The sequence below is a fragment of the Podarcis bocagei genome, assembly GCF_964188305.1.
Source record: "Podarcis bocagei genome assembly, chromosome: Z".
Lineage (NCBI taxonomy): Eukaryota > Metazoa > Chordata > Lepidosauria > Squamata > Lacertidae > Podarcis > Podarcis bocagei.
The window spans coordinates 26,769,145-26,913,323 of record NC_138140.1 but is presented as its reverse complement, the minus strand read 5'-3'; the positions used below and the strand labels follow the sequence as shown (position 1 = coordinate 26,913,323).

The window sequence follows — 144,179 nt, the reverse complement described above, 5'->3', positions numbered from 1 at the left end:
GTCTATGGTCTCAAACGCCATAGAACAGGGCTGGCCCAGCCGTTGCAAGGGTGGCAGAGAAGCAGCACTAGCATCAGCACCAATTTCTGATGAGATCTTGCCCAAACCACACAAGATCTTGCGAAGCACACGAGATCTCACTGGAAATCGGTGAGCTCTCGCTGGAAATTGGCACTGGTGCCAGCTCTGTGTCTCTGCCACAGAAAGATCAAGAAGCAGGTGCAAGTTCCCACTGCCCCTGCCTTGCTCTCTGTAAAGGCCATGAATAAAGAAAAATAAATGTGTTCTTATGGCACCATGATTTATTTTTAGAAGCTTTTTAGTTTACAATGGCATCAGCTTATTTGAGTCTGTATACAAATATCTGTCTCTTTGCCTTACGTGCCATACAGAAGGTCCCTTGGAAAGCTAAAACACATGCTAGCCAATAGATTTTTATGCTTATAGTGAAATAACCTTCAGCAAATTGATTTTGGGAGTGGAGTGGGTGGAAGAGAAGTGGGGGAGACAAAGCATCAAGAAGGTCCTTTGACAGGTTTTTCTCAAAGGAATCAAGGCCTGCAAGATGGTTCCTTTGTGTACTGGGCAGCAATCACTTGGGAGCTATCACCTTATTCTGGTGCATTATTGAATGCGACAATCCCTATACGTTCGTGACAATTAGAACTCCTATTACCATGGAAAACAAGCAATGTGTCACTAATGTTCTGGATGGCCTAGCATTAATAAAGCCAACTGATTCTCTGTGCCCAAGGCTGAGACCTTGCGAGGAGCAGATGGTGTTTAGGAAGACTTCTACGCATTAGCATGAGAATAGAGACGTGGGTCACACATTGCCTTGAGGCAAAGCTTTCCACTGCCTATCTGTGTAAGCTCCCCCAGTTTATTAAAGCATTTGTTGTTTAGGCTTTTTTATTATTATTATTTCTAATTTAGGTAATGAGCATGTACTTACACAGAACGAGAGAAACGGGTTTCATAATCAAGGCCAGGGAAAATAAAAAGAGGGGGGAAAGGAGCTACCTCCCTTGCACTCCTTGGAAGTTACCTTTTGCAAGTGGAGTGGAGTGCAAGTGGATAAAAATGAGCAGTGGCTGGTGGATAATAAGCATTTGTGAGCCACATGAATCTGGTTACTGGATTCACAGATGGTGATGTTTGTTTCTAAATTGCTGAGCCAGTGTGGTGTAATGGTTAGAGTGCTGGACTAGGACCTGGTAGACCAGGGTTCAGATCCCCACTCAGCCATGAAACTCGCTGGGTGACCTTGGGGGCCAGTCCCTGTCACTCTGCCTAATTTCCTTCACAGGGTTGTTGTGATGATAAAATGGGGAGAGGAGAATCATGCACACAATTTAGATACAGGATATGTTTAAGATGAGGTACTTTACAGAGTTTGTTTTACCTGCATGTTCTGGAGCAGAAAGTGTTCTTATTTAGAATAATAACCATCACCATCATAATGAGGAGGGATTGAGCTGTTGCACAGGGGGCTCTCCAGCAAAGTGCCACTGGTGGTTGGGAAGTGGTTCTTTTGCCTGTGGCACCAAGTGGGAAGCTCTGTGGGGTATGGGTGGTAGCTGAGCAGTGGTAGCTTTGTATCTGCTGGGTCCTAAGCTAGTCAGCCCAGGTGGGCTTGGTGGTGCTCATGGTGGTCCAGGTGCTAATGCAGGGGGGGGGTTTGGTGTTGCTGCCTTGCCACCTTCTGGGTGGTCATTTGGGGGTGTGTGTGTCTTCCTGGGGCTTTGGACTCAGACCTCAAGGTCCAGACCTACACTGCACCCATGTTCACACCCCCTAATTCCCAGATTTCAGCCAAGTGGTGCACACAGAATCCAGCAGGGCCAAATCACTTCCTTGCTCCTGCATTTTCAGTCTGAAAGCTAGGCAGTTGCCCTTGAGTCACTTCACCACTGTGAGACTTCAAAGGATCCAGGGAACAAATTGGAATCAAAACAATGCATCACAGTGACAGATGTTGACTTTGCCAAAGACATTGGTCTTTAATGGAACCAGCAGAGCACCTAGTGTGCTCACTAATCATTTGGTTTAAATAGAAATTGCTAAAAGGACCCTCAACTTGTTCCACAATCATTTTTTAAAGTTCGGGGAGCTTAAGTGACATTCTGGGATATTAGCTATTAGGAAATTCAAGGCTGTTTTATTTAGCATAAGGCCCAGCTTAGACACAATTTGGTTACCTCCATGTGGTTCATGTGCTGAAGATTTCTTAAAATGAGTTCCTATGTGACACGACAGAGCCAAGCCATTGGTAGGTATGCTGGAACATAGGGATGCCTTATACTGAATTGGATCTATTGGTCCATCAAGCTCAGTACTATCTATTCTGACTGGAAGTTTCCCACCAGGATTTCACCCAGGATTCCTTCCCAACTCTACCTGGAGATGCCTGTGTTTGAATCTGGGGCCTTCTGCATGCAAGGCAGATGCTCTACCTGTCGTGAGTCCCATGGAGACAAACTGGAAGGGCTGGCTGGATCAGGACAAGGTGGTGGAGGAGCTTAAATAGTTGAAGATTAATGAACCATGGAAAAGGACCTAGCGAGTTGGGATGGGCCAAATCTCTGCCCTGGGAAGTGTCTGGGTAGGAGGCCATTTGTTGCAAATCTGATCTGGGCAAAGGGATCCAGCGGGCTGTCAGAGGAAGTCAGTGCCAGCACTGTAAGATCCCCCGCCCCTGCATTTCACCTCCTTTGCTAGTCCTGCCCCTACCACCCACTCTTCTTGATGAGCCTTCAGCTATAGAGGAGGCATCAGAAAACAAGTCTGATTCAAAGCTGGCACAGACTCATCTGCTAGACTCCAGTGCTGGCAAGAACAGGTGACTCAGGCCCAGCCCACCAGAAGGAGTGCTCATTCATTTGCTCAGTCCAAGGATGCTTCCTGTTTGCCACGCTAAAGCTGTGCCCACCCCACTCAGTTCAAGGGGCATGTCAACTGTTGGATCAATGTCTTGGCTTGCCTAGCCATGCAATCAACTGCTTTGCCTTTTAACTCTTAACTTGTCTGTGTACCATGCTGATGTGAGCATTAAAGTTTTTGGCAGAAACCGTAACTTGAGTGTGAGTTCTTTGTCCAGCGAGAGCCAAAACATGACTGCTGAGCTCACTACAACCATGCTTGTACAACTGAGTGTGGGAAGCAGAAGCCACAAACCAGGTCAGGCTCTTGGTGCTTGTAAATCCCCATCATGGTGATCTTATTCACATATTTGCATCAGCTCAAGGCAGCAGCGAATGGCAGAGTGGAGCAGTGGCACTCACTTGACCTCTGGTTGCCCATGTTGCTGCTGCATACTGGGACATAGAGGGGGCTGGGTGAGAGGGTTGCAAGGCTGGTGAAGTGCAAACACATTGGTACACCAGTGTGTTTGCACCACACCAGCCTCCTCAACCTCTAGCCCCTTCTTCATCCCTGTTATGTAGCAGCAACATGGGCTACTAGAGATCAGGTGGGTGTGACCACCCCACCATCCACTACTGGCTCAAGGTCTGCATATCAACTACTAGGAGAAATGAGAGAAGTATGAGCTATAGTGCAGTGGTAAGGCATCTGTTTTGCACATGGAAGGTCCTGCGAAAATCTCTGGAATCTCCAGGTAGAGTTGGGGATGTCTTCTGCCCGAGACCCTTCAGAGCCAGTACAGACAATACTGAGATAGATGGACCAGTGATTTCTGAACGAATGTAGGGCAGTTTCCTATATGAAGAGAATAGCAGCAGCTCCAAAAGGAACATTTGCTGTGGGAATGGTTCCTGCAGCTACTGTATAATGGATAGACTCCAGTGTTAGTTATACTAAGAGTGCATCCAGGGCAATTAGTGGACCTGACTAATGAGGTCCTTTTAATTTCAGTGGGTCTACTTTCACTGCACTGGGTACATCCCAAAGGGAGGGCACTGTACAAGCATTTCTAAACACTTGTATATATGTCATAATCACGTGCACAGCAGCTTTTAAATATGTATGTATTGTATATATGAGTGTATGGCACTTAAACATTAAAAGCTTGCTATGGGAAGTACTAATGTTCCCATAGTAGCCCAAAAATGTGTTGAACTCCATATATAGCTCACAGGGAGTGAGGAAACAGCTTTTTTACTCTCTTACATAAAGTGCATGTTAAGAGATGTACTAGTAGATGTCAGGGAATAAAACTATCACAAGAAGCCAGAATTATTTTCCTGGTAGAAACTACTCCCCACACTATGTCAGCCCTTGACCGTGATCTAGAAACCCTTTGAAAAATATCCCTTCTGATTAGCAATCCACTCATATAAAATTCACATGCTCCCTCCCTTCACTCTCTGAAGGTTGCTATTCTCTGCCTAACTCTTGTTAACCAGGAAATTTGTCAACTCACACCCTGCATCCAAATCAAATGCTGTATATTCTCTTGTCGCGACAACGGCACCCCTCTTTTCAAGGCACTGCTGTCAACACTGCTTATTCTAAGTTTAGCAGTATATTAGTTGATAAACACACACACACACACACACACACACACACACACACACACACACACACACTCTAAACCAAAGCCAAGTCAAAGAAGAAAAGGCACTTCTCCAAATTAGATAATAAACTATCTCTGACCTAATCCCATGGGACAAGTAGTCATCTCTTCCACAGGAAGCTATATGGGTGTGATTCCTGATTGCTTATATGGATAAATAGCAGGCTAGGAGCGCAGCTAACTTTCACCCCAGTAGCTTCCAGGTCAGAATATTTGTTAGCATTATTATTATTACTATTATTATTAATTAAATTTATAAACTACCCTATATCCGCAGGTCTCAGGGCAGTTCACAGGATAAAAGCACAACATAAAAGCACAAAATACAAAACAAAAACCCAATAACACCCCCCCAACACACATTTTAAAAGAGCATTGGATGTCAATCAACCCAAGGCCTGGTTAAAGAGGATTTTTTTTGCCAGGCGCTTAAAGGTGTATAATGAAGGCGCCAGGCGTCTTCTAGCCGAGTCACCACTCAGTTAACGGTAGTGTCCATCAAAGGGCTTAGGCAAAGGTCTTTCTCATCACTTGCTCCATGATCCTTTAACAGCTATGTCATACCCCTCAACTGTCCCAGTAAAACATCCCGTTTTTTCATTTGAGAGAACAACAGCCATTTTGGGCCCCATGATCTTGCGTGATCTCACACCACGATCTTGCCCCGAAACTTTTGTGTGTGTTTTGGGGCACTGAAAAAGCATGTCTTTGGGGGCTGCAATCTCACACAGGTCACGTGACTCACATGGGGCTGTAGCCCCAGAAGACACATGCCCCTCCTTTTTTGTGTGTGTGTCTTTGTTGGAGTGTATGCCATGTATCAGAACTGCAACCTTCTTTGTGCAAAACATATGTTCTGAGCCATGACCCCACTCCCCAATGTTATAATGCAAATGCCTGGCTTAGCATTCATGCTAGGGAAGCATGGCCACTTTTTGCACATTTGCGATACGTCTACCTCTCTGCAGAGAATGGAGCTGCAATTGCACCTTTCTCACATTGAATCACATTTCCCTTTCATCTGCTTCCTTCTGAACAGGTGATTGGCTGAAGGGCCCCATGAGGGCTGGATGAAATCCTGCTGTAGGCTGCAGGCCCATGGGCCGGGGTCCCTCACCCTTTCCTTCGGGTTTTTTTCAGATGCCCTTTGAACTACATTTCCCAGACACACTGGCCATTGTCATTGTGACAGTCAGGGTACAATGGAGGCAACCACTAAGAAATTCTTACAAACCCCCGAGTTCTGTAACTCTATGGGAAAGTCACCATGATCGATTGAAATATGTGTTCGGCATTACTTCTATAGTCAAGAGCCTTATTCAGAAATCTCTTCCATGCATTAGCCCTGCACATGGGGACAGTGTGGGACTGCACTTGTTAGCCTTGCATACCCCATCACCCCTTCTCCTGATGTTTATGTGTTGAGTACCAACATCTGAAAAGAGGCATCTAAGCAGCAACAGCATCTTATATGCAGGCACTCCATGTAATCAGGATCCATGAGCAATTGATACTCTGGGAGGGGCAAGGGCTAATGTGTAGCCTTTAAGTGAATGCCTAATGTGTAGAGGTGAATTTCTGAAAAGGACTTTGCTCAGCAAATATTCTTTCCAGGAAACTCATGTGCTTGAGCATTTATGAAAAGTGAAGGGGAAAGAAGCATGAAAATAGCCAAAGAGGCTCCATTTAAAAATTCAGCGGCTTTGTGTGAACACCTGCATAGCCATTTGTTGAGCACTGGCAGAGCAATTAAAGTAGGATTAATGTATATACAGTAGATGCTCAGAGATCCCAAACTTAACCAGCTGGCCCAAAGCATCAGTCATTCAAGCTATTATTAGAACAGCGCTTCGAAATGCTTTGAAGTGGGGCCATCCTGTCATCTTCCACCACCTTTCAAGCCCTACTTCTCCCCTCCAGCAATACCAAATGCAAGAATATCACAGCCGTAGTTACCACTGAACAAGTTTAACTTCCATTTTTATTGTCAATGTATGTGGGCAGTACATATTTGAGTATGGTAAGCCTGCAGCTTACATGGGGATTATGTTCCGGGGCTTTCACCTAATCAAAACCCATTGGGTTCAATGGTGGGTGGAATTAGGATAATAGAATCATAGAACTATATAGTTAGAAGAGATCACAATGTTCATCTTGTCCAACCCCCTGCAATGCAGGAATCTTCTGTCCAACACGGGACTTGAACATAAAACCCTGAGATTTAGAATCTCATGCTTTACTGACTGAGCTATCCCAGCATGTCATTTCCCCCAGAAACCCACTTCCTCCCTTCCCCATTTTTATTTTTTAAAATATTTGCTACACACGTAAAGCTGCATGTGCACACGTTAAATGAGCGTCAGTTGCAGGTTTACTGTAGAACTGAAGCATGCCATGGAACTGTGGGAGGGGGGCAACACCTGTCTCCTTCCACATCTTGGTGGACTGCACTTCCCATTATTTCTGGCTATTGGCCCTGCTGGTTGGGACTGATGGGAACTGGAGTCCAGCTAGAGAAGTTAGCCACAGGTTCCCCAACCCTGATATAGAAGGAGAAAAGGAGCCTATTACTACATGGCACTACAGAACAGTGAGGGTGCATGAAAGAAAGAAAGAAAGAAAGAAAGAAAGAAAGAAAGAAAGAAAGAAAGAAAGAAAGAAAATGCCCTTTGATGTGCAACCACCATCCAGGAACATGTTTGAACTCACAATCTGTGAAGCACTGAATTGGACCATAAGTTTGCTCTGAGGAATGAGAACACAATAGCGATAACGTTGGGAGACACAGCACTGGGTTAAGTTGTTTGTGTGCCACTGTATTCACCTCCACTCTAGACAAATGAGCCTTGGAAGTCAGCCTTGTCAGAGGAATCAAAATGCGTCTCCGTAGTCTCTGCTGTATAGGCAGAGACATGGCTTTCCCGGAACATTAAGCTCTTATTTTTGCTAATGCAAGCACAGAGCCTTGGGGGAAAAAAACAACAACTTGATATAGCTTCATGGTTTAAACTTGTTGTATTGGTAGGTGTACAAACAGGAATGTTGTCAGTATTGGATGACAAAATGGATCTGGGCCACTCAGCTGTTTTCCCTACTGGCTGATTTGTTGCTGCCTACTGGGGCAGAAAGGGGTGTGTGTGAGGGGAGGGCAAGGTGGGTATGGTGCAAACATGGTGCTAGCAGGGGTTTGGATTGGCTCTGCTGGCGTGTTTGCACCACAACAACCTTTTTTCTGCCTCTCTCCTCCCGCTCTCTGCCCAACAAGCAGCAGTGGCTCAGCTGGCTCAAATAAGTGACACAGCCCCACTGCAGCATTTGCTGCTGATTGTTGTTGATAGCTTTCGGGGCTGAGGATGTGGCATATGTTGCTGTTGTTAACTTTGCTATCTGGTCTTTGACCACAATAAAGATGGATTGATTAAGTCTTCAGAGCCAGCATATGCAACAGTGTGATGCAGCAACAAAAAAAGCTAACACTATTCTAAGCTGCATCAACAGAATTATAGTGTCAGCTCAAGGGAAGTAATAGTACCATTCTATTCTGCCTTGGTCAGACCACACCTGGAATTCTGTGTCTAGTTCTGAGCACCACAACTTAAGGGTGTTGACAACCTGGAACATGTGCAAAGAAGGGCAACCAAGATGATCAAGAGCCTGGAAAGCAAGCTTTATGAGGAGCAGTTGAAGGAGCTGGGGATGTTTAGCCTGGAAAAGAGGAGAGTGAGAGGAGATATCATAGCCAAATTCAAATATCTCAAGGGCTGTCACTTGGAAGATGAAGAAACCTTGTTTACTCCTGCCCCGGAGGATAAGACTTCAACTAATAGCTTCAAGTTACAAGAAAGGAGATTCCGACTAAACATTTTGGGGGGAAACTTTGACAGTAAGAGCTGTTCGGCAGTGGAACAGACTCCCACAAATGATGATGGGCTCTCTTTCCTTGGAGGTTTTGAAGCTGAGGTTGGATGGCCACCTGTCATGGATGCTTTTGCTGAGATTCCTGCATTGCAGGGGGTTGGACTAGATGACCCTTGGAGTCCCTTCCAACTCTGTGATTCTATGCAGGTTCGGTTCTGTTTTTAGGAAGAGTGAAGCAACTGCCTCGGGCAGCAGTTGTTGCAGCGTAGGGTGGGGGCAACAGTGGTAACCTAGCCATCTAGCTGTAGACTCTGTTTAGAGGACAGAGCTGTGTGAGTGCTACATGGCCCATTCTACACCCTCCCCCAATAACCAGTCTGCTGTTTTAGGTGTTCTGGAGGACCCTGCCTCATTGTCAGTATTGAAAAATAAATAAATCATTTTCTGTCCAGTCAGTTTCTGCAGATGGAAGGGTGTCCTTCACATCAGGCAGAAATTTATTTCCTGTTGCCATGCAGCAGGATGAAGCAACCTGAGCTTATATGACTGTTTTAAAATGTTTTTAATTTTTATTCCTTTAATATTGTTGTGCTGCTTTGTTGTTTCCTTTGGGAAGGGTGGCATAGGAACTTAGCACTTACAAGTTCCTGTACTAATCCCAGGAGGTGAAATTGGAGGAGCATTTCAGCTCTTTTTCAGGGGCCAAATTGAAAAGCCGTTGAAGCACACCAACAACAGTACTCTCCTTGTTGATTGGAGACCTTCATTTCTTCCAGGCATAAAAAACAGAAACAGAACTCTGGTGTTTCATGAAAAAGATATTGCAAGTAGTGCTTCTACAACTTGCATCTTATGGATCAATAGTTTCTCACTGGCATTTGCCAGTGTGTTGTGGTTCATCAAAAACATAACAAAGAGAAAGCAACCTTTTTAACCTCTGCCTTGTTTATGGTACATTTGTAGTCTGCGCAGATGCAGACTGAGCCGTTGGGCTTGATGGGCGTGACAACTGGGGTTTCCCAGGGGATGTTAGGCACTGGCTTGAGCACTCCTTGCACCACGAGTTGGTCTAATTCCTCGTCTGTGTGGGGTTTCAGGTTGAACGGGACCCGGCGGGCCTTGAACCTGATGGGCCGTACAGTGGGGTCTAGTTGCAGGCTGATGGGGGGAGGGGCCAGTATATCGCCTCAACACCCCATCGGAAACCTCCAGAAACTTTTTGCATATGGCGTCCACCTGGGAGCTGGTGTGGTTCACTCCGGTGATGGCTAGCCCCAGTGGCCCAAACCATGCCAACCCCAGTAAGCTAACGTAGGGCCCCTTGATCACGATCAAGTCTAACCGCAGCTTCCACCCTTGATATTGTACATTGAATGTTCCCACCTCCACCATGGGGACCTTGCATTTTTGGAAGTCCCAGAGGGTGAATGGGGCCAGCCTAAGTTTGGGGTCTCCATTGGGGCACAATTTCCTTAATGTCCATGCTGAGATTATGGACAGAGTTGAGCCTGTATTGAGCTCCATGCGGCACAGGGCTCCCTCTATCTGTACCTCAATGTAATTTTTTCCGCATTGGAATGAGGCAACTGGTATACCTGACAGTCTGTGATCTCCGTCGAGTTGCCTTGGTGTATAGGACTGCGGGGCCTGGGATTCTTGGGTCAACCATCTGATGTGGGGCATTGGGTGGGCCGGATACAGCACACCTGGGCAATGTGTTCTGCTTTTCTGCATTGCGGAAACGGCAAGTCCTCCGCTCGTGGTTCTCCCCTCTTCCAGATGAGGCTGTTGTGGTGGGAGTGTGGCTTGTGTGCACCGCTGCACTCAGTGCATGTCCTCCTTGTCAGATTCTGAGTCATCAGTGAGGTCCTCATGGTAGACCCTCTGTTGGAACGACAAGTTTGGCCGGGATCCTTGCGCTGACCTCTTGGTGGCTTCAGTTGGCGTAGAGGTGCCGCTGCAGCTTCTTATCCCTCAAGCCGCCCACAAGGCGGTCGCAGAGCATGTTCTCCAGCTCTGTGAAGTTGCAGAGCCGGGCGGCCTGGCGGTGGGAGGTCACATACCTGGTTATGGTTTCTTTTAAAAAAAATAAAATATTTATTGAATTTTCACAAATTATAAGATCAAACACAATACAAACAAACACACACAAAAACAAACAAGTATAATTTCAAAACCTTATTCTCTTAAAACTTACTTCACCGACCTCCTCATACCTCCCCTTTCTGCATTCCAATTTCAAATATTTCGTTCAGCAAATCCTCACCCTTAATTTAATCTAATTGTAATCCTTTCTTTTCCTTTAACCTAATCTTTACAGCTGTAGTACGCTTACTTCTATAGCTGCAACATTTTAACACTCATTAATTTTACAATGTCTCTTAAGATAGATCTTAAATTTCTTCCAATCTTCTTCCGCCGTCTCTTTTCCCTGGTTTCGGATTCTGCCAGTCATTTCTGCCAATCCCATATAGTCTATCACCTTCATCTGCCATTCTTCCAGGGTGGTGCGTAGATCTTGTGTCTTCCAATACTTTGTGATGAGTATTCTTGCTGCTGTTGTAGCACACATAAAGAATGTTCTGTCTTTCTTTGGCGCCAATTGGCCGACAATGCCCAGGAGAAAGGCCTCTGGTTTCTTAAGGAAGGTATATTTAAATACCTTTTTCATTTCATTATATATCATTTCCCAGAAAGCCTTAATCTTTGGGCATGTCCACCAAAGGTGAAAAAAAGTACCTTCAGTTTCTTTACATTTCCAACATTTATTATCAGACAAGTGGTAAATTTTTGCAAGCTTGACCGGGGTCATGTACCACCTATAAATCATTTTCATAATATTTTCCTTTAAGGCATTACATGCCGTAAATTTCATACCGGTGGTCCACAACTGTTCCCAGTCAGCGAACATAATATTATGACCAATATCTTGTGCCCACTTTATCATAGCTGATTTCACTGTTTCATCTTGTGTATTCCATTTCAACAGCAAGTTATACATTCTTGACAAGTTCTTAGTATTGGGTTCTAACAGTTCTGTTTCTAATTTTGATTTTTCCACCTGGAAGCCATACCTGGTTATGGTTTCTCCGGGGGCCTGCCGCTTTGCACAGAAGGCGTTGCGACACGCTACCATCGAGGGCTGTGGCAAGAGCCCTTCAGCCGTTCCATTATCGGAGGGCTGTGGCAAGAGCCCTTCAGCCGTTCCATTATCGGGTCGTAGGGAATGGTCGCAACATTTTTAGGTGCGAGGAGGGCTTGGGCAATCTCAAACATTTCTTCTCCACAGACGCTGAAGAATGTCGCCCTCTTCTTGGCTGCGTTGGTGACGTCCTTTGCCTCCAGGAAGAACTGGAAACAGGTGGCATATCCTTCCCAGTCTCCTGAGACTGGGCTGAACAGCACAAAGCTGTTGTCTGTTGCCATTCTGGGTCCTTGGGTCCCAGAGCTGTAGTGTGGATGTGCGGTCCGATGCAGCGGTGTTGCCGGTGGTGGACTGTGGTGTGGTGCATGGCAGACAGCTCAGCGGGATCCCACCTTCATTGCCAGTGAAATATACTGGGAGTTGTGTAGTGATTTCATGCTCTTTGTTGTAGCTCATAAAACAGTGAATGGATTTCTCCCCCAAACCTCAGGCTTTACATACATTATTTACACAATGAGTCCCATCTTATTGGTTGATCTGTTTCCATCCTGGAGTCTGATTGGGCCAATCAGTTGTTGCATTCTAGGTTCCTACTGGCCTAATAGACTGATTAACTTTCTCCTGGGGTCTGATTGGGCTGCTCCTGCAGGCCAATCAGGTTGTTGCATTCTAGGATCCTACCTGCCTATTGTTCTAGGATCCAAGCTTAGTACATAACAGCTGTGATTTGGAAATCCTTAATGTTCACCTGTGGCAGCAGCATCAACTGAAATGAATGGGAGCTTCCCACTTCAACTGGGCTTGGCAGGTATTTCTAATTGTGAAAGGGCTTGAATGCAGGTTTCATCATGGCATTTGCCTTTTCCCTTTTATTGTGTGCAAAACAAACATACAAACAAACAAATAGTGGAATTGGTTACATTTGCTTGGCCCTTACCTAATAATAAATTACCTCCTTAAAATAATGTGAAACAAGTTTCAAGACTTGTGAATCTGACTGAAGATCAGCTTTCCAGTAGGTAAGAATAAACTCCCCTAGGAACAGAAGCACAGAACATATGAAATGCTAAAAAGGTCAAGCTTCCATAATAGCCTATACTGAGTATATGTTTGTTATCAGAATTAATTTCCATGGTTATATGAAACAATGGTTGAAATACAATCAAATTATGTTTCTTAAACATCCTAGAGGGTTTTTAAAAATAATAATAATAATCAAGTGGCATATAAGTTTTACAATATAAATAAAAGAAATATGGAATATTGCCCTTGGTTAAACCATTGTTGGTTCTAGGTGGCACAAATTGTAGCAGGATTATTTTTTTTAAGACCAAACACTCACAGATGGTTGTAGTCATATTAATAGTGAGAAGAAAAAGCAGTGCTCAAGGCGCATACTGATGTTAGTTCATACAATTCTCTTTTAATTCCTTGCAGATCAACCCCAGTTCATTGAAATTATTCCTCCCCGCGTTAAAATCACCATCTAACCTTTAAAAGTCTTCCTTTATCATGAAAGAGTTGACATCTAGCCTAGAGCCAGGTTTCTCTTAGCCCAGTTGAGATGAGTTTTCAAACAAGGATGAAGATAATGTTGGAACTAGCACATTATAATAGTGTTCTTTTTCCAAATACAATTGTTACTGAATTTCAATATGTTTTGTTCTGTGCAGCAAACTGGCCTCAGAATGCTGTCTTAGGGTGGCTTCTAAACACTGAAAACGAAGAAACAGAATAATAATAAACTACCCCAGAAATAGGAGCAGCTAAAATAGAATTACCAGGCAAATCACAAAGGTTATTCATTTTATCTTCTGCCTAAAGTTTAAAAAAATATTTGGGGCTCCAGTTCTAGTTTTGAAAGGAAAAGATACCGGTTTTTGATTTTAGTTTTTATTTCATTTATATCCCACCTTTTCTCCAGGGAACTCAAAGTGGCCTACATAGTTCTCCTCATTTTCTCTCCTCCAAACAACCCTGTGAGGTAGGTTAGGTTGAGTCAGTGACCGGCCCAAGGTCACCCAGTGAGCTTCATAGCCAAATAGGGATTTGAACTCTGGTCTCCCAAGTCCAACACTCTAACCACTATACCACACTGTCTCTCACTGAGACCCTGGAGAGATGCTGCTGCCAGTCAAAAGTAGATAACACCTGGCTAGACAGACCAAGCCCCCTCCAGACTGTGTGTGCATGTGGGTGTTTGGTGGGTGTTTTCTGCAGTATATCATTGGTGCATTAATTAGTAGTATATCAGTGGTGGGTTTATACTGGACTGTCACCACATCATTTCACTGTATTCATTGTTCTGTGATGTTTCTCCAGTACTACCACATTTCTAGAAGTGTAGTCTGGCACCATAGCACAATAAAAGCATGATACATACAAACCAACCAACCAACCCAGCTTCAAAACTTATGCAGTATGAAACAATACAGTGGACACTCGGGTTGTGAACGTGATCCATGCGGTAGGCATGTTCGCAACCCGCAGTGTTCACAACCCACAGTGCTGCATCTGCGCACACGCGGGTTGCAATTTGGCACTTCTGTGCATGTGCAAAGCGTGATTTAATGCTTCTGCACATGCACAAGCGCTGAAAACCGGAAGTAACCGTCCCGGTACTTCCAGGTTTGGCGCAGTGCGCAACCCGAAATCGCACAACCTGAAGGTATGACTGTACACAATTCCAGTCGAAACTTATGACGCATGCACTGATTGGAGACAAAGCAGTATGTCTGCCCTGAAAAAGTCCTGCACACTTGAAGGGTGCTGGTTAGTTTAGGAGATACAGGGCACTCCTTCCAGTGGCGTAGCGTGGGGGGTGCAGGGGGGCCGGCCGCACCGGGCGCAACATCTGGGGGTTAGGGGGCGCAAATCCACGGGTTAGGGGGCGCAAATCCACGGGTTAGGGGGCGCAAATTACTTGCCTTGCCCCGGGTGCTGACAACCCACGCTACGCAACTGACTCCTTCTTCTGCCTTCCAATGGAGAACAGACAAGGACGTGGTACTGTTGCAGCCCCTCAGCTTCTGCCGCCTGATGCAGATACAGTTCCTATCCTCAGGCTCACAATCTAAAAAGCCATGGCATGAAGGAAAAGGAATGGGGAGGGAGAAGGGAAATGCAAGCTCTAGCACAAGTTCTGGGAAGTTGCAGTTCCTAAAGTTACAGGTGATGTCAGTGATGGTTCTGTCTTGATAAAAAGAAGTACCGTATTTTTTGCTCTACAAGACTCACTTTTTGCCTCCTAAAAAGTAAGGGGAAATGTGTGTGCATCTTATGGAATGAATGCAGGCTGCGCAGTTATCCCAGAAGCCAGAACAGCAAGAGGGATCGCTGCTTTCTCTGTGCAGCGATCCCTCTTGCTGTTCTGGCTTCTAAGATTCAGAATATTTTTTTTCTTGTTTTCCTCCTCCAAAAACTAGGTGTGTCTTATGGTCTGGTGCATCTTATAGAGCGAAAAATACGGTACTCCCTCCCCAGATCAGATCTGTACCGGAGCTGGTGACAACGAGCAGGCCAGAAACATGGGGCAGTTCCTGTCACGAAGTTCTTCTCTCTAGCACCTGCCGTGATGGCAATTCAAAGCTGCACAGGAGGAGTCTTGATGGAGTCACTCTCCTTCTTTGCCAGTGTCAGTAGCAGATCTGGCTGCCTCAACACCATCCCTGAAAGCACTCTTCCACCCACCAGGTCAAATCCAGGAGCATTGCTGGTGGTGAGAATGCCTAGGAGGGGCGGGGAGGGAATCTTTTAGTTCAGACTGATTTTTTATTTTTTTTTATTGTTCTTAACAGCTGGAAAATATTTATAAAGGGTCTTTGGAATTTTTGCCACGTTCAAACACTGCTTTTCTCACTATCTGAATCATGGCTATTGGGTGTAGCTGTAGTTTTCGACGTGGCATTTTGGATGCATTCAAATGAGCATTGCTGATGAATTAAATGCAAGCAAAGGTCATCCACTGAGTCATGTAGAGTGCTAATCAACTCCATGTCTGCTGAACTGGAGAGAGGTCTTGCCTGGCTTACCATCCGTAGGATTGCAGCATGGAATCTGCAAAATAAGGTTAGATAAACAGGGCTGAAATTAAGCCGCTGAATAAATTTGCAGAAATGAAATCAAATTTGTTGTGAAGAAGGACATTTTGCAGCCAGAAAGCCAGGATAATTGTAGGCAAATAATCCCTTTTTATTTGGCATATTTACAAAGGCTAGAAGCTTATTATGCTGGAAGACAATTGAGAGGCAGGAAGCAATTGCATTTGCTTCAGTTCTTTAGCATTTTTAATATTCTAATCTTTTTAACTTTACGCACACACGCAGACACACACAAACCCTGCGAGGCAATTATCATGATGTGAAGTTCATAAGAGTTCATAAGTGAGCCAACATTTGAACCCAAGTCGACTACAAATAGCTACTGAAAATACTTTGGCCACACATTGTGGCAACGTTTACTGTTAGGTAGTTAAATAACATATTTGCTTGTAGTAGCTAGTGCTCCTGGGAAATAGTGGGGAACCTGGGAAATTTGGTGAATTAGGTTCTCTGCTTCCTCCTCACGCTTGAATTGCCTTTTCTGTCTTAGCCTAATCCATCTGGGGTCCCCAATCTCTTTGGTATTGGAAAAGTGTTTTGGGCACTTTCACAAAATGGTGACTGTGAGGGCATGGCTGGCCAGAAAATGGGTGCTGTTGGAGTGTGGCCAATCACATACAGTGGTGCCTCGCAAGACGAAAATAATCCGTTCCGCGAGTCTCTTCGTCTAGCGGTTTTTTCGTCTTGCGAAGCAACCCTATTAGCGGCTTAGCGCTATTAGTGGTTTAGCGGTTTAGCGGCTATTAAAGGCTTAGCAGCTTAGCGGCTAAAAGGCTATTAGTGGCTTAGAAAAAGGGGGGGAGCGAAAAAAATCGCAAGACTTGCAAGACGTTTTCGTCTTGCGAAGCAAGCCCATAGGGAAATTCGTCTTGCGAAGCGCATCGAAAAATGGAAAACCCTTTCGTCTAGCGGGTTTTTCGTCTTGCGAGGCATTCGTCTTGCGGGGCACCACTGTAATTTACTACTGCAGCACTCATTTCATAGAAGGCAAACTGGTGCGGGTGAAACACAAGCTTGATACTTGTACCAGGCACCAGTGATCTTAGGGACTCCACTCCAGATTTCTGTAGTGTTTACTCCTGAGCCTTTCCTTTTATTGAAAGAAATTCCACAAGGCAGTGGAGGTTTAGGATTCCTTCCCCTAGATGAGCTACTTTCCCAGGTTGACAAGCCCCACCTGCCCCTCACTTCCCTCTGCCTGGGCAGAAACTGCCTTCTTGACCACTGGACCCACTATTGGTCTTGTCCACTCAATCCACCAGAGCCTGTCTGCATGCAGGGGAAAACCCTAACTCACTGAGGGTTTGAGATGCATTGGTTATTCTCAACCAGTTTAGCTGGCCAGTAGAAGCCATTACTGGGCTGTGGCTGCTGTTGCATGCTGACAGCTTCCAGGAGCCATGGATGAGAGCTGAGTGCAGGATGAGGACCAAAGGTGGACAAACTACTGCAAAAGGAGCTCAGTGTATCCCCTACCAGAAGTACTACCCCTTCCCTAACACTCCATCCTCAAAACAAAATGACAAAATAATAATAATAATAATAATAATAATAATAATAATAATAACAATAATAATAATAATATTTATATCCCACCCTCCCTGGCTGAAGCCAGGCTCAGAATACAATTAAATATGGTATGATAAAACAACACAAAGTCTAAGCATTTCCAGCACAGAGAAGAATAAAACCACATGACTGTTAATAAAAAATCACAACACATAAACAGTAGTTTTGGTTTAAGATATTAAAATCATTTATTTTATTTTACTTTTTAAAAGAGGGCTGGGAGAATAAAAGAACAGCCATAAAGGAGGCACCATGTGAAGTCACTCTCACACCTCCGTACATATCCTATTTCTCCTAGGATTAGCATCAAAGGACATGCAGTCACATTGCTTTTTCTCTCACGATGGGAATTATGTGAGAATTAAAAGGAGTTGAGGGGAGAGAAACCTGATGCTACCCTAAGCACCTTGGTGGGAGGTAGGATAACGTGTACTGAATAACAATAAAATAGCAGCTTTTGCTCCTTCCTAGAAAAGCTTTCCACCCACGCAGCTGGAAAGCATCCATGGGGTCATTTTTATAACTCTTTCCTGTACCTACTTCTCACTGAATCAGAGGGGTTAGTTAGAGTGTTGTGCTAATAACATCAAGGTTGCAGGTTTGAATGAATGAACTTTATTACGGTCACAGACCAAGTTGCAGGTTTGATCCCCTAAGGGACAGCTGTATATTCCTGCACTGCAGGGGGCTAAACTATATGATCCTGCAGATCCCGTCCAACTCTAAAGGTTCCATGACTCAAGACAGCAGAATACAAAGCCCATCTAGTAAACAGAAGGCACTAAACTTCAGATATTGTACACTCAGCAACAGTGCTGTAACGAACCAAGTGACTGCAAGGTGGGAGGTCGCTTGGCTCATTTCCCTTCCGTGCAAACTTTAATTCAGAACGGTCTAGCTTGAGAACTACTGTACTGTACTTGCAGTTCCCACTGGGGGTGGATTCTGCCGTGCTCAGCAGGCTGGCCTGGCAGGCAATGGGGCTGAGTACCGAACTTGCGATGGGAAATCTGGATTCAGCACCTTGGTCAGCGCACAGTGGGAGCTAGAGGCGAGACTACAACTGCAACCTTGGGCATGCTTATTAGGGAGTAGGTTCTATCAAAGCCTGTGAGACTTTCTTCTGAGTAAACATGCTTAGCGGCTTAGTCTGCCAGCAACTTATAAAAAAATTGAGGCTGACTAAGGGCCATTAAGGAAAGCAACTCAGTGGTTTGAGAATCTGTTGTGTATTCAGGTCATTGGTTCAATTTCCACCATCTCCAAGTAGAGCTGGGAATGCCTCCCATTCGAAATGTTGGAGAGCTGCTGTCAGTCAGTAATAAGCTGGATGGATCAATATTCCTCAGTATAAGACGGTTTCCTGTGCTCCTGTGAACTTTATAATATAGTCCAGTGTTGGCTTTGTATATTTCAGGTGAAGGAAACCAGGTTCCTCCACCCATGGTGTGCTATTTTGATAGGTGGGCAGGGTATGCCCACTTGTAAATCAGCTTATGTCACTATGATGTCAGGAGACCCATTTTCCTTTGTAGCAGGGAATATCCAAGCCAAGCCTAGCAAAGCAAGGCTTGAAGTCAGGATAGATAGATAGACAGAGCAGTGTAATGGTTAGAGTATTGGTCTACTAGCTGGGATACCAGGATTCAAATCTCCAGCTAGGCATTAAGCTCGTTGGGTGGCCTTGTATTAGTGACTATCAGCTTAACCTACCTTGCAGGGTTGTTGTGGTGATAAAATGGGGAGTTAAAATGGTGGGTGGGGATGTGTGCGGTAACTCAAAACAATGCAACAAACCACAGAATAAAATATATTTTAAAACCTATTACTAAACACTAGTTATTGAAATCAACAAACAGTTGATGGTCTTAGACAGACACCAAAAACACAATTAAGGGTGGTAGCTGTCACATTTGAGGCAGGAGGGCATTCCTATGTGCAAGTGCAAGACAGAGAAAACCCTTGCTCTACATTGCAGGGAGTTGAACTAGATTACCCTTTGGGGTAATTGGACCTTCCAATTCTACAATTCTACATGTGCAGAAGGGCCTGGTTGGTCTTTCTCAAGGAATTGATGCAGGTTGATTTGCTGAAGATGCTCTCTTGTGTAAATTGTTAGCTGCATATTTCAGGTGTGGAAGGGTATGTTATTCCATATAAGTTGCTAAAAAACCATACAGGGTCTTTATAGTATTGTGCTGGTAATGTGGACACTACTGTAGTAATTTTTGAGATATTTAGTGCGACTGTGATTTAAATGTATTTATCTACTTATGTTGCAGTAGCAGTACCTAAGGGGAAGGATCCTTACATTATATCCAATATTAGAATAATGCTGGTCAACAAAAAGTGTTGGTAAATAAGTATGTTTCCAATTGAAAATGGATTGTTCTACTGTAGTGGTACTGTTTTCTGAATTAACTGCAAAAAATGCTTAACTTTATTTAAAGTCAATTACTATTGTCTGTAATTATGTAGACCTTCTGGAGAGAGATAAACATGAACTGCATATTTTATACCAATACTGAGGTTGGTTCACAAAGCTGAGAATTTTGTAAAGAGGCCCTACTGTTTTGTTTTGAATTGTGGGTAGAGATATATTCACTTTTTAGGGGGAGGGGAATTAAAAGGATGAATGCTTTGCTTCTGCTTTGCTTCAGTCCCACATGTACTCCAGTGGGACTTTGATGTCTCATGCTGCTTTCTCTGGACCTGATGGAGTGGAGATGAATAGGATAGTTGGCATCATGAGCCATGTGCAAAGACTAGATGTGTTTCTTCTCTGCATCTTCTTTGGCAAAGCGTTTAGCTATTCAGGCTCCTAACATGGTCTGGGGAAGAGCATCCTTCATCCTTGGAGACCCAGAGCTTCTTTACTAATGAAGAAGTGCCTGTCCCAGGCATTGATCTCAGGTATCTTGTATGTTAGATCTCTTCTGCCTGGCCCTGAAAGGTATGCGGACAAAATGAGCTGGATGGTTTTAACTCTACATGAAAATTATCCATTGGCAACCCTTGTTGAGCAATTAAATGATCTATGACCCAAGATGCTGAGGCCAGGACGCCGTTTCTATATTAGGTTTAGTTGAGGCTGTGTATTTTAACTCACTGCTTACCTTTTCAAACTTCAAATAGGTTCATGGAATTTATTTCTCATTTGCTGTTGTGGTTCTGCAGTGATGGTTTCCTGTTGTATACATCTGGGTAAGGGGGCAGGATTCTTTAAATGACCTTTCAAAGATAATTTCTGCCTTTGAGTAATGTTCAAGACATTGGTGGTTAAACTGATAGCCTTTCTGTCTGGTGCACCATTTCTAAATCATTTCTAAAAAGATACAATAAGACTAGGAAGGGATTCGGCCACATTCAGGCCATACATTTAAAATGCTAGGACACCACATCAAACAGTCATGGCTTCCCCCAAAGAATTATGGGTGCTGTAGTTCATTAAGGATGCTGAGAGTTGTTAGGGGACCTCTCAGAGAACTACAATCTCCACAGTTCCCTAGGAAGAGGGATTATCAAACCACCAAGGGAATTGGTGCTCTTAGCAACTCTCAGCTAACTAACCACAGGCCCCAGAATTGTTCAAGGGAAGTCCTGACTGTTTAAACAAAAGAAAGACCCCCAAAATTGGAACATTTATTGTACAAAAAGTTACAGGTTTTTGGCAGGGAATTATGAGTCATGCAGTGATTGGAAACAAAGCAGTATGACCACCCCAGAACGTTTCCAGGTGCAAACAGTACTGAAGGCAGGATTGCATATAACCATCCTGATACCACCATGAGCCCAAATAATCATGAATGCAAAATAAAAGGTATGTCTGAATCCTTAGCAAAACCTTAGTAAATTTGGTGATCATTACCAACATCTTGTCAATGTGCCCTAATTTACTCCCAGTGTGGTGTAATTCCCTCCTCCCCTTCCAAATGCCCCAACAATTTAAAAGCCAGGATTTTGGCTACCAGTACTTCCTTCCATTGCTCCACTGTTGCAGATAGAACAAATTCCACCTGAATAGTAAAGCCAGAGGAGAGGAAAAAACTCTGAGCTCTGGGTTGTGATGTTAATGCCCAATATAGATTTATAAAGGCACAGCAGTGAAGGCTTCAGCTTTCAAGAGGAGTGAAATAATCTACAAGGATGCAGAGGGCTGGAACGTCAGAAATAATTTCACCTTCTAAAACTCAAGTTGAGGAAGACCAAATGGCTGCCTATGAGATGTTAATCTCTGAAGAGGACGCTTAAAAGGTATGAAAATTGTAATCAGGGTGGACGTGGTTCCTTCCGCTGTCAGCATCTACTGCCTGAGTTGCCATTTATGTCACCGTGAGCTCTTTCTCAGTAGATAGGTTTGCTGGAAGCATCCTCTGTGCCAAAGAGATGAGGAGTATTTTCCTACGCAGACTTCATTTCTGCAAATTGCAGGCACAGTTCCATGTGGCATTATCTGCAAGGCACGCCGAAGGTTTGAGAGCGAGTGACTTCTTCAGTTAGCATCTTTGAGAGAGCATCTCAAATGGTCCAAAGATTAATCCGGGACATAAAAATGGTGTGTCAGGAACTGCATGCCAGCCCTGCCCTATTGAACTGGCAGAAGGAGCCACAGGGACTGATTTGGGCATCTGAGCTTTATTGGATGCAGCTCCAGCTGCCACTGTAAAAGGACGTGGCTGCTGGTAGATCAGCCGTCCTTCTACAGGCCCACACCATGTACACCACCATGGGTAAACTTGGAATTCTGAGAGATGAAAGAAGCAAGGTGGGCAGGTGACTCAGAGGCTTCCATTGGCTATTTCTCAAGGGCTCTATTGCACCCAGGGATGCCATGATGGTGACCCCAGGGATGCACTGAGTCCTGCCTCCTTAAAAGCAGCTTGCCATCTGTTTATCTAGGGAAGTTGCTGGGGGCATGTGTGTGTGTGCGCACGCGTGCATTGAACTGGGGATTCTAACAGTCAGGCTCATGGCATTTTATTCTCTACATCATGACCACAGAATCCAGCAATGACGCAAACTCAGGTGCTGAGAGACCGATGGTATCAATAGAAAAGCCAAACTGGTGCCTGTGGGAAACCTGAATGGGGTCAAACAAGGCTGTTCTTAACGTTCTGATGCACCCCACCCATCCTAATGCACCCAGTTGTTTCTGGGAAGGTGCAAATGGATTTATTGAGCAGCCCTCCATTCACCGTGTCATGAGCATTGCAGGGGTGTGGCTAGCTCCCTAATTTAGGGAGTTTAAAGGTGATGTATGGTAGTACAATGGTACCTCTGGTTAAGAACTTAATTTGTTCCGGAGGTCTGTTCTTAACCTGAAGCTGTTCTTAACCTGAGGTACCACTTTAGCTAATGGGGGCTCCTGCTGCTGCCGTGCCGCCGGAGCACGATTTCTGTTCTCATCCTGAAGCAAAGTTCTTAACCCAAGGTACTATTTCTGGGCTAGCAGTGTCTGTAACCTGAAGCGTATGTAACCCGAGGTACCACTGTATGGTATGTACTTTCACTGTAGATATGCAACTAGCCCTTTTCTTTTTGCTATTTCCTTCCAGATATTTGAGAAACTTTCTCTCCCCCTATATTCCATTTTGGACACTTAGATCAGTGGATGAAAATCTGCTGCTAGTGCTGCAAGTCCCCAGGATAAAGCAGGCTGTGACTTGGAGTTGTGGCAGCGGTCATTTGGAACTCTTTTCTCTTAGAAGTGAAGCAAGCCCCAACAACATTACACTTTCCTAAATTTGTCTTAAGTTGTTTCTGTGGTTTTAAATTTTTGATATTTTTCATGTTTTCAGTAGTGTTTTATAACCAAAATTTGGAGATTGTGCACAGCAGGAAAGTTAAGTCCGGGAAGCAGATGTTTGAGACATTTGATAGTAGCTGGTACCCTCTCACAACCTGCATGATCCAACAATAGGGTCACAATTCCTGTGCATTATTGATTGCTGGCTTGGAACAACAGATGCCAAAAGTGCTATTAATTTTTATTATAAAGATGTAAAATTATTGCCAACTCTTGTGTCCATTGTAGTGCTAGAGTTTGTGGGCAGACAACCACTTCTTCTTTTTTTGCTTTGGTTAGTGTACTATGTTTGTTCCTGTTCATTTTTATATTTCATCTGTTTTTATATTTTGCAATTTTAATAATTTTTGGGGTGGGGGAGGAAATAGTGCCTTATGATTGGTGTTTATATCCCACTTTTGTCCAAGGAGCTCTAACTGCTGAACATGGGTCCTCCTCTCCCTGTTTAATCCTCACAACAGCCTTGTGAGGTAGGTTAGGCTAGAGGCAGCGACTAGCCCAAAGTTACATAATGAGCTTCATGGCTGATTAGGGATTTGAACCCAGATTCTACTGCAGCACCAGGGCTATTAGACCACCATGTCTGACCTGAAGTCTCCAGGTTTGCCTAGCCCCCTTCCAAACTGTGTATGTAGCTTTCAAGTTTCAGCCTGATAGAAGCTGGCTGCAAATTATAGAACAGACCATGGGTAGGCAAACTAAGGCCCAGGGGCTGGATCCAGCCCAGTCGCCTTCTAAATCCGGCCCACGGACAGTCAGGGAATCAGCATGTTTTTACATGAGTAGCATGTGTGCTTTTATTTAAAATGCATCTCTGGGTTATTTGTGGAGCATAGGAATTCATTCATTTTCTCCCCAAAATATAGTCCGCCCCCCTGCTGAAAAAGTTTGCTGACCCCTGGAATAGACACTCTTGGTGGGCAGTGGGGGAGTTGGCCCTCCTCTCCCTTCTACAATTAACCTCCATCTCCAGGGCCTGCCCCCATTACATCATCTGGGGCCACTCCCAGGTCTCAAGTTTGGGCCCTTAAGTTTCAGGGTCTGGAATGCTCCTGACCTGGCAAGCCTATCCAGAACCCTAAACAGCACACCACACTGGCTCTCAAGGGAGCAAATTCACAAGGAACCTTTGCAAGCAAATGCTGCCTATGGGGTACTTTCTCTAATCTAGCTGTTAGGGCTCCATGGAGTGCGATTAGAAAAGCAGTGAATGCACATCAGGGATGGCTGAGTTTAATTCTTCCTGCTCCCTCTGAGAACAGATGATTGGCATGATTTACTGGATTCCCCCCAACCACAGGACTATAGGTTTGGAGCCCTAACTGCTGTCTGTGTGCACTCCATTGCACCAGGGCCCGTGGATAGCTGCAGAATAAACAGCAGCATTGGATTTATTCGAAAAGAGTACAAATGGGGATTGAGGAAAATAGGTTGAAACTGGGCTGAGTTATTCCATCAGACAGTTCTGACTCGAGCAAATGCAGTTAATCTTCCAACAAATATGTAACAGCAGGGAGCCAAACACAGATTTTTTTGATGCTTGTTCTGCTCATTATCCTCTGGCCCTCCTTGAGGTGCAGATTACATATTAATTCTCCAGAATCATTTGTGCCTCTGCCTGCCACAGGAGGCCTGGCTTGGAGGCTCTCGTCTCTGCTGTTGTCCTTTTTAGGGCTGATGAGTCAGGTCAACCTCTCCTTGCCTGCCAGACTTAGCCAGGCAGACCTTTCCAGCTGCCTGAAAACAGGAGGAGAACATAATCCCTGGTGGGTTTTACAAGGAGAAAAACATTCACAAAGAGGAGTCCTTCTTTGCTTGCTATGTTTTGGCTTTGGTCTTTAGGCCAAAGTAGAAGGAGAAGATCCATGGTTGGATCCAGGTTTTGGAGGGTCTGTGGGAAAGATGTCTTCTGCGGGCCCCTTCTGACTGGTGTCCCCACTGCCCATTTATTTGCCTCACCCTTCTGACCCCAATCCACAAAACCTCCCAGAGGGAAAATGTGAGGCATGTGGAAGACGTGGATCCATCTCATTTTTCTTGTCTAGCTGCAGTTGGCAGAGTGACATTGAGATAGGGCTGTCATATGTCTAGATTTTCCCGGACATTACTGGGATTTCAAAGGCAGAATTGACATCTGGGAGGAATTTCTGAAAGGCAGCACTTTATTCTGGATCTTAGGCAAGTCAATTTTGGTGGTTTCCTTTAAAAAAAAAAAAGCTCCACAATTTTGGGATTTTCTGTGATGTCCTTTTTTTTTATTAAAAAAATATGGCAAACCTTATTGAGAACCAGTGCGGTTACTAAATCTTTACTGAGCCTTATCTTTTGCAATAGTAAACTATCTGCTTCCTTTTTAAAAAAAAAATTAATAATTTTTATTAACAGGCCAATCACATCACATTATCCAAATCACATTAGTTCCAAATTATACAGCCGAATTTTAAATTTTGTTGGGGGTACCCATACATCAAACTCTGGACGAGTCCAAACATCACTTCTATTGCTGCATTAATTAAACAGTTCTATCCAGTTCAATCCAGATAGTCCTTTATTACTTTCTTCATCTTCTTGTTGTTATCGTATATTCCTTTCTTTGCGATCTCTGATAATTTTCACAAGCAGATTGGAAACAGACATGCTCTGTGTGGGTTTTGTACTCTCCAAAGATCATATCGCTCAGGGACAGCCACTGTTCCTCACTTCCATAAAAAAAATAAAAATTAATCTTCGGTCTGTCCTTTACTTTTCTCAGACTTGCCCAGTATATCAGGAGGCTCTGTCAGGTCAAAATTACATTCCAGCAATCCTTCTCATTCCAGTGGTCCTGATTCTCCTCCCCCTGTCCTTCTTTCTCCAGCAAGCCTGTCTTGGCGAGACGCCATTTTTTGACTGCGTCATAGAATTTTCCTCCGTTCTCATTGTTTACCAATCCTTTCTTTAGCTATATTCCATCCCACACAGTTCTTAACTTCCTGCTTGTGATTAGTAAAACGCAACAATCTTGTTTCTTTCTGGGGTGAAGGGTTATTAATATCACATAGTACAAAGAAAAAAGGTTTTTTCCTCCACCCCCCCCCCTTCATTCCAAACATACAGTCTCTTAATGGTGATTCATCAAAAGATTTACTTATCCGTCCATCACTCCCGGTCACAGAGATCCATTAATCTGCAGTCTTATCTCTCGAGTGTTACTTGATTATGTGCTTCAGCTTCATTCCAATCGTATGTTTCCAATTATAATTCCGAGCTGAAGCTAACCAGCACGCGCTGATTGGAATCGGCGTCAGGAAGAGCTGACCGCATCAAGGGCTCGTGCCAAGTGACTGGCACCCCCAGACCTTGGATCTGGGGGTGCATTGTGGACACCGCTGGCAAGGCAGCCCCCCCATCTCCTGGGGGGGGGGGTAGGAAGACTGCATACTTCCCATAGCAGCCTCTTAATTACCTCGTATGGGTCAGAGAGATGTTATTGTCGGCCATCTTCCAATGTGCCACCTGGTGCCCCCCAGTAAACTACCTGCTTCCATGTGGTGACTGGTACTGGGAGAAACTTCCACTGTGTGGTATCTTACCATGGTGTAGTGGAAAGGGCTAATAATCCACCCCAAAATACTTTGCAACCCCCATATAACTGCATTTTGGTTAACATGGAGAGAGAGAGAGAGACAGCGCAACATTGGGAGAGCCTGTTAATGATCTTCTGATTAACATGTCGTTTGAACCTCACTGCAATGACAAATGTGTCAAAAGGACCAAAATGATCAAGGGGATGGAGCAATTCCCCTGTTAAAAAAGCTACATTGTTTGAGTCATTGTGATGATTAAATGAGGGGAGAACCACATAAGCCGCCTTGAACCCTTGGCGGCTGGGAAGGGGGCATATAAATGAAACAAACAAATAACGTTCTTATGTGTGCCTGGGCCCTGCTGAGCTGTAAAACACATATGACCTGTTCACATAATTGCCAAACATGTCTCTGGTATGTATTTGGTGTAAGACCTCATGCCTCTCTTTCAACATGCATTTTCTTTCAATGTGCATGGCAGTTCAAGCAAACCCCTTATTTGCATAATTTCTTGTGTTGTTATTTGGCTGAATGCATCTCTCACTATTTCCCTCTTTATCAGAAAAAAATACATTTAATTGTTATTGGGTTCATCTGTTTGGGAAATAATAATTCAGGAGTCAATGGCATCTTTTCTTTTTTGATTGTTGATTTTATGGCACTGGGTAACATTTTGTCTTGTGTTTGTCTTATGACCAGTTGTGTGGGTGGGTGTTTTATGTATGTTCCTTGTTATAACTATAACAAATAAACTGTGAAGGACAAAAAAATTAAAGTATAATGGCTAAAAAGAGAACATCTCTCTCTGTCTCTTTACTTAATTGCCATGACATTTTACAAAATCCTAAAACTTAAAAATGATGGATAAAAGTCAAGATGCTGAAATAGAGAGCATTCAGAATGCCATGATGCCACTTCCAGTTACTAGCCATTACTTGATGAGAGGTGACCAGGGGAGAAATGCTGAGAAGGATAACAGGAATCTGCCCTTGGATTGAACACAGGACAGATCCAGAATGTTTAGTGTTACCCGAGGGCAGAATTGCATCTGCTGTGTTCAAAAGATCCCTGTGCCAAACTGGGTACTCCAGGGAACAGAAAGGTTCACTGCTAAGTTGCGTAAGTGCTTGGCAAAGACCATCCATGAACTGAAAAGGTAACAGCAAAAAAATAAAGAAATAAAAATGCAAACCAATGAATTACTGTTTCCAAGTGAGCAGTGATAGCAAGTGATACTACAAAAAGACACCTGCCTGCCTGCCTGCTGCCATGTTTAAGAGATACAGTAAGTGTGGAAGTAGGAAGCAAGGGATTAGTTTTGGATTTGGCCATTTTTCTTTTGGGGGATTTCAGGGTGGAGGAAAAGGTTATCCCTCGGAAGGTCAAAAAGAGCAATGCTAAACAAGCAGCCATAAATGCATTGTCAAGTGAGAAGAGCAAAATAATAATAATAATAATAATAATAATAATAATAATAATAATAATAATAATAATAATAATAATAAAATTTGTACCCCGCCCATCTGGCTGGGTTTCCCCAGCCACTCTGGGCGGCTTCCAACAAAGATGAAAAATACACTAAAATGTCACATATTAAAAACTTCCCTGAACAGGGCTGCCTTCAGATGTCTTCTGAATGTCAGGTAGTTGTTTATCGCTTTGACATCTGATGGGAGGGCGTTCCACAGGGCAGGCGCCACTACCAAGAAGGCCCTCTGCCTGGTTCCCTGTAACTTGGCCTCTCGCAGTGAGGGAACCGCCAGAAGGCCCTCGGAGCTGGACCTCAGTGTCCGGGCAGAACGATGGGGGAGGAGACGCTCCTTCAGATATACTGGACCGAGGCCGTTTAGGGCTTTAAAGGTCAGCACCAACACTTTGAATTGTGCTCGGAAACGTACTGGGAGCCAATGTAGGTCTTTCAAGACCGGTGTTATATGGTCTCGGCGGCCACTCCCAGTCACCAGTCTAGCTGCCGCATTCTGGATTAGTTGTAGTTTCAGGGTCACCTTCAAAGGTAGCCCCACGTAGAGCACATTGCAGTAGTCCAAGCGGGAGATAACCAGAGCATGCACCACTCTGGCGAGACAGTCTGCAGGCAGAAAGGGTCTCAGCCTACGTACCAGATGGAGCTGGTAAACAGCTGCCCTGGATACAGATTTGACCTGTGCCTCCATGGACAGCTGTGAGTCCAAAATGACTCCCAGGCAGTGCACCTGGTCCTTCAGGGGCACAGTTACCCCATTCAGGACCAGGGAATCCTTCACACCTGCCCGCCTCCTGTCCCCCAAAAACAGTACTTCTGTCTTGTCAGGATTCAACCTCAATCTGTTAGCCACCATCCATCCTCCAACCGCCTCCAGACACTCACACAGGACCTTCACCGCCTTCACTGGTTCTGATTTAAAAGAGAGATAGAGCTGGGTATCATCCGCATACTGATGAACACCCAGTGGGATGATCTCTCCCAGTGGCTGTAAATGTTGAAAAGCATGGGGGAGAGGACAGAACCCTGAGGCACCCCACAAGTGAGGCCCAGGGGTCTGAACACTCATCCCCCACCACCACTTTCTGAACACGGCCCAGGAGGAAGGAGCGGAACCACTGTATGACAGTGCCCCCAGCTCCCAGCCCCTCAAGACGGTCCAGAAGGATGTTATGGTCGATGGTATCAAACGCCACTGAGAGATCCAGCAGAACTAGGAAACAGCTCTCACCTTTGTCCCTAGCCCGCCGGAGATCATCAATCAGTGCGACCAAGGCAGTTTCAGTTCCATGATGAGGCCTAAATCCCGACTGGAAGGGATCCAAATGGTCCGCTTCTTCCAGGCGTGCCTGGAGTTGTTCAGCAACCACTCGCTCAATCACCTTACCCAAGAATGGAAGATTTGAGACTGGGCGATAATTGGCCATCGTGGCCACATCTAAATATGTTTTTTTAAGAAGCGGTTTAATAACCACCTCTTTCAGCGGGTCTGGGAAGGCTCCCTCACGGAGGGAAGCATTCACCACCCCACGAAGCCCATCGCCCAGTCCTTCCCGGCTAGCTTTTATAAGCCAGGATGGGCAAGGATCCAGGAGACAGGTGGTTGGCTTCACTCATCCAAGCAGCCTGTCCACATCCTTGGAGGTAACAGATTGGAATTGATCCCACACAACTTGACTAGACAGGACTCTAGCACTCTCCCGCCCTGGCCCTGCTCCCAGGGTGGAGTCTACTTCTTCCCGAATCTGAGCAATTTTATCTGCAAAAAACTTTGCAAAATCATTGCAGGAGGTCATGTGGCCCATACTGGGCCCCGATGTCGCAGGTGGTTCTGCTAAATTGTGAACCACCTGGAAAAGTCTCCTGCTGCTGTTTTCTGCAGATGCAATAGAGGCGGCCAAGAAGGTCTTCTTCGCCATCGCTATCGCCACTTGGTAGGCTTGACGTTGAGCTCTAACCTGTGTCCGGTCAGATTCGGAATGAGTTATCCGCCACCGGCGCTCTAGACGTCTCAATGATTGTTTCATTGCCCTCAGATCCAGGAAGATCCAGTGGCAGGAAGGAGCAGGGCCCTCAGACACTCACACAGGAGAGTCCTCCTGGGCAGCAGAGCGCAGCAGTCCCTGTGAGGCTTCAGGCCCCGCCCTGGGCCAGGTAGGTGGTAAGTGGCAAGAGCAGGGCCCTCAGACACTCACACAGGAGTCTTCCTGGGCAGCGGAGCACAGCAGTCCTTATGAGGCTTCAGGCCCCGCCCCGGGCCACATGGTAAGTGGCAGGAAGGAGCAAGGCCCTCAGACACTCACACAGGAGAGTCCTCCTGGGCAGCGGAGCACAGCAGTCCTTATGAGGCTTCAGGCCCTGCCCCGGGCCAGATGGTGAGTGGCAGGAAGGAGCAGGGCCCTCAGACACTCACACAGGAGAGTCCTCCTGGGCAGCGGAGCACAGCAGTCCTTAGGAGGCTTCAGGCCCTGCCCCAGGCCAGATGGTGAGTGGCAGGAAGGAGCAGGGCCCTCAGACACTCACACAGGAGAGTCCTCCTGGGCAGCAGAGCGCAGCAGTCCCTGTGAGGCTTCAGGCCCCGCCCTGGGCCAAGTAGGTGGTAAGCAGCAAGAGCAGGGCCCTCAGACACTCACACAGGAGAGTCCTCTGTCACCAGAGACAGAGATTTGCATAAAATCTGCACATGCTAAATATACGCATACATTTGAAAATAATTGGTATAATTTATACAGAAGCGCTATACGTCTCACCAAGACTGAGTTTCCACTCAGTCTGCTGTCCAGATACTAACTTTGTAAAGGTGGCATCATCCCATAAATGGGGAGCTACTGCAAAGGACTGCTTTCTTATCACTATCTTCTGAACTTCCTTGCAGAAAAGGTCCTCAGATGATGGGCCCAGACAGTTTCATATGGGGAGATGGTCCTTTAAAGTATAGGGATTCTAAGCTATATAAGGTTTCAAAGGTCAACACCTTGAATTAGGCCCAGAAGCAATTTGGTAGTTGGGTTGGAACTGGAGTTAAATGTTCATGCCACATTCTTCAGAGACTCTTCCATGCACAATGCATTTCAGTAGTCTAAACCGGTTACCCAGCATAGACAACTGGAGCCTGGCTATCACCATCTAGGTAGGGTTGTAGCTTAGCCATCAGCCCAAGCTGGTAGAAGGCACTCTATGCCACTGAAACCACCTTTGCCACCAATGATAGTGTGAGATCCAAGAGTACCCCGAAGCTGTGTACCTGTTCCTTCAAGGGGAGTGTAACCCCAACCAAAGTTGGATGTATTCCACTCACCCAGGCAGTGGAACGACCCACTAATGGTGTCTGTCTTATCTGGATTGAGCTTCAGTTTGCTGACTCTTATTGAGTCCATTACCAAGGCCAGGCACTGATCCAGCTTCTCCACTGCCACAGTTGACTGAGCTGTAAAGGATAAGTAGAGCTATGTGTCGTCAGCAAATTGATGACAATGCACTTCAAAACTCTTGATGACCCCACTGAGCAGTTTCATGTAGATGTTAAACAGCATGGGAGATAAAACCTATCCTTGCGGAACTTCACATTGGAGGTTCTGTGGGACACAGCAGCATCCCCCAAGCACAACTTCCTGCAGATGACAATCCAAGTTGCAGTGGAAACATCACAAAACAATGCACCCTACTCTCACAGTTTCCCCAGAAGAATGCTATGATCAATGGTATCAAAAGCTGCCAAAAGATTAAGAAGAATCAATGAGCACACACTTTCTTGTCCTTTTCCTGACATTGGACACCATACAGAGTGACCAAGGTGGTTTCAGTGCCAAAACCTGGCCTGAACCCTGACTGAAATTGATCTATAAAATCAGTCTCATCTAAGAGTGCTTGAAGTTGGTCAGTAACCACCCACTTAAGAACCTTATAGGCTGGCCTTGCCTGTAATGCACATATTGGTTTTCAGAACTGGCCCTACCATTAGATGCAATGAGGCAAGTGCCTCAGGTGGCAGATGCTGGGGGTGGGGGGAGGCAACATTCTCCTGGACTAGCCTGCTGCTCTCTGGTGCTGTAGAAGAAGCTATCCCATTGCCAGTGTTGAAGTAACATTCAACTACTAGTTAAGTCAGCATCTGTATATGGAATGGGGAAAGATGTTCTAACTTGTTCTTTGCCTCAGGCAGCAAAATGTTTTGGGCCAGCCCTACTTCCTTTGCACCAATCAAGTGAAGCTATAGTTGGATCAGGAGAGGGATGAGAATAGATATCCAAATGTGAAGGTGTAGCCATGTGGATGGAAAACATCTGCATGCAGATGACATACATCCCCATAGCATTAGTTTTTACTGTGGTGTACAATCAGATCTTGCACCCAAATGCATATCCGCAGCCACCTTCTGCCACAAGTCATGGTACATAACAAGGTGCGACTAGAGCTTAATCAGGGTGCATGTCTTGCCAGGCAGTGCTAGTAGGCAATGAACTGGCAAGGGCCAATGGCTTAGTTGCCAGGCAACTGGGATGTGTAAAGTGGGGAAACAGTCATCAGCATGCATGAAAACATATGGAAGGCTGAGCTTTTTCTCGGATATTTCAGTGCCCCCCCAACAAAAGAGAAAGTTTCACAGTGAAAATCAAAACTACCATAGAACAGCTACAAGCAGCATCAAGGGGAATAGCCATGTCACACTGCAGAATTAGCAGAACACAGCCAAAGTAAACATTTTACCTCCAGCAAATGTGGGACAATCCCTAGCAGCTCTTCGCAGGTGACCAGTTGCATGGTTTTGTGAGATGTCTGTTTCCCTGAGGTCTCAATGCCTAGAGTTGCTCCTTTGTTTTCAACATTTAGCTTCCGTAAGCGTTTAGCTTCCATCTCCATCCATATACCATGTGGCTTGCTTGATCCACCAGGTCAGGAGGTTTTGCTTTGTAGCCAGCAGTTTTGTAATTAGTCATTTCTACCTGTGTGGGGAGGGCAATATCCTGGTTCTTCACCCCTCTGCATAGAGGGGGCACCAGGGGCAATTTAGGAATGACTGCAGATCAGGGGTGAGGAATGGAATCCAGGACCTCCTCCACCCCTGTGGCCAACTCTGACTGCTGAGTGGAGCCTCTATGCAATGTCATAGTGATGTCAGGTGATCTGTTTTCCTTTGAAATCAATTGCTGCAGTCAAAGGTAGCAGGCTTTGCATGCGCTGTCATTCAGCTGCTGGTGCCCTTCCACATGCTGCCATGATCATTGGTGCTTGTGAATTGCAGGGCTTTATGATCAGCTGATTGTCCACGCTTACAAAGTCCTGAGCTTCCTCAGCTCTACTAAGGAGTTCCCAATGGATAGTTATCAGTACTGTCAATGAGCCTTGTTTGCAAAGGAAAAGTTCCTGGTTGTTCCTTTGGAGCCACATCCTCAGGTCCAGCCCTACCATGACGCAAAGGGAGGCAGCTGCTTCAGGTGGCAAATTCTTTGGCTAGAGAGTTGTGCCATGTGGTCTGCCCTGCAGCCCCTAAGCTAGCTTGCTGCTCTAGCATGGCTGGTGCATGCTCTTCCAACAGGATAAAGCTGCTAATATTCCAATTACTTGATGACCAGGGTGTATTTGTTTATCAGCAAAACGACAGTAATGTGTTGCTGCCTCTGTTCCCCCACTCCCTTCACGCCCAAACAGAATTTGGTGGTTAAGTCTCTGTATACACTATATATAAAAAGTTTGCCCAAATCCTGGGAACTGTAGTTTACCACTCACAGAACTATAACCCCCAGCACCCTTAATAGGCCACAGTTCCCATGATTTTTTTTTTGGGGGGGGGGTGCTTTAAATGCATGGTGTAACAGCCTAAGTTTGCTTCGCTGTGTTCGGCTGCAGCAGAAGGCCAGTGAGATGCAGCAGGAGGGCTACTCTGCCTATGCCAGACTAATCGCTTGAACAAAAGAAACATTGTATTTCTCAGAATCATAGGGTTGTAGAGTTGGAAGGGACCACAAGGATCATCTAGTCCAACCCCCTGCAATGTAGGAATCTTTCACCCAACATGGAGCTTGAAACCACAACTCTGAGATTAAGAGTCTCATGCTCTAGTGACTGAGCTATCTCATTTCCTTACCTAATATTTTGTGCTAGGTTCAAGAAGAAGCTTCTATTGCCAGAACCTAGTTATGCTGCAGGTAGGCATGAATAATATCTAATCTTCAAGACAGTCACTAAGCAATATTTTGAAAGGATATGTTGATACATGGCTTCCAGTGAATGTGAGCTGAAGAAACTGGCACTGAGATCCTGCTTGAAACGGCCGTGGCATTATAAATCAGGAATGTCCAGCTGGGATTTTATGGAACTTTATGACCTCATTCATTACCCATGTTAAATGAACAAAAAACAAAACAGGATCCTTGCTCCTTAAGGATTCATCTGCAAGGGAATTAAAATCATGGAAGATTTGGCCTCTAGAGTCCTAATTAAGGGGGCTATTTTGCTTAGGAAGAACAAAGTGGAACAGAGTTTATAGTCATGGTGGGGTCAATTTAAAGAATGACAGCTTGTTTTTAAGAATAGTTTTTTTAAAAAATAATAATAATCAGTGACTAATGGTGCCAAACTCTCGCCCCCCCCACACACATGTGGCAGTGTTCCAAACTTTTATTGCCCCTGTTCTCTCACACCCCATCCACAAAGCTTTTTATGTTTTGAGTTGAATGCTCAAAGGGATGCAACTCATTTCTGAAACGAACAGCCTTCTGCTCACCCATCCTGGGTCCATCCCTACCTTCCCCATGCAGTGAGGCAGGGGACATTTTTTTAGCCCAAAGGCCCCATGCCCTCTTGGGCAACCTTCCAGAGGCCGCATACAAGTGGTTGGCAGGGCCAGATGCAAAAGTAATGAAAGCAATGGATGTGACCATTTACATTTGTGCCTTGGGTTACATTCCAGCTGCTCAAAAGTCAGAGCTTTGTGCACAAAACCATATATCCTTCCAGTCTTCTTCCAGAGTCATTTTTGCAGTTCAAGGACATGTTCCAGCCAGGCAAAAGCACTGAAGGAGGGGGTGGCCTGGCAGAGCCAAAAGGCTGCTCTGGAACAAACAAAAAGTGCCCCATCAACTTTGTGACTGGCTCCTCAAATATTTAAGTATCATGTCACCACTTAACTGTCTCTTCACCAGGTTACCCAACTCCTTCACTCTTCCCCAAAATGTTTCCAGGCCATTCTGCTGTGTTTCTAATGTGTCCACAATATCTATGTTCTTATATAATAAGTCACACACTCTGCATATTCGCCATTTTGGCCAGGAGGCTTTTAGCACTGGCATATAAACACGCTTATGCATTGTTTTCCTCTCCTAATGCTTCTGCCATCTGTGTTTTGTCCACTGGCTCCTTGGCCAAGCACCATACCTTGTGATCAATTATTTAAAAAGTATGAGGTAGTGTCGGGTTTTATCAATTGCCTGATCAGTTGTTATAATTATTTTCATAGATTTTGCTACATGCAACACATGAAAACCTAACACGGGGGTTAGGAATCTTTTTCAGCCTGTCTCATTCCGTCTTGGGCAGCCTTCTTCGGGTCACATACCAGTAATGGGCAGAACCAAAGGCAAAAGTGGGCATAACAATGAACGTATTTTTTCCCCTTTTGTACTGTAGACTAGTTTCTACGCACACACATCTCTCTCTGTCATACCCTCCAACATTTCTCTGATGAAAATAGGGATGTCCAATTCAATACTATGACTACTACGACTACGACTACTAATACGTCGCCCATCTGACTGGGTTCCCCAGGCACTCTGGGTGGCTTCCAACATATATAAAACATAATAAAACATCATGCATTAAAAACCTCCCCATACAGGGCTGCCTTCAGAAGTCTTCTTAAAGTTGTATAGTTACTTATCTCCTTGGCTTGGGGGTTGCATATCTCCATACCCTCCATCATTTATCCAATGAAAACAGGACTTTCAAGGGTCAAAGCAGAAACCGGGATGGCTCCTATAAACCCGGAACTGTCCCTGGAAAATAAGGACACTTGGAGGGTCTTCAGCCAGGCAAGCAAGATGTATCATCAGAGTTCAAGGACACATTCCAGCCAGGCAAAATCAATCAAGGTGGGTTCAAAACAGGGCCAGCAGGAGTGGGTGAGGTCTAGGGAGGTAGTTTGAGGAGACTCCCAAGGACCAGATAGAGAACTTGGAGGGTGCATTTGTCCCACACACTGAGGTTCCCCACTGTTTGCTCTGCAATAACAGAGTAGCTCCTTTCCAAGGCAAGTGTTGCTCCAGTTTTGCAGGAGAGTGATGCTGGCATGGAGAGGCAGTTATGCCATATGGCATGGAACCTTAGGGCTTCTAATGTTCCCAGGAGGCATGGGGAAAGGACCGTGTTAGAACAAACCACTACCACATACACTGAAGATAAGATGAAAAGGGGCCCTTTGGCAAACCCATTGAGTTGATATTGTGGATTAGTTTTCGGGAGCACCCATTTCCAAAACATATTATGATGCCGCAGGCTGTGTGCACAGAACCGTGTAGCCTGAACATGAGAAGAGTCTGGGCTATTGACTGGATCAGGCCAACAGCCCATCTAGTCCAGGAACCTCTTCTCACAGTTCTCTCCCAGATGCCTTTGCGAAACTTGCAATCAAAGCCCTAGCACAAGAGCACTCCTCCCTTCTGTAGTCTCCTGCAACTGGTATTTAGAAGCTGGGCTGCCTCTATGTACTGGAGCCTAGGGAGTTGCAGGGGCAGGGAAACCAAACGGGTAATATGCATCAGGTGACTTGAAACATAGTGGGTGAGAAACAATTTCACAGCTTCTTAAAATGCTTTTGTGTAAAAAGTCCCAGTCAACAGAGGTCTATCAGCTCCCTGAGGCAGGGATCTCTGCGCTTTTTGCGACTGTGTCACTCTGTTAACCAGAGGGTACATTTAGTGCCACAGCATAAATCATAAACTCATAAATACAAGGGCTCAGTTACTGTCTGGGGTGCACGTTGTGCTTGAGGCACTGACGGGCAAGGTTAGTTGGTGAACTGGCAGCCTTAAAGCATTTCCCTTCCAGCTGGGAGTCTGGCTGCAAGGTGCTTGGCAGTTGATACCTGTCAAAGCAGTCCAATCATTTTTATCCCTTTGCAATGAAAACATACTTTGTACAGCTGGGGAAAGCCTCTGAGAATCTTCAGGGGACCATGAGTTTGCAGGAATGGGGCAAGCTCTGGAAGGCATCAATATCGCTGTGTGACACAATTAAAGATGTGAACAAAATGTACAAGCAAACCTCTCCAGCAAAGGGACTGGGTGGCCAGCACTTCAGAATACTACATCAAGTTGAGAAATCACTTAGCAGCTTCTTCTCCCAGAGCTACCAATGGAGGAGGAAACATGGGGGTAGGGGATTCTGGCAGTCCCTTCCATTTTCCAAGGAAGCTGCTTACCCTTTTCCCCAAGATTTAGGATGTAGCTTTTTCTTGGGACTGATTTGAACTCAACTTGGCATGTGATTTTTATTCCTTTTAAAACAGAGAGTCCCATGGGTGTAGCCAGAATTTATTTTAGTGGGGCAGGCTTTATGGGGGGGGGGGCAGAACCAAGTTATCTGTGATGCAGTTGGTGAGTTAATTACCGTAAGTATTCTTATTTATTTACTTGACTTAGGGAGGGGGGGCCTGCACCTCCCTGGCTACACCCATGGATATTTTTTTTTTTTAGAGCTCCTTGTTTTCCACTGCTGGAGCCTGTTACTCAGGCAAGTTCAAATATTTACTACTGCCTTTGGCACTCCAGTAAATAGGACCATAGAGAGAGGATCAGTGGCTAAAACAATCTATTACAGTATTTCATATCAATACCTTTTATAATATATATGTCAACAAAGAAATGTGTAAAGCTGGACCCTATTTATAAATTAGTTCAATGCTACAATATGGTGCTCTTTGTCTTTTTTTTTGCTACTCTGAATCAGTGTTGTACAACTTTGGGTGCTCGGATATTGTTGGACTACAACTACCCTCATCCCTAGCTATCTTCTAAAGCAATGACCAAGGATGATGGGAGTTGTAGTATAACTATATATGGGGGGCCAAGGTTGAAGAAACCTGTCCTAGAACATGCCGATGGTTGGTCATATGGTAATCAGCCTGCTCTGGCAACTAGAAAACTAGCTAGATCCTGTAGGTTTGATTTGTCAGCGAAAATGACTAATGCATCCTTTCCTACGCAGTCTCTCTTATTCCCCAGTCACTGCTTTACATTTCTGTCTAGAGCAACTATGTATATAAGGAGTTCCAACACTGCGATCTGTGGACCACCAGTGGTCGGTGAGCTTAATTCTGGTGGTCCACAGCATGTGACATTAAATTTTCATATTGATTTTTAATTGAATATTTATTGTTTATTTTGTTTATTTCATTTCATTGTATTACAATTTGAATTCTAGGTATGCAAATTGTAATACAAGAATATACATACATACATATATATAATAAAATAAATAAAAGAAGCAATTTAAATGCAATTTAAAACCATACAGCACAGCATCTAGCACAGTGCATTACAATTGCTACAACAGACAGAAAAATCATTAAGTGGCCCACCAAGCCCATTGGCAATTTTCAAGTGGTCCATGTGGAACTACTGGACTAGGTGGTTCTTGTTCACTGGTGCAGGTAGGGAATTTTAGTCCCTGGGTTTAATGGTCTCATGCTTCCCTTTTATATGGTCATTTTGTGAAGCACAAAAGTGACACCTGCCTTTTTCTCTCCCATTCTGCCATTCCATGCTTTCCAGCTGCTTGCATATTCCTGATAAGTTAGAGCAACTGGCAGAGGGGCTGCTCTGCAGTTCTGCATGATCTGCCTAAGCCAGTGATGCTCAGTTAAATTGTCAGTAGGACCAAATCAAACTTACCACCATTTGCCACATCCATCTGAAGTCCTTCTTGGCTGCTAGAACACTGCTGCCATTCTATATGGTATTTTGAGAAAGCATAGGCTCAGGGTCTGGAGTTCCTCAGGTTGAGGACCATAGCCAGAAGAAAGGAATGGCTTCCCATCACTCTTCATCTCTCACTAGCTTTCTGATGTTGGCCTCCATGTAAAACTAGTTTTAAATGGCAGCAGCGCCTGCCCTCTGACAAGTGAATATGAATTGAGTGTCTTTGAACACGTACAGAGAGTCTTCAAATTGCCCCTACCTATCTGGGATTTGAGATAAGGGCTTCTGGGTTGAGGATGTTGCCGAAAGAGCAGACATGAATACTGGCATTGCTTATGCATCATGGGTTCAGTGATGGAGGGGAAGATCTGTAAGGTTGTGTGGGTTCAAGCAGAGAAGAGGTACTGTAGCATGCAGGTCAGAGAAGATTTGGATACCCGAATGCCCTTCTGGATTACACTCTCACCTTTAATTCAGATGAAGGACTTTCTCACAATGGGAGCCATCTGCCTATCAGCCATTCACAGGGACAACCTACACCTGCCAGTAACCCACTCAAATGTCGCAACTTGGCAAAGAGAGCCATTTGGATGTTGTTAGCAAAGTGAGATGAGGTTACAGTAACCAAGACAGATGTGATTCTCTGGGTGACCCCCTTGGCCTAAATCTGTCCATTCATTAGCCAGATTAGAGTGGCAAATTGGCAGAAGCAGAGATACTGCTCCACTCCAAGTTTAGCTGAGGTCCTGCCAACCCAGCCTTGGCGTAATAAGAACTCAAGGAGAGCCCAGCTTGGGCAGGCTAAGGGATGGGGAAATCTTTTTTAGACTGAGGGCCTTCTGAGCAACCTTTCAGGGGCCAACTTGTGGTACATGCTTGGTTGCAGAGCTGTGTGTGAGAGATGTCCATTATTGTCTCTTCTGTTTGCAAATGTGCCCATGGACCCAGAATGATGGCAGCCCTTCTTCTGTTTTTTTAAATGTTGCATTTGTTTTATTTTATTTATGTTTGCTAAAGAAGCAAAGTCCTGAGGACTAGCTTTTTAAAGAGGTGGCAACCTCATCTCTTCCTGTCTCAAATGAAAATTGAACTATGTCTGCCTCCCACAACTGTGCTGTGGCTGGGTGGGTGGGGGAAACACCTACACTAACTTATTATTGGTTAGTGATAAAGTATTAAATTAGTCAACTGGCCTTCAGGAGCCACTTAGTCAACTGGCCTTCAGGAGCCAAGTATAATAGCAGTATATTCAGATGTCCATTAAACACAGTCTGAATGGGCTGGTGCTTACCGTAATTGAAATGTGTTAATATTCATATTTACATGTCATTACTTTGAAATATAGTTGAGCTGCCAAAACAAGGACCAGGTGACCATAGTCTAAAATGGAGAGGGCCAGGCAAGTGTGTAGAACTGCAATGCTATGCTCACTTACCTGGCATTGAATTTAATGGGACCTCCTTCTGAGTAAACATATATGGGATTGCTGGGGGGTTCAGGCACAAGTCTTTCTCAATTCTAACTGAAAACCCCCAGAGATAAAACATGCAATGCCTGTTTCTGCATGCAATGCCTATTCTGCCCTTCAACCAATGAGCCACAGCCCTTCCCCATATTGTTCTATAATATATATCCTGTTCTGGTCCTGTGGAGGAACCTCTGGGGTTTGGTGGAGGAAGGCGAGTTCCTACTGAGCAACTTGCTCCAGCAACATAGGATCATAAGAAGACCCGTACTGGATCACGCTAAAGGCCCATCTCGTCCAACATCCATTTCCCACAGTGGCCAATCAGTGCAAGCAGGACCTGAGTGCAACAGCACTCTTCCCACTCATAAGTCTCAGCAACTGGTATTCAGAGCTGTACTTCATCAAGCAGTGGAGGCAGAAAATAACATACACCTGGGACCACACTAAAGCCATTTATACACTGACATCCAGAATCTCTGCGGTCCTAGCATTCTATTGTATCTGCAGGGCCATTGTATTGTATCTGTGTGGAGCCCATTGACCTGGGTAATGCGAGGTTCTTGGAGGCAGGTATGCTACCCCTGTATTTGGGGATAAGCTCAGAGGTCTCTGGCATCCCAGTCCTCTAGATTTCTGACATACAGGACTCACTAGTTCAGTAGTTTCTGCTGGCACCACAAGCCCCATAGCCTCCAAGTCTGTGTCCAGGTTACTACTAAGCACCAGGGTTATGACAATATGTTGTCAGGAGTACAAAATATTATTCTGAGTTGGGGGCGGGGGCTAATCAGTATGATGCCTGAGTCCCTTCTAATTTTTGGAGTTTTGAATCCAGCAAGGGTTGCTGTAAAATCTAAAGGAGGATTCCATTGTTGAATTAGTCAGGCAAGGGGCTTAGTTGTCATCTAAGTATGGTTGTTAGTATAACAAAGGAGGTTGCTCTGTGCCAGAGAGCAAATAGGTAGGGACCCCCTCCCTCACCTGGCTAGTAGTGAGAAAGACAAAAGCAAGAGGGAGTGAAGTTGTGTGAGAACTGAGCTAGAAGCAGGCAGAGGGCTGAGAGTGAGAGACATGCTTGATTTCTGCTGGAATCCTACGCTGTGACTTTGGGGAAAGCAATACCATCTGGGGAGTTAACGCTGTGAGCCCCTCCATCTTATGTGTGCAAATACAGTGGATGCTTGGGTTGCGAACATGATCCGTGTGGGATGCACATTTGCAACCCGCAGCGTCCGCAACCGCAGCGGCACATCTGCGCACGCGTGGGTTGTGATTAGGCGCTTCTGTGTATGCGCAAAGCACGATTTAGTGCTTCTGTGCATGTGCGGCCACCGAAACCCAGAAGTAACCCATTCCGGTACTTCCAGGTTTCGGCGGTCCATAACCTGAAAAAACGCAACCTGAAGCGTCTGTAACCCGAGGTATGACTGTAAACCATATGTCACAAAGACACCACATTGTCCTTCATTCCAAGGAAACTGAACCTTGGGCTAGCACCTGGAACCTCTGGAATTTCACACCACTTAGACATTGGGGTGACACGTAACAGTATTTCTCAGCAGCTGCAGGATGCACGCAGCATCAAGCTGTAGAGTTCATCTGCATGCACTGAAGTGCATATGCATTAGAGTGCAGTTGTGTCCACGCCATTCTAGAGCTCATGGGGAAGGAGGTGGGCCGGGAAGAACAACAGATCAAGCAAATCCAAATACCAAAATTTTAGCAAGGTTCCTCACCCTATGCAGAAATAGGGACAGTAGTTTTCCAGGGCCAGGATGATTTTCCAGGATCATTAAATATGATAAGTAGGGAGATCAAAAACATATGTTTCTATTAACTAATTAATCGTATACTATTCATTTTGGTCCTGCTTTCTGACAATTTCCTTAATGTGCCGTATATTTTCCTTTTTCTTTTTTTAAAAAAGTCCAAGATCTAATCAGCATAACTGAAAAATACACAATCCATTCCTGCTAACTACATTCAAACAACAAATGGATTGGAGAATTGGAAAACCCCATCAAAGCCTTTAGAGGTTTTTCTTTTCCCTCACCATCATTCCCTGCTCTCACCAGTTTCTGGTCTGGGACAAATACCACTGAAGAGGTTGGTTTTTACTAACCAAATAAAAATTTATTTTATTGCCGGTGGTGGTAGTGATGGTGGCAGGAGAGGACCATACACAGGTAGCTTGGATCGTACTGAGGAATCCCTGTCTTGTGCTTGGAATTTCCAAAAGAGTCAGAGGATCTCCCTCAGATGAGCATCCCTACTACACACGCAAAGCTGTCAGGCTGCCCGACACGGGTTTCCATAGTTATCTGTTGTTAGGTGTTTCCTGATCTACCCAGCACTAAGCAGGGGCTGCGTGCGTCGTCCGCGAGCAAGCAAGCAAGCAAGCGTTTCCTATTCAGACAATACGAATGATCTCTTCTGATGAAAGATCTCGTCCATTTGGGGGGAATTGAGAGGGGATGACAGCGGCTTCGTTATTTGGTTACCAGGAGGAGCTGCTGACACTCCCCAGGTTGTCAGGACAACCAGCCCTGATCCAAACCTGCTCTGAAAGGTCTGAACCTCCGGCAGCTAACCAGCCCTTAGCTCTCAGCAGATGCTCGAGCCACGCTGGCCAATCAGAGTGCGGCTGGGAAACCATGACATCATAGTCGAAGTGGTCCAAAAACTTTAATTTTGAGTTTCCCTTGCGCTTCTTGCTCTCTTTTTGATGCTCTCCCTCCTGAAACGTCCCAGCCGTGACAAATAGCAAGGGCAAAAATAGCCTTGTGGTGTTGCTGTTGTTAGCGATTTAAATTGCTGATGGGCCAGAATTGCGTGGAAGTAAAGTGTACTGACTCGGATTTAAGTGGGGTGGTGGTGGTGAGAGAAAAAGTGGGGAGGCATTTTGTGTTAAGAAATTCAGATGTTGCTAAAACCAGATCATTGCAACAGGAGCTTATGAAGTTGCCTTACAGCAGGGCAGACCACTGTTCCATCTCTAGCTTAGTGCAAACTGGTCTAACAGAGAAATATAGCTCTCCAGAGTCTCAGGTGGAAGTCTTACCCATCAGCTGTGATCTGAAGGGGTTCTAGAATTTAACTTGCAACCTTCTGTGTGCAAAGCATATATTCTACCACTGAGCAATGGTACCTTCACCAACCCGTTTATGCACTACACATTTTTAAAAACCAATAAATAAAATATTGCAATACTGTTTAAAAGGCAAGATGCAATTCCATAACATTATGTCAGTGGAATTCGTATTCTGTTATTCCACTGTGTTTTTAAAATAAGATTTTCTATATTTGATCTTTTTTTGATATTTTAAACTTTTTCCATATTATATTTAACGAGTCTATTGACCCCAGCACTGTCGGTCCTGATGGCAACATATCTCCTCAGGTGTCAGGGAGAGAATTGCTTACTTAGTTATCTATTTGGATGATCTTTTTTAAACCCTTATCTTCAACCACCTCCCCCTCCCACCCCCCCACCCTTAAAAAATTCAAGGCTCACAGAGCAGGTTGCAAAGTTCAGTAATCAAATAGGTCCTACCCTCAGGCTCACAATCTATTTATTTATTACAGTTTATTACAATAATATCCCACCGCTGGGGTGTATGGGATGCTAGGGGAAGAGTAGCACTTCTGGTGGGGGGCATGACGTGCTCCTGTTAGGGTAGTTTGTCCACCTTTGGTCTCCGCCATGTACCCAGCTCTCACCTGTGTCTCCTAGTATTGGTCTCTACAGCCACAGCAGCCACTGTAACTTCCAACAGTTTAACCTCACCTCCAAAGGCACACTCCTCCATTGTCCCCTGAGACAGATGGATGCCAACCAATGCTATTATATTTTCTCTTGTATTAATTAGTCCACAGCTTTGGGGGTCTTGGCCAAAAGGTGGTATAGAAATAAACAGATTAAGATGATGAAAAATGCTGCTGGGATCCTTTGCCTCAGGTTTACTATCTTGGGCACTCTGCCCTTGACTTCTGATCTCTCTCTCTCTCTCTCTCTCTCTCTCTCTCTCTCTCTGTGTGTGTGTGTGTCAGAGGCACCATTTGCAGTTCTGCCTCAGGCAGCAAAATGTCTTGAGCCAGCCCTGCAAAAAGAACAGTGGAGAGAAAAATGCTGAGTCAAGAGGAAAGTGTTTCAAACAACTGACTGCTGTAGAAAGCATGGGGCACAGAGAGGGTGTATCTCCCCTCACTCCCACACCTTTTTTGTTGTGAAGAATTATTATTTAAATCCTTATCTCCTGTTTTAAACATGAACAGGCCAGGCCAATCTAGTACCCTCCAGATGTCTCAGGCTCCCAGCTCCCATCAGCCCTAGACTGCATGGATGTGGTTCCATAAACTCCACCTTCATATGGCTCTGCTGACTGGGACCGATGCGAATTGAAATCCAAAGCATTGATAAAAGAGCAAAGTTTCTAATCCTCATTGTTGCAGGGCAAACTTTCAATGCACAGTGCAACTTTCATCTATCTCTTTGAAATTATCTTCTTAGTTATTTTGAGAATGGCAAGCACTTTCCTGATGTTCACATTTTGATGAAAGCTGACATTCACACAATGACAGAGAATGACTTACTGATGTTCTTGAAAGGGCTTGTTTGGATGTTGGGCTCTGAGTGATGTCTCCCCCCTGAATTCTCACCATCTCTCCATCTGACTGCTTTCTGTTTCTCTCACAAGACTCATTCTCATTGTGAGCTAGTCTGCTCATAACAGCATTCACACCCAGAATTCGCACCCAGACCCAATATCTTGCCATTGGCTTGGCTGCTCTGATGTCATAATCTTTAACCCAGCTGATATCACAAAGTCCCACTTCCTCCTTGGGGCTCACAGCTAATTGCTCAGGGGTAATGGGGAGACTGTTTATCAGAGAATGTTGCTATTCATGAGCAGCCTGTGTAAAATTAAACAACAGAAGGGATCTCTTAATGCCATGAGCTGTCAAACGATGCCTTCTGGGAACTAATGAACTGCTATTTTGGAATATTTTGATTGACAGGCAGATTCCATCCTTCCAACTGGAAGACTGTTTTCCACCTCCAACATCTCATTTCTTTTTTGTGTACTCCTGCATCTGGTTGACTCTAGATCAAGCTGTTATGGCTGACTATTTCCCCAACTCAAACTTTGAATCCCCCTTTAAGTGTATGTGAAACTGGGCAACCAAAATTTAAAAACCTTTCATTTACTTATTATTAGATTTACATCCTCCAAGCGGCTCAAGGTAGTTTCTCTCCCTCCCCACCATATCCACATGAAAGTGCTGTGAAGTAGGTTAAGCTGAGAGGCAGTGACTGGCCCAAGATCACCTAGTGAGGTTTATGGCTTAGTGGGGATTTGAACCCTAGTGTCCCAGGTTCCAGTCCATCATTCTAACCACTATACCACACTGACTCTCTTTTGGCCACTAGGATGGTAGTTAGGTTTAATGTGAGATGCTGAGGAGCTCTTTCCACCAAAGCAAGTGAGGGATTGCCTCACCATGCAGGAGACCCAAACACAGGGCCACCCCAAGACACGTTAGCACCTGCATGAACCACAAACGGGTGTCTCTTTCCCACCAAGGATGGAAAGGGTGAGTGAAGATCTGACATCAGGAACAAGAATAAAGCTCTCTGTTGGGATCTGCTGCCCCTGTGGAACCTGCCACCCGAGGCAGTTGCCTCAACTTGCCTCATGGGCTGTCTGGCCCTGCCCAGACAGAAAGATGGATAGGAACCAGTGACAATGCTGTCATTCCATACTCAGCTACGGTGAGCTACAGTCAGCCATTAAATCTCCATGGAGGAGCTGTAGTATGTACATTGTTGTGGAAGTGCCCAATTCTTTCCCCTGTAGAGTATCTGTATGTGATTTAATCTATTTCCAGTGATACTCCCAAGGAAACACACTTGGAAATCTCAGAGCACCATTTCTTGCAGTGACATCAGAATGATCACATTTTATTGGACGGGGGGGCGAGGCTCAAAGCCAACACACAGTACAATGCTTAGTTGGATTTCTTTTGTGCTTTCTGCCAGATCATGCAATTAATGAAAAATGAATATGATGACAAGATTTTGGATGTTCTAAAGTAAAAGTGTGTCATTTTTCTTGGTGTGGGAGAAGCCATCCTTTTTGGCTGTGATGGGTCCTCAACCTGGCTGAAGGTAATAGTGTAGCTACCTATAACTTCATCACATGTAAACATGTTACCCCTGACACATTGCTCATAGACATAGCATACAAATCAGAAAACTATGCATGTGAGGGCCTTATTAGTGATGGTAACTTGGTTGCAGGAATCCCTCCCTTTGGCATCTGCCTTCCTCTCTTTACCTTCTGGATGCTAACCCAGCTTTACCATTCAGCCAAGTGAGGTGGCTTCCTCAAGCAGCACATGTGATTAACACATGTAATTTGTCTCTTTAACGACCCCAATATGTCAGCCTTTAAATGTTTGTTACAGTTATCAATTCTCTTGCTTTGAGCAAAGCTAGACAGCCAAGAAATACTGGCTCCTTTCCCCCTAATAATAATAATAAAAAGCAACCAGCAGGTTTGCTATCTTACCATAGTTTTTTAAAAGGTAGGTTTTAAGAAACCCATTTGTGTTGTCAGGGTTGCAAGCCAATAACATGTGTGAGCAGCAGTCCTGAAGTGCAATTAATTTGTGTGTGTGTGTGTGTGTGTGTGTGTGTGTGTGTAAAAAACAAAAGAACTGCTCCTCTATTTCAGTCTATTTCTATTAGGGCTTCCTTGGAAATCTTTGCATTAAGAATATTTTGTTGTTATCTGCTTTCAAACAGGCCTTTAAGACTTTTTTTTTAAAAAATCAAGTTCTCATACACAAAGATGCTGAGCTAGTTTTTAAATGAGTGCTGTTCTTTATTTTGAACCATGCCATATTATTAAACTTGGTTTGTGAGACATGCCTGGCTAGACTAGAGTGTGCTAATGTTGCCACTTGTTTAAATTGTGTGTGTTTTAAAATTATTTTATGACCCTGAGTATGAGTTTCTCTAAGAGGGCACTTTTTGTTGTTGTTGTTATTGTTGCTGCTGCTCTGGGTCCTGAAATAATCAGGATCCACCTAATAATAATAATAATAATAATAATAATAATAATAATATACCCTTTCCATTCATTTAGCCATAAGGAATGTGCTTGGGTAAGCACAACATTTTAAAAGTTTGCATAGGCTTTAATCTAAAGCCAGCGGAGGGAAAAGGTCAAAGGCCACTGGCGCGGGGGGGGGGGGCTGGATTCAAGTTTCTGAATGAGGCCGCCCACCTCAGATTCCCACAGCTGCTTGTCTCTGAAACATAAGATTTGTCTTCCCCTGCCCTGCCAGTGCTATTAGTAGTATTATTATCTGCTCCCTCTCAGCCAATCAGGGCGTCAGGAGCCTGGTGACGACATGTGCTAGGGAACAGCACTGAGGCAGTGAAGCATCCAAGCTACTAATGTTAGGATTGGAGGTCAGAAGCTGCTCTATGGGGAGAAAGGGAAGCCTTTTAATGGACTAAGCCAGAAGTGTGCCTTCCTTTCCCTCCTCACCCACTCCCCATTCTTTCTTTTTTTCCTGCAAAGGGCATTGCTTTCGATGACAATACCAGACCCTAAGAGGCCGACAGTCTGGATACAGCATGACAGGGCAGACTGCAGGTAATGCTTCCCCCAACCTCATTTTCCCCTTTGCTGCTGTTACACTGGGAACAGGGCTGGCCTGTGGACCTTCCGTTTGCAAGACACCTGAGCCACGCATTCTTCTGCTTTTGCAATCAAGGAGCTTCTCTGTCTCCGCTGCAGGAGAAAGAGGATCCCAGAAAATGCATGCTTTGTTTTTCGTTTTATAGTGGTGCGTAAACCTTGCTTTGGTGGAGGGGTCTTGTTCCTTGTCTTCAAAGCATCTTGCATCTCCCTGCCCCCTTCCTCTCTGATTTGTAAATGTTTTTTTTAAAAAAAAAAATAACAGCAGTGTCAGAAAATCTGGATACTGACATCTTCTAGCAGTTTTAACTCTTGAGGGGATGGAGGGGAAATGGGAAGGGGGGCTTGCGATTGCAAATGCAGAAATCTGTTCTTGCCGCTGACTGAAGTGTCAACACGGATGTCAGCGGCAGGAGCTGCCTTGATGGGCTTCCCATTGAAAGGGAACAATACAGGCTTTGGTTGTTATTCTGATGCACGAGAGAGACGTGGCCTTATTGTAGTACCGTGTGTGTGTGTGTGTGTGTGTGTGTGTTTTCCCGGCCAATGCATTAAAGCCATTTACGTATTTTCTTTTGTTTTGAAAGGGGGCTTTGGGGGCTAATACAATGTTCTTCCCATAAGGCATTAGTCTGTGATCTTGAAATGCTGGTGTTTCTTTTGCTAGGCTTCCTCCCTTTGTCCCAGACCTGTATGTATGGCTACGTTATCCAAGTAAGGAACTGTCACCATGCACTATCCTACTCCCTACTGCTCTCTTTGCTCCTTCTGTTTCATGTCAGGTTTTAGGATCTGTTTGTATTTGGGCACCAGAATGGAAGACGATGAGTGTATCTTTGTTAAGCAGCAATAAGAAGATGATGGTGAAAATGATTTTAAAAAGCAGAGGTGCAAAAATGGGATTGTCTCTAGTATTGTTAAGCATGTGTGACTCAGTGGGCCTCAGCAGCTGAATGCTGATCTTGTTATCCATTTAAAATGGCCCCTATCTCCCCTCTCTCTACTAAAAAAAAAAAAAAAGGGTTCATAGTCAAGAGGTTTATTTTCAGTGTCTCTAACTGTGATGGGACTCTCTGGGCACTGGCATTTTGTCTTCATGTATGGTTTTCAACACCTTTCATGTGCCTGGGGATGGCTCTTCCTTTTGTCAAGATGTGTATCACTTCTTTTTTTTAATACCGAGGAAATAATTTTGGGGTTTGGTATGTTTTACACTGCATTTCTTGTTGATCATAATTTGGGGGGGGGGGTTGGAGCTTGTCAAAATTCTGCACCCCTAGGCAGGGCTGCCAAGGTCGAGTGAGGTTTCGGTTCAGCAGGTCAAAGACCAGACATAGATCTGATTGTTTGAATCTTTCACTGGGGCGGGGAAGTGGGGGGATGCGGGGATGGTGTCAACATGGCTGGCTGTTACAGTGGTGGCAGCAGGGGGGCAGGCAGAGGGAGAAAGTCTGAGGGGTGGGTGAAGCAGCTATCTGCTGTAGGGAAAGATAATAGAAAATGCTGGGCCCTGGTGGGGAATGAAATCAAGTGGTCCCCCATGACTCCTCCTTGATCCATAAATTAACATTCTGCAGTTTATTTCTAGATTTTCCAGAGGCACAGCTGGTGGGAGAGGGGAGGGGAGGGCTGGGAGAAAGGAGAGGGATCATGGGTGGCAGATTGATGCTAAGGAGGAAGATGGGTTTGCTATGCCAGTGAGGAAGATGGCAGGGGGAGGAAGGAGAGCTGCTTGAGTGGGAAATGGGAAGCTTGAGAGAGGAGGGGAAAGAGGAAGGAAGTCAGCTGGTGATGTTCATAGAGAAAGGAACAAGGTGGAAGGGTGGTGTGCAGTGAGAGGTTGAGTGAAACAGCGGTATAAGAAAGCATCCTGGTGGATCAGGCCAAAGGGGCCCCATCTTGCTCAGTATCCTGTTCCCACAGTGACCAATCAGATGACTATGTGAAGCCTATAAGCAGGGCCCAAGCACAACAGTTCTTTCTCTACTTGTGATTCCCAGGCACTAGTATGAAGGGACAGCAAAACCATCATGGCTAGTAGCCATTGACAGCTGTCTCCTTCATGAATTTCCCAATCCTCCTTTAAGGCCATCCATGTTGGCGGCCACTATTACATTTACCATAGTTTAACCATGTAGTGTGATGAGACACTGAAAGAAAAACAAAGGAAAGAGCAGTTTGTTGGATCCAGGGGAAGGTTGATCTGTGTACACATAAGGTTCTGAAGGAGCTTCACAGAAGTGGAGAGGACCGTGGTACACCTTCTACAGCTACGGAGCTCAGCATGTACATTGCAAGGTGTGAATCGTTTATTGTCAGGTCTGGTTCTAGCTTGGTTGCAAGGTAGGCTATCCATTCTAAGAGCACACCAACTTTGCAGGGGCTGGCAATTTTATTTATTAAATTTCTGTTCTGCCCTTCACAGGGTGGTTTACAACATAAAAACACAAAAATGCATGTCCTAATAACAAACAAAAATAATGACCCCGACACACACTGCTATTATTATTATTATTATTTATGAAAGGATATGAAAGGCAGGAACTATGTAATTGCAAGAACTCTGCAATTCAGATTGTCTACTTCGGCCATTGCAGACCTCAGGTAGTCCAACCATTTGCTGCCATCGCTAGAAAGTGAATATTTGGATAGTTCGAGGCCTGTGAATGGAATATGACTGACAAATGCCCAATAACGAGGATGGACAGTTCCTCTAAGTTTGGGTGGACAGTTCCCTTTGCATAGTTGCAGCAGTAATGGTGGGGTATCATCAGACAGTGCCTGTTTCATGTGACTGACAAATTCTGTTGCACCTTCTTTGGGTGAATTTCTTCATAACAGAGGCTACAGGGAAACCTTTTCTCTTGGTATTAAGCCATCCCAACTCTGCATTAATTACTAACTTTAGAATCAAGCTGCATCAGAAAGAAGGCATTTCCATTATTTCAATGGGTCTCTAAGTAGGAATAGTATTGGACACAACCCAGAGTTGCCACATCACTTGCAGAGTTCTTTTCCTAGAGAAGTTCATGGTCTGGTGAAGTTTCTGTTTTGCCTGGGCTTTTAAAATGTTGCCTTCGTTTTTATGCTATGTATTTTTTGCTGCTAGAGATCCTTAAAGATATCGTTCATTCCACAATTAAGTGAACTTAATTGATTTGCGCTTCCTGGGCTACTGCTTAAGTCCAGAACTTAAATATGCATATTAGTCTACAGCTCTATGAATGTTTGTTCTTCACACATTAATTACTTACCTTTTTATGAGGTGGTCTGAGGTGGCTATTTTGCTTTCCAACCCCCCCCCCCAAAAGGTATATCAGTCAAAACTACATACCAGAATCTGCTCTGTTAGGAGAAATTTGCACTGAAATGATGCTGAATTTTCATGAGGTCTTAAAGAAAAACACTCCACTAACTGAAATATAGAAATGTAAAGAACTGAACAAGGGCCACATTCACACCATCCATTAAAAAAGCTACGATACCACAAAGAATCCTGCGAACTATAGTTTTTGTTAAGAGTGTTGAGAGTTGTTAAGAAACCTCTTTTCCACCCCCCAGAGCTACAATTTCCAGAGTTCCCAATGAAGAAGGATTAATTGTGAAATCAGTCTGAGAAGGAAACCACTGGGAAGAAAACAGGGGTCTTCTGACAACTCTCAGCACCCTTAGCAAATTACAGCTTCCAGCATTCTTTGGGAGGAAGCCATGAGTATTTAAAGTGGCATCATAGTGCTTTAAGAGTGTGAATGTGGCCAACACTGGAAGAATGAGAAACAGGGAAACTGAGGCTGGGTACACAATCCCATTTACTCTGGCTCCAGTGCACTCCCACAACTGGTGTTTGAAGCCCAAAATGCGTAGCATAAGTCACAATTCTTGGAAGCCAACTCTTAGATGCTGAGATCCCTTTGCTCCTCCCCCAATAAAATATTTGAGGGCGACAAGCCCTCAAATGATGTCGATGTGCCCTGTCATGTGATTGATTATGCAGGGCGGGGCTTACCTGCCCCCTCCCATACTCACTGTCACAATCCATCTGTATTCTGTAGCTTCTTGAAAAATACTGCTGTTTCATGTGCTTTCCCTCAAACCAGCTTCCACCCAGTTTGAAAATGTAATCTCTCATTAAGCTGAGGTTTGTATATGCACAGGTGATGGCTTCACTGAATAACAGCTGTGTGAGGACTGCAGGCACGGGAAACAAATCAGGTGAATAATGTGTCCGGCAACATAAAGTGTGACTTGAAACATAGCAGGAGGTAACAACCACCTTAATGTGTTCGTGCCCTGAAAGAGACATGTTTGCCCATCCTTACTGCTTAGCCATTTACCTGCCTGGTTCTGTTTACTGTATCCAGTCCTCCTGGGTCTGAGGCTTTGGCTCAGAGCCTTGTCTGCGACTGACTTTACTTCTGCTGCTCCAACCTCCTTTGCTACTTCCAACAGAAACAGATTCCAATGCTCATCCTCAATCTATCGGGGCAAGTGATGAGGGGATGGAGATTTTCCCAGCACTTTATTTCTGTGAAGAAAATTTTCCTTTTCATAAGTTCATTACTTGCAATGAATATACAATGCACCGTTCTTTAGGTTGTCAGCTTGCATTTGTGTGTCAACAGTTTTCAGTGCCTCTGTTCCCTCCTGCCCTTAAATGTAATTACAGTCGTACCTTGGTTCTCAAACGTAATCCGTTTCAGAAGTCCGTTCAACTTCCAAAATGTTCTGAAACCAAGGCACGGCTTCTGATTGGCTGCAGGAAGCTTCTGCAGCCAATTGGAAGCCATGGAAGTCACGTTGGACTTTTGGATTCCAAAAATAGTGTGCAAACCGGAACACTCACTTTGCGGTGTTCGGGAGCCAAAACGTTTGAGAACTAAGCCGTTTGAAAACCAAGGCACGACTATAATGTTAAGTGACATACATGGCATTGCCATTACATATTTTGCAATAACGTTTTCTACACAATACAACATTTTAATCACATTAAATGTGCTTTAATTTTCTCTCTCAAATATTTCTGGTGAAATACAGCGAAAATTAACGCAGGCTGCTTTTTCTTAAAGCTTTGTTTAGTACAGTTTCCCCCAACCAGGTGCTCTTCAGATACTTTGGACTACAACTCCCATTAGCTGGCTGGGTCTGATGAGAGTTGTAGTCCAACACGTGGGCTTTGGCAAATATAGGTTTATTGGGGTGTTGTTGTTTTTAATAAGTAAGATAAATATGCTAAAATAGATCACTCTAGGGGTCAGAACATTTTCTGATGCAAATCACCCAGTGCAATTTTTTCTGATAGGAAGGTTTTTCTAGGAGTTTTTCCAATTCAGCCCCCCCCCCCCCGAAAATCTGCATCACTGGTCATTGCAGTACTTCTTTCTTGAACCTGCTGAGGCTCTCATCATCTTCTATTTCTCTGCTTGGCTGCAGCAAAGGAATCCTGGGAGCTCTTTGTGAAGGCTAGGAGTCTCAAGCAAGTGAAGTATTATAGTCAAATGGGATTCAGTGTGCACAGCATTGCTTGTCCTGGTTGGCTGTAGAGAAAACCCAAGGACAATCTTAGAAGAGGAATTTTGTATCACCTCCTTGATCCTTCTAACTGAAGATGGCCAAGATTGAACTGGGAATGGAAGCATATGCCATACCACTGAGCCAAGGACCCTCTCCCACACCTGGACTGGGAGAACTTTGGATTTCAGCAGTGCGGGTGGCGCTGTGGTCTAAACCACTGAGCCTAGGGCTTGCCGATTGGAAGGTCGGCAGTTCAAACCCCTGCGACGGGGTGAGCTCCTGTTGTTCAGTCCCAGCTCCTGCCCACCTAGCAGTTTGAAAGTACGAAATGCAAGTAGATAAATAGGTACCACTCCGGCGGGAAGGTAAACGGCGTTTCCGTGCGCTGCTCTGGTTCGCCAGAAGCGGCTTAGTCATGCTGGCCACATGACCCGGAAGCTGTCTGCAGACAAAACGCCGGCTCCCTCAGCCAGTAAAGCGAGATGAGCGCCGCAACCCCAGAGTCGTCCGCAACTGGACTTAACGGTCAGGGGTCCCTTTACCTTTACAGTGGTGCCTTGCAAGACGAAAAGAATCCGTTCTGTGATTCTCTTCGTCTAGTGGTTTTTTCGTCTTGCGAAGCAAGCCCATTGAAGGATTAGCGGATTAGCGCTATTAGCGCTTTTAGCAGCTTTTAGCGGCTTATCTGCTGATTGGATCAGCTGATAAGCGGCTTAGCGGCTTAGAAAAAGGGAGGGAAGGGGGGGGGAAACCAGCAGGAACTCGCAAGACATTGTCGTCTTGCGAAGCAAGCCCATAGGAAATTCGTTTTGCGAAGCACCTCCAAAACGTAAAACTCTTTCGTCTAGCGAGTTTTCCGTCTTGCGAGGCATTCGTCTTGCGGGGCACCACTGTACCTTTCTCCTTAAAAAGTCCATAACCATCATAGGCTTTCCCTGGTGCCTGTGCCTGGAGGGATATATTACCCCTTGAGGGCTTTCATGACATCAACAGAACCTAACAATATTTTTCATGCATAATTCAACTGACCACCCATGCCCAAGCTGGCAGCAGTTCACCAGGTTCTGAAGCAGAGGCATTCTGCATTGCCTGCTATCAGTTTTTTAACTGGCGATGGCAGAGATCTTCTGCATGCAAAACACATGATCTACCAATGATCCATGGGTGTAGCCAGGGGGGCAGGAGGCATCTGCCCCCCAATCAAGTAAATAAATAAAAATACTTAACTAATAGTAGAAGTAATCAGAATATTTGAAATTGAAATGCTTGCTGAGGTTACCTGGATAATGTTGTGTCACATTCTAGCAATGCAACTGGCAACCCAACTGAGCGATACCTTACCTCAAGGCTCTGCTCATCTCTCTTGCTCAGCCATGCACTACTTGTGCCATAGAGCAACCATTCAGTAGTACCTTGTGGAGAGTAAAGACTTGGCTAAGGCCGGTGATGACAGAGGAGTCTTTCAATGGCCTATTCTTACTGAGTGTGCACAGAAAAACTGCACTGGGGAAAAAGGAAGAATTTGAGATGGACGTGCTAAAAAGATTTCCAGCAAATCCATAAACACTTATTTAATCTAGATTTCTTTAAAAAAAAGATGAAAAAGGCATGTTCCTTGTAGTTTTGCAAAATATACTTATTAACTGCATGAAAGGTACTCCTTAGTGTTAACTTTTGCATTTAACTTCCTAGTTTTCAAATGACTGAAGATTTTGACAGATTTTTCTGAGTACTTGGGGTCAAAAGAGTGTAATTTAAAACAGCAGTTGTTGAGACACTTCATTCAGAATCTGCTAGACAGAGCCAGACAGCGGATGATGACAGGTGGGTTTCCTGCCCCCCCCCCAATATAAATCCTGGTTACGCCCATGCACTGAGCTGTGCCTCTTCCCTTGGAGATGCTACTCTACTTGCATGAGAGTCAGCTGTCTGGCATGTGTGGTGCCTCAAAGCTCCCTCATTGTGACCATTGAAGTACAGGGGAGACGTAAACAGATTGGGCTTCCTTGGCTGCAGCTTTTCCTAGTCACAAATACCTTTGTTGTGTCTGGGTTCTGACATTGATGCTGCCCCCAGCCCAGATCCTGCACTGTTGCTTTATCTCTCTCTCCCCATTTCTATTTCCCGCTGTGCTCTGCAGTGATCTTCCTTATTTGCCATCTGTTTTCTTGCCGCAGCAAAAGGCACCCTGATGTGTATACTCACTGGTCAGGCTTCCAGGAATTTCATAGAAATGAAACACTGGGGTTCTATTCTGGGTGTCCTATTATGTTTGCATGTCTGACACTTGATCTCTGAAGCCTACGCAGCTACTGAATTTTGGTGAACCTTTGGCGTTCATAAATGTTGTGAGAAGGTGGGGAAAGTAGAATCAGGTCAGCTTTAAAAAGGGATCAGCCAACTATTAAAGCGGAGCCTATTCACATCTGTAGTCTCAGTTCGCATTTTGCATGGTCCCCTGTCACAGACACACATGCAACTGGCAAGGGTGTCGGTTGTGTTTCCACACTTTTAATGGGCATGTGGACATCAGGAACAGTGAGAACAAATCTGATGCCACTCTCCCCCTTTCTTGTCTTTGAGTGCATGTGTGAAAATGGCTAATGCATTTATTATTATTTTTTATTGCATTTATATCCCACCCTTTTCCTCCATGGAGCTCAAGCTGGTGTACATGGTTCTTCCCTCTTCCTCATTTAACCACAACCCTGTGAGGTAGGTTGGCCTGAGAGATGGTGACTGGCCCAAGGTCACCTAGTGAGCTTCGTTCATGGTTGAGTGGGGATTCGAACCCTGGTTTCTTGGATCCTAGTCTGACACTCTAGCCAGTGGCATGAAGTTGAGGGATGGAAACCTGAAGGTCTCACTTGTGTTATTACTATTGCTTTTGTCTGAGTCTGTCCTCTATTTCTTCCACTCCTTTTTGTGTCTGTCTTCCTTACCCAACTTCTTCTACTCAATGCGTAAGCATGGGAAATGCGCAGAATTGCAGGTGGCAAGGAAATTATGCAGGGCATAGAATCATAAGTACAGGTGTTAGAATCAGCTCTGTTGTTGTTGTTGTCTTTTTTAAAACGAATAGCCTGGGCAGCTTGGGTTGATAAACAGTGCATGATTCATACCTCTTTTGACCAAAACATCAAATTAGCATGACTAGTTGAGAGAGGAGGTTTTCCCACTTCCATTTCTTCCCATGCCTCTGGTTGATTCTCCCCCTGCATGCCAGCCTTTTTGAATTCTAGATTAAGTAGATGAGTTTCAAAAATTAATTATGGAAATGAAGTTTGCACCATTTGCTGCAGCTTTCACTTCCTTCTGTTCATTCACATCTCTTCACCATCACATTAATGATGTCCACATATGCATTTATGAAACTATGGTCTAGTTTGCACATAGCATTAAGCCAAACCACAGTTTAATGGGAAGGAGCAAGTGTGAGGATATCCAGAGTGAATATTGTGGCTACTCTGCTCGTCCTTGGGTCCTGCTTCTCTCATGCTACCAGTGGTTTGGCTAACGCAACACGGGAATGCAAGCTCATATTTTGTCTCCCCCAAACAAACCCCAAGCAGCAAACCAATATTAAATCTTGGTTATTGTAACTCATGGTTTATTCGGAGCAAGACATATCAGGAAATAGGGTTTGGATTAAGTCAAATAAATAAGACAAATTATGGCTTAGTTCTGGGCTGCATGGCAGTATCAGATTCAGGGAGGAGTGATTTGTATGTACTCTGGTTTGTTCTCCCTAAGCCATAGTTTGGCTTAGTGTTCAACGTAAACTGGGCCAGCGGAAAAAAGCAATCAAAAAGTAATCACACATTTCATGCAGTGTTTCATTGGTGCACGTATGCACTGCTGCACATGTGACAAAACACATGAAATAATCTTGGTCCAACCACATGTACAACATCATACTTGGGGTTTGTGTGTGTGTGTGTGTGTGTGTGTGTGTGTGTGCTTTGCCAATGCATCTGTGTGCATTGGTGATGGAGAGGTGGTAAATGTCATGACTGAATGGAAAGCTGTGTCAAACTGTGCATGCAGAGTGTTTTGTACAAAATTTGGATTTATTTTCATTTTTAAAGGAACAATGAACAATTCTGGATATGTCAATCTCAGTTTAGAAACAAGACTAGGTAATTTGGAAGTCTAGTCTCCAGGGAGGCCTTCAGGTGAGAATTTTGGAAACATTACTGATGGCTGCCTTTTCTACCCCAGAACTGGATGGCTGTTCTGTTCTGTGCTAGATCGGTGGATATTTCTGAGCTACAAAGGTATCTCAATTTGCCCCCAAGCAAGGTGGGGGACAAGGATTGGGGGGAAGGGATGTGACACGCCCATCACTAGTTTTGCAGATCTGTTTGGAATTTCCCACAGCTACCCTTAAGTAAAAACAAAGACATCAGTGCCAATCCCAAATATCCTATGTAACATATAGTTTGGCCTTTATTTATACAGTTATCAGATCAGTTTAGATTTATTTCTTACAACCACCGGTTGTTACAATACGAAGCAAGGAAGATGAGCATTTAATAACAAATGAGATGAGAAATAACATTAACTTAATTAAGCATAAATCAATAAAAAAACAATTAAAAGACTGGCAGTCAACCCAGCAAATGAAATAATAATAAGTCCAGCCTAACTGTATATCAGCTTCCTGTTTTGTTTTTATTAACCATGACAAATCAAATAAAAATGATGGAAACAGCCAGGATTCTCCAGTAGTCTTTTATATTTGTCTTAATAAATATATAAAAACTAGCTTGTGCCTTAGCTAGTGCTATTAGGAAGGCAACAACTCTTCTCTTTAGCTTGATATCCTTTTCATTTTATCTTTTCACACACAGATAGGGCTGGCCCTACCATTAGGCACAGCAGAAGAGATGGTTTATATGGAATATTTTTAGGGGTGGGGAGTAGACAGAGCAGGGTCCTACATGGCTTCCGCAGGACTCCCTAAGCTGATCTGCTGCCCCCAAGTGTAGTGGAGGCTGCTCTCCCATTGCCAACACTGAGGTAAGATCGAGCTGCCAGTGTGTTAGCTTCTGTTTGCGGAATGCAGAGGGACACCACCTCATCTTTTGCCTCAGGTAGCAAAGTATCTTGGACCCATCCTACACACAAATAACATGGTACCATTGATGGTTTTCCTCTAATACCTTCTGTTAACAATTAAGCAGATAGTGGGGAAGATCCCAACTTTGTCTAATCAATAGCAGAGCTTTATGGCGTTTGTGCTAATCTGCCTACAATAAGTGTAGAAGACATTAATGGAAACCTCACAATAATGATTTCATTAAGCAAGCAGAACTTTTTGATTTTAAGTAAGCAGAGCTGTGGACGTGGGTGTGCCCTCTCCCAGTCCCCCCCCCCACCTGCCTGCCCCTTATTACTTACATCCAGTCCAGAGAGTGGCCCTGCCTGTCAGCTTCTGCCTCCTTAGCTCATTGTGTCTCTTGTAGAACTCAGCAGGGAGGAAGATGGGGACAAAACTTAAATTAATTGGCTGTGCCTGTCATTTTCTCTGACTCCACCTGTTATTGCTTTCTCTGCCTCTTGCCATATAAGCCGCAGTTGGCAATAGCCAGCAGTGGCTTGGGGGATATCTTTATAGATATTCTTATATCAAATAAAGGGTCCTGTTTTAAACTTCGAATACTGTTCCAAGGTGTATCATTTTGGCTCTTAGAATTTTGTTCTGGATACAGTGTAAGGTGATTAGAACTTTGGAAGTCTCAGATATCTGGTCCCTGCAGGTATTTGGAGCTGAAGGGAGGGCCTGTTTTCTCTCAGCAGGGAGCCAACATGATGCTCTTGAGATGTTGTAGGTCTTCATCTCCCACCATCCTATCCCTGACCATTCTTGTCTGTGGAATGCTCTCCCCAGGGAGACAAGCATGGTGCTTTGTTTTATATGTCTTTAGATGTTTCTCCACCATCTGAAGAACTATAAAGAAGGTCCAGCAAAAAACTTTAGACCAGTGATGGGGAACCTCCAACTCATGGGCCTCATTAGGCTCACCTGGCCTCCTCATTTTACTCGCAAGGCCATTTTGGCCAAGCCCCCCTACCTTATAACTGACATCATATATATTGTCAGGTGTGGGGCAGGTAAAAATGCAGCTCCCATGGGGTTTGCTTTTGCAATCACTATCATGGTTGTTGGGCATGCAAAGTGCCTCTGATGTGGTTTGATTTCAAACCACGTGAGCAAAATTAAATATGACACCATTGTGCCATCAGGTGATTGGCAGGTAGGTGATTGGCTGGATCTGGCAGCCCACTCCTACCTTAGAAACTCAGAGTAACTTGACTGGTTTACTATAGGTCACATGCTTGAATATTTAGTCTTGGGACTGGCTTGCTTGCATATTACATGTTGCTTAATGACTGTCAGCAGCAATGATGGGTTGGTGCATCCACTAAATTCAGAGGCAGTACACTTGTGATCATCATATGCTAGGGCCAAGCAATGGGAAGTGGCTGTCTCCATTTTGCTGTGATGTGACTACCACAAAAACAGCTAGGTAGTGCCACTTCTGGGAATAGTGTGCTGGAGTAGATGGTCCCTTGGTTTGATTCAGCGCAGTCAGTTATTATGTTGGCAATGGTTTCAGACAACTTCCTGCGTCAGAAACAAGCTATTTACAAGCTAAGTAAATAAACCAACAGCAACAATTGTGCATGCTTTCGCACACATACACCCAGCATAGATCAGATTGTTCCCAAATTGTACTCCTGATCGCCCAGAGAGAAAGCCAACAGAACTATGGGCCTCACCAATAATCAGCGTAACGAATTGTGGCCACATCTATAAGATTTAACCAGTATGTTAGCCTGAGGCATACCTAATGCCTGTTCATTAAAGGATCAGATAAGCATGCAGGCAGCATTCCAGTTGTTAAAATATTCATGTGCCAATAGGAGTGTCTGTTCCTAAGACAGGCAAACCTGAGCGTAATGCATGACAGTCATATGGCTCTTGACTGGTCAACATTAAACCAATTTTCTACCCCCTTGGTTACCTGCTTTTCTTACTTTTCACAGCAGTTCCCCTGCAAATTACCCCAGTACTCACAGGTTGCTGTTTTTCTTCAAGTAGAGCTGTTGCATAACTGGACTGTGAGTTTGCTTGCTGTGGGCCACTGGTCCTGCCTCACTGATATGCCTATGGAAGAGTCTATCATTGCCCTGATAAGCTGCTTCTTACCCAGCTGTAAAAGCCAGCATCTTAGCACACTGTAGAACAGGGGTGAGGAACCTGTGTGCCTCCTGATGTTGTTGGATTCCAATTCCTGTCCACCTGTGTCAATACCACCATTAGTCAGAAATGAGGCAACTTGTAGTTCAGCAACACCAGGAGGCAGGGGTAGTGCAAAACAGGAAGTGCTGCTTTGCCCTGCCGCTGCCATCACACCTGCTCCTGCTACTGCCTGCTCTGCTGCCGCCATATGCTCTGCTGCATCTGCCACTGATGGAGAAGCAATACCACCCATAGCCCCAATTTTGGGCAAGATTGTGCCAATTTGGGGCATGAGCTTGCCCAAAATTTGCACTGAGTGTGGTGCCACTTCTGTGCCAATGGTGGAGGTGGCAGGGCAGGCAGGGCACCCATAGGCGTACCTGATGGGGAACTTCTGCCACCTGAAGCAGCAACCTCACCCTGCCTAATAGCTGAACTGGCTCTGTCTGGAGGAACACGAGTTCTATTTTATTTCAGTAAACATGTTCCTCAACTTAGTGCCATCCCCTTATTTTGGACTACACCTTCCATCATCCCCAGTCAACATGTCCAATATTCATGAATGATGCATGTTGTAGCGCAGCAGCATCTGGAGGGCCAGAGGTTCCCCAAAATCTTGCCCACACCCCGTGCATTCAATGTGCACTCACTTAAAATGGCTGCTGAGTTCTTCCCTTCCCCTCTTTGTGCACCAAACTTTCTTCTGATTCCTGGACCAGATAATTCATCTCTCTCTCCTCCACCCCAAATTAGTTACATCCAGTGGCGTAGCGTGGGGGGTGCAGGGGGGCCGGCCGCACCGGGCGCAACATCTGGGGGTTAGGGTTAGGGGGCGCAAATCCACGGGTTAGGGGGCGCAAATCCATGGGTTAGGGGGCGCAAATCACTTGCCTTGCCCCGGGTGCTGACAACCCACGCTACGCCACTGGTTACATCTGTACAGCACTCCCCAGATTCCACTTAGGGAAGTTTTCGTATGCCATCACTGGAGACACCAGTTTTCCATCAACAATGAAAGCTAAATGCTGCACACAGCAGTGGGAGAGCCGAAAAGCATAGAGACACTTGTCTAATTTACAAACTTGTAGCACCAAACAAAAGAGCGATCAATGATTGAATACAGTCCACCATTTATTAATAGAGAGATCACAAGTTGGAATTCACCGTAAACAAAATCAAACATTGCTGATAATGTGCATAGATTTATTCTGTGCTGTTTCAAAGGATTAAAATGTGGATGTTAACAGCAATGTTTGATTTTCTTATTAATGACTTCTGTGATATCTCTGTTAATAAGTCATTGACTGTGTTCAATAATTGATTTAACCAGTAGATGGACACCAGCAATTTGAGAAGGTCTGGGAGCCGACACACATTGCTTTCCCCATGGCTACTGCACACACACACTAGTCCACTCTCAGATAGACATGGTGAAGTTCTCTTCCATGAAAGCTGCTCTGACTTTCATCTTCATTCAGAAATAATGTGATCAGGCTGCCCCTCCTGACCGCTAGCCCACTTCCTGATCTGCTGTCACTCTTCCTAGTGATCAGGTGCTCTTAAGGGCTGTTACAAGGACATCTGTACCAGGGATGGGGAACTTGTGACCATCCAAACGTCGTTGGACCCCAGTGGTCAGGGATGGTGGTTAGACCACTGCAATGCATTGTATGTGGGGCAGCCTTTGAAGACCATTCAGTAACTACAGCTAGTGCTGAACACAGCAGCTGACTTGGCAACTCAGAGAAGAAGGCATGAATATATAGTACGGGTCCCCACCTGACTGAGCTGTTGGCTAGCTTGTCTCTGAGGCCGATGCAAAATGCCAGTTTTGCTCTTTAAGCATTGTACAGCTTGGGACCCCTATAGGTAATAGACTGCCTTTCCCCATATTAAATTGCCTGCTCCATAAGATTGTCATACATGTCTCCTCTAAGGAAGGTTAGAGCAGGGGTCAGCAACCTTTTTCAGCTGTGGGCCGGTCCACCATCCCTCAGACCATGTGGTGGGCCGGACTATTGGGGGGGGGTGAACAAATTCCTATGCTCCACAAATAACCCAGAGATGCATTTTAAATAAAAGCAGGTAAAAACATTCTGAATCCCGGACCGCCCGTGGGCCGGATTGAGAGGGTGATTGGGCCGCATCTGGTTGCCTACCCCTGGGTTAGAGAGTGGTGTCCACCATTTATGCTCCACATCTATGGAATGCTATGCTCCACTTGCCACCCAATTTGTCATTGTTTCAGTGCCAGGCAATACATTTTTGTTTTCCCATGTTTTCCCATGGGCTGCCTCAGTGACTGGATGTTTTTACCCTGATTATGTTTTTAATATGGTTGTGTATTTATTTTTACTAGTATCACTGTATTTCCTTCTTGAAATTGCTTTATGACTTTCTGTTGTGGGGTGCAATTCATAAATTTAATAAACTTAACCAAGTAACTAAATCTAATCTAGCAACAACTGGAGTGCTGCAAGTTCCCCATCCCTGATTGGCTGGGACTTGGACACCAGTGTCACCAGGAATGGCAAGTGATGGGCTTGATAAAGGCTATGAACTACTTGATATGAGGAATGTCCTGGGTATGGATAGCTGTGAATATCTTTATTTTCAAACTTGATGCCAAAACCAGGCCAAAACCTTTGGTGCTCTGGACTCAGTAGTGAAATGAATTCAGCTTGCACAGTATTCTCTGCATGCCTTTGTGGGGTACCCTTCAGTTCCTTTTAAAAAGTACTGCCGAGATTACAGATGTGACCAGACAGGGACGAAGCCAGTGCATGGAGCTGTTGCTGCCAGGTCAGCCAAGCAGTCAATCACATACTCAGCAGGTGGGTGTGGGGTGGACAGGTTCATCCAGTTAGGAAAGCACACACAGCCTCCTGGTCCAGACATGTTGCTTAGGTTAGTGCCTTCGCTGGCCTTTGCTCCTCCCAAGTCTGTGCTTCCCTTCCACCAAACAGAACCTCACAAGTTCAAGTGGATCTCCTGAGACACATTGCATTTGTGTGCACAAAAGATAAATTTACCTTATTTAAGTATATATACTTATTTAAGTATATATCCACAACCAGTGGATATCCCATAGGCATTTCGTTGGCCAATGTGAGAACAGGATTCTCGAGTAGATGGGCCATTGGCCTGTTCCAGAAGGCTCTTCTTATGTTATTATATTTAAGTCTGGGTGGATAAGAACAGCTATGGAACAGTAAGTGCTCTACTCATTAGGCTACTCCTGAAGTTGCTTTACCAAAACTTCACTGGATGCTAATGCCCAATCAGCAACAGTTGTTGGGTTCACATTTTTCACCACCACCAACAGAAGTATTGGGTTTCTGAACTTGCTTTAATATGCTAGCCAGGGAGAAGCAGGTGCTGTCATGAAGCCATTCTGCCTCGCCAGCTGCCCTTACTAAACCTCTGTAACATGGAAATCTGGCTTGCCATCTGCCATACTGGTGTGTGTGTGTGTGTGTGTGTGTGTGTGTGTGTGTGTGTGTGTGTGTGAGAGAGAGAGAGAGAGAGAGAGAGAGAGAGAGAGAGAGAGAGAGTTTTCCGTATTGAAAAGAAATGATTACATGATTTAATATTATTTTAACAATTTTGACAATGTTGGAAGGAATGGAAGAGCCAAGAAGACAGGGTAAACAAGGGATGAACATGTTACTATTATTTTTAATGGTGCATACTGAAACTTAGTTATATTAGGGTATTCGGATTAGGGGCGATGCTAAGGACTTCAGCTTGACAAGACCTTTGATATCACGTTGTGATTTGGACAGGACCAACCTTGTTACAGTACAGGTTGGGTTCTTGATTTGTATCAATGGCAGTTCTGCAATTGATCAAAGGTTTCACAAATAGATCTATCCTAGATCAAGGCTTTGATGACAGGTTACAGGTTACGGGTGCAATCCTGTTTGCTATGGATGGATAAATCTGTCATCTTTAGTTTCTTTTAATTCTTCACATTTTCCCAGTCCTCTAACTTCATAACATTTCTGGAAATTGAATTTTGATTCAGTACTGGTGACTGGGTAGTATTTTCCATCGCAGCTGAGGCAACAGATCAGATTGGAGGGACCCAGAGAGAGACCATGTGGCAACGAAGGGCAATGGCTCAGGCAGGGAAGGGCTCTTGCTATTGTTACCCCTGAGCAACTGCTCCTAGAGCTGATAGTCTCACCTTACCTAATGGTAGAGCTTTCCCTGTCCCTGCCTTGATTCCGTGTCGAGAAGAACATTCTGAATCGGGGGGGGGGGGGGAATCAGAGCTAGCCCACCCATGAGGCAATGTGAAGGTGGCCACCTCAGGCAACAAGATCCACAGGGGCAGCAGACCCCAATGCAGAACTTTACCCACCCACCCCACCGCCTGTTCCTAATGTGTGGTGGATCCTCTCATCCCTTCTTCCCCAGTGGGGAGGGGGTATCATGTTGTGGTTTGTCTCAGGTGCCAAAATGTCTTGGGCTGGCCCTGGGGAAAACAAATGTACAAATGAGTAATGCTAGCAAGGAGGCACAGTACATCCTTGAAGATATGCAGCAAAGGAGACTTGGTTACGGTGACCTGATCAGGTGTTCAAGCTGTCTGTTGCTATGGTAATGAGGCTGAACTAGAGTGAGAAAGAGACAGCAATTTTCTCAGTTTGGAACCACGTCTCTTTTCTGCTCATACTTGAGAGCTTGGAGAGCATTATGTCCCAGACATGGTAACACACCCACCAAAAAAGAAAAAGAAAAAGGATAATGGTGTGGAAAGAGAATGCTGATTTTCTAAGCGTTCATCTCCCCACCCCCACCCTATTAGCATTTATTTGCTGAGAACAATAGAGGACTGTATGATGTGAAGATATACTGCATTTACTCAAATGTAATGCACACCTTTTTTGGCCAAATTACGTTGCGAAAATTAGGGTGTGCATTAGATTTGATGGCGCATTTACATTTGCCAGCAAATACTTTTTTGGTTCCGAGGTTTTGAGGTGTGCATTAGATTCGATGGCGCATTAGATTCACGTAAATACAGTACTTTACAGTGCAATCTTATGGAGGACAGGGCTTTCAATGCCTAAAAGCAACAATGGCTGTGTTTCACCTCCACTGTCAACGACAAAGGTGTTGTTGTTGGCACCTGTCTGTCTCTGGAGACAATGAAGGAGTACGCCTTTGGGGGGTGAGGTCAAGCTATTGGAAGGTTGCAGCACCTGCTGTGATGGTAGAGACTGTTGCTGGATAGACATGTTTTGTTGCAGCTGGGGCAAATGAAGGCGTTCAGTTGTGCTGCTGCAGATGCACAGGGCATTTTTTTTGCCTGTGCTCCTCCCAGTGGTCATTCCTCTGGTCACTGCTATGGATGCACAACTCAGCTGCCCATCTCCAGGTAATGCAGCCTGACAAGGTTGATGTTTACGCTGCTAGCCTTCAGGTCACATTTGCAGACAGCAATTCAGACATTGAGCATGTATCTGAGTATCAGTTGCTTGAAACCTCAAATGGGGAGAGTGTTATTGCACTCAAAACCTGCTTGAAGGCTTCCCATCAGGGCACCTGGTTGTACACTGGAGGAAAAGGGTGTTAGACTAGATGGGCCACTGGGCTGATCCAGCAGCCAGACTCTTCTTATGACTGCTAAATGGAAGCTCCATGCTCAGAAGAAGTCTGACACTGAATAGGGATGGACAGATTGGTCTGTTTCTGGTCCTGCCAATTTCACATGCATTCTTAAATTCATTACCATCCCATTTCCAAATTAATCTGATATTTCAATTTTATTCTAAAGCTGCATTGGTGTGGTGGTTGTTTGGGCTAATTAATCCAATCTAATTAATGCACTAGATCCAGGCAAAAGGAGTCAGGCTTATTCTTATTTAAATCAGCATGAAAAGCCTGTAATCACTAACTTTGATTTCAATGGGACCTAAACATGAATAGATTGGCCTGGATATAACCAAATAAAGCACTGTGTCCAGGTACCTAAAAGCAATGGGTTGTTTTTTCTTTTTTATTAAAAAAGACCTTATTTAAACATAATTTAGCCATCTCTTTCTGACAGAATTCAGGAAACAACTTAGTCAAATAACAAGTTTTAATCACCAGAATTAGGCAGGCAGTTCTCAGTTATTAACATGCAGGGTGAAGAAAGCCTCCTACAAGCAGTCAGTATTGGACAAATACTGTTGTATTATTTGCCCTGAACAAGGTCCAATGATGTTTAGCAAAGAATGGTTTATTGCAACTGAGGTTTTCACCTCATTTCAAAATAGAAGAGCCATGCCAAACTTAACAGCTGTATTGGGACACTGTAATAAACTGTGGCTCATGGGAGAATCTTCCCCAACATGGTGCCCCCCAGGTATTGCTGGACTGTGACTCCCATCATCCCTGACTATTGGCCATGCTGGCTGTGGCTGATGGGAGCTGCAATCCAAATTATCTGGAGGAACCATGTTGGGGAAGGCTAATTTATCATGATGGGAATGATCCTAGCCTTCTCTTAGCTCTGCATGTTTTACTCTCCGCTCTCCTCTTCCACCCCTGCTGCTGGAAGGAGATCAGAAGCCTTTACTTGCCATTTCAATTAGAGTTTAGTGCTATCTCCAAACCCATGGTTTGAAGTTGGCTTGCTTCAAACAAACCAATATTTAAGAGTGGCCACAATTTTTCAGGTTTAGGTGGCATAGAAATCTGTGCTTGGTCAAAAACCCATGTGAAAACTTTTTTTATATAACAATTTTTCTTAAATTTTCTAAATTACATTTCAAAATATTCATTTAAACAACCTTGAATCAATGACTTCCCTTCTTCTCCTTCCGTGGTTCATTTTGCATACCATATATCCCTACATATTTCACATGAACTAAACCATTCAGTAATCCTTTGTTACGTCCATCAAAACTTATTTACACTGTTGAATTTATCTTAATGCTACCAGCGTTTTTAAATAAACACAATTTTCACTTATATATTCAGTAAACATTTCCCAGTTTTCTTTAAATGTGCATTCTTCTTGTTCTCTTATTCTATAAGTTAAGTCTGCAAGCTGTACATATTCCATCAGTATAAGTTGCCATTTTTCTTTGGTTGGGACCTCGCTCGTTTTCCATTTTTGGGCTAACAAAACATGGGTCGCGGTAGTAGCATACATAAATAGGGGGGTTTTTAGACACCTGGGAATTTTCCTTTGAATTATCCCCAACAAGAAGGACTCTGGGGTTTTTGGAAATGTACTTTCAAACACTTTCCCCCCCAATTCATTATATATCATATCCCATTGCTCTTTTACCCTTTTACAAGTCCAGCACTTTGGATGTGAAAACTTTCAAATTCTTCCTTGATTCCACAGAAAATACATAGTAGTTGGTTATGAAGTCCATACATATGCTGTACTCATTCTCCAGTAACTTCTCCTGCATTGTACTATATGTGAAAGCAAGATATCTTAGTATATCCTCCATTAAAATAAAACCAATCTCTTTATTTATTTTACTACATTTTTTATTGTATCCTTTCCCCCAAGGAGCTCAGGGTGGCATATGCTGTTGTCCTCCTTCTACCCCTCTTATCCTCCCAGCAAGCTTTTGAGGTTGGTTTTAGAGACATCTGTCCTACTTTTCTAAAAATGAACAAATAAACAAAATAAGCATTAAGCAGCTCATAGCAAGGAATTTCAAACAAACAGAAATACAAAGTGAATGAGGAACACTCGCATTCTGCTTAAAATTGCACATTACAAAAACAATAGGGACTAAAGCACCCACCGTCCAAAAGAACCAGGTAAGGGGTAGGGGAGCAAAGATTCATCTCACAGAAAGGCAAGAATGCATCAAATCAATCAGGCTCGTGGCTGTTCCAGAAGAACCAAGTGTTTATGCCTATTGAGCCTCCCTGAAGGGTGAGGGTGATATTTGGTAAGATTGGTTCCATAGCCAAAAATACTTTGCTGCAAGTGGATATCCTTTGAATTTCACATGGTGGAGGCATATGGAGAAAGGTTTCATAGACTGAATGAAATGCACAAGAGGGTCATACAAAGGAAATGAGCCTAACTCCCCCGCCCCACCTCCTTGTACCTTCTTCTGACCTGTACAAGCTGTTCCACCAGGGCTCCAGCTGCAAAGAATGAGAAATGAATGTTTCAGAAATAAATGGATTTTCAACCAGAACGCTTTCATCTGTATTACCTTTTAATGTTGTGTAACTAAAAGAAATGGGATTGTTGGTTTTCTTTTAATTTATTTTTAGAAAAAGTGAAGAAGGCACAGTCACAGTGGAAAATTGAAATTTTAGAGTCAAGATGCCCTTAAAAATGCAGGAACAAATCATATAATAAGAAATGCTATATATAAAATATGGGGGAAAATACAAAAGATGTTTGGAACTGAAAACCCCAAGATGGAACTTTCCACTAGAAGCAATCACTGTTAAAAACAACAACAACATCAAAGAGAACTGGATAACGTATAACACAATATTAAGGGAGGAGGAGGGTCAACTAATATTGATGTTATGAGAACATATAAGATCACTTTTCTAGTTGGCTAGATTACTTCCAGGTGAATGAAGTGTTCAGACAGGATAAGCAGACAGGTTTTGAAAAGGAGCCTTCAAGATTTGAAAGAGAACTACTGAATAGTAAAACCAAGGTAATTGCAAAAATGTATAGACTTCTTTTAGACTATGAAGTAATGGATGAGGAGGTTAAGGCTTCACTGATAAAGTGGGCCCAAGATATGGGCCTTCCAATTATGTTAAAAAATTGGGAAAACTTATGGAATGTAAATTTGAAATTTACAGCCAGCTATAATATAAGAGAGAACATGATGAAAATGGCTCATAGGTGGTACCTCACTCCTTCCAGATTATCAAGAATGTATAAAAATCTGGCGAATGCTTGTTGGAGATGTGGAGGAAATAATGGTGACATGATCCACATGTGGTGGACGTGTGAAAAGATTAAGAATTTTTTTTTTTGGGGGGGGAGAATATACGATGAATTAAAAAAGATGATGGGGATAACTTTTACTAAAAAACTGGAGGCATTTCTATTAAGTATTTTAGATAAAGAGATTCCAAAAAATCTAAGAGAGGTATTCTTGTATGCAACCACAGTGGCTCGAATACTTGTGGCCAAGGGATGGAAAGATAACGAGGCTCCAAAAATAACAGATTGGCAAATCAAATTACAGGAATTGGTGGAGACGGCTCAATTGACTAGCAAACTCAGAGGAAACTCAAAGCAAAAATTTGCGGAAAAATGGGATGGTTATAGAAGATATGTTCAAAAATGCAATAATAGTTTTGACTCCATGCTAGCATTTGAGTGATAAAGGAACTAAAAGGAGGTGGACAACAATTAAGGATGTATTAATGTTTTCAGAATGTATTGGAAAATTTATATAGAAAGGTTTATTGTATTGTGTACATTCGATTGTAAGATAAAATTTATGCAAAGGGACTTGACAGGAAGTCAAAGTTGAAGAAAAGATTTTGTAAGATAAAAGGGGGGAAATATTTACTTTCATTATTATCGTGTGTGTGTGTGTGTGTGTGTGTGTGTGTGTGTGTGTGCATATGTGTGTTTTTGTATGGAATGTTTGGGAGGAAATAAGACGGTAAATAACAAATAACAAACTAAATATTGATGTATGTAATTTTTATTTCTCAATTATATTTAGTGGTAGTATGGTTGTATTGTTTTTTTTTTTTGTAACATAAAATCATTCAATAAAAATTATTTTTTAAAAAATAAAAATGCAAAACCATTCTTAGGTTACCCTGGTGCTACTTATGGGTATAGGGAGAGAAAGAGTAGCATTAGAAATTATAGTAACCCATGGTACCTTTCTGCATGCCCTTAGGAAAGACCTAACTATTCTGAGTTGCATTGCTGTTGGAATCATGCAGATTGCAGTGGTCTTTTCTCCGCCACTCCTGCACAGGGCTACCAGGTCACACAATCAATACCTCCATAAATGCCAACCAAATTGGCTGCTCATTGGTGCTCCCCTGAAGGCTATCATGCTGAGGTCACCAGATCTATGAGTTGGCCCATTTTGAATAAGTGGAAGATGCTGTTGGCTTGATCATATGAGAATGACCCACCAAAAATCTTAGACCCATTGGGATGAACTGAAACTGTGCAAGGGTATGGTGTGCAAGGGTATGCTCATCTCACTGGGGCTTGCACAAGTGCATTAAGTTTAGGCATATATTTGCATATGTGTTGCCTCCTGTGAAAACAAAGAACAAAAGAGGACATGGATTTGCATAAAATGTTCAAATGCTAATTTGCATGTACAGATTCAAATCTAGAAAGAATTGCTTTAATTTAAAAAGAAATACAATGCATCTCACCATACTGGGAAAGATTGGGACCACCTGTGTGCCAATCAAGTCTCTTCTCCAGGTGCTAACTGTGGATAGGCAACTTAAGAATTTAAGAGCTAAAGCTCCATGGTACAACATCTGCTTTGCTGAAGGGCTCAGGTTCAGTCCCTGGCATCTCCCGGTAGGGCTGGGAATATCCTTTTCTGAAATCCTAGAGAACCACTGACAGTCAGTGTAAGACAATTTGATTGATTGATTGATTGATTGATTGATTGAATGCAAGACAGTACCGAACTTGATGAACCAAAGGTCTGCTTCAGCATGAGGCAGCGTCCTTTGTTCTTAAGTATCCTGACCAACCAAATAACAGCCTATGGAAAACACCTGCTGTTCTCCTTTCTTAGGGTTCTTTTATCTTTAAACTGGACTTGGATCAGATATATCTCCAGATAGAGGACTCCTTCCAACAGAGGATGGTCCCCAAACAGCCCTTCAAATGGAGGACTCACCTCCTTAAAGTAAGATGCATGGCCAACTTGATCATGTTGTCAGTTTGGCCTGTGTCTAAATCTACCACTCTTAAGGGCACCCTATATCTGCTACCCAAGGGTGCTTTGTGGTAGGGCTGAAGGCAATGGAAGCTTCTTGATCTTTAATGGTGATGTACCCAGATCTAGTGGCGGAGTTTCATGCTCTGGCACCGGGGGGGGGGGAGAGAGCAGACGGGGGCAGGGCCCTGCCCCGGGACGTGTGCCAGCCCCACCCCCACCTGCTCTCCACCCCCCCCCCCGGTGCCGGAGCATGAAGCTCCGCCACTGGATCTGGGTACGTCACCATTAATGATCAAGAAGCTTCCATTGCCTTCAGCGCAGGCGAGGGGGCAGGCGCAATGGTACCCCGCCGGGATCGCACTGCTGGGGGTGGTGCACTCCCCCCCCCCACTCTTTCTTCCAGTGCCCAGATCATAGCCTGGGGCCTTGAAGCTTGAACTGTCATGGGAGCCCCTTTGCAACCAACAATGAGGTCTGGGTGGCCACTGCTATCTTCTGTAACAGGGTTGTTACACAACAGATCATCACACCTTTACAACATCTGTTCTACCAACTCTCATACTTTGGGATTGTTGAAATATATACAAGAAAAAATAACCAATTTGAGTTGTGTGACTCAAATTGGGTCAACTCCAAAAAAAGTAAGCAATGTGGATGAAAGCTGCTTCTGGGGCCCCTTCAGGATTGGGGCCCTGAAATTTAAGCTTTATTAGTTTCATAGTAGATCAGCTCCTGGCCTGACCTCATGTTTTGGTATGGAAATATTCTAAAGCTTCAACTCATTAGGTTTTGTAGTTTTGTTGTGCTTGGAAAGAGGCTGTGTGCAGTCTAATATTGGATGAAACCTGTTTCTTTCTTCAGTTTGCTTGACAAGTGTTTTACATCTCTCCTCCAGCATAACTAAATGTACACTATTCTGACCTGTTCTGCAAAAACCAATAATGTTTCTACAACTCCAACTGCCGTAGAAGAAATCGTCTTCTGTCTTCCCTTCCTTGACAAGGTTATTTTTATCTTGATGCAGTCATTCTCTACTTCATTTTTGTTCTTTTAGTCTCCCTTCATCCTGAATTTTGATCAATGCTTTATGAGCCAGGCTAGGACTGTGTGTGTGTATTTTGCATGTTGTTGTTTTTTTAAAGCTCATGCATCTCCTGCAGGGGATTTGAAGGGCAAGAGACATACTCAGGGGTCGTATTGCTAAAGTCTTTGCAAAGAGAGATTCATGGGATCCTGGAGATGAAATTACATCTTTGCAAGACTCTGTCAGGTTAAACCTTTGTTGGAAGCACACAGGTAGCAGATTATCCATTCACTGAATTGCAAAGGCTCTGACTTGAATGGTATGGTAAAAATGGGGCTGAAAAAGAAGGCCAGGCCAATGCATAGTCAATAGGCCATTTACAATGGTAAGGTCCTGAAATTTTGTTTCATCTCTAATGGTAACCTCCATAGGGTTAGGGGACCACATTTACAAATGTTTTGCAAATGCTGTCTCGTAAAGCAAATAGGATTTACCGTATTTTTTGCACCATAACACTCACTTTTTTCCTCCTAGAAAGTAAGGGGAAATGTGCGTGTTATGGAGGGAATGCCTACGGGTGGCGGGGGGATCTACTGCAGTCGTGAGCAGAGGGCCCATGGTTCCCCTTCCTTCCCTCCTCCGTGGCTCGCTTTGAAACAGCAAAGCGGTAGAAGAGCTGCTGAGTGGGGAGGAGAGAGGGACAGAGAGCCTGCTTCTTTAAAGGAACAAAGCTCGCTACATAGCAGCAAAGTTTTTCAGCTCGCTAAGCCGGGGATGAGCGGGGAGGAGGAAGAAAAGCAGAGCCTGCTTGCTTTAAAGGAGCAAAGTGGGAGAGGAGAGGAGCCTTCTCCCCTTATACTCCTCTTCTTCATTATTAGCAGCATCCTTCTCCACACACCCCATGCGTGCTCCTTGACCCTTGAGTGCTTTTCCTTCCCTCCCCACTTAAAACGTGGTTACAAAGCATGGATCCACATGGATCCTCAGGATTTTTGCATTGGGCTACTCCAAGCTCACTGTCAGATCACATGTCTGTGGCCACAGCATGAACCACAAAAATCATACATCCACTGTTTCGTTTAGGAGTATTTTTTTTCTTGTTTTCCTCCTCTAAAAACTACATGCGTGTTATGGTCAGGTGCGTGTTATAGAGCAAAAAATACAGTATGTCTCCTAACCTGCATCTTTTATTTTTCTGCAAGGACCTACCATATTTTTCCATGTATAAGATGCCCCCATGTATAAGACAACCCATATTTTTTTAACCCAAAATTAAGGAATTAAGTTGTTTAGCTTTTTTGGAGGGTGGAGGAGGTCACTCCCGCCAATTGCTCACCCGCCTGCCCGCCACTGCCGATCGCACACCTCGCCGCAGCCACCAGTTGTCTGCCTGTTCACCGCCATCAACAGCCCCCCCACCCACTTGCCACAGCTGCCAATCGCCTGCCCGCTTCTCCACAGCTGCTAGTCACCTGCCCAATTGCTGAAGCCAATCGCCAGTAGGCCTTGCTGCAGCCACCAATCACCTGCCCAATCACCACTGCCAATCTCCTGCTTGCTACTGCCATTAATCACACGTCCCCCCTCTGCATTCACTATCCGGGTATAAGATGGCACTCAATTTTTGCCTATCTTTTTTTAGCAAAAAGCATCGTCTTATACACGGAAATATACGGTATTTCTTTCTATACCCCTTCTCATGTAACATCATGGCATCTCATTCAGAGCTGATATAAACGACACTAGTTGAAGAGGTTTGGGTCACAGTGAAACCCAAAGCAATTGCTTCTAAACTACATCAAGAAAATGCAACTGATGTAATTTCATAGCCTCTGGCCAAAGCCCCTTTCCAGCTATTAGGCTGGATGGAGGTAATAGGAAACTACCTTGCTTTCCTTTGTGTTGGCAAAATAATGTGTTGATCGACCAGATGGCTTTGTGCACCAGTGGTCAGATGGCAATTTTGTTTGCCTGCAACCAGGTTCATGCAGGAAAGGTTCAGTCAAAGCACAATGTTGTTGCACGCTGCCGCAATCTCTGAGTGGTGAGAGATTCCATGGGTTCCAGGTGCTTACCCAGGGTTCGTGTTTCCTTTTGGGAATGAGGCACAGCAGAGACTTATGGTGTCTTTAGGTTATATGGTTTATTGACACATATATATAACCTGAGCTTATGATGGAGGCAGTGGCGTAGCGTGGGTTGTCAGCACCCGGGGCAAGGCAAATAATTTGCGCACCCTAACCCGTGGATGTTGCGCCCGGTGCGGCTGGCTCCCCCTGCACCCCCACGCTATGCCACTGGATGGAGGGGTTCACAGCATCAACACCCCAAAAGGGTCTTGCTTCTCCCGTAGACACAGCCTTGGATTCAAGCAGAAATGAGCCATGGCCCTCTCTTTGCCTTTCTAACCTGCAGCTTTTTCCTCTAGGTCAGTGGTTCCCAATTAGCTAATTGCCAAGGACCCATTATTTTTCAAAAGCCAAGCCACGGACCCCCTACTTTTGCAAATTTGGATAACTCTGTTGTAGTTACCTCTGCAAAGCAATTTTAGGTATACTGAAAAACAGACCAGGACTGAGCTAGTTTTCAACATCATGATACAGTGGTACCTCTGGTTAAGAACTTAATTTGTTCCGGAGGTCTGTTCTTAACCTGAAACTGTTCTTAACCTGGGGTACCACTTTAGCTAATGGGGCCTCCCGCTGCTGCGTGATTTCTGTTCTCATCCTGAAGCAAAGTTCTTAACCTGAGGTATTATTTCTGGGTTAGCGGAGTCTGTAACCTGAAGCGTCTGTAACCTGAAGCATCTGTAACCCGAGGTACCACTGTACATCAGTAGCTAGACATAACGATATTCCGATATATCATGATATCTGAAATTGGAGATCAGGCGTAGGGATGAGGGGAGCAGCAGTCATGGAGATTGGATGGGGCGGGGAGGAAGCGGAGTCATCTCCACCAAAAGGTTTGAGTAGGAGGGGATGGGGATGGAGGGTGCATTAAGCCGCCATCATTGGGGCAGCCAGTGGTGGCAGCCAGCAAATATGCACGTCCACTGTGGCTGCTGCTTTCCTGAGAAAAGCTGCTCCTCCTCAGTGCCAGGGGAGGGTAGTGCCACGGTGCCTTGAAGGGAGGGCAATCAGTTGCCCTGTTGTCTGTCAGGGGGAGGGGGAGGCAGTGCCTTGCAATTAGCTGCCCTGTTTTCTATCACCATGAGGGAAGGCTGCAGCATTATCGGCTGCCCTCGTCTCCCTCAGCATGAGCGAAGGCAGATCAGATCAGCAGTGCTATCGGCTGAGAGCATCATGCCATATTGGCAAGTGCCTTGAAATTGGCTGCTGTGCTCTCCCTCGCAACAGGAGCGATATATTGCTGCATATTGCTGAGTCAAAATTGTTACTGTGGTGTCATTTCAAAACCGATTTTGGCCAATATATTGAAAAATCACACAGCGCTAAAAAAAGACCATAAAATTTGTGATATTGCCATGCAAAAATGACAAAAATTTAGTTGGGCGGGAGGCAAGGGATGGGGCCGCGGACCCCCTGGATGAGTTCCACAGACCCCCAGAGGTCCCTGGACCCTTAATTGGGAACCACTGTTCTAAGTCATATCGCAGCAAACTCTCCAACCTCAACTTTGTCATTCTAAGAGCCGGAGGAAGGAGGAGGGCCCCACCCGTTTGCGTGCCCAGGCGGAGACCCCCGCCCCTCCGTGAGACAGCTGAAAGCAATGAATCACACATGACAGCTTGTTATGGGATTTAAAATGGCCACAACTTTATTAACAGTTTCAGATGTAGGAAACCTTGGCTTAGGCATTGGGCGTGTATTCCTCTCAACCACCCAGCCGGGGGAATGAGGCACAGCAGGGTTAATAGGATCAGAGGGGGCACTGTAAAACACATGTTTACACAGCCCCCCCTCTGTGCAACTTAGGAAGTTAACTGACAACCTTTCAGTGTATGGCTAGTGATTCCCTTTACGCAACCCCCTTTAACAGGGAACCCTGAAATCGCTGTCGCAGAAGGGGTGAGTCATCACATCACACCCCCTATAAGAATGAAAGATTAAAGGATTCCGCCCAAGGCCTAAAACCCCCAAAGTTGTGACAATTGCTACAGGGAAGGTGAAACCTGCGGAGCAGGGGAAATTCCTTTCCAGCTCTTCAACAGCAACCATCATAAGACCATATCAATGCCTGTGAACCTGGGAAGAAACTTGTAATAAAAGCATGAAATCAAAGGGAGGGTTAGGTGGGTCAAGCTCCAGAGCTGACTGCACACCTGGTGCTGGCTCCGTCCCGCTTAAATACCCGCGGAGCAGAGCAGAATGAAGTCTACTCCTTTTCGTTCCGCTCACCTGGCCCTGCTCCCAGTGATGATGTGGATTGGCATGTTTGAATAGGGGGTTTGGCAGGAACCCCCAATGGTCTGCGGCGCTGGGAAGGCTGGCCAGCTCTGGCCAATCCGGCGTGTCTCTAGGGGCAATGGGGGTATGGCAAATCAGTCTGCAAATGGTACCCACTGTTAGGTGTGTGAGTGATTATTGCCTTCTCACATAGAGCCCCTTTTCCTTTCTTCTCTAAATGGTCCATTACCTCTCCTTTGTTCTCCTAATCACTCAGGAGGCAAGCTTGTCTTGATTAAATTCTAACATCTAGGGATTTAGATGTCTGGCATCCACAAGCTCATAACAATATATAATTCCAATATTGATTCCAGGAGGATGGGTCATTCACACACCTGGTCCCTACATATTTTCTCTATGGGCTGTGTGCACAGTATGTATGCAGCAACCCTGTTGATACATCTCCATTTCCTTTTGTGATGGCGTTCACTTTCCTCAAAGCAAGTTGACTGGGAAAAGACAGACCAGCTGGGTTGCGGGAGTAAAGATACTGTCCCTTCTTGGGTCAGCTGAAGCTATGTTATCCTTTGCTTCATTATCTGGAAGCTAACCAGCCATGAAGACAGGGCTGGTTAGGAGGAGACCTCAGGTAGCAGATCAGGCCACTGTAGTCTACGCATTCATGACATCGAAACTAGGCTACTGCAATGCACTTTATGTGGGGCTGCCCATGGGCCTGGCCCAGAAGCTCCAACAAGTACAGAATGCAGCAACTAGACTGCTGATGCAAGTAGACATCTGATGTCATGTGGCACAACTGAAACATTTGCACTGAATGCTCATATGCTGCTGGACCAGGTTAGTATACAAAGCCCTGGGTCAAGGATAGTTTAAAGACTGCTTTCGTCCTTTTATCCCATCTTGATAACTGAAATAATCTGAAGGAGTGCTGTTAGTTGTCCCCCATGGTTCAGAGACCTGGCTACTCAGCTAAAACCTGGGCATTTCCTGTTACCTGTTCCATATTTTTCAGGTAGAGATTTGGCAGTCATTCTCAGTTTTCATTCTTGGGCATCTCTTGGAAACTGTTCCTACTTTGGGAAAGGAACCTCTGAAGCACTCAAAGATGCACTTCTGTGTGTGGAATAGGGGGGCGACGATGCCATCTTACCTTTTCTGCCTTTGGCAGAAAAATGTCTTAGCCTGGCCCTTCATGAAGGGACAGATTAGGTGCTTTTCATGTTGTCATTTGGCCTCCTTGGTATGGACTGAACCAAGTCTGGCCCCATATTTCTGGAGGACCTTCAGCAAAGTGCGCTCCATGGACCACCTTGTCCATCTATCAACTTCCCTGGCCATGGGCTCACCTGATGGCAGCAATAGCTATATGCCGCCTTTTAAAATTCCCCACAATTTAAAGGCACCTGACACTCTGGGGGCATTGTAGAGTATGTAAAATGTGCTTTGTAGCCACCCATTGCAATGCTGGAGGGCCCTGGCTGGGTGTTGGGGTCCTGGCAGTTGCCTGAGAGTGCCAGGTGCTGGTACCAAGCCTGGGGATTTTCCTTCAGTCCCCCTTGAAGTATCACAGGCACCATCCTTAATTGTGCCTAACAAAGACCTATATTTTCCATCAAGCATTTGCTGATTTTAGTGCGTAGCTTTTAGCCTTCTTTATATCTTTCTGTTGTTGTTGTTGGTTTGTTGTTATTGTTGTACAGCCAAACCTTGGTTCTCGAACGGCTTCGTTTTTTAACGTTCCGGCTCCCAGATGCCGAAAACCCAGAAGTAAATGCTCCAGTTTTTGAATGCTTTTTGGAAGCCGAACGTCTGGCATGGCTTCCACTTGAGTGCAAGAAGCTCTTACAACCAATCAGAAGCCATGCCTTGGTTGTCGAACGTTTCAGAAGCCGAATGGGCTTCCAGAACAGATTACGTTCGACAACCGAGGTTTGACTGTACTGATGTTTTGGGTTGTTGTTTTAATATGTACTATTTTAATACATTTTGTAATCCACCCATTAATTTGATAATGAATGACTGTACAGTGGTACCCCGCAAGACGAATGCCTCGCAAGACGGAAAACCCGCAAGACGAAAGGGTTTTCTGTTTTGGAGGCGCTTCGCAAGACGAATTTCCCTATGGGCTTGCATCGCAAGACGAAAGCCCATAGGGAAATGCTGGCGGTCAGGAGCAAAGACTTTCGCCCACAGCCGGCCTTCAGAAGAGGACCTCTTCTGAAGGCCGGCGGGGGGCAAAAGTCTTTGCTCCCCCCCGCCTGCCTCCCCCCCGCCTGCCCCAGGCGATCTTAAAATGCTGGCGGGCGGGAGCGAAGCGTTCGCTGCCGACCCCCAGCATTTTAAAACCTCCCCGTGTCCTGGGAAGATTTTAAAATGCTGGGGGTCGGGAGCGAAGCGCTGCGGACCCCCAGCATTTTAAAATCTCCCCGTGTCCTGGGAAGATTTTAAAATGCTGGGGGTCGGGAGCGAAGCGCTGCAGACCCCCAGCATTTTAAAATCTCCCCGTGTCCTGGGAAGATTTTAAAATGCTGGGGGTCGGGAGCGAAGCACTGCCGACCCCCAGCATTTTAAAACGCTGTTCCGAAGTGGGGAGTGGGGGCGGGGACACCTGCCCCCGCCGCCCCACTTCGGAAAGCTGTTCCGAAGTGGGGCGGGGGGGCGGGGACACCTGGCCCCGCCGCCCCACTTCGGAAAGCTCTTCCGAAGTGGGGAGGGGGGGCGGGAACACCTGGCCCCGCCGCCCCACTTCGGAAAGCTGTTCCGAAGTGGGGCGGGGGGGCGGGGACACCTGGCCCCGCCGCCCCACTTCGGAAAGCTCTTCCGAAGTGGGGAGGGGGGGCGGGAACACCTGGCCCCGCCGCCCCACTTCGGAAAGCTCTTCCGAAGTGGGGAGGGGGGGCGGGAACACCTGGCCCCGCCGCCCCACTTCGGAAAGCTGTTCCGAAGTGGGGCGGGGGGGGCGGGGACACCTGGCCCCGCCGCCCCACTTTGGAAAGCTCTTCCGAAGTGGGGAGGGGGGGCGGGAACACCTGGCCCCGCCACCCCACTTCGGAAAGCTCTTCCGAAGTGGGGAGGGGGGCGGGAACACCTGGCCCCGCCGCCCCACTTCGGAAAGCTCTTCCGAAGTGGGGAGGGGGGGCGGGAACACCTGGCCCCGCCGCCCCACTTCGGAAAGCTGTTCCGAAGTGGGGCGGGGGGGCGGGGACACCTGGCCCCGCCGCCCCACTTCGGAAAGCTCTTCCGAAGTGGGGAGGGGGGCGGGAACACCTGGCCCCGCCGCCCCACTTCGGAAAGCTCTTCCAAAGTGGGGAGGGGGGCGGGAACACCTGGCCCCGCTGCCCCACTTCGGAAAGCTGTTCCGAAGTGGGGCGGGGGGGCGGGGACACCTGCCCCATCCGCCCCACTTCGGAAAGCTGTTCCGAAGTGGGGCGGGGGGCGGGAACACCTTCTGAAGGCGGGCAGGGGGCGAAAGTCTTTGTCCCCCCTGCCTGCCTTCCCAGGGGCTTTTAAATCGCCCCGGACAGCGGAGAAGTCCTCCGCTGTCCGGAGCGATTTTAAAATGCCGCCCGCCAGCATTTTAAGATAGCCCCGCACAGCGGAGAAGTCCTCCGCTGTCCCAGGGTTTTTTAAAATGCTGGGGGTGGGAAGAAAAGCCCTTGTCCCCCCCCCCCCAGCCTTCAGAAGAGGTCCGGGGACAGACTGTCTCCGGACCTGGTCTGAAGTCGGTTTCCCTAGGAACGCATTAATTGATTTTCAATGCATTCCTATGGGAAACCGTGCATCGCAAGACGAAAAAACCGCAAGACGAAGAGAATTGCGGAACGAATTAATTTCGTCTTGCGAGGCACCACTGTATATAAATAATATATTTATTTATCTATTTATTTATTACATTACATTTCTCTGAGGAGCACAAGGTGGTGTATGTTCTCCCCCTCCTTTTTTTATACTCACAATGTTCCTGTGAGGTAGGTTAGGCTGAGAGAGGCAGTGACTGGCCCAAGGTCACCCAGTGAGCCTCATGACTGAGTGGGGATTCAAACCGTGGCCTCCCAGCTCACAGCCCAGCACTCTAACCACACTGGCTCTCTATCTATAATATCAACTATAGCCAAGAAATTGAGAGTACTGCTCAGACTCTATTATGCCTTGTGTGGATCCATAATTGGCCTCCACAGTCACTTACGGACTCATTGTTAAAACTGTGTTTATGGAAGACAATCTTACTTGGCTACGAGTGAGCGCCAAAGAAGAAGAATATGCCTCCTTCACACACACACACACACACACACACACACACACACACACACACACTTTTTCTCCTCTTCTTGGAGTTGACTCTGCTCCACATTGTTAGGAAGCCATGCCGAATAGGGTCTATCAATCACTGCACTGTCAAAGAATTCCCAGTTATGTATTTTGCAAAAAATGACAAAAGTGAGTAGCAATGCACTGCCGCCACTCCACATGGACACTTAATTATTAATACTTGAACATTAATACTTGTATTTCTTTCCCCCTAGAAAGTGCCCCACTTTCTCCTATAAAACAAAACAATTTATTGACAGACAATGTATAGCACAACAGAGTGTTTAAGTTTCAGTGTAGGTGTGGCAGCCTGACAGCCAGAGGCGATGCAGTGCAACCGATTAAATTGTTTTTTTTTCTCTTTTGATATCAGAATGTTTGAGCTAAAATAAAATATTGCTAAAGAACTCTCCACCCCATGCACTGGGGACTGAGCTCATACTTGCTCGAGCTACTGAGTTCTAAGCGTTGACAAATCTATTTTCTAGACATTTTGAGGGCTGGGAGGCAGACGGCTGGCCTAGATTTCCCGAAACACATTATGCCAGGGAGAACAGGCACAGGAATAGGAGTGTAACTTATAGCCAGCTGCAGACTTTCCTAAAGGATGGAAGGTGAGCTCAGTGGAAGCTATTAGATATTAGAATCCCATCTAAAGTGTCAATTTCAGTTCTCTTAGGTTTGTCATTCTCCCCTTCTTAAATTCACTTCTACATGTTTCCAGCACAATCTGTAACAACAACAACAACAACAACAACAACAACCCTAATGAAAAATTGTCAGCATTTTAGTGTGAATTTATGCTCATTATTGGGGGGCGGGGTGAGTCTGGACTAACATACATGTTTTTTGCCAACAAGTCTCCCTAGTGCAATGTGGTTTTTGTGTTACTCCCACTAATACAGGTACATGTCACCTTTTTTAAAAAAATGCACACATTGTGGCAGACACCCCCATTGCAGATTGGGACTGGGTTATGTGACCAATAGTCTGGGTGTGTTAATAGATAAACTTCCCTTGCATCCAGGGGAGGTCTATAATTAGACAGCAGCAAGGTATTATATTTCTGTGAAGGCTGCCCAATGTCCACTCACTCCCCACCCAGAGGTTCAAAGTACGAGGGAGCAATTGTAGGACAAATCTGTATGTTTATTTAATAGCATCCTATGGGGGTTTAATGCTTAATGGTTTCACATGTGAGGCACAAACTTAGGTCAAAGCACAAACTCTTTACAGAGAAACTTTTTAAACAGCACTCTTCATCCAGGTAGACTTTTCCCACCTGTAATGGTTTGGAAGCTCCTGCCAGTGCAGAATGCTGCAGCCACATTGCTGATGGGAGCTTCTGATTGAGAATATGCAACACCAGAGTTTAAAAAGCTGTACTGGATACCCACCTGCTGCCAAGCTAGGTTCAAAGTTACTGTATTGATTTCCAAAGGCCTGAACAACTTGCGTCTGAATCCTTATATACCAGCTCAATCACTGTAATCATCTGCAAGAGTGACTTTGGTCATTCACTGAGTTGGTGAGGCTCGTTTGATAACAATGAGAAGCCAAGTCTTCAGTGCCATTGGCCCAGTCCTGAGGAATACTCTGCCAACAGAGATTCAGCAGGCACCTTCTGTGCCAGTTTTTTTAATGCCTGCTGAAAACTTTTCTATTCCATCAGGCCTATGCAGGCAATAAAAATGCACCCCCCACAATGGTCTGTTAAAGTTTGGTTTTAATTTCTTTTTGCGTTTTCCTTGTTTTTAACATCTTATTATTTTATTATTTGGTTTTATGTTTTTGTATTGCTGTGATATATCTTTATGATACAGAGATACATAAGCATTAAATAAATAAATAAGTAAAATATCTGTGTTCCTAACCATCAACCCTGCCAAGCTAACCCAGCTCAGATGGTCAAAACCTTGTCAGTCCACAGGCAATCCCTACCTCTAACCAGGGACGCGGACTTATAAAAAATATTGGGGGGGCCCGGGAAAGCTCATGAATAATAAATAAGTTCATGAATATGCAAATAAAGTGGGTGGAGCTTTTGCTCGGGAGGGAGGGCAGGAGGCATGCAGCCCGACCCTGTGCATTTTGGGCTGGGGGAGGGGCGGCGATGGCGCTCTGCTGGAGGGGCGCCGGAGATTATTGGGGGGGCGGAGCCCCCCCCAAACGAATTTTTGAGGGGGCTCGGGCCCCCTCAAGCCCCATGGAGTCGGCGCCTATGCCTCTAACTGAGACTCAATTCACTATCTGTCCCCACTGACAGATATTCCCTTTCTGAGTCCACTAAGGTAGCCAGAGGCCCCAGCTGCCCACCCAGAGAGAAAGTCCCTATCAAACCTTTAAACTGCATCTCATCTTAATTCCACTCTTTCCTTTCTGATTGGCTGCCGGACTCAACAGCTCTCACTGGGTGCTGGGTCACCAGGAGGCAGACCCAGAGCCTGTGTGTACATATAACTTGGCTGGAGAACCACATCACAAAATTCAGGACATGGGAATTTTGCATATTCTTTCAAAAAGTGTGAATCTAATAAGTGTTGTTTGGACCAAAGAATGAAGATGTGTTATGTTTATAAAATTATGTATGGCTTTGAGAAAGTGGATAGAGAAAGGTTTTTCTCCCTCTCTCATAAAGAAAGAACTCATGGGCATCCAATGAAGGTGAATATTGGAAGATTCAGGACAGAAAATGGAGTTCTTCATGCAGCACGTAGTTAAAATGTGGAGCTCGCTCCCACAGAAAGCAGTGATGGAAACCAACCTGGATGACTTTAAAAGAGGGTTAGGCAAATTCACGGAAGAGAGGGCTATCAGTGGCTTACCCTCTTGTTCTTCATAAAGCATCATGTAAGAACTTAAGAAATGTCTTGCTGAATAAGGTCAATGGCGCACCCAGTCCAGCATTCTGTTCTCACAGTGGCTGAACACTTGCCTATGGGAAACCTGCAAGCAGGATTTGAGCCCTAAAGCACTTTCCCCTCACGTGGTTCCCCGAAACTGATATTAGGAAGGATTGCTGCCTCTCACTATGGAGGCAGAGCAAAGCCATCATGGCTATTAGCCACGAGTATCCCTCTGCTCCATGGATTTGTCTAATCTTCTTTTAAATTCATCTAGGTTGGTGGTCATCCTGTGGGAATGAGTTCCATAGTTTAAATATGTGCTGCATGAATAAGTACCCCCACACACACACACCTTAACTGCCAGTGCAGTTGGCTTTGGTATGTAGAATGGAGGAGAGGTTGCCATCTTGCCCTTTGCCTCAGGGAATAAACTGTACAGTGGTACCTCAGGTTAAGTACTTAATTCATTCCGGAGGTCCGTACTTAACCTGAAACTGTTCTTAACCTGAAGCACCACTTTAGCTAATGGGGCCTCCCGCTGCTGCTGTGCCGCCGGAGCACAATTTCTGTTCTCATCATGAAGCAAAGTTCTTAACCTGAGGTACTATTTCTGGGTTAGTGGAGTCTGTAACCTGAAGCATATGTAACCCAAGATACTACTGTAATGGGTTGGCCTTGGATAGTGGACTTGTTTTATGCAACATTTATATTCTGAGAGCATTATGTGAAAATTAAGAAGAAACTGCTGCAGCGTTTTTGTTTTATTATTCACTATATTTATACGACAGTGTAGTTCTCTGGTTGACTCGCAAGCCTAGAACGACAGAGTGCAGTTCAAATAACAATATCATAACTTAACAATATTCTAAAGAACAGCTTGCAGCCTAAAGATTTCAGCAGAGACAATAAAGCCAGATGACTAAAAACATATATCACAGCTATTCAAACAGTGAAACCATAGGTTTGTTAAAGGATCAAGAGAATAATAGTGTTGCGAGTTGGGGGAGAATACTCTGCATGATGCCTCGGCCTCTTATAACCATCTCTGGACTCCTTGATCCAGCAAGGGCTAAAACCTCATTTAGAATCCAGTTGTTCAGAAAGCCAGCCCAGCTTCTTGGTGAGTCAATGGGCCTAAGCATGGTTGTTAGTATAAGAAAGGGAGTGGTTCTGTGCAAGAGGGCAGTTGGGAGGGCCAACACCGTCCAATGGAGGAATCGCGGACTAAAGCATCCAAACATTTTGTTTCCCTGTAGTGCAATACTGCCCCTCCCAATGGCAATAATGCCATAGCACTGGGGAATTTTGTGCAGAACAACCAATAAAGCAGAACGATGCATGAATGGCCCATGTATCCAAAATGAATGCACAATTATTGCATCAATGACATGCTGCAGAATACATCTGCAAAAAAATGGCCACCAGCTGACCGGAGGGGCCTCTAGAAAAGGCTGGGGCAGGGCAGGAGTGAGGTCAGGGCAATGCAGTTGCACTGATGGGAGCACCAAGTCGGCAGCTGTGGAGCTTCTGCTGGTGCAACCATGCGGTCCTGACCTTGCCACTGTCCCGCCATGCCCCACCCAGGTAAGCAGTAGTGACAGTGTATTGATGGCAGTTCCTCTCCACTAACGCCATGCAGAGCTTGCCTGAGGCCCAGGGTAGGAGTCTTGTTCTTGGCATGACAGCAGGTTGGGTGGGGCAAGTGTTTCTGGCTCCCCACCCCACCCCATATGGGCCCATCTCCACCTCATTCACCAATTTTGCTCCCCAGATTAATTTGCTCTGGTCACTCCCCAGATTCATTCTGGGGTTAATAGATGTACAGTATTCTTATTTTGTATTTTGTGGTGATATACAGTGGTACCTCAGGTTACAGACGCTTCAGGTTACAGACTCCACTAACCCTGAAATAGTACCTCAGGTAACTTTACCTCAGGATGAGAACAAAAATTGCACGGCAGTGGGAGGCCTCATTAGCTAAAGTGGTACCTCAGGTTAAGAAGAGTTTCAGGTTAAGAACGGACCTCCAGAACAAATTAAGTTCTTAACCCGATGTACCACTGTACTTTTTTCTGGCAGACCGGGGTAAATAAACTACATACAAAACTGAACTTTTTTTTGGATGAGCCACCCAGAAGATAAGAAGATACAGCAAGGTCCAAACAATTGCCATATCCTGCTGTACTTACAAACCATGAATTTGTGGTATTCTGAGTCAATTTGAGCCATGAGATGCTGTAATTATTTGATGATTGCATGTTTTGTTATGTGGTGGCTCTTATGTGTCTGGACTGCACAGCGTAATGCTCTGAACATTTATGTCCATGATTAAATGTCCTGTGGCTCACTTGAGGGTGACCTGTGCTTTTCAGACAAATAAACATAACCCAAATGGAGCCACTGCACATCACTTGCACATACAGAAGCAAACTTGACGAGCAACTTTTATTGTCCAAAGTAAAGCGATAGTTCCAAAGCTCTGTGCCCAAGTGCAATGCAAAATTAATTCAAAGAGAACCTAGTATATTTCAAGCATTTAAAGGCAAACTTACTCAATTCACATTTTCTGAAACAACATGTAAGCTGAAAAACAACCACCCTTTCACACTTCTCACAAATTCTCAGCGCAGTTCTCCAGCTAAGTAATGTGTTCAATAATGCACACACTGGAGCAAAGTGGGCATAAAAATGCATATAACAGTGAACATATTAGAGGGAAATACTTTTTTAAATGGGCATACAAAGATGTGTGAGGGAAACCAAATTGGGACTGTTTACTAATTCCGAATAACCTGCTGATAGCAATTCATGTAAAAGTATAGAAAGACTTAGGAAGCTTTTTGCAAACACAATAGCTTTTAAATCAGTGGAGGACCAAATACCTGTTTTCATCTGTGGAATGTAAGCAGCTTTAACCCTATTCAGGTTACTTTGACCTGTTATGTGATTTGTTTGCTGGGATGTTAGATGATGTTGCATCAAAGCAAGTGTTATCCCAAATCTTCTATCACTTTTCCCCATCACTGTTCTCCCCCCCCCCCTTTTTTAAAAAAAAAAGGCTGATCCTTTTGGGAAGCTGGTTTGCTCTGCAAGAACTCATAGGTAAAGGTAAAGGGACCCCTGACCATTAGGTCCAGTCGTGACCGACTCTGGGGTTGCGGCACTCATCTCGCTTTATTGGCCAAGGGAGCCGGCGTACAGCTTCCGGGTCATGTGGCCAGCATGACTAAGCCACTTGTGGCGAACCAGAGCAGCACACAGAAATGCCGTTTACCTTCCCGCTGGAGCAGTACCTATTTATCTACTTGCACTTTGCCGTGCTTTCGAACAGCTAGGTTGGCAGGAGCAGGGACCGAGCAACGGGAGCTCACCCCGTCGCAGGGATTCGAACTGCCGACCTTCTGATCAGCAAGCCCTAGGCTCTGTGGTTTAACCCACAGCACCACCTGCGTCCCTGCAAGAACTCATAAGCTACTATAATTGCTCAACTCAGATTTGTCAATACAATGATACCTCGGGTTAAGAACGTAATTCTTTCTGGAGGTCCATTCTTAACCTGAAACTGTTCTTAACCTGAAGCACCACTTTAGCTAATGGGGCTTCGCGCTGCCAGAGCACAGTTTCTGTTCTCATCCTGAAGCAAAGTTCTTAACCCGAGGTACTATTAATGGGTTAGCGGAGTCTGTAACGTGAAGCGTCTGTAACCTGAAGCATCTGTAACCCGAGGTACCACTGTATGTGATTGAATCCCACATGGAAACAGTGACAGTCTGGAAGCAGTCCTACACGCATGTAAGACCCATACTCCTAATGTCATGGGTGGCAACTAACACCACCTTCTAGTGAACATGTATATGGCATGAATGTTTTCAGGGAATGAGTTTTCTGCACCTACAGCCATTTGCACAAAGGATTTCTCCCTGCAGACATTTATGCTCTACACACACAGTCTAGTTGGCAGATGAGACATCAGCAGTTTGGTTACTTGATGCAGCCTTTCTTCCTGCTCAGGCAATCGCTCCATACACGGGTATAGCTTCTTAATTGGATTTGAATGTACATTTGTTGCACACACGCTGGGGACCAATGGGCAGTGTAGCTCCCTGACACATTGAAAGTCTTTAATTCGTTCAGACATGATCGTCCATATTATATTACATTTTGTTGTTATTATTTCATCATTTTAAACAAAAATGATGTCTCAAACAAACTTGCACATTCATAAAGCACAAGTAGTTTAACAATAATGAAATAGCAAGAATATATACTGTATATATAGAAATAACAAAATACCTAGAAGTGCCTAAACTGTTACACGTGCAACTCCGAAGGCTGAGGCTGACAATATAAAGAACGTCAAAACATCCCACCTGTGTAAACTTTACAGAGAGAATTATCCAAAGCAAAAGACTTTGATTCATCTGAGTTGCATAAGCTGCCATCGCAGAGTGAGGTTCTTCGTAAACTAGGACTACAAATCCCAACATGCAGAGGAGCACTGTGGTAATTGTGCAGTTGTCTGTCTTTCTGCTGGTAGCATTTAAAGCATCACAGAGCAGAAAGAATTAAAGGACTCTTTTCTTACAAACATAAAGTCTAACTTTAGTTTACTGCTGAATCAGAACAAATGGTGATCCACAGAAAACTCAGTTGGCATTTGTTACAATTCGGCGATAATCAGTAGGTTCCCCCAGGGTAAATAAAGATCCTCTTGGACCCATAACTAGAAATCAGAGGGCAAGCAGAAGAAAACATGGGGCAAGTGGAAGTGTGGATGAACCCAAAGAGGGAACCAGTGATAAGCCTTGTCAAGTCATTGACAAGCCTATGTATGTGGAGCTAACCTCCCTTCCTCCATCTTCTCTCTCTCTCTCTATTGTCTGCCCTATTGTGAATTGCAGATTGTAATCTCCTTGGGGACAGGGACCTTTTTTTTTGGTCAACCTTTTTTTATTTGGTTTATTTGGTCTGAAGCACTTTCATTCCACTCTTAGCCAAAAGATTGTCTTACAAATGTCAAGGAAGTTTATTGATGGGTCTTTGTAACTAACAAGTGGGACCTTCAACAAAACGTTGCAGCATGAAGTGCTCTGGATGCCAGCCTGCCAGCCAGCTATGCTGTCTTCCTGGGTGTCTCTTGCCACCAATAGCCAATTCTGTGGCCACTGAGCATGCTCAGTCTGCATTAAGCTGTTTTTCTCTCCCCACACATGTTTAGGATTCTTTCCCAGAGAGTATTTTTGTATTTTTGCAAGTCTTTGGGTACCCTTTGTCCCGTTCGCATCTCAATCTTTTGTGTGGGTGGCGCTGTTTTGACTGTCTAAGGACTGGAACACAGATAACTACATTCACTGTCTGTATAGATGATTAACAATTATTTTTCCCTCTAGTTTATTTCCTTTGGCATGAATATGGTATGCAGGCAGAAGCACAACAGTTTGCCTGCTAGCATGTGTTACTGCAATAAGGGGCAATAGCCCCAGATTCTTAACAAGCCAACAGCTTTAATTGTTAATATTGACGTCAAAACTGTTGAAATCAAGGAAACTCGAGGTTGTGCTGACTTTCTTAATTTACCACAACAAAGCAGGCTTGCCTTTTTAGTTTGGCAAGTCCTGATTCTCAGCCTCTAACAGCATCCTGAGACACAGATATGGAGCACCTGGAACTCTTCATGGTGAAAGATTGAAAATGGTGGAAAAAGCTGATTTCTGCATGCTAGCTTGATGTTCTAAAGCACAAGAAGAGGGGCTACTGTAAAAATGGGCATTTGCATAAAATAAATAGAGCTGCCTGAAGACTTGGGAAAGGTCCCTTGTAGCTGCTGATGTGTTGCATCTCTGCCTTAAATACAGTATTCTTTGAAACCCAAAACAAGTAAAAAAAAAAAGCAATAGGTGGGGAAAGCAGAGTCAACTAGCTATGATGGCCACGCTCTACCTCCACTGCATCTGCATACTGGTTCCTGGGGGTTGCAGGTGAGGAGAGTGCTGTAGTGCTCGGATCCTGCTTGTGAGTTTCCAACAGGCATCTGGTTGGCCACTGTGAGAACAGGATGCTAGACTAGATGGGCCTTTGTCCTGATCCAGCAGGCCTCTACCTACCATATTTTTCGCTTTATAAGATGCACCCAACCATAAGAGGCACCTAGTTTTAGAGGAGGAGAACAAGAAAAAAAATATTCTCTCCCTCTCTGCTCAGCGCCTCTCTAGCAAAGCGGGAGGAGAAACGGAAGGGGCTCCGTTTCTCCTCCCGCTTCGCAGAGAGGGAAAGCTGCGCAGAGAGGGAAAGCTGCGCAGCACCTCTCCAGCGAAGCGAAGCCAGGAGAACAAGAGGGATCGGTGCACACTGATCCTGGCTTCAGCAAAAGCAGCGCAGCCTGCATTCGCTCCATAAGACACGCACATTTCCCCTTACTTTTTAGGTGGGGAAAAGTGCGTCTTATAGAGCGAAAAATATGGTACGTTCTTAAGACTGAACACAGAGAGACAGGAGCCAAACTGATAACATAAGAAGGCTCTTGCTAGGTCACAGCAATGGTTCAGGGTCATTTCTCAAGGAAAAAGAAGTCAGGGGAGGAGTGAATGGGTGCAAAGACTTTTCTTAGGGAAAAAGGGATATTGCAGTAAATGTGAGTGAATCTTGAAGTATTGAATGGCATAGAATGGTATATTCTGGGGAAAATTCTGCCACTCCTTTCTACACTGGAGCAATTCCTACCAAAGTCCAACTGATCCAGCATTCTTATTCCAACAGAAACCCTTCGAGATATACATGAAGAACAACTTTCCCTTTCACCAGTATTCATAGCATGCTGTCTCTTACCATGGAAGCTCTCTTACGTGATCACAGCTTATTTGCCCCCAGCTTTCGTGGTCCTTTTCTCCCTTCACCTCTGCAAAATTTGTAAGAAGTTTCTAACACAATATTTTACATGTCTGTTCAGAAGTAAGCCCCTCCGAATTCTACGAAACTAACTGCTAGGTAAGTGGGAACAGGATTGAACCCTAAATGTTAAGCGTTTCAGATTATCTTGTCTTGGTTTCGAAGGAAGAATGGCACTTTGTATTGGTTCTGACACAGAGCTTGAAGCATCTTTGCAAAATAAAATAAGAGTGCTCCTTTCAAAACCTTGGGAAACAATGACATCATAGGCAAATTGGGCCAGAAACCATTAATAGAGGTCTTTGTAGACTAAAATCCCCTGGGAGGGCTAGTTTAGCAAACTGACTTTGTTTACAAATGGAAACAGTAACCCATACAGTTGACTTGCTCACTGGGAGCTACTGAAATGTTCCATAGGCAATCAGTCAGATAATTTATTGCATTGATGAAAGGTCGTCCCAATTTCCTCAAGCGGCAAAGATTTCTATAAAGACTAAAGTGATTTTAAAAGGACCAAAATTATATATAATCATATCCAAAAGAAGAAGCGCTATATATCCCTTTTCATCTAAGACTTCCAGTAACTTTAGCAAATTGAACCTTTCTGCATGGGTTCATGCACACTTTTGTTTGTGCCATGCCTAGGAAGCACAGGTCTGGCAGGGTTTTCACTTGACCCACACTTTCTTAGCATGGGTCCAAGTGGTTTCCCCCTTGCCCCACTCCATTCCGAGGGAAAACCTGCTCTTTAACAAATAGATCAGAGCAAATGGCAATCCAGGGAAAACCCAAATTGCCATTTACTCCAATTGAGCACCAAAGAACGGTTTCCCCCAGGGGAAAGCAGCGGAACAAGAGGAAGTGTGGATATGTGTTATGTACACATTTATAGCTAAAGGAAATTGCACATATCTGGGCCTCTTTAAATTCTCTTTATATTATTAGGTCATTATATTATTAGCACATTAGAAATGTGCTATTTCCTGGCAGACATAGATGTATACATTAAAGACCATATTTTTTTTGCTCTATAAGACACACTTTTTCCCCCTCCAAAAATTAAGGGGAAATGTGTGTGTGTCCTATGGAGCGAATGCAGGCTCCTTGGCTTCAGCAATAGCAACGCGACGCCTCCGAAGCGCAGTGGGAGCGCTCCCACCGTGCTCCTTGGCTTTGCGTTGCTTTCACTGAAGCCTGGAGAGCGAGAGGGGTCGGGGTGCACTGACCCCTATTGCTCTCTAAGCTTCAGGGATAGCCGCCTGAAGCCTTCGGAGCGCAGTGGGAGTGCCCGCTGCGCTCCGGAGGCTTCGTGTTGCTTTCACTAAAGCCAAGACTCTCCTGGTTTCAGCGAAAGGAACCCGAGGCCTCCTGAGCACAGTGGGAACTTCCGCTGCGTTCCAGAGGCTTCAGGCGGCTATCCCTGAAGCCTGGAGAGCAAGAGGGGTCGGTGCGCACCGATCCCTCTTGCTCTCCTGGCTTTGCTTCGCTGGAGAGGTGCTGCTTTCCCTCTCTGCGCAGCGCCCCTTCAGTGAAGCGGGGGGAGAAATGGAAGGGGCACTGCGCAGAGAGGGAGAGAATTTTTCCCCCTCTAAAACAAGGTGCGTCCTCTGGTCGGGTGCGTCCTATAGAGCGAAAAATACGGTACATATGTGCAATTCATCAGGATATCTTGGATTAATACAAATACTGAGGTGCTCACTGTGTGGCCCAAGGGATCTCTTTTCTTTTCACAGCATGTAAAAAGCACATAGTGAGGGTTTGGTGATCTCTTAATGCCAATGATCTCAGAGGGTGGATGCTCTCTTTGGCAGATTGAAATGGTTTTATAGGTGGTCTAAAGATACAAGGACACTAATGAGATTACCCTGGCCATTACCACATAGCTCAGCTAATGTTCTTTGAGGAAAGTATAAATATTTTTGTGGGTCACAAAGCTATATATTGTATGCCAGGTCTGAAGACATCTCATTTGAAAACTGCAATTGTTACATGACTATTATAATGGGGGGTGTTAGGGGAGGGGTAGTACCTCTGTTGGGGGAAATGTCATGCTCTTCCTGGGGTAGTTCGTCCACATTTGGTCCCCACCTTGCACTCAGCTCTCATCTGTGGCTCCTAGAAGCTGTTGGCATGTGACAGCAGCTATATCCAGGAACAACTTTGGCTGGCCAGCTAAACCTATCAAACACTCGGTTAGATGTTTTGGACTACAACTTCCACCAGTCCCAACCAGCATGACCAGTGGTCAGGTATTTTGAGACCTATAGCCTAGAAATATCTGGAGGCACCATGTTGGGAAAGGCTACAATATGCACCATATTATACATGGTTTGCACACTGAAAATGCATTGCAAAATCTGGAGATGTGCAAAAGCCAGCTGTTCTGTTCCTATTTGCAAGAAGTGGAGACCCAGGCTTATTTTTATTTATTTTATTTCATAAAATTTATACATTGCTTGATTTAAAAATAAACCTCAAAGCTGTTTACAAAAAAGAGAATTTTTATTTCTGATAAGTTAATTGTTTTATCAACAATAATTTGAGACTATCAGAAAGTTAAAATAACAATAAACTGAAAACAAATTAAACCTTGCATTGACTTTCTAAATATTGGTGTGGAATGGATTTTAAAAAAACTCTCCCTCATCCCTACTCTTAGCCCCTTCCCCTTCCAGAAATGGCAACACTACCTCATAAAACAAAGAGAAACCAAAGATGTCCTGTGAAGACAGACTTGTAGGTGGATGCAGCAGAGAAATCTTAGCCAGGATTGCTGTCTTCCTCTATTGAATGTCAGCATCAAGTGGTTGACTATGTATTCTTAGTAAACCACTGAGTTGATTGATCTGTTAATTGCTCTGGTTCAGGAGTAGGAACCCTCAGAACCAGGCGCCAAATGTGTACCTTCAGACCTCTCCACCTAGTCCTTGACATTCCTCGCCCCCAAAGCCAGGCCGCCCCCACCAGCCTTTTTCCTCATCCTCCATGAGTAGTTTTACCTGGCAGCACTGTATGCTTGAACTGTAATAATGCTTCTTGTTTCACCTGGATGGAGAGGTGCATGTAGAAACATCTGAATTTTCCATGGGTGGTATGTGGCCTACTGTATAATGGTAAGACTTGCATCTGTTGCTCTACTTACTTTTGCCCCTGACCATGCCAACCATTGGCATGCGGCCCCAGCGGGCTTGACCACAAGGGAATGTGGCCCTCGTTGAGTAAGCCTCCCTCCCTCTCACGGTAGGCCATTAGATTTTATTTACTAAACTTTTGAGAGTGGGAGAGCAGTTACTATAAGGTAGGAGTGAAGAAACTTTGGCCCTTTAGGCTGTTGAACTACAACTCCCATCAGGCTGAGCAAGCATTGCTAATGGCTGGGGCTGGTGGGAACTGCAGTTCAGCAACGTTGGGAGGGGTCAAAAGTTTCCCACACCTCTTCCAAGGGTTAATATGACCTGCAAGCTTGGGGTGGGTTATGGTAGAGAGAATTTTCACATCAGTGAAGATTGTTTCTGCCTGACTGTTGTGTGTGGTGTGTGGTTTGCTTCTTGGGGATCACAGGGTTATGCAATTATCTCTTTGCTTGCTTGTTCGTTGCACTTATATCTCCTCTTTCCTCCAAGGAGCACAAGGTGTACATGGTTCTCTTCCTCCCCATTTTTATCCTCTCAACAACCTAGTTAGGCTGACCCAGTGAGCTTGATGGCCAAGTGAATCATTTCTATTCATAAAAATATTTATATCCCTCCATAGCATAAAAAACAAAGTGGTTTACAACAATATCTATGTACAATAAAAAAACAATTAAAAATAAAATAAAACCAGAGATCATCAACTAATTATCACAGAAATATGTTTCATTTAATTGTCTGCATAAGCTTAGTTGCACAGAAAAGCTTTAACCAGGCATTTAAAGGGTAAAACAAGAAGGCACTGGCTGAAATCTCTATTATTGGATAATTATCTCCAGAATGTCTAATTACTGAAACCTTTGGCATAATTAAAATCATACTGAGATCTGTGTTTAATGTGACTGCATAAGGGCAAAACTAGTTCTGGATGTGACTCTCCAAATCTCTCAACCTGGGCCTTGTGACTCTTCCCTGGGTGCACCTTGTCACTGGCGCTGCTACACATGCAAAATCCTTACATGCTGCTGGTACATGTGATTGTCCAAATTGACCACCAAATATATTGGAGAAATATTTAACCCAATCAGAGGCAGGAATTGAGGCTTCCTGTGATGATTTCACTTCATTCAAGCCCTGGGCCACCAGTTCCCAGAATTTGTCTTCCCTCTGTTCCGTTACTGCTAGTCCCAATTCCTGCCACTTGATTTCCATATATTCAGCTTGTATATTCAGTATATTTATTGTTTTTGGACAGATTCTTGTATTCCAACCTACATTTGGTGAAACTTTCCATGGATTCCTCTGATGGATTCTTATGAGAATCCCTAATTATTCTTGGTCAGAACTTTCTTTGCATTGACCACTTTGCATTGACCATCAAACCAGCCAAGGTGTGTTGATTGTGTGTAGTTATTAATTACAGAAGTTATCAAATAGAACTTGAGTTCTGTGAGAATCTGCTAGAAGAAGACATCAACAAGATTTGGAGGTTTGTTCAAAAAAGGTTGACACAAGCTCCTCAGATTATTACTATATAGTGTCTCATGAATATTGCTGCTCAATCTGTGAGACCATTTTCCACACCATTTATTTCTCCGTTGACTCTTGCAGATTTGGTTGTAGGTATGCATTCTGTTAGAGGACCTAGGGTCACTGATATTGGAAAGCAGTTGCTTTCTTTTCATTCTGACACTTCAAAAGTGTTCACAAAAGCAAATAATGGAGACACTACAATATGATCAATATCACTTCCACCATATCTCATAGAATCATAGAATTGTAGAGTTGGAAAGGACCACTAGGGTTGTTTAATCCAACCCCCAGCAATGCAGGAATATTTCCCCCCAACATGGGCTTCAACCCACAATCTTGAGATTAAGAGCCTTATGCTCTATTGACTGAGCTATCCCTATTTGTTCAAATTAAGTATACAGTGGTACCTCTGGTTACGTACTTAATTTGTTCCGGGGGTCCGTTCTTAACCTGAAACTGTTCTTAACCTGAAGCACCACTTTAGCTAATGGGGCTTCTCATCCTGAAGCAAAGTTCTTAACCCGAGGTACTATTTCTGAGTTAGGGGAGTCTGTAACCTGAAGCGTATGTAACCTGAAGTGTATGTAACCCAAGGTACCACTGTACTGACTCTTAGAAATGGCTTCAGAACTCCCGTGAAGGATGTATAAAACATGTTGGAATACAAATTCCAACAATTTCAGGCTCTGTGCATTATATTTCTTGCCCAAAGTAAAAATGAAAGGTTAGAAATATATATTCAAAGTCAAAGCCTAAAGGTAGCAAGAGACCCTACGCAGTTCCTCCGATTTGGGCATTAAAATCCCCACACAGTGTAAATGCTGGGGGGAATTTATGATTGATCTATTCCAGTAGGAATGTTAAATATGACGAAATCATGGTGGTCAGTGACAGATTATTAGTAGGGGGAAAGTAGGTGCTTCTACAGAAGAGTAAGGTTCTTACTTCACTTTTGTTTTGATGTGGCAAAATATATTTTGAATCCCAAAATGTGCTCTCCAAACTCTCCCTGTCAATTCAAGTGACATAAACGAAGTTAAGCCCCCACTTCTTCAGCCGTTTTAAGATTTCTGAACAGCTGGCTGGCTGAAAGGTGGCAGCAAGGTGTTTGTGACAAAACTTGAGACCAAGTCTCTTCCAGGCATATTGTTATAGCAAGGATACCAGTCTGTTACTGATTAGCAGAAAATAATATAGGGTAGTATGTAGATAATATTTGGAGTATTGGAGGGAAGAAAATACAAGCTAAGCTTCTGTTCCAGGCCAAGGCCTCAGCTGTGATGGAGGACGTTACGGTGGCAAAAGGTGTTGATGACCTATCCCAGATAAATCACAGGGCCTGCGCAAAAGAGTTGCCATGCTTACCGTGGGTTTAGGATTGAAAAAAGCGGAAGGGGCAGGCTGTGCTCACAAAAAAAGTGTTTCTTTTAAAACTAGGCTTGGAATAGCAGATGGATGGGGAGGAGTTGTTTGGAGCAGGGGTTTCTGGGAAGAAGAAAGGGCTGCAGCTGTCAGAGCTGGCTGGGAAGCAGGAACAATGGGGTGGTGGTGCTTTAGGGTGGCTTTGTCTGCAGTGCTGGGCTGCTGTGAGGAACAAGCTTGAGTTCACAGTGCTGTAAGGTCTGCACCGGTTTCAGCTAAACTGAAGAGTAAATATGTGTAATTTATTAAAAGACACTACCACCTCTGCCATGTTGGGGTTCTCAGTGGAAACACGGCCCTGAGTGAGCAGCTGTAACCCCTTGGGACCTCGTGCACTGCTTAGCAGGTGGAGCTCAGCCTTAGTTGAAACCTTCCCAACCTTTTGTGAGGAAAAATTCCGGGCACACACCCCCTCCCGCCACTGACCCCTTCCTTGCCTGCCTTCTCACCCACTCCTCCCCTCCCCTCTCTTACCTTTGCTCTCTTCAGCCTCCTTAACCATCTTATTATTCCCAACCTTCCAGGTTCCAGGAAAGAATGTTTCTAGATGTTTTCTAGTCAGTTGTGATATATTAAAAGGAGAGCTAAAGGTATCATAGTTTGCTTTTCTATACAGTGGTACCTTGGGTTAAATACTTAATTCGTTCCGGAGGTCCGTTCTTAACCTGAAACTGTTCATAACCTGAAGCACCACTTTAGGTAATGGGGCTTTCTGCCGCTGCTCCGCCGGAGCCCAATTTCTGTTCTTATCCTGAAGCAAAGTTCTTAACCTGAAGCACCATTTCTGGATTAGCGGAGTCTGTAACCTGAAGCGTATGTAACCCGAGGTACCACTGTAATTGCCCCTAGGTCTGGGTGTACTCAAAACACTCTCTTGGAAGTTTCATACAGAGACAGTGAAAGTCAAGGCACAGAAGACCATAGGGGCATTGATAAAGTTCTGTTACAACAAGGGAGGACAGCTGATTGGAACGTGCCCTAAAGGTAGAAAAGTGCTTGCTCAAATGCTCTATGGTGTTGAAATCTCAGTCTCTGATTAAAGTTTTGGAAACTCTGAAGAATAATTTTGTTCAGAAGCTTATGCTCTCTACCATCAGGAATATCAGCAGCTCTTCTTCATACAGAATCTGAGTGGCTAACAATTAAGGCAAGAGCAGACTGGACTTAGTTAAAGTACCATATTTTTCGCTCTATGGGACGCACAGGACCATAGGACGCACCTTGTTTTAGAGGGGGAGAACAAGAAAAAAAAATCTCCCCCTCTATGCCCAGCGCCCCTTTAGCGAAGCGGCAGGAGGCGCTGTGCAGAGAGGGGGACAATTCCCCCCTTGTTCTCCCCCTCTAAAACAAGGTGGCGTTCAAGGTGCGTTCAGTCGCCTTCAGGCGGTTACCTTGGAAGCCTGCAGAGCGAGAGGGGTCGGCGCGCAGCCTTCCACTGCTCCTCGAGCTTGTGGAGCTAGCGGTGGGGGGAAGCGCTGCTTCCCGGGGCCATGGCTTCTTTAGCCCCGCGCACCCTCTCCCGGCTGGAGAGGTGGCGTGTGGCTAAAGAGGCTGCTGCCATAGCCGCGCGCCACCTCTCCAGCCGGGGGTGGATGCGCGGCACTTTTTTAGCCCCGCGCCACCTCTCCGGCAGGGAGAGGCTGTGTGTGGATATGGCAATACCCCCACCTCCTGCAAAAGCCCACAGGAGCCACACACCCTTTAAGGAGTGCACGGCTCCTGTGGGCTTTTCTATGAGGAGGGAGAAGGGACTGACTGGCCAGATCAGTCCCTTCGCCCTCCTGAGGAAAAGCCCACAAGAGCCGCGCGGAGCTTTTGGGGGCTTTTCCTGCCTGCGTCCCCTCTGCATTCGCTCCATAGGACACACACACATTTCCCCTTCATTTTTGGAGGGGGAAAAGTGCGTCCTATAGAGCAGAGAATATGGTATATTTTAACAATTGCTGCTATGCATATTGAGTGTTTCCTGTGCTGTGCTATATGAAATTTGGTGATAGCCAACTCTGGAAAACAGTGTGTTGAGATGTTTTAGACTATTTATATAGAGACCCCAGAGATCACTTTCTGAAACCTCTGTTCACACAAGCAAGCAGGTACACCCTGGCAGAAACAGTGCAGTTTCTTTTGAGTTTCAATAATAATTTTGTCACATTCAGAGTGACCTTCTATGCACTGGCTGAAAAAAGAAGAAGGAAGGAAGGAAAGGGAAAAGAAAAAGAATCAGGAAAAAGAAGTTAGCTAAAATATCTATAAATGATTCAGAGGTTTAATTTGCAACCATACATCCAAAATATGAGCCAACATCCATGTATGATCCATGTTTTTTTGGTAATGTTGCTCTGGGTTCCTCATGACCTTTGGCGAGAATAATAAGCTCATATTGAATTGAACTGAGCGCTTCGCTTTGGCTGGAATGTGTCCTTGAAAGCTGATAATGATTCTTGTTTCCCTACTTGAGCCGCCAGAAGAAGAGAAACCGCTTGCAGTTACTGCCTCATCTGCAGAGTTCTGCTGCTCAGAACGGTTGCAGTTGGGTTTGTCGGTGGTGCGGCATCGGGTACCTGGTGTAGGATTAAAATCAGATTTCTCCAGGCTTCTTCCAACTTTTTTGTTTTTCCTGGCCCTACTCTGGGACTTATCCTTCTTACTCTCACCACCAGAACCTCTTTCTTCCTGTCTTACCAGGAGGTTGTGAGGGCTGCTGAAGATGTCAAATAGTCTGGATGCTGAAGAGAAACCTCCAGCCCCTCCACTGAGAATGAACAGCAACAACCGCGATTCTTCAGCAGTGAACCACGGCTCCAAACCTCTCCCCATGGCTCCAGAAGAGAAGAACAAGAAAGCTCGGCTCCGTTCCATCTTTCCAGGAGGGGACAAAAGTAATGTATCAGCAATGCAAAGGGCTTCCAGCCCTCTCCTATTCTGTTAGTTTCATGTCTGCTTTTCTTGAGTGTTCAGCTACATTGCTTCTTAATAAAAAGGGCAATTAAAATTGCCAGAGACTTATGGGTCTCTAATGCCATTGTTTGGAAAGAGGTGCTGTTTAATTTTTGCTGGAATTGTTTGGTGCATGCAAATTTAGAGTTAGAAGAAGGGGTCTGGGTTTCTTGGAACTGAGCACATAGGGAGCTGATGGCTCATAGTAACTATCTTTGCAGTGAAATCCTTCTTGCCATCAGAAAATAGGGTGTTGGCTATGGTGGGATATAGGAAAGCCCAGGCTAGATCACAGAATTGTAGATTTGGAAGAAACCAAGGGGTCACCTAGCTCAACCCTCTGTAATGCAAGGCGAGGGCGTTCTCAGTTGTTGTATTCAGCTATTGGAATCTGCTCTTCTCTGAAGTGCAACAGGCACAAACCTTAATTGTGTTTTGATGCCAGTCTTAAGACTTATCTTTTTCATCAAGCATTTGTTGATTGATAGCTTTTAGTAATATCTTGGCTATGCTTTTCCTCTGTGGTTTGTTGTACTGTACTGATGTTTTGAGTCACTGTTGTTTTAATTAATTTATTGGTTTAATTATTATTTATACCCACCTTTCCTCCATGGAGCTCAAGGAGGCCCTCATGGCTTCTCCCCTACCTTCTTCACCCCCACAACAACCCTGTGGGACAGGCCTGTTGGTCTTTTTATGCTTGTAATGTTTGCTCTTTAGGGGAAGTGCCTCTACTGCAGCGGTTCTCAACCTGTGGGTCCCCAGATGTTGTCGGACTACAACTCCCATCATCCCTGGGCTCTAGCCTTGCAAGCTAGGGGTGATGGGAGTTGTAGTTCAACAACATCTGGGACCCACAGGTTGAGAAAGGCTGCTCTACGGGATTTCCTATTGTCTGGAATCTTTTTAGCTGGAAATTCTGGCATTTGAACATGGAACCTTCTGTATGCAAAGTATATGTTTTTCTACTGAGTCTTTCCTCATGAGTTTGGCTCCCTCTACAGTCTCTCCTCATAAGTTTGGCTCCCTCTCCATACTTTGATGAAGGAAGGACACTTGCAGGATGAGGCCCCTATTCCCTTCACAGGCCTACAATTCTTAGATTTCCTGAGGAAGCTGGGTTGATTAAACCATTTTGGGAATTGTAGCTCTGTAAGTGGTCTTCTAATGACCCTCAGAAGTTTAACAAACTACAGTTCTCAGGATTCTTTGGGGAAGCAATGGCTGTTGAATGTGGGGTGATACTGCTTTAAAGTGTAGTGCCTCAATTGAGAAGAGGTGTGTGCCAGTTTCCCTTACTGAAGCATGAGCACTTAATTGATATTTAAAGGGAAGCAGTGGCCAGTTCTCTCTGGACCCACGTACCTACGGGACCACCTTTCCTGGTATGCCCCGCGGATGACCTTAAGGTCCACAAATAACAACATTTTGGAGGTCCCAGGTTGCAATGTGGTTAGATTGGTCTCAACTAGGGCCAGGGCCTTTTCATTACTGGCCCCAACTTGGTAGAACGCTCTGTCACAAGAGACTAGTGCCCTGCAGGACTTGACATCTTTCCGCAGGGCCTGCAAGACAGAGCTGTTCTGCCTGGCCTTTGGTTTGGACTCAGTCTGACCCTTATGTTTCCCTCCCTTTATGATCTTGATTTATTGGCTACTTTTAAAATGAGGCTGCATTTTAAATTGCATTTTAATCTGTATTTTAAATCCCCCCCTTATGTTTTTACTGTGATTTTATTGGTGTTAGCCGCACTGAGCCCGGGGAGGGCGAGGTATAAATAAATTTATTGTTGTTGTTGTTGTTGTTAATTTTGTAACAACATTTCACCACCCATTTATATAGATTTGACTGTTCTTTTAAACTTTACACAATGACTCTTTAAACCTACCGTATTTTTTGCTCCATAAGACGCACTTTTCCCTCCTAAAAAGTAAGGGGAAATGTGTGTGCGTCTTATGGAGCAAATGCACGCGGGAGGCTCTGCTCAGCACTCCCTTTAAAGAGGCGCTTGGAGCGTGTGTGTGGTTTTGGGGGGCTTTTCCCCAAGGAGGGAGAAGGGCAGCCCGTCACTGATGGGCTGCCCTTCTCCCTCCTCAGGAAAAACCCCCAAGAGCCGCACACATGCTCTATGCGGCTCTTTAAAGGGAGCACAGCTCTTGGGGGCTTTTCTGGGAGTGGGGGAAGGGACTGACAGGCTGCCCTCTGTCCCTTCCCCCAGCTCCCGGAAAAGCCAGCAAGAGCCACACACTGTTTAAAGATCCGGGCATAGTGTGTGTGCAGCTCTTGGGGGCTTTTCCCCGAGGAGGGAGAAGGGACTGATGGGCTGCCCTTCTCCCTCCTCGGGGAAAAGCCAGCAAGGGGCAGAGGGCAGCCCGTCAGTCCCTTCTCCCACCTCGTGGAAAAGCCCCCAAAAGCCGTACACATGCTACACATGGCTCTTTAAAGGGAGCACTGAGCACAGCCTCCCACCTGCGTTCGCATCTGGGATGCATACAGGCTCTGCTCAGCGCTCCCTTTAAAGAGCCGCGTGGAGCGTGTGTGTGGCTCTTGGGGACTTTTCCGCAAGGTGGGAGAAGGGACTGATGGGCTGCCCTCTGTCCCTTCCCACACCTCCCAGAAAAGCCAGCAGGAGCCGCTGCCAGGCTCTGTTCAGCGCTCCCTTGTAAGGGCTCCCTTTTGTCCCTCATCCCGCTTTGCTGGGAAGCCCGCAGAAGAGGCACTGCGCAGGTAACGCTCTTGCTCTGCTGACTTCAGCGAGAGCTGCACAGCTTGCTCTGCTGGCTTCTCAGCGAAGCGGGAGGAGGGACAGAAGGGTTTAAAGCAAAAAAAGTGAGAGCTGCTTACATGCTCTGCGCAGAATATTTTTTTCTTGCTTTCCCCCTCTAAAAACTAGGTGCGTCTTATGGTCAGGTGTGTCTTATGGAGCAAAAAATACGGTACTTTCTGCCACAATGGTGAGAGTGTAATGAGAGGCCAAGACCGTTTTCTTATCTGCTGTTCAGAGTGGTGCAAACTGAGAAGATAGGACAACTTGTTGCAGGCCATCTCTTAGCTGAAAATTAAAGTGTGAACACATTATAGATCTTAAAAAGGGCTGGGAGACTGGAGAGAAGCATGGGGTCTGGAAGGAGTTGCTCTGGCATGCTGAGGTGGTATATTGTTGCTGCCTCTAACAACTGCTGCAGGAAAACCATTTATCAATTAATATAAGTGTGAAGGTTGGAATCCTGGGCAGAAATTATAGCCAGATAATTGTTTAGTAAGGGTTTAGCAATTAAATTAATAAGGATGGATGTAACATTTGGGATTAGTTCATGCACAGTGTTTTTGAGTACATGTGAGCATTCCAGATTGCTCCTGGAGACATTTGTATCTGCCGTACATGGATTCAAACCGTCAGGCCATTTATTCTTGGATATTGTCTGTTCTGACTGGCAGCAGCACGCCAGGAACTTAGGTGGGTGGTATCACCCTCCCAGGTGAGAAGAGGGGTGACCTGGATGTTTCTGTGTATAAATGGCTATCATACTTTGAAAAGCTGGCATCCTTGGATAACTCAGGTTTTTTTGAGTTAATTCAACTAAGTAGTTTTCATTGGATTTTGAATAAATGTGCAATTAATTGTTACTGTTTTGAATGTTACAGGGTTATTATCTTCTTTAATGGGTTGTGCAACTGCTATTATGAATATTGCTTTTTATAAGGTAGGGCTTGGGTCACTGGGGATGAGTTTATGGAACCAAAGGGAGGGGCTGAAAAGGTTTGGGAACTACTGTCCTTCATGAAGCATGACTAAGTCTGGATCCAGCCCTGAGGAAGCTGCCTTAAACAGAGTCCACTTAGCTTGGTCTTGTTGACAATGGCTATTGGTTGCAGCTCTTCAGAGTTTCACAGGAATCTACGCCAACCCTACCTGGAGTTGTTAGGGATTGAATCTGGTACCTTTTGCACACGAAGCCTTGGGTTCTGCCACTGAGTTATTTCCCATAGTCCAGCAGGTTTTTTAATGAACATCACAACAGTTAAGGGGAAAGAGCTGTAGCTCAGCTGTAGAGCAACTGCTTTATATGAAAAAGATCAATCTTTGGCATTTCCAGGTAAAGCTGGGAAGGATTCCTGTCTGAAATGTTGGAGAGTAGCTGCCATTCAGCATTAGCAGCCCAGGACTAGGTGGACCAATGGTCTGATTCTGTACAGCTAACTCCCCATTTACATGAATTCATATGCACATCACTCCGAACCTGGCAGTGACCCAAAAATGTCACAAAAAGGGGTGGAACAGGGTGTTTACAGGCTTTCTCAATGACGTTTCAAATATATGTGATTTCACTTAAATGCACAGTGCCTTGGAAGGTAACCACTGCATAAATTGGGAGTTGTCTGCATAAGGCATGAGTGGTATCTAACTAAGTTCTACTAAGAATAGACCCATTGAAATTAATGGACCTAAGTTAGCCATGTTGGTTAATTTCATGGTTCTCTTATGAGCAAGACTATCATTGGATACAATTCCATGTCTTTGTGTTTACTTTCTTTCTACCTGAAAGGATTAGATGCTGCAAGGCTGCCTAGGGAGGGCTTTTGAGGAGTGGGTACATCTCTACTTCTTTAAAGGTGGTGGGTTCCACCCTGTTGTATAAAGGTATATTAACCACTCTCTGCATCACCCTGATTGCATGAGGGCTTTGTCTGAAGTCCTTAACAATTGTGCCTCAGCAAAGTCTACATTTCATTCACTCTTTTATGCAACAAAAAGGCTGCAAAGGAATTAGACCTGGCACTCTTGAGCTGACCTTGTTTCTTCTAATAAAGAGTTAACTTTGCTTACTTTGTGTGATATATTCCTGACAATCGCCCCTGACAACCCCATGGAGGCTGTTCATACCTTTTGGGTTTAAATGATACATTATCAAGTAATGCACATGCCCTTAGCTTACAGGAGCAGTGTTCTGTAAAGTTGCATTTTTGTGGACATTTACCAAAGCAAGCCCCCTAGGACTTAATTATGAACAAACATGAATAGGATTGCACTATTATGGTGCTGTTTCATTATCCAGCCTGGATTTTGCAGTCAAGGGTCCTTCTGGATTAAATTCTATCCTCCTACTTTCCATATCTTGCTTTGAATAAGCCTGACTGTAAAATGCATAAAAAATAATTACGCAGGAAAATAAGTGCTTGTTAACATTTTACTTCTAGCCAATAAGAAGAAGGAGAAAGAACGTCCTGAAATCTCTCTCCCTTCAGACTTCGAGCACACGATCCATGTGGGGTTTGATGCAGTCACTGGGGAATTCACAGTAAGTCATCTTTTTGTCCTCTGTTTGCTTCATTGCAAACTTCCTTGGCTAAATTGGCTTTCTTTGCAGCCATTTGTTCTGTGCAGACCTCACTTGCGTGCAGAGTGAACATGTGTATGGGAGGTAGTGGAATCACACCTGCCAACCTTGCAAGGGTTGCTGATCACACTCACAGAGCTCACACACATCCTACTTTGGATGCAAATGAGCTCTAGTGACGGGAAACCTACAACTCTCCAAATGTTGCTGAGCTTCAACTCCCATGATCCATGACCATTGGTTATGCTTTGTTGGGCCTGTTGAGAATTGGGAGCCCCAACAGCATCCAGAGGGCCACAGGTTCCCCACCCCTGCTCTATGCTGACATTATGCTAGGTGCAGACAGAAATTGGGGGGCTGCCAAGCACGATCCCACTCCCCTCCTGTGCACATTTGCTCTACACGCAAGTAATGTCTCCTTAGGCTATCCCCTTACCCACATAGGAGGAAGGTAGCTAGATTTCCTTGCGTGACACTTGTGTACTTTTGAGTATTCTACTGCAAACAATTGTTGCTTAATTCTCCCCACTCCATGGGTTGCTTGTTATGGACTGCAAACTATGGAAACTCTGGGGAAAGAGCTGAAGATGCTCTATGGATATATTCTGTAGGATAGTTTTATTTATTTAGAAGATTTATAAACCAGTTGATCAAGGAGCTCTCCAAGTGGGCTATAAATGCAGTTGTGCAAATAAAACACAGCTAAAACCCAGAAACCAATTTTCACAACAAATATAGGTAACTAAGTTATATAACTGGGTTGGCTTGTAGAAACAAAGCTTTTCAGCAGGTGTCCCTAATGAGGGCACCAGCCCAATGTCAATGGGCAAGGAGTTCCATAGCACTTTAGGAATAAATAACTACTCTTTTAAACACAGACCTGTGATCTCAACAGACAGCCTGTAGGTTTATATCCAACTCTCTTATGAGCTGGTATAGAAACCACACATTTCATGCAGACTAGCACCCTGGTTAACATTTTGCCACCTAACTGTGGCATATGACATAGATTGCCAATTTAAAAATGCTGGCCAAACATGGTGCAGGTAGAGTTTGTGGCATTTCTGGACATGAGCAGAAAGGCCTATAGACCTCTGTATGGCACTGAGCCAGGCTTACACCTATGCCTGCCCCTTCTATGCTGCACTGCGGTGTGTTCTCCCAGTAATTGCCTTCCATGTGTTCTGATAAACAAGATGTGAGCTTAAAAACTCATATATGGAGCTAGAAGAGGATTTGGTGCCATCGCAATCCTCTCCTTATAATGGCTCTCCAGAGTAGGATTATTTCCCCTTTCCCCACGTGCTTCCCTTACCTCTTAAGTATGCCTTCCCTTGCTGTCCGCTAATCAATCATTCTTCCCCACAGAAGGAAAGAATTCTGCTAACACTCAAAATAGCATTTTGGGATTGTTTAAATCATGGACCCCAGTAGGCTGCAGTTGTACCCATTGATTCTCTGGCTTTTCGCCCTTCGCCTAAAGCACTTTAGAAGGACATGGGAGCCCAGAGATCTTTTAATTGTAGCTGGGATGGAGTTTCACTTCATTCTTGCACATTTCTCAAACATCCCAAGAAAGATACTTGATAAGGATTTAATGACGAGTGCTTGAGGAATTTGATTTCTGTGAATTCCGATGTGAGCTGACTTCATCCTCATCAAAAGGATTGATGTGTAGATTACAACTACTTATCCTTATGGTTTTGCACTTTTCCAAAATCTGTGACATAGTTTTTCCATCAGAAAGCAAACCAACAAGCAAAACAAAACATGTTACAAAGGTGAATTTTAGCATAAAAATTGTTCAGAGATACATATATTGATGCAAAATACATATTTTGTAATAATATATATTTTATGTTGAATATTTGTGTCATTTTTTTTTAAAAAAACCACAGATTAATGAATAAGCAGGGTGGAGATGGGTTATGAACAAACATGTGTGGAATTGATATGGAACAGAAATAGATTGATCCAACCATCCCTAGATTTAATGCTTGATCTCTGTAGATGACCAACCCCCTTCTCCCATATAATTATTCTATCTTTCAAGAGATTTTTAAAAAACACACTTCATATGTGTTTCAAGAGTCACTGGATTTGGGAAATACCCATTTTATTCATGTCAAAATCAATCAATTTTAGTGATTGAAAATACCGTATTCTTTGTGAGTAGGTATTCTAGAAACATGAGGAGTTGCAATGCTTTCTTCAGCTACTTATCCTCATAACTGAGTGATTATTCTCTTCCTTCAGGCATTTATTTTCTTTCTCACTTGACTAGGAGAAATGAAACTATTATTTTCTGATGCCCTAAAGCAACTTTCCCTAACTTGAGATGTTTTGGACCACAGCTCCCATCAGCCCCTTCCAATATGGTTGTGCAGGTTGGGCCTGATGGGAGATGTAGTCTAAAACCTTGGAAGGCACCTGGTTGGGCAAGGCTGCACTAAGGGATATAGATCTCAGACCCTAACATATAAATCGTAAGTATGGTATTGGGGAACACATTTCCTTGTGGCTTGATTCCATGGTGTTATGGTTAACATTTAGATGAAGAAATCAAGTAGGGTAGATGGATCACATGAAAAGGAGCAGAGTCAGCATTGCCAGCCCCCAGTATGGCCCTCTGCTTTTATGGATTATTCCCCATGTGCTTTTTCATCCCATGATTCTTCAGTCTGAATTTTACCAGAGTGACAGTGTGGGATCCAACAACAAGAGTAGCTTTCATGATACAGCATTAATGCATTAAATTGTGTCTGTTTTAGTTCCCTGCTCTTTCTTGTAAGATTCCCTGAAATTAAGATTTATTTTAACAGAGAGAGAGAGAGAGAGAGAGAGGAAGAGGTTGAGGTTTTTGATACAAAATTGTTTATTGAGGGTAGTAGCCCTCAGGAGTCATAGTTGCTGCACCTGACTGTTAATACCAAGTTATGGTGATCATCAAGCTAGTTCATCTTGGTGATCAGTTTGCACAGCAAGGGAACATAAGTATCCTTGGAATCACATGGGAATTTCTGTTTCCTGAAGAACCAGATCTTCTTAGCTCCATAACCACAGCTGGTTCAGTTAATTAGCTATGGGTCTGTGACATCTTGAGCTTTTCCTTATTTCCTTTATATGTTGGTAAGTATATTGTGACAAGGGTTCTGCCACCAAGCCTCTTAACAAAAGTATTTCCACAGTGTTCACATTTTTTTCTCTATCTCTCAAAAGTTTGGAAGTGTCAGGGGATTGTTCAAAACAAATGTTCCTTCTTCATTTTAGAGGATTGCAGTAGCTGCCGTGCCTGATCTGTTGGTTATGTGCCATGCGCAATGTGCAGCGTGCACAGTTTTACTCCAACACATAATGCCAGCCAGTGTTCTGGATGGATTCCCTGTTACTCATTGCTGCATCCAAAATCACAGCTGGGGATACCTGCTGCATGGGCTTTGAAGTCTGGCTTTCAGTCATTAGCATCCAATGACATGATGCTGATTGTCACAAATGCATGTCCAAATTCCCATTTTGTTTCGCTTGGAGCCACCACGAGTAGCAGAAATTGGGACACAGAGCACTAAATTCAATGACTGAAAATGATTAGGCAAAAGAAGCATGCTTCTGAGGCCTATAGATAGTTATGGTGAAAAAGTTGGTGCACTAATAAGGTGGGGAAATTTTGTTTTCCACTATTTTTGAATGAGAATTCTGCAAAGCATGCCTTTTAATGAGACAGATCTGCATTCCCCGTCTAGAGGGAAAACTGGCTGCAACTCAAACTCATAAAGGTTCCCATTTCAAAAACAAAAGGAAATGATGGATTTAGGTTGTATAAAGTCAGGTGGCATATATATATATAAGTGGCATATATGTATGTTGCCAAGAGTTTTCTCTCTGGCATTATGTTTGGCATAATTTGGTTTGACCCTGTTTGCAGACTCCAAAAACAAAACAAAAAACAAAAATCCAGAATTGGTTGATTTTTCCATTCACAGCATTTGTGTCCATTCGTACCCTGGCTATTTTTGAAAAACAGTTTTTAATAATTCCTAAAGTCAGATGAGTCCTGAACAACTTTAGGCTGAAATTAACCCTGCTTGCCTGGGAGTAAGCCCCACTGAATTCAGTAAGGCTTATTTCTGAGTAGACATGGTTAGGATTGCACTGTCAATTGGATGTAAACCCCACTGGACTTGCTGACCCTTACTTTTAAACAAGCTTGCATGGGATTGAATTGTAAATGCTACACGGAGACCTTTCAGAATTACCAAGGTGGGTTTAAGCATGAAAGAATTCTTAGAAGAAGGCTCTTTGTACCCGCCACAACTGTTTTAATACTGAATATTTGATCCAGTCACTTGGCAGTATGATTTTTCCAGTGAGCAAGCAAACATCCCACAACCTGGTTAAAATGGGGAGTTGCTGCTTCCAAACTTTGGACTTAATTGTGATTTATTTCCTCCTCCCCTTCTGTTTTTCATAGTCTGTCTTCCTGTAGCCTGTCAATGACTACTACTTTGTTTGCTACTTCCCTTGTTTTAGACTGGGTTACCCTCACACACACAACCTTGACCTTCCCTGCCCCATTCCGACCCATTGGATTTCACCTCTTTCCCACCATCTGAGTTGTCCCACATTCTGTTTTAACTTTCTTTTCTTTCTTTATTTACGTCCATTGCAGCCAGATCTCTATGGCTCACAGATGTGCACAGGGAAGTTTCCAGAGGTGCGTCACAGGCCCAAAAGAAGCTTGCATCCAAGTGCTTCTTTGAGATGTCATAGCACTGCAGCGGCAGGTTCCGTGTGTGTGCAGTAGATTTCGTTGCTTGGCTTATTCCAACTTTTTCATCGTTAACCCCAAACTCCAAAGGCCCATGTCACATCTCATTTTTGCAGAGAACCTCGTAGGAGGAAGGGGGGAAAACCCCCAGTTTTGTTAGAATGTTAGCTGTAAGCTGGGGTGGCAAAATAAAGGGATGCTTTGATGCACTTCAAGTGAGTCACTGCTTCAATGTTAATTGTGCTGCTAAGGGGTGGGGGAGACGGTCGCTCCTTGAATTTAGGAAATTATACTGGATGTTCCAAGACACCTTTCTCGGAAATCAAAATACCTCAATACAAACTTATAAGATTTTGTACTTTGGTGGATGCAGCCACTGCTCCTAATTCCTGCAGTATTATTATTATTTATAATAATAATAATAATAATTAATAACATTACACAGTAGGGGGAAGGAGTGGGGAAAGAGGGTGCATTTAAAGTCCCAGCTACCTTATATAACTTAGCACCACCATTTTGATTCCAAATTGCAGCTCCTCCTTTGAAGTAGGGAAAATGTCCTTGAGTGGGCAGTTAATGCGTCAGGAGGTAGCTTTGACTTCGGTAGCTTTGACTTCGGTAGCGTCTGCTTTTATCATCTGAGTAGAAAGCATTTATCTTGTTATGCATGAGCTATCCAGTGTAAGCTTCCTAAAACACCCGGTGTTGTCCTCCAGTGTAGAGTAGTGTTTTGTTTTCTGTCCTGAAGCACCAGGGAAATGAGATAAGCTTTGCCGCCATTGGTCCATGGATCAGCAAGAGTTGAATTAACGATGAGCTTCATGCACCTTTTTTTCCTGTCACAGTCATAACTTTTTGGTTTTTTTTAAGTTGGATCCAGGTTTTAGCTCTTTGTTTTAATAGAGGATGAGAGAATGATTGCACCTGCTGTAAAGTGTCTAGCTTTTTAAACTCTTGGGCATCAATCAAAGGCTCCAAATGTAATATTACAGGTAGTGTGGGATTCTTGGTAAGGAACTGTGCTGGCAGAATATAAACGCTGATGAAATGCCCTGAATCGTCATCCTTTCCACTTGCTCTTCACAGGGGATTCCGGAGCAGTGGGCTAGGCTGCTGCAGACCTCCAATATAACAAAACTGGAACAGAAGAAGAACCCTCAAGCTGTTCTGGATGTCCTCAAATTCTATGATTCCAAAGAGACAGTAAACAACCAGAAATATATGAGCTTTACATCTGGAGGTAAGGAGGCAATGATGGCGGAGAAGACACCATCAGAACCTAAAGAATAAAAAATCAATAAAAAGTTTAAAAATAAAAAAGACTAGATAAGGGAAGAATGACCCACAGACTTTATATGGATATAAATCTCAGCTATGCTTTTTTCTCTTGTGTGAGACTCAGGCTCATGTGCTTCCTCCTTCCCATTCCTCTTGGACTTTCCATTCAGTTTCCCATTAACCTCATTAGTGTTGTGCCTGAATTGTAAACCATGGTTAAACTTCAGTATGGTTTATTAAAACAAGCTAGCTTCATAAACTACAGTTTGTATTCGGTTTGTTTCAGTAAACCATAGTTAGTTAGGACAAACCACAGTTTGTCTGATGTTAAAATAATATGCTAAATTGTGTTCCCAGTTCTCTAGATGAGGTTCTAGATGGCATAGAATCTTCTAAGCACACCAGTCCAAATTCACTTAGAAGGCCTCTTCAGATCAATTTGGGAAGGTTGCTGTGGCACACACAGGACAAGGACATAGGAGGGGGATAGTGTGTATGCCCTCGTGGTAGGTGAAGAGTGCCTCAGGGAAAGCATGGAAAGAGGGAGCACAATGAAACTGTACTTGAGATGACCATTGGTGATGGGGGGGGGGACTCAGAGACACACAACAGGACGAAACAGGAGAGAAATGGGGAGAAGAGCTGGAGGGGGGGGGGAGCAAAGTGGGCTGCAAAAAGGGAGCAAGGTGTTAACAGCTTAGAGGGGCAGTGAACCAAGAGGGAAGACAGTGTAGAAAGACAGTACAGCATGGCACAGCACAGCACATGGCTCCACCTGGTTGCCTTGAGGGACTTTGGCCCAGGGAGCTGAGTGTGCCACTAGAGAAGTCTTAATACAGTTTTGAAGCCTAACTCCAAGACATAACCCTAGGGTGTATCCCAGGGATCACCAGTGTAGCACTTGTGGATGCAGTGGTCTTCTTTCGCTGCCCACAAAGCCTCTGAGCACACACACTGCCCCCTTGGTCATGAGAAGGTGATAATGGTTGCATTTTTCTCCTCCAGAAAGTACATAGAGCTGAAGCAGGAAGTTGGAAGCATGACACTCTTTTGCACTTCCTTTTTCAGCTCTCTGTGCTTTTCAAGGCTAGAATTTATTCTACAGGCAATTGCTTTTCCCCAGATCCTTTGGAAAAGTGAAGCCTGTGTTCTGCCTGCTTTTTCATGATCTGGGAGAGGGAAGTGACATGGGATGGTGATGTCCTTGGGTCTCAAAAGATTGATGACTCCTGCTGTACACCATTCTTCTTACTTCCTTTTGGAAGAACCCCGCTGAGGCTCACTGCTATGCCTAACCTCTAAGAACACTTAATAATAATTTTATGGGGGGGGGAATATAATTATATTAATACAATAAAAAACAAACTAATCTAAATGAAAATAAAAACAGAAAGAGAAAGAGAAAATGCAAAGCCCTCCCTCAAACATAGATCTTAACCCTTGCTCCACACAGAAAGCTCTCACCTGAGAGCTTCCCTTTCTTCTCCCAGCCTTCAACCCTGGAAAATCTTCCCTTCCCAGCTTTTCACACAGGGTCTTTCACCAACCATCGATCACCTTCATGTGTGTACCATCCCCTCATTGAGCCAGAGTAGACAACACATGCACACACAAAACAGAAGCAAGAGCAAAACAAAAAAAGGGGTGGTTATGCAAAAGAGATCTCACAGGCTTTTGATTTCCTTTTTTAAACTAAACAGCAGCATGTGAGGTTGTGATTGGAAGCAAATGAGTAGTATAGGGGAGGGTTTGACCCTGTCCAACATTGCCACACATGTGTCATCTCCTAACTGCCCTGTAGCCATTTAGGCTCAATGAAGCTATTGAGAACTTTTGTTGTTGCACGTTTCAGATAAAAGTGCCCATGGATATATCGCAGCCCATCCTTCGGTGAGTATAAGAACCTACTGTTGAACATGAACTAATCTCCATTTTTTTGGGGGGGGGGAATAGTGTCTGCTGAGATTTGTGGCTTGATGTGATTTGCAGCTGGCTCGGAATACCAGTTTCTGGGAATCAAAAATATAGGGGAGTGCTGTTGTGCTCATGTCCCACTTGCAGGTTTTCCATAGAGGCCTCTGGCTGGCCTCTGCAAGAACAGGATGTTGGAATAGATGGTCTCCATTTGGACTAATCCAGCAGTCAGGCTTTTCTTATGTCTTTTTGCTTATAGGAATGCTTGAAATAGCAGTGTGTATTTAATGAAAATTGAATCACAGCAAAACCCCCAAAAGTACAATTAAAGCAATCCCTATCAATACTGAGTTCTCAGTATGAATGTCTTATTTTCCATGCTGAATGGTTGAACTAGGACTTTCCTTCCCTCTTCTTATTCTTTTTAATGCTGATATACTTAATATTATGGACTCAATTACACAACAGAGGCCATGCAATGGGCAGTCGAGAAATAGTATGGAAATGCTGGTAGAAGAGTAGAGACCCTTTTCAGATTATCTGAGAAAACACTATAGCCAAATGAAATCGTAGGCAGGACTTGAAATATAAGCAAAGGAGTGAGAATGTTAAAGGAATGTAATGTACGATCTATCTTTTAGAAAAAAAGTATTGCATTTAAAGCAGTAAATAAAAGATTTAAAAAGAAACATCATGGAAGGTAAGGATGGGAAGTCAAGATGCTAAGGAATATTGTATTGAAACTGAATTAAATTTCTTAAATTGTATGAAAATCAATAAAAGACAATTTAAAAAGAGAGAAATAGTGTTCGCTGCACGGTCTCTATGAGAACAAGTGGCGGGCCGAAATGAGTTCCCTGTAATGAATTCTGCAAGCATCTCATGAAATGAGAATTCCTCTTTTCCTTTGCCATTGTTTTGTTTTTTTAAATAAGTATGCCATCTTTGACTGTGAAGGGAAAATGACAATGATGAAGCCATAAAGAACTCAAATGGCTTCTTGAGCAGGCCTGTTTTTGCAGATGTGGCTCTACCAGGAGAATCTTAAAGCTCTGTCAGAATGCTCTAAATGAGATCATGGGCAGGCAGAAGTGGCTTCCCAGGTGGCGTGGAGTCACTGGGTAGCTTCCCGGCAGGTGAGTTGTTGTTGCTTACCAAGAGGGAGAGAGGCGAGGTGGTGGTGAAGCTGGTGTGGTACAAAGACACCAGTGGAGCCAATACAGCACTCCACCCTGGTACGTAATAACAACCCACCTGGGAAACTAAGCGTTGCAGCTCTTCCCCACCCAGCAAACCACTTCTGTTCATGGGACAAATACATTCCAAAAAAGTCAGATCACTGCAAACTCCCTTTTGGTGTAGCCATGTTTTTTCCCCTGCTCCACACCTGATGTCATGTGTGATTTCAGATATAGGGCAGGTAGGCCTCACAGGCCAAGTGGGTAACCTGGTGGACCTAATAAGGCCTGCAGACCACAGACCCCCAGCCCTTGTCCTACAGCCAGACCTCTTCATGCTCTGATAGTAATCCTGTAAACAGCTGAAGCCTCATTTTATGAATACTTTTTTTGCACATACAGAGCACAAAGACTGCATCAGAACCTCCACTGGCTCCTCCAGTTTCCGAAGAGGAGGATGAGGAAGAAGAAGATGATGATGATGATAATGAGCCACCACCTGTTATTGCCCCACGACCAGAGCATACAAAATCAGTGAGATGCTAACAGTTTTAGTTTGAATTGTTGTCTGTATGGTAGGACCAGGTCTGCGTATTTGCCCTTGTTCAGCAGGAATGCACAGGGTTGGGGGTGGCGAAGGGGAACAGAATCTGGTGGTGATGCAGAATGCGAGCTTTTGGGAATCTCTGCTTTCCATGAATGTCTAGCCCTTATGGCTGCGGAGACACACAAAGTGCGGTCTGGTGAAATTTTGTTAGCCAGGTAGCCTGAAACAGCTTTTTTAAAACAATCCCCAGAGAAGTCTCTCTGTGCAAATTTCCAGGTTTAACCCCTCTTGACACAGAAATTGGACTGCCTCTGTGCTAACTTTTTAGCTGGTTTTGCTGAGAGCACACACTGCCTATGACAAAGCCAGTAGCTATTACGAGCCATGGAGGAAAATTCATTTTAAAGGAACAACTTTGAGTTTAGTACCCAGTCTTAGGATTTTCATTTGTAGGAAACTATGGCAGTCAGGTAGCTCTGCTCTGAGATTTATCACTTAATCCCAAGCTTTTCTGCATTGTGTGAAAAGGCATAGCAGAGCTCTTGGTTCAGGGTGTAATGTGTAAATTGAACAGTGTAATGGAAGTCTTGAAATCCATTATCTGCCTGTCAGGAGCTTAAATTAAACCTTTAGAGAGAAAGCAATATAATATTTGTGAAAGCACAGGAGACAATTAAAGTGTTTCCTTGTATGTAGCTCATTGGCAATTCATTGTTGTTCAATTTCCCCAAGTTCACAATGGAATTAAGGTATTTCCCGCCATTGTTTCTTTCAGATTTACACACGTTCTGTCATTGAACCTGTTGCGGCTCCAGCCCCAGTGAAGGAACCTACAACCCCTCAGCCTGAGAATTCCAACTCCAACACCTTGTATAGAAATACAGATCGGCAGCGGAAAAAATCCAAGATGACTGATGAGGAGATCCTAGAGAAATTAAGTGAGTGTTTCGCCCTTGCTTGCACACTATTGATACTTGACCACAAATTTATCAAGGAGAAATCTATCAATGGGTACCTAGCCATAATAACCAAGTGGAACCACCATGCAGTCTTCCTCAAAGTACCAGCTAGTGGGAGGACACATATCTAGAGAGAGGACTAGACCTCCTTGCTATTCTCCCAAAAATATCTAGGTGGCTGCTGTCTAAGACAGGATGCTTGATTGGGTGGTTTTTGGGACAAATCAAGCACAGCTGTTCTGTTCTTCTCATCCACCAGACTAGATAATCTGAATGAATCTCCCAGGTTTCTGATTCCAAATGCTAATGGCCACTCTCATTGAAGCCAAGAGTTGCAAGCAAGCTATTTTTACATGAGATCTCTCATGAGACGACAACTCTTATGGATGAGCATTATTAATGAGGCACAGCAACAATTGCCTGCCTGCCCCACATCTCCAAGCCTTTCCTTCCTTGATTGATTTTTGGTTGTTTCATGATTGTCTGCTTTTTTTCTCTCCTCCTTAAGAACGTAATGTATGCCTGATTAAGGTGTCTGAGTAGTTGCCTTCCAGCCAACTTTCAGCTGCAGATTGAAAATCCAATGGAATTTCAAACAATCTTCTGAAACATGATGTACTGCATTTGTCTGTATGACTGAGAGCTAATTAGGAAAATAATTAAGAATTAATTAACAAAGCTTTATGTTTGGAACCCAGGTGGTGCATCCCACCCCCCTAATTTCCTTCCTTCTTTAATATCTTCGGGATTGACCTCCATCCACCTTCAGAAAGATGCCACACAGCTTTGTTTGATCTCTAAATGAGATTGACTCTTAGGAAAAAATAAATAGATACCAGTATCACATACAGTGGCACCTCGAGTTACAAGCACCTCAGGTTACAAACGCTTCAGGTTACAAACTCTGCTAACCTGGAAGAGTTACCTCGAGTTGAAAACTTTGCTCCAGGATGAGAACGGAAATTGTGTGCCAACGGCGCAACCGCAACAAGAGGCCCCACTAGCAAAAGAGCGTCTCTAGTTAAGAACAGTTACGAATTAAGTTCGTAACTAGAGGTACCACTGTATACGGCCTTATTCCACCTTGCCATGCATCGTATTGTACCAATACCCTCTGGCTCTCCAAAGGGGATCTGAACATTGAAGCAGTGGACTCCTGGAGGCAGAAGTTAAAGAGACCTCTGCTTACCCAGAACTCCTGGGAACACAGGAATCTGCCTTATGTGAAGTAAAACTATTATCCCATCTAGCTCCATATTGTCTACACTAACTGGCAGCAACTTGGGCAGGAGTATTTTCTAGCCCTACCTGGAGATGCTGCCAGGGGTTAAACCTGGGTGCAAAGCAGCTGCTCTGCCACTGACCTATGGTCCTTGTTGGGAAATAGTAGGGTGCCAGAAGCTGTTCTTGTAGTCTTGCCCTTTGGGCTGTTGCACAGAACCAGAAGAGGTCAGGTGTGTGAAAAGTCTATTCACTACTGAATTGGCACATTAGTTGGAATGGGTGATATCAATAATAACATGAAAGGATGGGTGGAAGGGGGAAGTACTGCTACCCAACTTCGTTACCCTCACCTGTATGAAGCTTTAGAGCTTACCAGTTATAATTATTAACTGCCTGGCCTTTTCCCCTTGTGAATGCAACAGAATATTCTGCCTGTTACATGCCCCGCTCTAGTAACTAATCACAGAGTATGTGGGTTTTGCATATTCTCTGTATCAGAGTATTGCATATTCTCTGCGGGGTTTGGATCTCAGCATCTTTCTTCTCCCTTCACACTGAATTTTCCTTCAGCATAGCCCGTCATGTTGTAACTCCCATGGTTCCTTAAGTTGCCACCTGCTGTCCTTCCCTGTCTACTGCAATATTCAGGCAGTTTTTTATTTCTACTTTTGAAAGCACCTAATTATCATGGCCAAGGTCGTTTTCAGTGTTATGACATATGTCTTCACCTGTCAATGGCTCATTTTTAAGTGGTTTTGAAAGCAATGCTTGGTACATTTTTGCATCTATCCATTTTCTTCCCTTGCAGTTTTAGAATGCGAAGAAGATGCAGTGCTATTAGGTCTAGCAAAGATGATTTGTATTTTGAATCACCCCCATTATAGAAAGCTGACCCCTGTATCCTGCTTTGGGAGGGGGAATATATGCACCTTTTGTCTGTCTTGCTAGAAATCATATGTTCTCACATTTTTGCTCTTATTTTGTTCTTCTCACAGAATGTCATAGAAGTGTAGAGTTGGAAGGGACCCCGAGGGCCAACTTGTCCAGCCCCCAGAAGCGCAGTTTGCATGAAGACACCAAACCCAAGTTGATTCATCTGATTCAACAGTTGAAAACGGGTTCAGAATCTCTCATTATCTTCCTGATCTGAAGGGTTTCCCCTTTTCCAATTCCGTTGCTTGGAGATTACCTAACTTCTTTTCTCCTTGTACACAGATAGGCTCCTCTCCCCCCTTGAAATTAAAGTGGTCATAGATAATCTTCTTTCAGATTCTGCTAACTCCTTTTGAAAAATACTTCTATACTACACTTTCACAGTCTGGTGCCCTCTGAACTTTTTAAACATACAACTCTGACCAGCCCCAGTCAGTTAAAAATACAGGGAACCTTAGGCCCTCCTATGGAAATGTCTGGTGAATTTTGCCCACCCACCCCAGTGTCTCTCCCACAGGACTGAACACAACCTCAGCTGAAAATATAAGTTCACTTCACATGATATTATCCTTTTCTTTTTCTTCACTCTCACTTAAAAGGTATTATCTTCCAGTGATGATGACCTTCCTTTGTTTTTTTTCAGGAAGCATTGTAAGTGTTGGAGACCCGAAAAAGAAATATACAAGGTTTGAAAAAATTGGCCAGGGGTAAGTATTGCCAAGGCACAGGGGCTCAGTTTTGATTATAGTATTTCTGCCCATTTGGTTATACCAATGTGAGCAACCATCAGTAATTCCCTGGTTCAGATCTCACCTCAACATTTTTGAGTATTCCACAGTATGGGAAAGATAAAATATTGCTGTTGTGTGCATCATGACAAATATATTTTATTGCAGGAGGTATCACACAGAAACTGGACTTGTTTGCAAATAACACTAACCCAAGGGTTGTTTAAGCCAAGGCTTGTTCAACAAACCACAAGTTAATACAAGTTACCTCCCAGACAATCAAAGAAGGTGTGGCTTCTTTCTTCAAAATTAGGTCCCCTGCCCCCAGCCGTTCATTAAGTTTGGTGAGCATTTACAGTTTAAGCATTTGTGATGGGGTGCAAGCAAACCATGGTTAAGGAAGGGTGCTGTTTTTTAATGTAATTCCATGCTATAGTTGAAAGAAATCAAGGTTCATAAGTCAACATCAAACCATAGCTTCAGATTGTGGTTTGTTGACAGTAAACAACCCATATTGGGCCTCTGGGCAGGGTTCACATGTAATGCTAACTCAGGGTTTAACAAACCATAGTTTAATAAATCAGCATTTAGCATTGTGTGAGAACCAGACTGTAGTTTCATATTCAATCTCAAAATACTTCTGACACCTGCCAGACCTATTTCTGTAGCCTGAAGAATGACATCTGGATATAAGCAGGTGCAATGTTATCTAAATAAAATGCTCAAATCAAAATCCTCTGCACTTGAACTTTGGTTCTGCACTGACAACCATGAGTAAACAGGTTTTTTTAAAAAATGTAAACAAATTGGATTAAACTTCCCTATTAGTCACAGAAAACACATTAGCATTAACATTGAAATGATGAATGGCATATCCAATGGAAACATTGCATTAAACCTAGGGATCCAGGCTGTGGGAGAAAAAAGTGAAATGCTCTTAAAATAATTTTGCTTGCTAATTAATATCCACAGTTCCAAACAACATTCTGGCATTGTAGAAAGACTGTTCAGTGCATGTCAGTGTTAAACATCTAATAACTCACCAGCTACTTAATTGACAGAATCCCTTCTAAAACTGGGCAACACACTTTGTAGCAGTGACCAGCAGGCATAAGTATGTGCTCATTTTTATTCATGTTCTTCCTGTTTGGCACCTCCACATATTTTGACGACACATTCTATTTTCTTGTAGAGCTTCAGGTACAGTTTATACAGCGATAGACGTTGCCACAGGGCAGGAGGTATGTGCAATGTTGGTGTCTGTTTCTTCTCTGCTTTTAAAATTCTGCCCAGTTTTCTCATACCGCTTGTAATATACTTGTACACACTTTTGGGTTATTGCCTGCCTCTGATGCAGAACTGCATCACTCATAAGTAAGAATGGGGGAGAAATTGGGTTCAGAACACATTTAAAGGCAAACTTACCTAATTCATTCACACTTTCTGAAACAGTATATGAACTGAAGTGTAAGCACCCTTTGAAATATTCACAGTCTTAATTTTGCAATGCTGAGCAATGTGAACTACAGACAAGCAGTGTGTACAAAAATGCATATATTAGTGGAAAATCACGTACATAAATGCGTTGTGTTAGGAAAAACTGCTTCCCAAAACCTGTGTATGGGGGGAAATGCAGCGGAGGTGGTATGGCTCTGAATACCACTTTTTGGGATCATGAGTATGGAGACCACAGCTGTTCTTGGGTCCTACCTGCAGGCATCCCATAGGCACCTGGTTGGCACCTGGTTAACAACTGTGAAAACACAATGCTGGATGAGATGGGCCTTTACCCTGATCCAGCTGAGACTTAAAATCTGTTCTTAAGCTTGGTGGGTCTTAGTACTGATTATGGTGGCTGTGGCAGAAAACATAATGGATCTGGCAACCTCTGTGATGGCACACAGTCTGTTGGTTGTGACTATATGTATATGCAGCAGTCGATTTTGGCTTGCCCTCAGTGCTCATTTGCTGTAGAAGCAAATCCATCTGCTAAGCCTGTCATAGTCAATACAATACCCTCCTATCTTTTTAGGTGCTGGGTGGTCTCATAATGGGTATTCTATACATATTGGTTCCAGTGATGCTAATTATTCTTAACACTTGGACAGACTCTTTGATTTGCTATAAATATTAATTAAAGAAGGATCGCAGTTAAATACCTAGGATTTGTATTTAGGTAACATGGAGGTTAGTTGACCTCAAGAGTTAAAGCTAAGGGAGGGGGAATCAAACTGAAGGTCAAATGCCTAACCTTAAGCTATGCAATTATGAGTCGCTTGTGTCACGCTCGGTACCATTCTGCATGTCGACCGAAGTGTGACCCATATAATGATCGGTCAAAGCATTGAATGGGAAGGCCTCTGAACTTCTTTGAGTTTGACTAATGTTGAGTTGTCAGCTTAATGTTTGCACCTTTTTTTCACAATTATGGTGAAGCCCAGTAGAAAGATCGGGGTTTTCAAGCTTGGAAAGAAAGAGAGGTTAAGGGGCAATCAAGATTCATTAACACTCATGCAAGTTTGGCTGTTGATATCAGCAAGATATACATTGCGTTGACAATTATCGGTTCTGGAACACTAGATAAAGTTGAGCCGGATACCTCCAGATATATAGTGGACTCTCAATTGCCAGTGATTTCAGAAAGAGATGCAACCCCCAGGAGTGCAGCTGAGACACTATTTCACCCAGCATTTCATGGATAGCAATGGGTGTGTTTGCTTTTTTAAAATTCCCTTTTTGACCCTATCGATTGTGACCACAGTGCTGCAATCAAATATACACACCATACAGCAGAAAATTCTTCTCCACCACCTGTACATTTTATCCATTGGGTAGTATCCGAGGCCTTCTTCCCTCCTATGGAAAGAGTCTTCCTCCCAGGGCAGGTCTCCTTCTGTCAGAGCAACCCATTTACTGTGCATACTGGTTTCTGAAGCAAAGTGTGTTAGCACTTAACATAGCTGTTTCCTAAGAACGTGAATCTGCTTGTTGTCATTATACAACTGATGCAACTTAGATATATTCAACAATATTTACTGTGCACTATTTATAATGAATTCTTGGTAGTGGGAAGCTTAAGTTTTAGATCCAGATAAGTTCACAGCTGAGGAGTGTGTGAATCCCTCCTTGTACTCACAGATTATCTCCATGCAAACTGTCCCCATACTTTTCTCCTCAGCAGTGGCGTAGCGTGGGGGGTGCCAGGGGTGCCGGCCGCACCGGGCGCAACATCTGGGGGGGGGCGCGCTCGCTGCCTCCGGAGTCGCCGAAGAGCCTCGGGCGCAGGCTGTAGCGGAGCCGCATGTCTCGCGGAACCGACGAGCTGTGCGCGCATCCGGGCTGAAGGCGCCCGGCAGGCAGCAGCTCTCAGCGCTCGCCGCGGAGGACGCGCCAGGCAGCCCCTCCTCACAGCCCCGCCTCCGCCGGTGCTGCTGCAGCTGCTGGGCCGTTGCATTTTCCTCGCCTCTCTGCCCCCTCCTCCTCCGGGCAAGCGGCGTCGTTTGGGCGGCAGCGGCAGCGGCAACTCGCAGGTTAGGGGTTAGGGGGGGGCGCAAATTACTTGCCTTGCCCCGGGTTAGGGGGCGCAAATTACTTGCGTTGCCCCGGGTGCTGACAACTCACGCTACGCCGCTGCTCCTCAGCTGAGCTTTAATACCAGCTTGGCTAAGAGGGAAAAAAAACTTGGCGCAGAATGTACAGGGAGGTAAGTGGTGGGCGCAGAGTGCGCTTGGCTCCCCTCACTCACATAACCTAAATATAGAGCGCCCCCAGTCCTCTGGGTTGTACGTGACTGAGGCAGGCCTAGATTTAAACCAGGTGTGGGAAAGCTTTGCCCATCCAGATGTTGCTGAACTACAACTCCTGTCAGGTCCAGCAAGCTTAGCCAATGGCCGGGGAGGATGGGAGCTGCATTTTGGCAACATCTGGAGGGCCACAGGTTCCCCACAACTTCTTTAAACCAATAAGTCTGAGAGGTGGTAATAGTGGCCCATGAAATCCCTGATTTGATTCTCACCTTGACCATGAGATTCCTAAGTAACTTTAGATTCCCCCACCATTTGCAGCAATGCCAGCTAACCTTACAGGGTTGCTGCAAGAATTGCAACTAAATTATGCATGTCAAGCACTTTGGAGACCAGGAAGTGCTATGCAAATGCTAAGTATTATAGTTATTACCTAATTTGCCCTCTTAATTAACTTGGTGCTGTTCTCAGCGGTTACCTATCTAGTTGCCTCCAGTCTATTGCACTTATTTTGTGCATTTTTTTTTAAAATGTTTGTTTGTTTTCTGAAGGGGAGGGTTCACTTAAAAACAGAAATTAAGTTTCATGAAAATGTCATTTCAGGTGGCTATAAAGCAAATGAATCTCCAGCAGCAACCCAAAAAGGAATTAATAATCAATGAGATCCTGGTCATGAGGGAAAATAAGAATTCCAACATAGTTAACTACTTAGATAGGTGAGTATCTTCAAGTAACCTTCTGATAATGTTTGCTAGGAAGCTTTGGATAAAAATGTGATCAGTGGTGGAGGCTGGGTCACTAGGGCAAGTGGGGCATTGACCCACCAAGCCTGGTCTGTCCTCAGCCAGGCCCAACCTATTGCTTTGCTTACAACCAGTCTAGGAGGTCACACTGGCTCCGCCTATCGTTGGCTCTTGGTCTGCCTACTGTTTGTGCTCCTGTCCTCTACCCTATCAATTCCAATGAGCACCAGCCCCCACTGGTTTTGAAGGTTTGCTGTAAGCCACCTTGGGCACAGTTCCTTGTGGAAAGACAGCAAATGAGTAAATCAATCACTGGTGACCAAAGGATACTTGCTAGCTTCTTGGGTGTAACTCTTCATTTGTGGGAACTGTTAGGCCACAAGTGCCTCATTAGAAGCAGGTGCCAGCCTGAGCCTCTGCTGAACAGCTGCAAAGTGGAGAGGGAAGGCAGATGTCCAGGTGCTATTCTGCTGCAGTTTGGCCAGTATGCATCCAGAACCCCAGGGGAGAGGTGGGGACCATAAGAAAAATAAGTTAATAGCGTGGGGAGGGTGAAGCATTCCCTCCTGTCTGGTACCCATCCATATCTTCTGTTTCTTTGGTTTATTGGTGTAATGTTGTTTGTGGACCACAGCATTCAGATCACATTGAACTGATATATTTTTTTCCATATTCATCTACTAATGACTTCTTGAATTTGATGTCTCAGTTACCTTGTTGGTGATGAACTTTGGGTGGTAATGGAGTACTTGGCTGGTGGCTCTTTGACTGACGTTGTTACAGAAACCTGCATGGATGAAGGGCAGATAGCTGCTGTCTGTAGAGAGGTAAGTAATTTCATGCTGTGACAGCATGGTGGTCTTCAACCAAAAGTTATGTTTATACATTGGCCTGCTTTCGATGCACATATCTTGGCTCATGAAGCTGAAATATATACTATCCAGTGCTTTTTGTGTGTGACAAAGTGTCACCAGTATGGAATGCCATTGCCTCTGGTTTTTTTGCTGCCCATCACAACCATTTTGTGCTTGGACCTATGGCACTTGAGTACCGGCACTTCATTTATTTGTTTGTTACCAAAACAAAAAGCACTGGGAATATCCTTATGCCTATGTGCATTGTCCCTCCCCTCTTCCATTCTCAAGGCACTGTGGTTAATTCCAGAAATCTTTAGCCATATCTTTCCATTACATCTGAGTCAGGAAACCATGGTTACAAGGTTTGGAACAAGCAAGAACTTTACACTTCCTTCAAACCATGGTTTAAGGTCCTTGACTTGCTCTGAACATTCTTAACCCTACTGTTGTGTGCAACCTTAGCTCTTCTCAGAGTAAGCCTATTAAAACGAGTGGCTATTCATGTTCATGGTCCTACTCTTGAGCTGAGCAAATGTTGGACCAACAACCCATTGTTTCCAGGTTTGACAATAGCTTAACTGAAGTCTTCTTACTGCAGCATACCAAGAGGAGAGGGGCAGTGGAGTGTGAATACACAAATCCCATGCATTTCCCAACCTTTTAAGCTGAGATATTTACATACAAACCAGGCTGTTGCCACCTTTTGGCATGAGTATATCTGCTAGATAATGGTAGGAGGAGTTAACCAGTCATACCCAAAGTAGCATTGCTCTAGGGTACTGTGGGGAGTTTAAAACCATGGTTTGTAATTTCCTGATGACCGAGGTGGGACAGAGCAGATGCCACTGCCGAAGTATATGCCCACAGTTGTTGGATACTTCCTGTGGGAAGGGAGAACGATTTGGCCATTGAAGAGTGGATCTCTATTCAGCAAAGGAAGTGGTGGCAGTGCTGGGAAATGGGCTAAATGTACCAAGGTATGGTCTGAAGCTTCAAGAGGCCACCTGCTTGCTGAAGCTAAGCAGGTATGGGTCTTGACACCCACCTGGGTGGGTGACCACGTTAAAGCCACATATATGCTACCTTGGAATGAAATAATGTGTGAGTGCCCATGTAGCAAGTTTCTCTGTTCGTAGCGTAAACTCTGTCATCTTACCATTCCTATAGAAATGAAAACAAAAAATGATTTGGCAATATACTTCACCTCCTCCATTTCCTAATAAGTCAGACCATAATCCTTGACTTGCACCATGGTCTTCTAAAAGCATCTTATTTATTACTTTCTAAATATCAGTGCCTGCAAGCTCTGGATTTCTTGCATTCAAACCAAGTGATCCATAGAGACATCAAGAGTGACAACATTCTTCTTGGGATGGATGGATCTGTCAAACTCAGTAGGTATTCTCTGTAAGGCTTTTGCCACTGTAGTTATTGTGGTGTGGTATTGTGGTGTGTTATCAGGGTGCAGTGGTGGTATATATCTCTCCCCTCCAATAAAGATATAGTGCAAAAACAGGTGAGAAATGGTGCCAGTTTTGGTATCAAAGGGAGTTTCAGTTATGCTTAACTCCTCATCTCTACATAATTATCCATGTGTAGCCACTTAGGTAGGTGATCATGTACTCAGTGACATGCACATTCCATCCTATGTATTTTTCGAAAATTAAAAAAGCAGCTAGAATTGCATGTACATTTTAAGCACCTAGGATATGCAGTTTAGAATGCTTAACGTTGCACCTTCTCTTAAAATGTGCAGTTTCCCAATAAAGTACACCACATCACAAAAATTTGGAGAGCATGTGAACCCATTGATAGCTACATTTTTTATACACAAGTCTGGGAACTGGCAAATTAGGTTAATTTGCTTTAAATGCAGGTCTGATGGTTTTCTCCTCCATCCCTAACTGTCAGCACAGTTTATTTGACTGGTGCTTCTCTCATTGTGTTAGGGAGAAACTTCTCTAAGACATTCTAAGAGTCAGGGAGTTCTTCCTACCCCACTTATGTCGAGAAATATGTGTACGTGTGTGTGTGTGTGTGTGTGTGAGTATATGTGTATGGTGCTCCCAGTAACACTTTTTGCTCCTCAGTTGTTTTTCTTCCTTTTCATAATTTTCAAATAATCAGTATTCTATGCTGCTGCTCTCTGAATCCTTATGAATTTGGGTTTTGGTTTTTCTTTTTTCTTTTTGGCTCCCCAAAAATGGTCGCAGATCTAAACATTTAAGATTGCAGTGAAAAAGCACTTAAGACTTATCTCAGCACATAACAGGGCAGAATCCTATTCAGAGTAGACCCACTGAAATTAATGTGCATGGCTAAGTTAGGTTCATTCATTTCAATGAATCTATTTCAAGTAGGACTAAAACCCTACATGTCTTGGATATGCTTAAGAATATAAGAAGATGGATAAGACTGTGGGGAAAGGAAGCTGGAGAAGAGGCTCCAAAGTGATATTTCCCATGTTGTGATGGTGACACTTTGCTAATTTGTACCCAGGTTGTAATGCAATCTCCTGTAGTCACCCGAGATTGTAGTATCAGCATACTATTACTTACCCATTTACTTTCCTAGTTTTATGTGGAGATGCATGCTGCACGATGAAGCTGAGATTAAGCATTTTTAAGATCCCATCCATTTGAGTGGGGGAAATGCTTACCAGGGCTTACCTTTTCCATTGATATCAGTTTGAGTTCCATGTGTGAAAATGGGGGCACAGCTCAGCGGCAAAGCATATGCAAAAGGTCTCAGGTTCACTCCTCAGCATCTCCAGGAAGGACTGGAGCAACTCCAGATCTCCTCCAACCACTGTGGGCCAATTTGAAAGGTGGGTGGGGCTGCCCAGTGGTCAATCACAGTGCTTTCAAACAGTGTAAGGTAAGCAAAGGAAGAAGGGTTTGCAGCAACCACTGATCATAGAACCATAGAATTGTTGGGAGGGACCCTGGGGATCATCGAGTCCAACTCCCTGCAATGCAGGGATATGCAGCTATCTCGTACGGTGATCGAACCTGCAACTTTGGCATTGTCAGCACCATGCTCTAACCAACTGAACTATCCAGGGGGACATGGTCCAAGGAGGATGCCTGCCAAGCCTCATTTGACTTATGAGCTGGAGATTCTCATCTGCTGGTTTCGCTTGTTGAAATGCACCTTGCTATCCTTGCTTAATTTTTGCTGCGTTTCTCCTTTATCCTTCTTTTTCCAGTATGGATGTTGTCTTTGTTTGACAATTATCATATCGTTTTCCTCTCTGTTCTCCAATCTGTCAGTGTTCTTCAGCCTCTCTTCCTCTTTACCTCAACTTCCCCACTTGCTCTTTCGTCTGCTTCTTCTGCTGGTTTCATACCGTTTCTGTAACTCATCATCTTTGCTTTTCCTTTGCTGCAGCTGACTTCGGCTTCTGTGCTCAGATCACTCCCGAGCAGAGTAAACGGAGCACAATGGTGGGAACCCCCTACTGGATGGCTCCTGAAGTGGTGACAAGAAAGGCATATGGGCCCAAAGTGGACATCTGGTCTTTAGGGATCATGGCCATAGAAATGGTGGAAGGAGAACCTCCATATCTCAATGAAAATCCTCTCAGGGTAAGATCAGAAGTCCAGCATGCTTTTTGTTTTTTTAAAAACCATCCTAAATTGTAGACTGCATTGGGACTCGCATAAGGGTCACAGGTTGATTACACACTGGAGGCATCCAAGGTCCCAGGTGGATGGCAACAAAGACAGGGAGCCTTCTCAGTTGTATCACCTCAATTGTGGATTGTTCTCAGGGAGGTTGGCAGCTTAATTCCATTCCATTTCAGTTTTGTGGGAAGTTATTCTTTGGTTCCTTCAATCCCATTTTGCATGGTGTTTTTTTTATTGTTGTTGAAATAATGCACAAAAAGTCTGCACTTGAACTACAAAATTCCAATGCACCTTTTTACGTAAAATACACATTTCCCTATGCATTCGTCCACAAATACACATTTTTAAGTCCGTTTTATGTAAAATGTTAATTTGTGTGTGTGTGTGCATTTTTGTGTGTACTGAGACTGCATTGCAAAATCTAGAGAACTGTGTAATCATGCTTACACAGTAGTGCTCAGATCCACATGCAAGAATGGAAAGTTTTCTATTGCCCATATCTTTTTATTCATCTCATTTTCTTTTTGCAAAAGAAAAATGTTTCAAGTTTATTGGAAGATGGGATAAAAATCCTCAAATAAATACCTAAAGGAAGGAACAAGAAAAGCCGCCTCAGATAAATCAATGCAACTTACCGTTTTACCCTTTAGGCCTTGTATTTGATAGCTACAAATGGGACTCCAGAACTCCAGAATCCCGAGAGACTCTCTGCTGTTTTCCGAGACTTTCTGAACCGCTGTCTGGAGATGGATGTTGACAGGCGAGGGTCTGCGAAAGAGCTCTTGCAGGTAATGTGTTATGGGACAGAGAGCGCATTAATGGGCACGTTCTGTTTTCTTTTCTGTCCCCTACAGAAATGTCAAAAGAGTTGGATTGTATGTGGGTTCCCACATCAGCTCTGTATTCACTGTGAAGGTGTTGTGCTGCTTTGGAGGTGCAGGGCCTTCCTGCATGATTTCTGCTCCTCCCACATGCCACACTCACGTTTCATGCATTATGAGAGCAGTGTGGGAATGCTACCCAAATTATGGGATTTGTTCCTGCAAGATGTAGTGTGATAGTCACCAACTTGGATGGCTTTAAAGAAGGATTCAGTAAATTCAAGGGACATCAGGTTATCCATGGCTACCAGCCACAATGGCTATGTTTTACCTCCACTGTCAGAGCCAGTATGCCTCAGTCTGAATACCAGTTGCCGGGAACCACAAGTGAGGAGAGTGCTGCAGTACTCAGGTTTTACTACTGGGCTTTGCATTGGCATCTGTCTGGCCACCACGAGAGCAGGATGTTAAACTAAATGGGCCTTTGGCCTGATCCAGCTCTTATGTTCTTAAGCAGTTGCCATGCCCTTGGGCAGGGGAGTGTAAGGTTTTAGGTTCTAGATGACACTGAGTGCTGGTTCACACATATCATTTGGTTATTCTACACTCGTTTACTGGATCCTAGTTTGCAGGAGCCCCTTGCTCTCCATATCCTATTGCTCCCCTATATTTGACAGGGTGAAAGAGCATAAAATACAATTTTATCAGTGGCAATCACCCACACTATCTGGGCATAAACATCTGGGTGTTATGTGTAGCCACCCTATTCAGAAATTACACTCATGCATGAACATCCAGTGGCTTTGGAAGTCGTCGTGGTTGGCATCTGTCCTTCTTGAAAGACAGTGGAGTGTGCCTCCAGGGGTGAATTCAAACCATGTAGTGACCTCTCCAGGGCACAATCCTGGACAGTATATATGGAGTTCCTGGGTTGCCCAGATAACAAGACTCCTCCTTGGTGTATTAGCTGGGCAGAGTGGCAAAATACTGTCATCTCTCCATTACAGATGTGGAAGTATATTAGCTTCAATATCTTAAACATGGTAGCTGGTTCCGTTGAATGCAATGGGTGATATGAAACCTCTGCTTACGGTGTTAGATTTCTAGTGCCTCACTCACACATGCATTGAAGTGCCAGTTATCACATGTGTAGATGCTGCCTGGTAGGATAGCATCAAGTGACAAGTGCAGACCACTGAAGTCCACAAGTGGTTGCAGGGTAAAGCACAACAGGAAGTATCACTTACATGAAAAATGAACACAGTGCCATCAGGATTCTAGCCAAAACTGACCTGCTCAGAAACAAAAGGGAAGGGCTGTATCTCAATGATTAGAGCATCTGCATTGCATGCAGAAGGTCCCTGATTCAATCCCGGACATCTCCTGGTGGAGACTGCCTGCCTGAAACCCTGGAGAGCTGCTGCCAGGCAGCATAGACAATACTGAGCTTGATGGACCAGTGCTCTGACCCAAGAACACAGGAAGTTGGTTTATGCCAAGTGCCAGTATGCTGGGTGTGGATAATGTTTTAAAATTTTTTTTAAGTGTGTGTGTGTGTGTGTGTGTGTGTGTAATGAAATGGTTTATATATGCTTTTATTGCCTATGCTTTTTACTGCTAAATCGTTTTGAGATATTTCATAGGGAGCAATACAGAAACAGAAACAAATAATTAAGTTTGCAGACAAAAAACCAAAGAAAAACTTTTAGAAAAAACCCAAAGGGGACCACCCCCAACCGCAACAACCATTCCAAACAGCCCAGTGGGGACTGAGCATGCTCAGTAATGATGGAATGTGGTGACTGTTGGGGGAAAAAAGAAAACAACATGGCAGAGGAGCAGAATGTCCTGCTTTCAGGGAGTTGCTGACTAGAACTCTGAACAGGAGCACTCCTCCTAGGAGAGAGGATGCACTGCAACATTTTGCTTGTCTAGCCAGCCATCTGTCTGTCCGCCTGTCAGATAAATAACAGTTTTCTTCTTCCTTTCAGCACCCGTTTTTAAAACTGGCCAAGCCGCTCTCCAGCCTGACTCCCTTGATCATCGCAGCCAAGGAGGCCATAAAGAACAGTAGCCGCTAGAGCGCTGAGCCGCGTGTGCCCAATTCCTCTACGGCAGGACTGGACAAATACTAAGTAGAGCCTCAGACTCTTCTGCCGGAGGATGGGCAGGCAGAAACCGACACTCTCACAGTCCACGGGGGGAGGGAGGGAGGCAGCAGCCTTCTGCCCCTTCCCCTGGAAAAGAAACCTATCACGTATCTTCTTTCCACTCTACAATTCCCCAATTTATTTCTGAATGGGAGCCTGATTGAGAGGGGCAGGACTGGAAGCCTCTGTGCTCTTTTGGCCATTTCCAGAGCACCGATGGCACAGCCCAACCAGCACTCAACCAGGCAGAAGTGATAGGCCCAAACATCCTGCCCTCCCCGTTTTTTATTTTTGTTTTTTGTTTTTGTGGGGCAAGGGGGGCTGGATTTGTGGCCTCTTTCACCCTGGTTGTTGGGAAAGACCCAAACTGTTTGCAAACCACTGGTCTGTTTGCTTGTCATGAGATGAGGAGGATCATGAAGAGGCTTGCTTTATTTAACCAAAAGAAAAAGAAAGAATCATAGAATCATAGAAATATAAGGGGCCCTGAGGGTCAAGAAAGAAAGAAAAAATAATACTAAATCAAGAAGCAGGTCAGTCTCAGCATCCTCTCTGAGGGTTTATGCTTCGAAATACAGAATACAGATAGCGATTGCATTCCTGGACAGCCTGGCGAGGGTGTCATGAATATTGGTGCTTTTGTGTTGGTGAGTTTTCCCTTCCCAAAGCAAAACAGACAAATAGAAGCATATAAAACACATTTATGTAACACTGCAGCTGTGAGTATGTGGCAGTGGGACCATTCCTGCCTGGTGCCCATTCGCTTCTCCATAATGCTGAGCAGCTCCTCTCTGAAGGACTGGAACAGATGGCCACCTTTCTGCTTCTTACTCCACAGCTGCTCCATAGATTGGTGGAACTGAACTCGCTGTCCCCAGTTTAAGATAACACCCCAGTGCTAACCACACACACAAACTTGGGAGAAATTCCCTTTGATTTCAGGACAGCAACAAGGCAGGCTATCACCTCCATCCATGATGGTGCTGCCTTGAAGGACAGAATCTCATACAATGTTAGTGTAATTGAATCTAGGAGGAAGATGGGGAATCTGTGGGCCTCCAGATGTTGTCGGACTACAAGTGCCATCATCCATGACCAGCAGTCATGTTCATCACAATGGACATGAGGCTGCTGAGAGCAAGTGTGGTGTAGTGGATAAGAGCGGTAGACTCGTAATCTGGTGAACCGGGTTCAATTTCCCGCTCCTCCACATGCAGCTGCTGGGTGACCTTGGGCCAGTCACACTTCTTTGAAGTCTCTCAGCCCCACTCACCTCATAGAGTGTTTGTTGTGGGGGAGGAAGGGAAAGGAGAATGTTAGCCGCTTTGAGACTCCTTCAGGTAGTGATAAAGCGGGATATCAAATCAAAACTCTTTTTCCTCTTCTCTTCTTCTGATGGGAGTGGGAGCTCAACTCAACTCAACTCAACTGCAGGTTCCCTGTCTCTAGTCTAAGGGAAATCCATTCTCATTATGATGCTGTTAATGCAATTTGTCATTCCCCTAGAAAACTGAAAGCCACCAGACTGCATATCTAGCAATCCCATTGAATAGGCTTTGGAAAGGGGCTAATAATAATGAAGAATTCCACAATACTGTTGTGTCTACTGTAAGGTTCGGCCTTCTTGAACATTACCGCCCATGCAGAATGGGAAATGTGACTGAAAATAAGTAGTTAAGAGAACAGGAACTGCAGCAGTATACAGCTTGGTGGGAAGATTTCTTTCTTCTCTCTTCCCACAAGCCTGTTGTGATTTGTGACCTGAATTGCAGAAGATTGAATCTTGAACATCTAGACTCCCTGCAGTCTAGCTTTGACTGTGAATATTTGTTAAAGCAGCATATTAGCTTTTGTTTAAACAATTAGTTTTTCTGTTTCCTCCAACCTGAGTTGGGCAGATCTAGTTATCTTTTCTCAAAAAGAAAGAAAGAAAAAAAGGTTGGTTTGGAATCCTTATTTCTAGAGTTGCCAGATATTTTACTGCCTTTCCTCCCCACCCCTGCATTTATGAGAGCAGCTCAATCTGCTGAAATTAGCAATGGATAATCATACTTGTCTCTGTGCTCTGAGAAGCTTCACCTCCTGATTCCTGTGCATCAAGCTGCTCTTAAAAGTACAGGAATTGCCCAGGCTGTGGCTAGTCTTACTTGTTGCCAGAAGTGACTTGCTGGGAGGGGGTGTGAAGCTGCTTTGCTAGCCTACTGGCAAGTGGGTCACTGTTGTTTTCCAGGGGAGGGAAGAGTGAGGCGGTGGAGAAGTCAGCATGGTGCAAACACGTTGGTGCAAACACCATCTCTCCCTCCTAGTGAGCAACGCAACAGTGACCCACCTGCTGGGAAGTTAGCAAGAGTGGCTGTGCAGCGAGCTACTTCCACTTGTTCCTTATTTTAAGAACAGTGCTGTGGGCAGTGCTAAGCCTGCTGTTGCTGGGAGTGTGTACAGACGGGAGATTGCTTGCAGTCCAGGGAGGAAGACAAAAGGAGGAGGAAGAGGGCAATAGGTTTAATTTTTTGATGTTTATGCTTTTCAGAGGCAGGGACAGTCATCATCTCTTGGAAGTGCCCCATTTGACATGCTGTATCCATCTTTGGGTGGATTTCATCCCATCTCAGCCATTCTCCATTCTAGTTCAGTGCCGCTCTCTGTGTTGTAACTGTTCTTAATGTTGCCCATTGGTGGCAGCAATAGTGGCTGCCACCTTCTGTCTTTGTTTCATGGGGAAGAAGTGCTGCATTTTTGATGATAACTCTCTTTCTGCTGATGCTAAGATGTTGCTCTATTGGGGATTGGGGTACCTCTGGAAAACAATGTGGCAACTTTCTAGATTTTAATTTTATTTTAAATCTGCCTAGATATCTAGATATATTTTTTATTTTACTTGACTGTAGAAAGATGCATTGCTGCTTAAGGACACTCTGTAATTTGGGAAATGGGCCAAAGTGTCAATCACCCACTATTTTACTAATCTATCCAATAAAAACTGTTTTGCCAGCAAATTAGCACTGAGGTCTGATAACCTCATGAGCTCCGGTCTTTGTCAGGCTGCATCCCTCATCTTCAAGATTCCTCCCTGGTGGTGACATTACTCTCTAGATCAGGCTCTGCCAAACTGGTATCCTCCAGGACGTTAAAGGTTCAATATTCCCTGGCCTCCAGCACAAGGGCTGTTGTGATAGCTTAAGGGCAAGAATAATGGCTGCACAATATGAAACGAGCACAACAGTTGTGCTAGCAGAAGCTTCTTGTGCAAAAGGTGGGATCAGGGCTACAGGAATATGTTGTGCAATCAGCCATGAGAACCATACTGGCTTCCTGCACCATCTCTATCACAACAGCCATTCCACTAGGGCAACCAGTGCACCACTAAGGGACTTTAACACAGCACTACATTGAATTCCCACCTGTGACTTCAGCTCCTACCCACCCTAGCCTGTATAGTTCTGTTGGCTGGGGGATAGTGTGGATGGTAGTAGAAAGTATCAGGTTGATGAAGATTGGTCTAGATTATTCTCTGGTTCCTACCCACAACCTTCCAGAACCTTCCTTTGCCCCTGACCTGCCAGGTTCTCCAACTGGGTCCATTGCCAGAGCCTCCAACAGAAGGGCTGCGTTACTTTTGAAATACCAAATCCATTGTTGATCCAGGAAGGGAAAGTTCAGTTCCCACAATCTGGAACCTATAGAGGACATTCTGGTCACACCACTGTGAGGGTCTAGAAGATACCATGCATTGTGGATGAAAAGGAGTGTGTGTGTGTGTGTGTGTGTGTGTGTGTGTGTGTCCACAAGCAAACTCTCCATGCTCATATTTGTGTACCAACATCTAAATCCTCCTAATATGAAATATTTTAATACCACTGGATTTAGAGCAGGAGTGGGTGGAGGGACTAGATCCTTATCTCCCCCACACCCCGTGGGCCAAGTCTGACAGGTGGGTAGGGTCAACCCCTGCCAATCATCTGACATCACAACAACACCAGACGGCTTGTTTTTCCATAGTGCTGTGCTGATCAGTTGTTTGACAATGCCTGTAAATCCCTTTGAGCCCTGCCACCTCTTAAGCTAGCCCATACCTGACAAATAAGATATCTGATGTAGGGCAGGTGAGCATCACCTGGACAAAACAGGGAGACTTTCTTGGCCTAATTTGGCCTGCAGGCCTTAGTACCAGGTGCCTGCCTTTCTCTTCTTTGCAGCTGGCCGCATGCTACAGCACTTGCAGACAAAGTGGGCCGGCTGCATCATGCAGCTGATGCTAGGAGTGCACAGTGCAGAACTGTGTGCTTACCATGCAGTCTTTTCTGTGTCCCTTCAGTGAGCCCGCCATCCTCAAGCACACTATCCCATTGCCCGTCCTGAATAAAAATTCACCTCCCAGCCTCTGAACATGGAATGAGTGGTGGTGGTTGCCATCTGGTCTTCTTCATGCAGCAAAATGTCATGGGTCGGTGTTTAAGAAGCTAATATTGGGTCACACTTAGTGTTGAATCACACTCAGAGTTAAGAAGATAAGGAGAGTTCCTGCTGGATCAGGCCAGTGGTCCATCTCATCCAGTGTCCTGTTCCCACAATGGCCAACCAGGTGCCTGTGGGATACCTATAAGCACAGAAGCACTCCTCCTTTGGTTTCCGGGGAAGCATTACTGCTTCCAACCTTGGAGGCATAACATAGCCATCACATTGGGGCACAATGAATATTGATAGATTCAGTACAAGCAAAGAGGATGTACTTCACACAGCACACACTTAAAACTACAGAATGTGCTTATTATATATTATTTAATAACCAATTTAAGAATAGAAATGTGCTCCTGCAAGATGTAGTGATAGCCACCAATGTGGATGGCTTTAAAAGGGGTCTTAGTTAAATTCACACTAGAAATGGGTACAAGCCATGATGGCTGTGACCCAGTTCCACTGTTGCTGGAGGGCAGTGTACCAGTTGCTAAGAATCATAGGTGGGGAGAATACAGGAGCACTTGGGTCCTGCTTGTGGGCTTCCCATAGACGTATGGCTGGCCCCTGTGAGAATGGGGTCTGATACAGTAGGCCTCTTTTTATGTTCTCATGTGGTGATCCAGCCACCTAGAGTTCCCACTAAGGCCTACAAGCAATGATCAATTCCCCCAACCTCCAGGGTTTGATTTGGAATGGGGTCATTGCAAATAAATTAGGCCCTATTTGACTTGGGCCTATATTAAGTTCCATTTCAATATAAGGTCTCATTGTGTCCCATGGAAGATGCCAAGACCCATGTTAGCGATAGATCTTTGCAGGTAGGTCACTCCCGTGACCTTTTGCAGTAACATTGCAAGTGCAACAACCCATTGAAGATATGGTTCCCATTGATCTTGATTACTCCTACTAGGATGTCAGAATCCATAGAAAATGTATATCCCATGAATTCTTCTATCCGAGACAATGCCAAGGCAATACTGAGGGCTGTCCTCAATATTTCAGCCACTTTGTAAGTTTGGAAGGGGAAGGGAAGTGCTGAAGCTACATCAAGAAGGAATGGCACTAGGCCAAACCTATCATTAAAAGGTAAAGGGACCCCTGACCGTTAGGTCGGGTCATGGACTCTGGGGTTGCAGCGCTCATCTCGTTTTATTGGCCGAGGGAGCCAGCGTACAGCTTCCGGGTCATGTGGCCAGCATGACTAAGCCGCTTCTGGTGAACCAGAGCAGCGCACGGAAACCCCATTTACCTTCCCACCGGAGCGGTACCTATTTATCTACTTGCACTTTGACGTGCTTTCAAACTGCTAGGTTGGCAGGAGCAGGGACCGAGCAACGGGAGCTCACCCCGTTGCGGGGATTCGAACCGCTGACCTTCTGATTGGCAAGATCTAGGCTCTGTGGTTTAACCAACAGCGCCACCCGCGTCCTTTAAACCTATCATTAGGCCAAGCCTAAATGTCCAAATGTGTCTGGCTTAGCTCATAGTGAGCTCAGGCTTTCCAAACCAGAAGGTTTGGCAGCTCATTTTAAATTGACATCAGTCACATGCTCAGTGACACGGCACAGTTCAGGCTTCCTTAACATCCAGTAATTCAAGCTTCAGGAGTAATGACATACACACCCCTTTTTCCAAAGTGCATTTCACCCCTTCTTATCCATATTGAAAAGAAAATGCTTTGCATACATTTGCATATGTTTCATTTTCCTGTCCATTTATTTTTACATTCTCCTTCATGCACCTAAATGTGGATGATAACAAAACAGTCCAATCAAACAATATTACCTGCACCTGCAAAATTGCATTAGCACAGACTTTTCAGAAGTAAGTCTGTTTCAATTCGTAGGCCTAAAATTTCATTTTACTTTTTAAGAGATATTCATTCGGCTACCCTAACTGTCCAGATCGAGCTCTTCTTTCCATAATCCAGCAGGCTGCATTTGGAACAGGCATGGCTACAAGTATGTAGCCCCGTTTTTAAAAACAAAAGAAAAATACACTGGGATCCAGCTGTTCCTGGGGGGAAAAGGGAGAGGAGTGGTCAAAATTAGCCCCTCAAATTTCCCACTCCAAATAGCTAATTGATGCACATGGTCCTTCCCTCTTGTTTGGTTTGGTTGGCACAAGTCCATCCATTGACTGATCATCATGCATTCCCTGATCCTAGCACTCCACAGCACTCCAAACCCTGCATTGGGTTGGCCCTAAGTGATACATCACAATTCTCTTTAGCATCTATTTTTTTAAAATTAAGCCCTGTGGACACAAGCCACAGGGAAGGGTCATGGATCAGTGGCAGAGCATCTGCTATACCCACAGAAGGTCCCAGGTTCAATTCTTGACATTTCCCATGTAGAGCTGGGAAAGACTATTGCTTGAAGCCCTGGAGAGCTGCTTCCAGTCAGTGCTGAGGTAGCTGGACCAATGGCCTGACTCTGCATAAGGCAGTTTCTCGTGTGCCTGTGAAATGTACCTCTGAAAGTGCCGCATAAGCAAATGTGATCTGTTCAATCTCCCTCTTGCAAAGGAAGTTGCCTAGGAGACCTTTAGGGTGGACTGTGCCCTTAGACTTTAACCCCTCCTCCTCCACCTCCACATAAATTCCCTCTGTAACAGCATGCGGCACTGAACCTGTGAGTGATTTATTCATTTACATAAGGTGGCTGTGGTGTCTTCATTTTTTTGCTATCAATTTTCTACCATTTTTTAATGGTGACAACATAGCCGTGTGCAGCTATGTCCACTTAGACACTGGACTTCAAAAATTATTATTATTTGATTAATTTAAAGTATTTTCAAGTCACTTTTTCTGGACCGATGTCCATCCAAAACTGCTTAACGTCAAAACAAAAGATGAAAAGCAGTGCATAGTATAAAACAGTACACAGCCTTAATACTTTGAATGCTACAAATCAACACTTAAACCATAAAGAATTGGGGCGGGGGAAAGTAATCAAATCAGACCATCACCCAGCTGACAAACATCAGGCCTGGAAGACCTGCTGAAACAGATAAGACTCCATAGCCTTCAAAAAAACAAAAAACCACTCACAGCATAGAGGTTTGGCTTCAGTCCAGTGGGAGGGTGTTCCGCAGATGTGGGGCTGATAGAGAAGGACTTCTCCCTTGTCACCTTAAAGTACCATCCTCCCCCACCCCACCCCACCCCCATTGTTCAGATGATAGCATGTATTACTCAAAATATGGTAGGCCAGCACCACTGCATTTGGGGCCCTCTAGTTCATTGGGGCCACAAGATATCCTTCTTGTATGGCATTAATTCCAGAGGATCAGCAGGTATGAATACAGTGGTGCCCCGCAAGACGAATGCCTCGCAAGACGGAAAACTCGCTAGACGAAAGAGTTTTCTGTTTTGGAGGTGCTTCGCAAAACGAATCTCCTATGGGCTTACTTCGCAAGACGAAAATGTCTTGCGAGTTCCTGCGGGTTCCCCCCCTTTTTCTAAGCCGCTAAGCCGCTTATCAGCTGATCCGATAAGCCGCTAAAAGGCGCTAATAGCGCTAATCCGCTAATCCGTCAATGGGCTTGCTTCGCAAGACAAAAAAAACGCTAGATGAAGAGAATCACAGAACGGATTCTTTTCGTCTTGCGAGGCACCACTGTAAAAACCAGGGATGGTATTCAGCTAAGTTTCACATGACTCAATTAATTTCAATGGGTTTATTCTGAGTAAACTTCGGTTGACTATCACCTCAGGTCAGTCTCTTAGCCACCATCTCTCAGGGTGATTAAAGCATACCTTAGAGGAAGCTCATTCTATATGGGCAAAGCTGTCCTCACTTGTAAATCCTGAGGAAATTTCAATCCTAACTTGATAACACAGAGCCTGTGAAAACTCTGTGATGATGGCTGGACTACACAAACAGCAAGTTTGTGGACTGCACAGCTATAGTTTGCTGATGGTGGTCTGCATCATGACTGAATATTCTCCCCTATAGTAAGGACTCTGTAATCTGACATCTGAGAAGGACGCTAGCTCCGTGGTAGGGCATCTGCTTTGCATGCAGAAAGTTCCAGGTTCAATCCTCACCATCTCTAGGTAGGACCAGGGATGTTGCCTGCCTGAAACATTGGTGAGCCACTGCCAGTTGTAGAATGGACCAATAGCCTGATTTGGTATAAGGCAATAAAACTGCTATCACATTTGCAAAGCTAAGCAGGGTCCAGTATGGTTTCAAATTGGATGGGGGACTTGTGCATTCAGATTCTTTCATGACGGGGTTGGACTGGATGACCCTTGGCCCTTTACGTCCCCTCCAGCTCTACAGTTCCATGGTTCTGATGCAGCTTCCAAAGTCTAGACTTTTACCTGAACTTGCTAGTTGTGATTCTGTCTGAATGTGTGTTTTGTGTGTGTGAAGAGAGATAGACAAAGGAGTTCAAATTTCCCAAATGGCATAGTCTAGGTGCAGTTACACGACTTCAGCTGCTCTTTTGTGTAGGCCAAGCCTGTAAGAAGCCATTCTGGAATGAGAGACCACTACTCATTAGCTCTTATTACCTCAAACCATTACCCAACAACAAACACTTATGTGGCACTCAGACATAGCTAATATTGTACAATTGCTAATTAGCCCAGTCTCCCCCATGATGATACAATATGGGGATGGGGAAATGGCACATTATCTATCCTTGACCTCAAGGGGATCCGGTACAGGAAGATGCTAGCAGTATAACCAGGGAAACTCTGACAAACAAAGAACAGATTATTTAAGGCAAAAGGAGGGAAGTCTCTTTGTGACTTAATGAGTCACCTACGTACAGTATGTCTGAGCAAAAGCCTGAGGGACCTCAACAGGCTCAAAGGAGTGGGTGGTAATGTCAGACTGTGGTTGTCTTATCATCCTGTTTGTGTTGGTCTGTTCTTGTAAATATGTACGTGTTTATTTTCCACCTTTGGCTACCGGTTGGCTGCTTCTCATTGTATACAGGTGATCTCAAGTGTTTGTTTGTCCTGTCTATAAAACTGGGTTTCTCCAAGACAAGTGCTTGAGCCTCTGCCCTAGTCATTTTCTTCTGTTTCCCTTCAGAGTACAACACATTCCAAATTCTGAAGAGATCAAATGATAGCTCTTATCCTTCCTTCTTGAATCTAGCCTACATCCTGCTGTGTGTGTGGTTGGGGGGCGGAGTGCGTTGTTCACAGAAAGACTGTTTTTTGCAACAACAACAACAAAAATCTGATAAATAACTTCTAAAGCCATTGAACTATTTTTGTTATTTGCTGGGTATTCTCAATAGATTTGCACAGTTGCCCCAATCCAGCAAGGGAGATTTGCAGAAGGTAGAAAGCTACTGGACTGCATTCTCAGCCAATGTAGCTGCATGTTTCCAGCTGTGTTGAGATCTTCATCTGGATCCCATATAACTAGCTAAATGCATCTTTTGATGTGGCTGGGGATCCACACCCTGGTCTGGGCCACTACTTATTGTATGGAACTAGTATTTGTGCTCAACTAGTGCTGGAATCAGTTGAGGGCAAATTGCTTACGAAAAGGAGCAGAACTCCTCTCTTGCAGTACCACATTCTTAGGAGATTGGATCAGGGATATTCATATTCCATTCAAGAGGTGGGAGAAAAGATTGTGCTTGACAGCCAATGTATGCTTAATAAGAATCCAACCTGGTATTTTGCTCAAGTTTCCAATCTCCAGCATGACATTTTCAGAGGTCTTGAAGCCAAAATCTTCTTATTGCTCCTGATGAATGACATGAAGGACCACCTTTAATTTGTTAAGAACTGGGCTGTGGTGTTGGTGTAAGAGAGGGGGGAGGGGACATTTCAGTCTGGAAGTTGAATCTCTAGCCACAAAGGATTTGGGAAGAGCTAGTCAGAGAAAGCAAAACCATCCTGGCTGGGCAATAATGGTCGGGCCTGGTGCAGTGCAACTTTCTATACTCCTTAAATCCAATTAAACTTAATCATTGTCTGTGACATTTCCTACTGTTCAGCAAACCTTTGCATGGTGGAGAATCTGACATCAAAGAAAACATAGACTGCATAAAACTCATTGGTACCCAGTCACTGTGATTTCACAGAAAATTACTCTTGCAACTTCTAGAGAACTGTTTTCTTTGCACTTGCCTTTTCGTAAGGGGGAAAATATCCTACGCTACTGGATGACTAAACTTGCTTGTTGGTGGTGTCTCTTTGTGCTAGATGCAACTGCCTCTGCTTCTTCAGCAATGTCCACATTTAGAGCTGCTGGTGCTCTGTGTTAAGTTTTATTCAAGGCCTAACTGGCCAAGCGCAATAAGGCATTGGAAATCAGCTGAGAAAGAGAATGGACTTTCAAGCATTGTAAACTGGCTTTTTTCAAAGCAGATAAATTAAAGGGGAACATTCCACCCACAGCCATGCTCAAGGCAGCTCTTTGCCTCTTATGTGTTTTTAATTTCCCAAGATTTGTGAGCATGAACATTGAAGGATGCTGCAAGGGGCAATGGTCTGCATCCAGCTCTCTCTGTCCACTGATGCAAGGGATCTTGTTCTGGCAGATGGATGAGTTTTAATGTTGCACAACACAGCAGCTGTGAAAACTCGTTGGCCAACAGATTGCGCAATCCATAGTGCCATGAAGTTACCAGCAACTTTCTTATGCATTCTGCTGTGCAACAATGCTCCACAGACTCAAAACATTTCGCCGGCAGAACAAGTATACCGCTTAGTGATTTTAGCTCAGCGCAACACTGTATGCCACCCAATGTCTTCAACTTCTTGTTTGTTTTTGCTTTTGGGGAAAGAATAAATTGTTTTAAGTTAATTCAAATCATCTAGGTAATATGATGTCAGGGTCTTTTGTTAACAAGGTATGTGAATGAAGAGAAGCTCCTCTGATATTCCCTGAGTATCTCTCAGATCTTCACCACCTTAAGGAAACAGCCAGTGGACCAGTTTCAAAGATGGTTGTGTGAAGAACAAACTCTTCACCTTTATTGCCTTTCTTAAGCTGATTTGCTTCTGCCCTTTGGCCTCTGTTCTTTCCTCCCCCAGTCCTCAGTGGCTGCTAACGTCATACCATCTAGCAAGCTGTAACACAATGGTCAAGCTTACTCTTTTCTTTCTCTTTGGACTGTCTGCTTTAAAAGTTGCACCTTTGAGCTGTGGCTTGGTATCACTGCCATCTTTCAAGTGCACAAGAATTCTGCAGTAGACCATCATTTGTAGTTTCTGAGAATCCCTGAGCTGAGATCTCTCTCAAGCAAATGATCCTGGCATTGTCTAGAAACCCGGAGGAGAATTATACTGGCCTGATCTTTTTAAATGAAAACATGACTTATATGACAGAATATTTGCTGCTTGGTTTGCCTGAATTTATTATAGTTACAGGCAAACCATTGGTGCTGTGATTGAGCAAGCTTAGCAGTGATTTTACCAGGTGGCAGCATAAGGCATGGAAGTGACTGTTAGGAAGGCCTAATTCTCCAAAGCCATGCTACATTCCAAGATACAGTAGTTGAAGACCAAGCAAATGGGCCAAAGCAGAATATTGTAGGTCATGTTCACACCATACATTTAAAGCACACATAAAGCACATGGCTTCACCCAAAGAATCCTGGGACCTGTAGTTTACCCCTCACAGAGCTACAATCCCAATTACCCTTAACAAGTGCAGATCCTAGGATTCTTTGGGGGGTAAGTCATGCTTTAAATGTATGGTATAGATGTGACCATAGTTTATATATGGGACATTTGCTTGAGGAGTTCAGGGTCAAGTTTAATTGTCTACGCTACATGTTTAAGCCAAGTTTAATATTTGCATCCTAATTCAACAAAGAACGCTGGGAAAATCTGAGGGAGTCTGGAACTGCTCTCAAATGAATAATTTTCAATGTCCACACCAAATGTGAATTCCAAGCATCCGTGGGGGAAGCAATGGCAGTTATGTATTGGTGTAAGACTGGTTTATGCTTGTGGTATAGATATATTTTAGGTCTCAGGGGCAGGGCTGGCCACCTCTTTCTTGCACACACTGTTTGAGGCCAAAACAGGAATCTGAGTCATCACTTCTACCAACACTGTGAAAATCAATGGTGGCTTTGACCATTAAGTGATGAAAAGTGAAATCAAAAGGACACACTTGTGGAATAATAAGGGTTGATTTTAGCTGTAGAGGATGGAATGGATACTTTGGTGACATGAGACTAGAAATGATGGCAAACAGTGACCACCATATATGTTGCAAATCCCATATCTGGGAGCTGGAGTAGATTATTATTCTGATGGTAGGTGAGCAACTAAAATATCTGATAGCTGCTCCAGGGGCAAGAAAGAGGATTTTAGAAGGGAAAATACTTCACAGGTCACTTGGGGTTCAAGACTCTGTAATTTGTGTGAGGTACCATTCAAGCACTTTTGTGCTGTGCTCTCTCTCTCTCTCTCTCTCTCTCTCTCTCTCTCTCTCTCTCTCTCTCTGTGTGTGTGTGTGTGTGTGTGTGTGTGTGAGAGAGAGAGAGAGAGAGAGAGAGAGAGAGAGAGAGAGAGAGAGAGAGAGAGAGCGCAGGCATGATTGTTATGTGCCTATATTCTAAAATGGTCACTCCATGACTTTACAGTGTTGTTTCACATATCTGGGCTGTTTTTCCTGAGATAAAACCCCATGGATGTATAGGGGGAAATACGTAGGAAACTATAA

At 44.5% G+C, this 144,179-nt stretch overlaps 1 protein-coding gene across 7 annotated transcripts; it reads left to right on the top strand.

Moving 5' to 3' along the window:
* The first annotated feature begins 47,851 nt into the window (after positions 1–47,851).
* PAK3 (p21 (RAC1) activated kinase 3) lies at positions 47,852–134,063 on the top strand. Of its 7 annotated transcripts, XM_081179327.1 has the most exons (20): positions 47,852–47,925; positions 48,038–48,112; positions 52,312–52,369; positions 55,361–55,492; positions 100,005–100,198; positions 105,456–105,556; positions 110,262–110,306; positions 111,447–111,600; positions 113,491–113,528; positions 115,133–115,264; positions 116,053–116,215; positions 118,456–118,578; positions 119,037–119,100; positions 120,314–120,362; positions 123,468–123,580; positions 124,317–124,434; positions 125,759–125,858; positions 127,855–128,051; positions 128,744–128,881; positions 130,906–134,063. In XM_081179327.1, the coding sequence occupies exons 5-20, from the start codon at positions 100,027–100,029 to the stop codon at positions 130,993–130,995; spliced, it is 1,797 nt and encodes a 598-aa protein (XP_081035453.1). In that variant the 5' UTR covers positions 47,852–47,925; positions 48,038–48,112; positions 52,312–52,369; positions 55,361–55,492; positions 100,005–100,026; the 3' UTR covers positions 130,996–134,063. The 7 variants fall into 7 exon arrangements, with proteins under 7 accessions (XP_081035453.1, XP_081035452.1, XP_081035451.1 ...); XM_081179326.1 differs by lacking the exons at positions 52,312–52,369; positions 55,361–55,492; XM_081179325.1 differs by lacking the exon at positions 55,361–55,492 and having other exon boundaries at positions 47,873–48,112.
* The last annotated feature ends 10,116 nt before the right edge of the window (positions 134,064–144,179 follow it).

Coding starts and splice junctions, on each gene's coding strand:
- PAK3 (XM_081179326.1), top strand. CDS start 100,027: ATGTCAAATAGTCTGGATGCTGAAGAGAAACCTCCAGCCCCTCCACTG. Junction 110,307..111,446: donor GCACAGGGAAGTTTCCAGAG/GTGCGTCACAGG, acceptor TGCTCTTCACAG/GGGATTCCGGAGCAGTGGGC. Junction 128,882..130,905: donor CTGCGAAAGAGCTCTTGCAG/GTAATGTGTTAT, acceptor TCTTCCTTTCAG/CACCCGTTTTTAAAACTGGC.